Source organism: Motacilla alba, chromosome 2 (genome assembly GCF_015832195.1).
Source record: "Motacilla alba alba isolate MOTALB_02 chromosome 2, Motacilla_alba_V1.0_pri, whole genome shotgun sequence".
Taxonomy (NCBI): domain Eukaryota; kingdom Metazoa; phylum Chordata; class Aves; order Passeriformes; family Motacillidae; genus Motacilla; species Motacilla alba.
In genome coordinates, this window is record NC_052017.1 from 73,456,209 (window position 1) to 73,600,387 (window position 144,179).

Genomic DNA, 144,179 nt, shown 5'->3' on the forward strand with positions numbered 1-144,179 from the left:
GTAGCTAAGGATTAAACAGCTTTGCAATAATAACCTTTTGAAGTATAATTTTAGAATATTGCTTGTAGTAAGGAGCTTTGAAAATATAAGTTTAGAATATATGTAGAGGAAACATGCTTATCTCAACACCTTAGCAAAACAGTAAAAAGCAGCTTGAGAAAGGAAGATGAACATCAACCCAAGGATTGATAGTTTTGACCAAGGGAAGCTGGACATCACTGTTACGAGATTTATAGTCTTTGCAATTAAAAGGTGGGCCCACATCTGGAGTCTGGACCGCACCAGCTGGAAGACCTCTTTCTTCTTTCGGAAGTCGGACCCCACCATCTGGGAATACTCCTTTCTGGGGTACATCCTGAGAAAACTAACTCACAATAGTGTATAGAATTGTGACGTAAAAATTGGGAATAGAAACTGCTGAAAAAAGCTTATGTGTACCCCTATAAATATCTGTATGCCCCAACCGTCGGTGTGCAGCTGGAGGGAAAACTTCCCCCAATGTACCCAGCTCTGTTTTGCTCATATTTTACCACATCAATTAATAAATTGATTGCTGCTTGAATATTGGCCTAGTCTAGCTTCTTATTTATAACAGAGCCTGCGAGGTTCCATTGGCAAAGCTGTTCCTCCCCTCCCAGGGAGGTGCCGCTGGCAAGAAAATGCACAAAGGACAGGGATTTATGTCCTGAAAGGAGACAGAGGAGTCCTGCAACTTTATTCGAATAAAGGGAGAGAGTCCACTGGGGCACATGCCCGCGGAGTTTTCTGTCTCTCGGTTTTGGAGGGCAGAGCCTCTTTTTATGCTAAATTCCTGTTCCTTTCCGCATCGGCTGAGGTGCCAGGAAGGTACAGCCTTCCCAAACCACCTATCACATATCCCCCCTTGAACCTCCTATTTTACCCCAAAGTCCAGAAGTTCAGGCTTGTGCACACCCCCTTGTTTGTTTCAGAACCCAAGGTGTCTGCACTCTGTAACAAACCTGCTGCTTGAAGTTATAGCGACACTAAGGCCCATTTCAGAGATGTTAACACTCATCCTTTCACCCATGGAATTGTTTGTAAATATATTAGCTTTCCTCTCACCACCTCTGCACAATTCCTTTAAGGCACATTTAGCGGACCAGGTGGGAATGAGCACTTCTGGCACTGCTTTTTCACCTGCTTCCCTTCTGCTCACTGGGTGTCTGAGGATTTGTGGTTTTTGTGGGGTTTTTTTGTGGGTTTTTTGTGGGTTTTGTTTTTGATTTTGATTTTTTTTGTTTTTAGTTTTGTTTTGGTTTGTTTTCCTTTCATTTTTCCTTTTCCATTTCCTTTTCCTTTTGTTTTTGTTTTTGTTTTTGTTTGGAGATGCCTTCTGGTCGGCTGCAAGCCATGGATGGACAATTGTCTGGACAATACCACTCATGGCCAGTATCATGGAGAGTATTGAAACATAATGTAAATAATAGGCTGATAGGAGAAATCACTAACTAAAACCCCATAATCCCACCCAATACAAGGGCAGCCCAAAAAGTACATCTTATTTAGAGTTCATGCATTTTCTCTATTATTAAATAAATGGAAAGACAAATCCTCTGATGTATACATTTTTAATTTTTATAAAGGCTTTGCTCTGATTTAATTTACAATGTTATGTTTTCTTTCTTTAATAAGTTTAATCTTTAAAATTGTGTGAATAACTGAATAACTTTCTTTTAAAATCTCTAAAAACAGATGCAGGTGAAACATCCATTTAAAAGCCTAAGAAAAAGGCAAATAATGCAACATTTTAATTTCTATGCATGTAGGGCTTTCAGCTAACACTCCTGTTGCTAGAAAACACAGAATAGTTAAACAGATTTATCTGGTCCAATCTGTTTTGAAGGAAATCTTATTTATAGGATTGACTTAAACTAAGGTGTTGTTTTGGGGGGAAAGTTTTTCTGTGGTAATTTCTAACAATAATTTGAATTTTTTGTCTGATTAAATTGTTGCAATCTAAATTATACAATTGCAGCTGGTACACTTATTTAAGAGATGCAAAAGGAAACAGTAAGCACTTTGTAAGGAAGAATGTTGTAAACAATCAGTTTTTATGTATGTATATAGTATATTGGCTAAAAGATGTGGAAATAATAATCACTATAATCATAATTATGATAATAATAATGATAATTAACCACAAACAAAAAGCCTTAGAATTGCCACTGACTGTAGGGGATTCTACAATAATTCAAGATTTATCAATAGCTTTTAGCAAAGGAGATGGTGTTTAAATTAATTTAATGACATGATTTTGTGTGTTTCAGGAAGGGCAATTCTTTTCACTTAGGTCTATTAGAAAATAGGTTGAATTCAGTGTTCTGTATTATCAGCTGATAAACTGAATATTAGGTGATACTGAATATTAACCAGTATATCAGAATATAAACTTGTCAGAATGCAATTTTGTATAGTTAATAGTGAGGAAACTGTTTAAGTCTTTTACCAACCTTCCCTGTGATCTGTGGAGCTGGCCCACCTTACCAACCTACCTTAGAAATCACTTTTCCAAGTGTTTCCAAAGCTTTTTATGTAGCCATTTAATTTGATTTGACTAATGGATCCCACTCCAAATCTGTAAATGTGTTTGTAGACATAGTGAGGTTGACCTCACTTCCTGTCTCCATGCCTGTATAACACTCAGCATGAAAGAAGCAGCAATCTTGCTGCAGCCCAACAGTGGTGATCCAGCTACGGCTGTACAGACTGTGACATTTTTATCTTCCCAAGACTTAATAGAACAAGTTACATTAAAAAAAAATGTAAAAGGTGTTTATATTATCTATTTGTTTTGTCCTGTCATTGGTCACCACGGGAAAGAACCTGACTCTCCTCTTTGCACCCTCCCTTCAGGTATTTTTATACATTGATAAGATGCCTTGGAGCCTTCTCCAGGCAAAGCAGTCCCAGCTCTCTCAGCTGTTCCTCTTCTGTGTGGTGCTCTTCTCCTTGTGGTGCTTTGCTGAACTCTCAGTAAAAATGGATGCAGTTATACAGATGTGGGCTCACCATTGCTGGATAAAGGTGAAGGATCACCTCTCTTGACCTGTGGGCAATATTTCACCTGACATAGCCCAGGATACCCCAGTCACCTTCTTTGCAGCAAGAGAACATTTCTGGCTGATGTTCAACCTGGTGATCACCAGGACCTCCAGGTACTTTTTGGCCAAGTTGAGTAGCCCCCAGATTAGTGCACTTTATTGCTCCTCACTGGTGCAGGAATTGCCTTTCTCCTTTTGAATGTCCTGCCATTTCTTTGGCCTCTTGAGGTCCCTCTTGAGAGCCTCACAACATGCACAGTACCACTCTTCTCTATGTGGTGTCAGCTGTAAATTTCCTGAGGGTACATTAAAGGAATTCCTCGGCCCTAGGTTTCCCATAGTAGAGTCTCAGTTGTCCACTTCCAGGAAAAATAATTTAAAATTTCAAATGTGTTGCGATAAGGAAAGCTTGAACTGAGTTTCTTCAAAAAAAAAAAGATCCCAAACAAAGAAATCCCTGGTCAGTTATATCCTTACCAAGTAAGTTTCCTACTCCTTATGTGACAGTTCAATCCAATAAAAATATTAGGAACTGGGGTCTTCTGGTTCTCCATTGATTCTCTTCACTGTCTCTAGGTGAGCCATTTCTCTTTTTACCTCTATGTTGCAGCTTGTGCTGGTGGGATAGTGGCTTTTTTAATGCCTTGTCTTCCAGTATGAACAAGCCCTGGGGATTCTTTTTACTTCAGTAGGTAAAAAGCTCAGTGTATCCAGCAAAAAGTTCACAGTGTGTGGCCTGAGGCTTCAGCAGGGCTAGCTACTAATCCGAAGTGAGTTACACTAAGCAACTAATTTCCTTCATTCTTTTACAAGGTACTCTCTGCTCTGTCACCCAGATCATTAATTAAGATGTTAAACAGGACTGGACCTGTTATTGATCCCCAGTACACCACTAGTCACTGGTCTCCAACTAGACTTTTCTTTTTTACTGCTCTTTTTTTGCTAAGTAGGCCCTTTTTTGAGTTCCTTGGAGAATCTTACATATTTATTGGCTTACTCTCAAGGAATAAAATTGGGGTTACATTTTAGAACAATACAAATGAACAAAACAAAAACAGGTGTCCAATAATTATGAAGCCCAGATTTACCTTCTTCTTGTGGTACAATGTAGAAGTAATGATCCATGTCAGTGACGAGAAGTAATTGGTTTAATGTCACAATTCCAGATCTAAGCTGTAACTGGATTGTAACTGGATTCTGTACTTATGGACAGCTTGCATTTCAGAACTTTCAAGTCTTTAACATGGTTTTTGCTCTAGGCCTCGGGTCTCTAACTTTGCTTTAGATGGTTACAGCTCAGAAACTAAGCCAAGAACAAAAGAATGACATCATTCTAGAGCAAGGAAAAGGTCAAAGGCAGACTCCAAGGAAGGTGCTGCTGTTTTAGAAAATTATTTACTTTATAATTTAAGAAGATAATATTAAACATAAAATAACAATTCAAGTGACAGAATAACTATTTCACTTATCTTTCGAGTTTGCTATTCCAGGCCTCTTGAAAAGCCCGACTTTTATGTTTCTTCCGCAGAGCCCTAGACAATCCAGTCTCTCATGGGTGGTAACACTGTGCTACCTGGATTTAAATCTATTTGCAGTTTTTTGCCAACTGTTATGAATGGAGAAGGATGTGAATATATTACATCTATATAAATATGTACCTGAAAGTCCTGCCTTTTTTAAATTAAAAAAAATACTGATAAACTAATGGCAAGAAAGCATAAAGTCAACTCTACTTGAATGGCATAAGGCAAGTGGGAAGTTGATAGAATATGTTTTGTCTTTTATAAACTGAATCTTCACAGAAGTATATTTACTAGTGACTGTATTTGGAGAAGTCATTACATACCAAAGAAAACAAAAAATAAATGTTTTTACAACAATTTGGTTAATGAAAATATGCTTAGAATAGGGGAGGTAAAGATTAAAGAAAAATACCTTGAACTTCCATTTGGAGCAGAAACTTCATATGGTGCTAGGCATCCTCCCTCCACCACTCTCCTCCCCCTTGTGAGGGTATTTCAAAACTATTATTTTGTGTGATTCTAATTATCAAATGATATTTAAAGAAATGGATGTTAATGACATGTATTTGATAACAACTGAGAACTTAAAGGGAAAAAATCCCTAAGAATTACTGTGTAAACTACAAAGTGGCAACTTCTAACACAGATACTAGTTCCATTATTGCTTATTTGTCTAGAAAGAAATGGTGTAGTTTGTTATGTTTTTTTTTTCCCTACAGCATTTCATGAAAACAAATGTGTTTATTTTTCTATCACAGAACCAATTTACTGTGAAAAAATTCAGAGTTCAAAAGTGAATTGTTTCTCAGGGATATACAATGAAGCACACATACACCACTTCTTATCCTCTTGAGGCAGAAACTGTAAATTAGATTTTAACAAGCCAGATGCAGGCAATATAAATTTGTATAACAAGCCTTAGCAATAAAAAAAACCAAAAAAACTGCTCATTTGTAGTGTGGACCTAGTGATAGTTAATAGTGAAGTAAATTCAGATTTGTTGTGGTCATTTATGGAAAATCACTGTTGTATGACTTGCACTGTACCTAAAACTTTGATATTATTAAATAATAAATGAATAATAATGATTACTGGAATAATGCTCTCTGGAGATTAAGAACCACAAAGTGTAACAGGAAGTCTGCAGTAAAGAGCTGTCTGTCACACAGAGAAGGGTACTGTGCACTTTCAAAACCCATTTACAAAATAACATTTGTGCCCTGGAGCCACTCATACTGGATGTTACTTGGAGTACACTTGTTCAGATCCGTGTCAGTGTGCAGCAAGGGCCAGCTGCTCCCTTAGGGACTGGGAGCTAGGAGCCAAGGGTGACCCCAGACCTGGCACAGCTCTTCTCAACATCCTATCCCTCAGGATCTGACTATGGTGAGCAAAACCTGGTGCTGTAACAGGGTGTTAACAATCTTGGGAAGGCAAGTGACAAGTTGATGCCAGAAACTCTACAGGAACAGAGCAAGATATCAGGAGTAAGGCTGGGGAAAGACCCAAGGGTCCATTCTGGGGACAGGACTGGAGACCAGCACTCCTATGGGGCAGGGGACCATAGGCCTCAGACTCAGCTTAAAATTTTGCTCCAGGCTACACATGCAGGATTGGGAGCTCCCCAGGGAGACTAGGAAAGGCCTATGTGGCCTGGTAGTCCTAAGAAGTCCTAACAATGTGTCTGTCTTCATATGTGAAACAGCTTTTGACAGTAACATTTTAGAAATCATTATGTATCGATCCAATTAATTGGAAAATAAATAAATTAATTAAGAGAGATGACTGATGGTGGTTAAACTCCTCATAACTGTCTTACTCATTCTAGGTATTTTGCAACTTGTCTTTATTTTTAAGGCTGTCTGCTGAAATTTAAAAGGGACTAAGTATATCAAACAAACCACAATATCCAGAACAACTCAGAAGAAAACTAAAAACTCACACCCATTATCATGAAGTGGCAAAAAGTAGCTACACAGGTGTCATGCAGAGATGTAAATCACTATGTCACATAAGTAGCTGGACTGTTTGGAAAATTTTGGAATTAGATAACAGGCTTTCTTTCCAACAGCTAGAAAGAAGCTGTTCTTCAAACCTAGACAGCACAAAGTTGCTGAGAGCAGAAATGCCAGTGTTGCTGCTAATTTTACTGTTTGCTGCCTTTTACTTTTACATTTAGGGAAATTTCAAACTGATCTTCCCCAAAACCCTACTTTATACGCAGTGTGATTCTGTCTTTTCAATCCATTAAGGTCTTTTTTTTTCAATGTTGTATGTCTAAAAATCAGTGCTCTCTCATAATTGTAAATATATTTATAATCCTTTGATTAGGAAAGTTTGCAATGCAGAAGAACTGTAGCATTTATTTCAAGCACAGTCCCAGTGTAACAGTGGCAGTTTTGGACAGGAAGAAAGAAGAGCTTTTAGAGTCTTGTAGCCGCCTGACTTGTACCAGAAGAACTAAACTAGACTGATCTCCTTAAAGGTACAACATGGCTAAAAGCAGAGAGGGTCATAGGGGCTATGTGTTCTCTGAGAAATCTATATATAGATTTCTGCCTGTTAAAGTGAATGAAATAATATTTTCTTCCACAATTCTGTCCTCTATGTGCAAAGTTGCTCAGGTGAGGATGTGGCAGATTGGCAAGCTGATACAGGGATGCTTGAAAGCAGTTGCACAACATTACAAGAATTCCAAAAGCTTAGCTGATTTTTTTTTTATTTGAATGCTTTATCACTAGTAACCAGCACACTGTTATTACTTGTGGATATAATCTTTGCATCATATGGAAGGATACTGAAGATCTTGAGTAATAGTCAGATGTGTCTTATGGTGCTCATTAATATGCAGAAGTTAAATCACCAGCCAGCAATCGAAAAAGAGGAATGATCACATCAAAAAAAAAGTGTCCCAGGGAGAGAATTAATGTCACAATAATTACATGGTTCATAGTGGAGAATGTGTGGTTATTAGCAGTTCTAGAGAGCTAATTAAGCAAGTCAAAATTCTTTTTAAATCAGTTTAATCATGAGAAAAGGTGTTCCCTTGGCTCTGAACAACTAACTAGCATACAAGAATTGAGAATTCATGGGTACATCAAAAAGAAAGGAAAGATGATAATTGTACTGTACTAAGCTGAACTACCTTCACTTAAAAAAGGGCTAGCTAATAAAAATAGAATTTATCAAATTGTTTGCTTTGGCAAAACACAGCAAAGACTGCTGCTGTTCATTAAGTCTCAGTGCTTTTTTACATAGTGTGTACAAATTTATTTGTCATGATTGACTACAGTGTGCTTTTCCATTATATCCACAAAGTTATTTTGAGGCAATCTCTCTGCCTTGCCTGATTCACTTAGAGATATCAAACTAAAGTAAGGAAGAATGTGTCATGGAATGGAGAAGAAAATGGCACTTAGGCTCACAGAAGTCACCAGAACCAAATTCAAAGTGAATCATGTTGAAGTAAACAAAACCTTCTGAAATATTTTCAGAGTGTCTTGTGGTGTCCTGTTCTACTCCCCTCCCCCTCCAATGTACTGGTGGTTGGCTACTGGGACTGAGAAAACACTCATGAATATCTCTCTGAATGCCAGCATTGACAGTGCCTCATTGTGATGCAGGAGCTATAAGAGAAACTGGATTTTCCTTTTGCCTTAGCCTCTGAGCACACACAGAGATTGTTCCTCTCTAGGCAGTATGGTTCTCAGCTACCTTACTCTGTTTATTGTGAAACCATAATCTGCCTGGAACCATAATTTTAATTTGCTCTCTTTTAAAAGTGGTCAGTAGCATACTTAGCATGCAAGTTTACTGTTAGATTCTATTTAAATAACCTTGCAATTATAGTGTTGTGCAATAAAATAAATCCACTGATCGTAAGAAATTTTATTCTTGAGTGTGATATGGACAGCAGTCGGATTTTTTGTTATTCTCCTCTCATCATTTATGTCAGCCAGTGTCTCATTATTTCAGTCATACCATTTCAGTCTGGAATTAATCACAAAATCTTTGCCGTTCTAATGTCTTAAATGATTTTTCAATGTGGAATTGCAGATATTGTCTTTACTGAGTCTCAAAACCCTACAAATGAAATATGATCATTACTAAAGGATGAACACATGAACACTGAAGGCGTTTAGGGCATTAAAAATATCTTTAAGGTTATGCAATTTTTAAATTCCAAAATTATATACAATGAAATTTAGCTGTTACAATATACTTCAAGGATATATGTCTTTTTACACAAAGTTTAAAATGAATGCAATCATCAGAGTATTATACAGACTTAATAAATTTTTCCCAGACCTATTGATAAAGAAAAATGATAAACTGTAAATATGGATTCAGCATTAATTGGCTTTTGTGTGTTTAGTTGAAAAATAATATGGATGTGGAAGAATGATGAAATGCAAAAGGACATGAAATTTTAAACATGTTACTAAGCAGCAGGTGGAGGATACACATCTATAAACTAATATCAGACAGAGAAGGAATATATGACAGTTTCTTTGCCACAGATGAGCCATACACAATGTGGAGTTGTGCCAGCAATTAATAGGGATGCTCTTATTATTATAAGTTATGTAAGGCAATATCTCTTCACCAATATATCTACCGTTGTCTCATGTTATCTGACTTTAAGCTTCTAAAAACTAGTACTCTAATTCAGTTTTTTGTGTTCTCTCTCAAATCAGTGGAGAAAGGATAATGACTCTTTGTATTCTATTGTAGATTCGTATTTTTCTGCGGAAACTGTTCTCTTTATTGACCACAAATGGAGCTAATAACTGCCAAGTGGCTCAAGTTATGTGACATGAAACCTACTCAAATGAAGAAGAAATTGAGTGAGAGAAGGCTTTAAAAAGGAAGAAAACAAAGGCCAGCAATTTTGTAGTATTCCAATCTACCTAAAAAATAACAGAATAAAAAATTATATAGATTGATGTAATTTAAAAAAACAGACTGCAGTTATTTTTAACATGATTTTTGAAAGTAAATATTTAAGCCAAGTATCTCAGAAATGTCTAACTTCATATGCTACTGCGAAGCCTTCCACAATGCTGGTCCATGTATGGTTTCAGATAATATACTTCTAGTGAATTAATTCATATCTGAAAATGTATTCATGCTGTACATTTTTTTATTGGTACTCATATAAAGCTCTCAAATATGTTATTCTGTTTCCTTTCTTTTGGTCTTTGTTCTACAAGAACCTGATTCATCCTACTCAAGTTAAAAGCATTTTTTCCATTTATTTTGACACAATTTGGATCAATGCCAAGCATCTCTTTCCTTTTAGAAGCAAAAATGAATTTTAATCACCAAGAACTGCAAACATGTCATTATATAGTCAGTTGCTTAACAAATATAAAAATAAGCCTTCTGCCATTTTTCTCAGAGGCATATTCTAATAACCCATATATTTTAAAATCATTAAGGAATAAGTTACTGATGAAACAGGTCCTGCAGTGTAAAGACTAAGCAATAAAATTGCTAATGTTCAGATAATCAGTTTACTTAGCTATTTTAGATGCTTAGACTACATTTTATTTTGGAGTTTGTTTTTGTAATTACTTATCAATCAATATCGCTAATGTAGTTTACAGTAGACACCAAAAATTAGATTTGCCTGGCATTGAGAAAGATAATACAGCCCTTTATTTCTTTTTACAGTAAAAGTATAAGTAACCATAAAAATATTGTAAAAAAGTAAAAAAGAGTCTATATTTTTGTCTCATTGTTTTAAAAGATGCATATAGATTCTTATAAAAACTGAAAATAGGACTTTCTATTAGCCAAACATATTTTAAACAAGCAAATTCATAATGGTGAACTTGACCAGAATTACTCTGACTAGCCTAATGGTTCCTTTGTGTGAGGTTTCAAGAAAGTTTTCACTTTGATTCCTATCAAAAGATAGAAAGATAAAAAGAAAATTACTTGTCAAATAGAGAATCATAGAATCACATAATCACAGGATATTCTGAGCTGGAAGAGACCCATAAGGATCACCAAGGTCCACCTCCGTCTTGTACAGGACCATTCTCAAGAATCACACCATGTGCTTGAGAGCATTGTCCAAACACTTCTTGAACTCTGTCAGGGTTGGTGCTGTTACCACTTCCCTGGGGAGCCCATTGCAGTGCCCAGTGATTCTCTGGGTGAAGAACTTTTCTTTAATATCCAACCTAAACCTCCCCTGACACAACTTCAGGCCATTTCCTCATGTCTTGCCTCTGGTCACCCCAGAGAATAAATCCTCTCCTTTTTCCTTAATGAAGAAGTTGCAGACTGCTATATTACGGAACAGTTGAGAACATATATGTGCATTTTCTCTCTTTTTTTTTTTTTTAAGTTTTAGTGAATAAAGTGTAACAACTGATTGTTACATTCTTCAAAAGCCTGTTAGCAGTTAAAGGCAAATGCATATATACATAGTAAGTCAAGAATGTGGCCTCTTGTAGAACAAGGGAGCCTTGGCATCCTGAAAGCTCTTCTCTTGTACAGAATGCTTACATCTCTTCCATTCTTTGCGAACAACCTGGAAGCCTGGAGTCATCAAATCCTAGATATCAGTAGGAATGCTTTCAAGACTTAGAAACTCTTGAAACCTATATTGTTCTCAATCATCTTATGTTAATTAAGTTGAAAAAAAAAAAAGTTACATGAAATAGCACTTATAAGAGCAGTCCATAATCAGCTTATTTGTTTTAAGGTAGGAAAGCATTTTAACATTTTGTTGAATTTGTATGCTAAATAGACTTAAGTATTTAAAGTTGTAATCTGGATTATGGTATGTTAAACAGTAGATGACCATCTTTAGCCATAAATGCATGGGATTTAGGATGAATTGTTACTGTAATATAAAATATCGAAGGACTGAAAAGGCTTAACAAGATCTTGAGTGCAGTTTGGAAGATCAGAAAACTTCCTTCATTTCTGTTTAACAGAATGCTGTAATATTTTGTCATCCAGAAATTTATCTTGAATTGAAGACATTTTGGATGTTATAAAGTAATTTAAATTTTGTTCTACATATAGAAAGGTTTTTTAAAATAATAAAATTGCAGAATATCAAAATAGGACATTTTTATAACTACTTTAGCAGTTGCATTTATTAATGTAGTTTTTCTTTTAACAAAGTACGCCAGAAGTAAAATAACTAATTAATAAGGTCTTTAACAAGAGCTTCTGCTTACATTCTAAAAATCATAAATAAAATTCACAGTCCAAGAACATTACACAGTCTTGTCAGATGAAAGTGGATTTCAAAGAGACAGATTTTTGTCCATAGTTAATATAGTGATGTTATTAAAAATTTTTAGCATTAAAATAAATTTTTCTCCTTCATCTTCACCTGATCCTATCATACATCTACAAAAAACTTGTAGTATATGTGTATATTCAAATCTAAGGGAAATTAATGAAAGAAGTAGAATGCTCAAAAGCAAAACTTTTGAGAAGTTTTGCTCCTCAAAACTTCTGAAGGTTGTATGAAATGAAAATTATTTTGATTATTTTTCAATTGACACTTAATATTCATGTTGTGATTCATTGTGGACTGCTGTTTAAAAGTCTATGAAAATGGATTTACTTTTTGCAAGCAATATATTGTTACGATGTCTTAATCATATTTTATTTCATTTGTTGGTTATGTTAAATTACTATATAAGTAATTATATCAAATTACTATATTTATATGTATTATAAGTAATAATTTCAGTAATTGGGGGTGATATTACAGCAATATACACCATTTGCCCAATTCTTTGTATGGGAAGTAAAAAACCACAACAGCAAAAATACTCTTGAACTAGAGAAGATAGCAACTTTTCTACTTTATTTCTTTACTGGAAGCTTTTCCAGTAAAAGCTACTCTTGCTGTGCTTGAGAAAAATCTCAAGAGAAATAGAACATATATGATTCTAAAAGACTGTCTATCCTATCCCTGTGTAGACAAGAGGGATAAGTAAACTGTGTTATGGAAGTCTCACAAAAGCTTCTATGAAAGTTACTGCAATATAACTGATAAACTCTTGGAAAGCAGAATTAATCAGAGAGAGGATGAGACACAGTCTGAATGGAGCACGTAGCAGACTTACTGTTGATATTTTTTTTATTCTGGTCTCTGTGTGGGATACAGAAGAAATAACAATAGTCCTTTGCTTGCAGTAGAAAACCTGTGACCAACAGACACATCTCTTTCCGTTTGTCAATACAGAGTACCGTTTGTTTGCAAATACATGCTTCAAGTTGAGAGCTACCAGACAAAGCAGATGGGAGTTTCTCATCAAAGGGAAAATAGATAAAAAGATTTCAGTCTTTCAGTGAATTGAGTGAGGCATGGCTTAGACTATTTAGAAATGCTGAATGTATTTGGTTGAGTACAGAGGACGAAATACTGAAAAATCAAATTTAAAAAAAAATTCAAAAAACGGAACGAAAAAGGGAAAAAAACTCCAACAAATCAAACCTAGAAAAAGTCCATAGTGGAGAAAGCCTGCCCAGAGTAGAATAACTAAGGGGTTTTTTTAAAGAGACAGGTGAAGCTATATTTTTGAAAGAGAAGGTGTAATGATATTATGAAAACAAAAGGCTGGTCTGCAACCTCTTAGCTATACGATGAATATAGTTGCAAGGTGACCCCCGGCCAGGGAATAATGAGCTTTGACTTCATGATTACAGAAGGCTGAACAATTGCTTTATTAGGCTATACTATACTGTACTATACTATACTATACTTTACTATATTATAATATATTATATTACATACTATACCATACCATACCATACCATACCATACCATACCATACCAATACTAAAGTAAAGAAAAAACTCTTGACCCTTTTAGACAGTCATGACACATCTTTGACATAACTGGTCAATCAATCCAAAACACCCATCACCAGTGTCCAATTAAGAAATCCCTCTTCGGTAAACAATCTCCATAACACATTCCACATGTTCCAAAAAACAGATACAGCAAGTAGAGATGAGAATTGTTTTTCTCTTTCTCTGAGCTTTCTCACCACCTTCCCCAGGCTTTTTCCTGGGAAACTTGTGCCTGCTCCTCTCTGTGAAGAGAGCTGCAGCCCAGATGAAAGAAAAACAGCAACTCCTTCTTTGTTGTCTTTTCCTTTGACAACATTGTCATGCTTGAAGGAATCAATTTCCAAATGCAATTCCTGCTAGGAAGAAGCATTCAAGTAATTCTAAGTATAAAGAAAAGCTTAAGGATGTAGTGGATACTTCAGTAGGCTTTAATTGTGCACACTCTTTTACTATTAATGCCAATTCATCAAGATAAAAGGGGCTGAGAGGCAGTGAGAGTAAGCTTATGAGAAAGGGTTTCAGAGGGAAATAGGGGATCCGTGGTGAATTTTTACATGCCATGTACTCTCTAGGGTCTACCAAAATTCTGTGTCTCGGGAATATTAAGGGAAGGATTAGAGTATGATAATATGATGAGAGATGCAATGATGTTTGTGAGATTTTTATGTGGAGTATTTGATCTTGTAAGAGCATGAAGGCGTCTGTTTTATACTTATGGAATAAAAGAGAAGGGATATTTTTTAGATGATGATGAGGCAAAGGTTCCTTTTTCAGGAAGTATGAAGTAGCAAATAGTAGTAGATAACACTATTTTAATTCATGCCTTACTTGCCCCCTTCTTTCCTTTCTCCATATTACTTTAAAAATACTAAATTATCCTTCAGTCTTTAAAAATGTAGGAAAAAAAATCTTTGTAGAAATTATAGAAACCAGTCCTCACACTGAAAGGTAGTTCAGAAAATCTTGACAAATTGAATAAATTCTGGTTAGAACAATCATTCCCATGGTATATGCAATGGAAGTTTCGAATGCTTTGTAATGGATTTTATGAAATCATCTTTCTTGGAGGATTGGAAAGGCAGATTAGATATCTTTCTTTGAGGAATGATTGCAGTGTTTTCAATTTTATCTTTGGCTTGGGCCAGATTACTTTTCAGGGTTATCTGATAGGTCTGTAGTTTTGTTTATTTGTTGGTTTGATATCTACTGCAGAGGGCAAAAATTAATTTAAGTATATGGAGATAGAGAAGTGCTGGCAGAGGAATTGCTTTTATACTGTTTCTGTCACTGTATTTCCAGATACAGTTGTATTGCATCATAGATAAACTTTCAATTATCATTGACCAAAAGGGAAAAATTCTGCAGACTTTTTAAAATAATTTACAATATCATGAAAGAAAATATATATAGCAGAGACAGTGGTAAGCAGTAAGCAAAGACAATTACGTAATATTTTCTAATAGTCTGAATAAACTTAAAGAATTTCAAAGTGGAGGAAACAATAGTCCCCTTATGCCTGTAGTTACTATATATCCTACCAAACCTCATCCAAAAAAAGTTAAGAGCTACAAAGTGCTAATCTAACTGTGGAGTGGAGAAAAACATAAGTGCTGCTTTGGAGGCTTTGTAACCTGTTTAAGGGCCATAAAGATATAGAATTCGGTAAGTCATGTGTCCACAGTAGTGATGTATTGAAGATCCCAGAAGCAAAAGAATTCAAAATGAAAACTCAGGATTGTGTCTTTAAAATGAGTTTAAAAGATTTTAAGTGGGATTCTTTTCTTGTGTTAACATATGATGTTCAATTGTGAGCTGTAGAATCCTCAAATTAGAACTCAAATGATCCCTTGATTTTAAGCATTTCGAGATATGAGCAGATGTGTTAAATATCTAGGCAGGACTTCACTATTATTTGCAATTATCTGACAGTAATAAAATTAATGATTTATAAATTCTTATCAAGTATGCAAAAAAAATCCTATTGAGACTTTGATAATAGCTGCATCAATGAAATCTAATTAAATTATTTTTCAGTAAAAAATGTTTTTCTGAGTTTGACTTGATCTATAAAAATGGCAAGATAAACTGAATATGGAAATATTAATTTCTGATTTTTTGAAAAGTAGTATTAAGGACTCTTTATTTTGTATTTGTATTTAGGTTGCCAGTTTTTTGTTTTAGGAATACCTGAAAATAACTGTAGCTGAAGTAGTTGTTGGTCAGTTAACTATTTGATTGAGACACAGGAAAATATGTCTATGTTGTGTCATTTTTTTATACTTACATATTAAATTGGTACACTTCTGAGATTTCCTAGAGTATTTTTAATTATTATTTTTGAGAAAATTAATTATTTTGAAATAATACCAAATTTAATTTATATTTTTTTTCCTTTTTTTTTTCACTAAAATACTATTCTGTGCTGAGAAATGGCAGGTTTTTCCAGTGTCAGTAATTTATTTGGAACTGGTCAGTACTCATCACAAATCATTTATCTGTGCTCTGTGTTAAGGGTGCTGATGACCAGAAGTGAATCTGCATCCTCATTTATCACAGAATGCATCAGCAAAAAGGAAACAACTTCCAAAAGAGGCAAAAGCTTTTTTTTTTTTCTCTGTTCAAGGTGATTACTTTCCTCACAGCCTACCAAAAATCTTCACAGGCTGATATAAACCAGTGTAAACAAGGCACTTTGGATGTCCTGCTTTGCCAAGTAAAGAGATCTTTGACCTCAAGAAACATTGGTTACAGGGAACTGTTGTGGTTAAGCCCCAGCCAGCGTCTAAGTACCACACAGCTCCTTGCTCACTGCCCCAAAACCCTCCCAGTGAAACAGGGAGGATAATAAGAAAAAAAAGTTTGCATTTTTAATCAAAAGTGAAAGAGAGAAGGTCTTTTCTTCATTCAATATTATTTTTAATTTATTCCTTAGCAGTTTAGTGGTTTAAGCCTGCAGTCTAATCCATGTGGCCCCTTACAACTGTTTGATTTTATCATACTTCGTTTTGGCTTTGATAGGTGCAATGTTAGCTCATTTATTCCTGCAGGAGCAGCTGTCCTTTGGAAGACTGCAAGTGATTTATGAATTTATGAGAAGGGCGTTGTGATTGTCCCTGATTGCCAAAGAGTGGAATTTAGATCTGTTCCAGGTAGTCCCAAAAGATCTATAAAATTCCCATTTACCAAAAACTTCAGAAACAGTATTAAGAAAAAACTATTATGTATTCTTTTATCTGGTATATGGAAGTTTCCCTGACTTCTCTGAGTGATGGCAGTTGAACTACAGCACTACAGCAGAAAAAAAGAACTCTTTTAACACCTATATAAGATCATATGAACATCATCTCATGAACTGCTTTTTGGTTTTGGTTTTTTCGTTTTTTGGGATTTTTTTTTAGTTTGTTTGGGGATAGCTGGGCTATTGCTTGTCTTTCTTTAGGTCATATTTTGAAATAGATGGAACAGACAGATTGTTCTCTTACTTTGTCACTGGTGACATAAGGCCAAGTTGGATGGGGCTGTCAGCAACATGCTCTATTGAAAGGTGTCCCTGCCCATGGCAGAGGGGCTGGAACTAAATGAAATTTATGGTCCCTTCCAACCAAATCCATTCTGTGATTAATATTAATCTATAGAATCAGACAGCATGAGACCAAAAAGAGAAGATTTTTAGATCTAGAGGGAGCTACAATATTTCTTACACTACTGTTTTTGATTTTATAAAAGCTGTGAATACTGTACAGATTTTTAAAAAATGTACAAGAAGATAAAATTATTTGCAATCTGCTTCCCCATTTGTGGACTTATGTCAGCAGTAGTGTTGTAAATAAAAAATAGTCTTGAAATTAAAGCATTTAAGTATGTGCTAGACTTCAGACTCCTGGCTAAAGTCATGCTTAAATCACCATATAACTGAGTATGTGCTTGAAATTCCCTCGCAATAATAAGATGCAGCCACAGTGAGAACTATTCAGAGGGAAATATACATAAGCACAGTAGGTTTGGGTTTGGTTGGGGTTTTTGTCCGTTAAAAGTGACACCTAAAAGTCCTCTATTTCAAGTTGTTTACTAGCATTGACACATTTAGAGAAAATATATCAAAACTACACCTGGATTTGCACAGTCATGTGTCTGAAATTGACAAATTTGCATAGGCAAAGTTATATTCCAAAATGTCTAGTTTTTAACATCTTTTAGCATGTTTGTGAGTCTGACTTCAGATAAGCAATGATCTGTAATGAAAATATGCAGTCTTAGCATATTTGATGAAAATGTTTGTTCATCTGAAAGTCCTGTTTCATGTGTTTTGTGCCTGAAACTGGATACCCATTTTCTATTTGTATCTTCTTTATAAGAATAATTGGCATTACAAAGGAAGAAACTATTCGGTCATTAAGCTGTTCCTCATAAATGTTTTCATTTCATAGGGATAACAGTTCCCTTTGGAAAAGAATTCTTCAATAATACTTCAATTAAGTTGAAGACTGAAACTAGAAAAAGTTTCATTTTTATACAAGAAGACCGAATTGCAATTTAGACTTTTTCATTATTGATTATACTGTGTTATCTTAAGAGCTTGTTCTGTGAAGCTTGAAAGTGTACCAGCATTAATTTTTTTCCATTTGTTTCCATGGTTGATACAGTATCACTGTGGTTCAAAAAACTGTGCTCTATCTTCCTTTAATACATCTTTAAAAAATACTTGAATACTTAAAATAGATTTGGTATTATATACTTTCTTATTAGCCAAAACTTTGTGCACTAGTGAAAATGTATTTTAATGACAGTAAAGAAATGACTGAGTTTGATTTGTAAAATTTGGGTAAGAGAAAAGACAGAAGGAGAATATTTTCCTGCTTTTGAGTCAATGAACTGGGCACTAAAAAACTGCAGAATATCCTTAACACTCACTGAAGGAACTGTGAGATAAGACTGCTTATCTCATAGAAAAAAACAACAATCACCAATTAAATAGTCTGTTTTCACCCTTTCTTTATATTTCTTCCCAAATTACTGCTCAATGAGCACCAATCTTCTTCTGGAATTTCTGAACCCACATCTTCAAAAATTATTAAAACAAGTTCTCTTGTACTTCCCCAGAATAATATAGAATAAAACATTCTGATTAAAAAAAAGAATCTAATCTTTTTAAATTCAGAAAAGCATTATTCCTTGCATTTATATGAGGTTCAATCTTCATGTAGGCTTTGAATGGATTGTTTAAAAAAAATTCTCTTTGTTCTACTGTATTTCTTTTTGTTACTGTTTCATCCAACCAAGTATTATCAATATAGTTCATAAGATTTCTAGCTTTTATTTTTTCCTGAGAGCAAAAAAAATATAACAGAGTATCTGTGGGCTGTAATAATATTTATGAGGAGCTATGTAGGTGTCTGACACTTTCTCATTGCTGATTTTATGACATTGGCCTGTGTTGGTTCTGTTTACAGGACAGGAATATTGCAAGGTAACTACAGTTATTCCCAGCTTTATAAAGAAGCATGGGTTTTTTTGTTGCTTTTGGTTATTTTTGTAACTGGGAAGACAGTGGATTCCTCTGATCTTCACTGGGATTTGATAAACTAAAATTGTTGGGAACACTGCAATTTGTTTTCCTTTACTGCTTCAATAATTTCTTATTTATATTGCAAATGTACACATTTGTTGCTAAGATGATGATTGGGTACTGTGTAAGGAGAGAATACAGGTTCAGAAGAGTGCTGATGTGGGAAAAAAAATGAAAGAGGGGGCATTGTGTTTGCATGGGTAGATTTTGATAGTGGGGTGGACTACAGGGATTGCTTCTCTCAGAAGCTGCCAGAAACTTCCCCCCTATCCAGCACAGCCAATACCAGCCAACTCCAGGATGGATCTGTAAGTGGTCAAGACAAGACAATCAGAAATTTAATTGTTCCCAGAAAAGAACGGGGTGAGAATATGTGAGAGGAATAGCCCTGCACACACAAAGGTCAGTGCAGAAGGAGGGGAGGAAATGCTCCAAGTGCTGGAGCTGATTCCCTTGCAGCCTGTGGTAAAGACCCTGATGGAACAGCTGTGCCCCTGCAGCCCATGGAGGTCCATGGGGATGCAGAGATCTACCTGCAGCCCCTGGAGGAGACCCACACTGGAACAGATGGATGCCTGAGAGGAGGCTATCAACCCATGAAGAACCTATGCTGGAGCAGGCTCCTGGCAGGGACCTGCAGATTCCTGGAGAGAGGAGCCCCCACTGGAGCCGGTTACCTGGCAGAACTTGTGACTGTCTGGAGGACCTACACTGGAACAGCCTGTCCTTGAAAACAGCACTCCATGGAAGAATGACCCATATTGCAGCAGTCTGCAGAGAACTGTTGCCTGTGGGATGGACTCACACTGGAGAAGTTAATGGAGAACTATCTCCTCTGGGAGGGTCCTCAAATTGGAGCAGGGGAAAGATGCCTGTCTATGAGAAGCAGCAGAAACAATTTGTGATGAACTGACTATAATTCCCATTCCCTGTCTCCCTGTACCACTGTGGGCAGAGGACATAGAGCTTGGAAGGAGGAAGAGGTGGGGGTATGGTGTTTTTAGGATTTTACTTCTCATTATCCTGTTCTGATTTTCTCAGTAGTAAATTCAATTAATGTCTCCAATTTGAGTCTGATTTGCCTGTGATGGTATTGGGTGAGTGATCTCTCCTGAACATTATATTAACTCATGAACCCTTGATTATATTTTCTCTCCCCAGCTGAAGAGGGGAGTGAGAAGGAAGCTTTGGTGGGTGCCTGGCATCCAGGCACAACCCACCACAGGTTTTTTGGTGCCAAAACCTGAGATATCATGAGGATTTTTACATAAGGATAGTTATCATGGGAGGTAAGGGGCAAGACAAAGTACTGAACAATGTTAGAGTGAAATGATTATGGGGAATTTTTGTTGTATTTGTGGTGAATGTATAACAAGTAGATTTTGCTTAAATTATACACTTCCATTTGGTGTTGTAATTATGTTATTTTGGTTTTTTTGTGGAGGGATTTTTTCTGTTGTTTTGGTTCGTTGATTTTGTTGATGTGAGTGAAGATTGTGTGATGAATGCAGATTTTAATTATAATTCTTAAATATGTGATTTACAGAGGGGAGGGGTGTAAGCCCTCTCTGCTACTCCTCACCTCCCATCAGTGAAGGGCTATTATGGGAAAATTAGCTCTATCTCAGCCAGACCCAATACAGAGGATATTTTGTGATGAACAAGAAGCATCATAATTTCAAAGCCTAGCACAATTGGATTAAAGTGAATACATTTCAAAGATACAATTCTTCCCAACAGGAGGAAAAGAGTGAGCAGTAACAGTACTTTTTCAAAAAACATCAGTGAGAAAACCTAACCATTAACTATTTTACCATGTATTTACAAATCAATTTGTAGTTAAATTGACCAAAACGTACTTTATGAGAAAAATAACTTAAATCAGCATAAGAGAAGTGAACATGAAATCAGACATCAAATGCGATTAAAAAAATAATGACTCCACATAGTAGAAGGTTCTCTAGAGCTATTTTAAGTTAGTAGCTAGTATACCCTTTCGATTCTTTGTGAGAACTATTTTATTTTTAAAACTGCACTAATTATCTGAGAAAATCTAATGTACCAAAGCCTGACTTTATAAACACAATTATTATCTTTCCTCACTTTGCATCATTTCAGGAGTCTTGAGAAACAAACACATCAGAAAATCAATTTTTTCTCCTGTAGTCTGTCCCAAAACATATTAAAACATGTATACATACTGTTCCTATATATCAAAGGAAAATATTACCTTTGTGATATCCTTTTCACTGAGAATATATTTTAACAGACCAAACAAATAGAAACAAATCCTCCTGATTCCAAAGACTGAAATCCAGAAGCTGAAAAATGAAACATTTGGCTTAGTAGCCTTATTTTAAGAGTTGGTCAGGCTATTAACAAATCAGTTAATCTGAAGCCTTTCAAATACTAGATACTGAAAAAACCTAGGGAGAAATCCTAAAGTACCTGCACACATTTACACATTCATCCCACTTGAGTAAAAACTCTTTTCCATACATAGTCCGCTTTCTAAGAAATGTCTTTGACATTGCAAAATGCTTCTTCAAAAAGCTGTCATGAACCATAGTGAAAATTCCAGATCTGTATATAAACACAAAGAAAAAATAGATATATTATCCCCTAAGAATTCCCCTAAGTTATTAATATTATACAACTAATGCCTAAGGAAAAAGAGCTATTATTAATTTCTTTTTGCAAAGATGCTATAAATATTACTCACTTGATCCAGAATGCAACATCCAATCATTAAGCACTGAAAATACACAAATAAAACAGACTATTTTTTTTACATTATTATTTAACCAGGGGATTTGTATCCTTTTATAGTACTTCTATTCTTTGTATCAAGTTTAGCTATTTTCACTTTACTCAAACACACAGTCTAATATAGGCAAAAATAAAAGACATTTATATAGAAAGAATTGTGCCATATAGAAAGGATTACATAACAAATATTTTTGTCTAACACCAATTGAAATATTTGGAATTTAGGAAGATCACTGAAGACTTTTTTCTTTTCATCTGGATTTGAAAGATGATGTATTTACAGTATGAAGTTTAAAAATAATTAAAATTGACATTTTGAAAATTATTTCAGTTTTACATAGATATTATTTTTAACCTCATAAACTTGTATTATTTTTTGCTTGTATTTTGATATTCACCCTTATATAGTGAACAAGATGAAGATCTGAGTTGCTACAAATTTTACATGGATTTTCTTTGCCTTTCCCTTTTTCTCATAATGAAACTAGATAAAAAAAGAAGGGGAGGAAAAAAAGCTAAAAATCTAATGCAGACTTGTTACACAATTCCTCTGAATTGACAAAAGAAAAAAAAATCAAAATAGAATTTTAAAAAAACCAAACTGAAAATTTGAATTTATTATAATTATGCTTTTTTCCCCTTTTTTAAAAATCATACTATAAAGTTTGAAAACTACAATAAGCAATTCAATATTTTTGTAGAGACCAGCTCATTTTTACTCAAATATCCAACCTTCAGTTCTGAAGATCTCTTATTATTGGTCAGGATTTATTTTACTAATCATTCCAAGCAAGTATTATGTATTGAAAGGAACCGAGGGCCTGCAGACATGAGTATCATGCAAACTCAGAATCTTATGTTGCACCAATTTTGTTTTGATTTTTGCTTTTAAAGTACAGAGCTCAAGGCCACTCTATTTCCTGTAGTCTTCCACCTGTTATTCTTCTTTTCATATTTCCCTTGGAACTTTATGTAGTCTTTCCCATCCAGCAGAAATTATTCTGGATACCTCATATTGAACTATACTCTTTCAAATAATCATCTCTTCTTTTCCCTATAACTTCTAGGTACTGCAGCTATATGCTTTAAAGTGCTGGACTTGTCTCTTCATTTGTGACTAGGGACTCTTTTAGTGTCAGTAGCATCTTGGTTTACTGTCATTCACAAACCACAGCTCCCACTGTCAGTCCCTATAAAAATTAATATCAGTTCTTGTTCTGTTTGCAATGGCAATATTCCAGCCATAGTGCTCCTGGGTTAGGCACTTCCATTGTCTTAGTGAGAGTCCATATAAGAAAACCTTTCCAAAAACATTTCTCTTGAATTATGAGATCAAAATCATGAGGTACTAAAGCATTCTGGCAGATCTACTGTTCTGTACAGTTTGTGGTGTATTGCTCCTTCCTCCAAACTGGCCAAAGGGATATTCCATACCATACCGTACCATGCCTGCTCAGCACTAAAAAGCCAAGAGAAGGAAGGAGGACCGGGGGAAACGTTTATTATTATAACATTTATCTTCTGAAGCAGCTGCAAGGTGTATTGAAATCCAACTTCCCAGGAAGCCTGTCAACAGGCTGGACATTGCCTGTTGATAGGATGGAGACATTAATCTTTTATTTTCCTTTGCACACAGCCCTTGCTTTTGCTTTATGAAACTACCTTAATATGGTGTTCTTTTTCATCTTATTTTCTCCTCTCTCTGTCCTGTTGAGGAGGGGGTGAAACAACAGCTTGATGGGCTCCTGACTTTCAGCCACAGTCAACCACCACACTACCTCGATTGGTTTTTCGTGTTGACTGACAAGTGCCAGAATCAATTCTCACTAATGTTGCCACAAATTTTCTGAAGTTTGTTGAGTTTTGGTTCTCGATACTGGTTCCAAATAAAGTAACTCAAGCCTATGGTAGAAGTTTGTTAAAAAAAGAAAGTGTGGTAAACATGCATTTCCTCCTTTTAAATAACAACATGATAAAACTAAGCTTTTTGACATTATGAGAACTCCTTGGTTATTAGTGTCTGAATCAATACTTGTTTTCTCTTCAGCACCAGCAGATTATTATTTACACTTGTCAATTGGTATGGGAATCAGGGAAGCATCCCCATGAACCCTTGTCACTGTGAATGGAAGGTCATGTCAAGGCACACTGTAAGACAATGCAGAATTTCTACCTGTGAGCCAAGAGTATTCCACCAGAGCTCAAAGTGTCTTACTGCTTGCAGGAATTTTGTTCATTTGCTTGTTCTTCATAGCTTCAAAACCCTGAAACTTCCTTCAAAAATATGTGGAGCTTATGTTTTGTCAATAACCTGTGTTCATTTAGAAGAGTGTAAGATCCCTCTCAGAACTGACTCATCTGGGATACTGTTCAAAAGAACACACATTGGGAAACTATTCACACAAATATTATATGGATTAAAAATACCAGTTTATCTGAGGGAATACATCTTCAGAATGAAACGTAGACTTAGATTAGTGGAGGATTGACCCTGGATATATGACAGGTGTCCACCAAAGCCACTCTCTCACTTCCCTTCTCAACTGGATCTCCACTTTAATTCTTTTTTAATCCTTAAATATGTTATCACAGAGGTGCTGCTGCCTTTTCTGATTGGCTCATCCTGGGCCAGCAGTGGGTTTGTCCTGGAGCCAGTTGGCAATGGCTCTGCTGGACATGGGGGAAGCTTCTGACAGCTTCTGACAGACACCTGCCCCTACAGCTCTCCCAAATGCCAAAACCTGTCCATGCAAACCAATGCCCTAAGATAACAAAAAGCTATCTCAAAACTTTTAAATTAGTTGTTTCCTGAACCATATTTTTTTAGGTTATTGTCTAAATTACCTTTCATCTATCATTTCATCTCACCTTAGTGAGGGGAATCTTGTGGCCAAATAAAACTTAAGTTATCATCATTTACAATATTTTCGGGCAGTTATCTATATATGCATGAATATATATGTATAGTTATATAGATAGACGTATACATATATAATAAAAATGTTAATTTCACCCAACGAAAAAGCCCCTATAAATGTCTTCAGATCTTCATTGCTATTCCTCAGAACCCCAATTAAAATTCTGTTTTGTCATGCTATCTTCAAAGCATCTGACAATCGTTAAACTTACAGAGTTTTAAAACCACTGCCTAGTATCATCTCTGGGCTTTATTTTACCACTCATAGTCTGCAACCATCTGTCTCAGACCATCTGTTGTCTCATCTTCTACTTAGTTTGAAAATTCTTTGGATGGGGATTGTCTTCTTGGTTCACATTTGGCAAAGAGCTCCTAGCCTCTAATAGACTTTTAAGAGTATTTTGGTAAGAAAAATAAGAGTAAGAAGCAACTTAGCTATCAGTCAAGAAAGTATATTGCAATACATTTCAACCAAATATAAGGAAAGAAAACATTTACAACATCTGAAACATTTCATTCTCATGGCAACATTTAATGTCTTACATTCATTCAACACATTTCTGTAACTGTGATTTTCAAATGTCTGTGTATAACCAGTAAGCGTTATTACAACTGACTGAGCTGAAGTAGTAATTCAGATAAAAACTTAAATCCCTTTGTTTTCTAAGATTTTATAGGCTTACATTATTCTTTAAGTTTAAAGCTGGTAATTTTTCTGGAAGATCTCTTTTTATGAGTATTGATAACATAGTTTGTGGGAATAGGTTACATTTTTAGTCCGAGCTAGTACAGGGTAAAAAAAATCTGGACTTAATTTTCCTTTATATTCACCTTACTCAACTTACTTCTGCTGATTGTTTAAAGGTTCCTTTATTTTTGGTGAAAAAACCAAACCTATTGTTCATTAAGAAAATAGAGTACTGCACCCATACACAATTAGAGTCTGGTGTGATGCATCTCCATTACCATTTCCTCCAGAAACAAATTGTCAGATTTTACTTTAATTCTGAGACTACTATGAAAAATCACCTTAATTATAGAATTCTTGGCATAGCATTTATGTTGTCTGTCAAATTGATTGATTCTTATTGCTGAGTTATCAGTCTAAAAATATATTAAATTTATTTTCAAAATGTGTTTTTATTAACTATTTTCCTGTTACACCACTCTAATATAAGATGTACCTTTCAAAAAACTTCTTAAAAATCGCCAAACATTTCTGATTACAGATTTTTGAGCTTGACTCTCAATGAGAAGTTCTCCATTGCAAAAAACTGATCCTCAGGAAATTGCTGCAGATTTAGCCTTGGATTTGGCCTCACAACCAGTAAGGCTAAATAAAAATTAAAAGATAATATATGTATGTATTATCTTACTGATATACATTAAAATGTATTTTCTCACTGACATACATTAAAATGTTCTAGTTTATTAGAGAAATTTAAAACTTTCTTTGATAAGTTACCCTTGAATATAATACCACTATGTTAGAAGAGTTTTACAAAGATCCACATATGAAAGTAGCAGCAGTCAAGGTCGATAACAGTTGATGAATTATGATATTACAACAATCTTTGCTATTACCATACTATTCCAAATATGCTTGTGTACATTTTAATTTTCTCTCATGCCTGAAATATTCATGTAAAAAACCAGGTAAAACCAAAAACCTATAGAACATTACTTTTGGAAAGAATGAAAAAAGAAATGTATACTACTTATCTGATATGTACTTCTATAAATATACAGTTTCAGGGGTTAATGTGCTCAAATAATACCTCCAAGCCAAAATTTGTAATGATTAAGTAACAAAAGTAGGCCAGGCCATTCTCTCTGAAAATTTCCATTCTTTCCAAGAATTGTACTAAATTTGCAACATGTAATAATGTGTTGATGAAAAAATACTTTGTTTGTCATAGGCTAAACATTTGACTGCCGCCTGCTCTGTCAGAAGCTGGTATAAGGATGAAGAAGGCTATGAATACCAGCAAATAGTATTTACATGTGTGCTATTTCAAATAAACCAATGATTAAGTGTTTACCTCACCTCTAATTTTCTGTGGTAATGGAGGGAAGGAAGGTCAAAGACCAAAGGAATAAAATTTTTTGGCAATATGATGAACTTCTTGCTATAATTGAGTGTAGACATATACAAACATTATGAATCAGTGCTACTGTATCGGTTTTGTTATCTTTTAATTCACAGTAGTACATCTTATTTTTTCTTTGTCTTTTCCTTGGTTTGATAAATGCCACATCAAAACACTTCAGTAGACTGTAAAAAATATTTACAGACTTCTGAATGTTAACAATATTAGTACAATTATCATGTAAGTGATGAACAGCATTAAAAAGCTGCTCTTATTTAAGATTTTTTTATTTAAGTAGTGCAGTTGAAAATCACCATCATGTGACCACATACCAGAGCTGAGGGAAGCAGAGAATCTACTTCATTGTGTAGGACAGTTAATTTATCTTCTTTACTCTGTAATCCTGCTTGTCATATAAAACTGTGAGGGCAAAGCTATAGCTCAGTAACATAAGGCTTATTAAAAATAAAATACATTTCAACCCCACTTCTAAAGCAGTAAAATACAAATTAATTAGGATGCTGCCAAATAAATTATGTTGCTTATGCTGTATAAGTGTTCAACAAGTTTATGTAGTCTGAATTTTAGGTACCTAGCTGAAGTAAACATGGAGTTTATTTGCATAGAAACAGTCCAACTAGCATAAGATGGGCAATGCAGAGAAGCGCCCTGTTTTTTATTAAATCAATTTTTTAAAGATAATTTCCTTTGCCATGTTAATATATATTATGGAATAAAAGCCTTCTTAAATGACAGTTCACATTTATTTTTCTACATATATATTCCCAAAACATTTAGAGGTATAGACAAACATGTATACAGGATTTTAATTTTTCTTTCTCTTTAGATAATAAAATGTTGTCACTTGTAATTGGCAGATATATGTCAGTCTTCAATCTGGCATCTAAATACTTTTCCATTAAATTTCTTTTAATTTATTTTTGGTGATAAACTACATTATTTAATTTTACCTGTGATTTAAGAGTTTGTATCTTTTATTCTAATGGATGACTAAATAAAAAAGAAATAAATTAAAAATCTTTCTAGGATCACTGACATATGTTCTGGAAAATAAGAGTGGTTATGAGGCAAAATCCAACAAAAATGGTCTTTTGTTTTAAACAAAATTTCTAAGAGTTAATTTGTCATCAAACCATGTTACTGAGTGACACATAAAGAACAGAAGCGTTTTGTGTTAGAACATACGGAGGAGCGATGGAAGAGGAGTTAAAGACCTGGTAGCTTAAAATGTTCATCTCCGCACCCATGGTGTTAGATACAGAGCTCTCCTTTGACTCAGAAATACAACTGGGAAATGCTTAAAACAAAAGTTTCTGAGAGGTTTGAATACACTCTTCTCCATTTCAGAAGAACCAGGGGACACAGAGGCATGATAGTTACTTATTTTGAACTTGCCACTTCTATAGGAATGCAAAGACACCTAAAAATTGCTTTTCACATTACAGGTAAAGATTTTCTCTTAATTTATCTAATGTATGCCTAGTTTGTGATATTTTTGGAATGCAGAGGCTGTAATCTTGTGGATAGTATTTAGTTGGTCTCTTTTTTCTCAAAAAACCCAAAAAATGTTTATTTTGATTTGGGTATTCTTTCCTCCCCAGATCATATCACTTGGAACCTTGTTGTAAGTCACAGCAAAGAAGAAACATCCCAGAAAATATTTTACAAATGCAGTCTACCTGTTTGGCGTTAATGAGTGACTGCAGAACCCTGGAGGTCAATAGAGGCACGATGCTTCTCAAGACATTCTTCACATCTCATCCACTGTGAATTTGGCTGTTTGTCTTGGTACAATAGCAGGGCCCCATGTGTTCAGGAAACTGGAAAATTTATTAAGTAGGATTACATTCTGCGGCATACCAATGTGTTTATGACATATTTGTATTTCAGGTTTTCCATGAAATTGTGAAATTACTCCTGATCCACCTATGAAAGTAATGTGACTTTTAAATAATAAGTAATTAATTATTTCTTCTGGGCATAGTTTCTACACAATTTTTCATTCACTTCCTTGGCTGCTAAAAGCCCAATTGTAGATTAAGGAACTTTTTTTTTATTTTTGGAAATCAGACATGCCTTCTCTTTTTCCAGTCATTTATATTTAAATATAATAAAAATTGTTAACTTTATTTCTGAGTCTCCCAGTGTCCCCAGCTAACCACTTGGTTTCAAAACGAAATGTTTCAATTGGTAGATCTTAATTTTTCCACACCACTTGATTTTCCTTTAAGCAAGAATCCTATGATGAGAATCTCTTTTAGCATCAAACTTTTTTTCTTCAGTTTAAAAATCATACAATAATTTATGTTCTAATCTCTGCTTTTTCTGTTTAGGTCTGCTTCTAATTTATTCTACTAGATACAGCACTTTTATTTAATCTCAAATATTCTACAATGATTTAGAATGCAGGGTAAGCTAAGCTTCATTTGAAAAAGATAGGTAACTATTTTCTCTAAGTACAAAACCTGAATTTGCAAGTAAAATATTAGACTGCACAAAGAACTGAAATAAAAGTTCATACCAAAATATGAACACTGGTTATGATGTGCTGTGGCTACCCTAACATAAAGAAGGCTTGCAAAAATTGAATGTTTTAAGTTACCAAAAAAATGTCTTAGAGGATCTAGAAATGCACTGAGGAAGACACAGAGAAGTTCTGGATGGGCAACAAAGCAACGTATATAGAAGATTTGGCCTTAAATGTCTATAATGAAAATATAAACTCTATTTATTATTAAAATATGGAGATTAAAAAAAATAGACCACAGAAAGGGTTATGTTGCAGGCGTTTTTTTTATCCATTTTGTTAGATACCTGGTTTTGGGTGTGAATTCTATTTTCTGCAAGAGAATAAGAGTATTATTATATACTTACCATAATATTTCATTCCAGTTAGTGACTGCTTTCTTCATGAACTTTCTTTTGCTTTTCTAAGGAAGCAAGTCTATTTGCTTAAGCCAGCATATAAGTAATATTTAATTTTATTCTTATAAAGAAATAGAAAATCTATAACAATTTCAAAATACTGAAAAATTAACTGCCCTAATTTGGATATTAGGAAAGTATTCTGTCAAGTGTCTTTGGAGGAGAAATTAATTTTGCATGAAATTTTTATTTGTTTATAGGTAGCAAAAAATTTTAGAAGTTGAAATGCAATAGATTTTCTGTTTTGATCTATTTACAGTTAAAAAAAATATAAACTCCTGGATATTTTTAAAATTTTGAAGTGTAATTAGTTGCTCTAATATCATTAAGTGCCTAGGACTCTTTTGCATGCAGGTAGAACAAAGCTTCATCTCACACTGCTGTTTGAGAAACCGTAGAAATTTGATTCTATCTTTAAATTAAACTTCTTCATCAGTTATTGGACTTGACTGTACACTCAGTGAAGTCCTAGGCAAAGTCATTACCTTAAAGAGGTCTTCTTTTGTTAATTTCTTTTGGCTGTATTTTTAAGCTCCTGCCAATGTACTGACATAGATCCTGACTGAACAAGAGTTTAAGTCTTTGCTTAAGTCTGAGCACATAATTTTATCTAATTAAAATTCTACATGGATGTGGCAGACTTCCAGCCCTCAGTCTTAATACAGTTGGAACTCACAATTGGATCAGAAGGAATTATGCTTTCAGTAAAAAAAATCAGTCCTGAGGGATGGAGGTTTGATGTTGTCTTACAAAGAAAAGGAAAGCTTTGTCCACACCATAAAAATACTTTTACTCCTGCAGAAAAGCCTTTATTTGCTATGATAAAGTCCAGTCAGTAATGCATTCTGAAATCCCATCTATATTGCAAGCAGGAATCATTTGATGACTAGAGTGAAAAAAGGATATCATTCCTTTTGTAATAAGAATTTGTTACAGAAGGATTCATACTACAGAATACAAAACCCCCAAAGTTCCATGAAGGTAGTATAAATGTATGCCTATCATTCTCTCTTACATAAATATTGTCAAAAAATCAAAGAGAAATTTCTCAGAAGTTTTTTTTTTTTTTGTTTCCTAATGATTTCCTTATATAGTTTTACTTTTCCTTTTGTAGAATATAGATGTTATTTTCCATGCTGAATTCTGTTGAATTTATGGTTGACTGAGAGAGATAATGCATATTCTGATCCTTTATAATCACCAATAAAAATGGAAATAATATTTTTACGTGACTTACTATTTAGGTTACCCCTACATGCTAGATCAGCTCTCCTTAACACACCATCTGAAATGAGATTCTGTCATGAAAAAGTGCTGAATAGCAAAGCAGATTTCAAGACTTTCTCAGTTCTATTCTGCACCAATACTGGCATCCATTTAAGCCTGGATAATACATCTGCATATTCTTCCATTCCTGTAAAAGGTAAGAGACAACATTATTAAAAAGAGTGGGGCTATGACAATTTTTTACAAAGTACTACTATATGCAAAACTGTAAATAAGAGATGGTGAGTTGAGATGATGATGTATAGATTTGTCCTAAATTCCTATGAGTATGCAACAACTGGGTACATGTGTTTTATTTCTCTTATAAGAATTATTGAAAGAGGCTTTTGATCAATGCACAGTAAAGCAGCAGTAGCATCCAGCAGATAACTTTAATGAAATTTTGCTTAATGCTAGGCAGAGTATGAAATTCTATACAATAAATATCTTGAAACTTTCTCTGTCCTTTTAATGAAACTCACCTAATAAAGATAATGTCAAGTATTGGTAGTTATTTGGTAAAAGAAATACCCCAGAAAGTATTTACTGGAGAAAGTAAAAGCCTGATATAAACATCAATGTACTAATGGGACCTGTTTAGAAGGCTGGACTAGAATTACAGTTCTAAAAAAATATTGTCTAATCTGGAATAGTAGCATTTTGGATCCTCAGTTTTGGACAGCCAACATCTCCTAAATTTAATTTAATTTTTAAAGGTTTTATCAAGATTCAATGTGATTTTAGGATGAATAATTTCAAGCCTGCATGCCCATAAATATAATACTGTTCTTTAATGTTTTACAGAGGAGGGTTTTTTTCTTGTGGTCAGAAAAAGTGTTAAAATGATGCAAAGTAAATAAACTGACCGATACATTCAAACTAGTCTTTGTACAAATAACACCATTTTATCCCAAGTATTTACCCTATTTCTGTATCTTTTCTTTTTTATGAGATTATCTAACACTGACTAAGCTGTTTCATTTATAAATTGTGATTGGAATCTGTCATTTAGATGTGGGCTTTCCTAAGTAGTTGTAATTTTAATTCTTTACATTTCAAGCTCTTATTTTTCTTTTAAGCTTTCTAATTTGAATTATTTGAAAAACACAATTGATGTCTAGCACCAAATTTAAGTCTACCTAATCAAATATAGACATATAGGCATATAATCTTAACTAGAACATAAAAACACTTACCAGCTGAAATTACAAGAAAAAAAAAAAAAAAGAAGTGCAAATTAAATAATGGCCAAAGATTATAAATCTTTGTCACTGTCTGGAACTGAAAAGGAACAGAGAATCCCATACGGTGTTGCCAATCTATAAATAAGCAATTAAATTTATTGTCTATATCAGAAGAGCTTACATGTTCACTCGTGTGAATACAGGCTACACAGTCTGGCCACGAATGAGTACTTCCGAATAAAAAATCCAGGAACATAAAGCAGTATTGATGTGCAAGCTAAAAAGAGGTAAACTTTGAATGAATTTCAGGGATTGTTTTTTTTCCCCAACAGTGCCTATTTTGTATCAGTTATGCATCTAGGAAAAAAAATGCAAATGTCTTTTTGTGATGAAGATCATTAAGGAGAGAAAACTTTTTCTTTTATAAAGCACTATTTTTAACAGGTTTTTTTTTAAATCCACCTCCTTCTTGTCCCATGAAATCTCTAACCTTGTCAGTTTTAATAGGTTTTAACTTTTATTCAGCTGTCAAATTCTTGCTCTCATTTTCCTCACTAAAAAACTTACCATCTGTCTGAACCAGCAATATTTTCATTGTTAAGGCATCTTCTCCCACAACATATGTCTTCAATTTCTAATGTGAATCAGAATACTTGAAGAATGTTGTCACTGATCATGCCACCAATCTGATTGAATCAGCTTTGACATATTGCCAATTAAACTGTGCACTTTAAAAAGAAGTATAAGTAGCACTTGCTTTATAGAAAGTTTCAGTATGGCTTGCTAGGATAATGAAACATAGTTTCCTATATTTTTGGGGAGAGTCATGAAATAACAGGAATTTCAGTTTTGTGGTCCACTTAATAAATTACATTTGTTGTAATTTACGTACTAGAAGGATTTTAAAATATTAGACATTTTAATTGTTATAACATCTAAATTATCAAATGAATTAATCTAATAAAAGATGCATTTGCATAATTCTGGAAGCATGAAATAATATAAAAAAAATGTTCAGGCCATGGAATCTATGACATATTATAGTGTTGTCTCTTTCTTGATCTCCAATACCAGATTTAAAAATATTTGTAGTCTTTTCAGATTCACAGATGCATTCATCTGTCATCTTTTTCTCAGTAGCAGAATTTTCAAAATATATTCTGCCATTAGAAAACAAAAACTTCTAAGGATGTGAAAAGAAGTGCAAGAGAATAGAAAATACAAATGTTGTCGGAGAAAGTCTTTAATGTGATTTCCTTTTGGGAGTATATGATCAAGAAAACTGGATTCAGCTGGTAGAAGTTAGAAGCACCAGGAGACTTCAATATTTTTTCCTATAAACAGCATATTCTGTGCAGGCTTTTTTTTCATAGACCTTTGAACAGTTTAGTCCTGCAAGATACTGAGTGTCTTGTCTCCTTCATATTCAAAGATTTCCAATAAGTATAGTCAAACTTTTTCAGGTGGAGCTACTCTGCAGTATAAAATTATGCTTTGACCACACAGATTTCTTCCCAAGTCTTCTTTTCAGAATGCTTCTTTGGGACTTTTGTTCTTAAAATCTAGATGGTTGGACTTTGATAAATCCCAAATGTGAAAGAAAAGGTAAAATATGATCTCTTAATGATTCTTTGTTTAAGTTGCCATGTAGAGATATGTCTTATGCAGCTCTACACATATGATGTGTGACATTACATATAAATGCAACACATGTAGGTATCACATTGTCTGCATATGCATATAACACAATGCCAGATTCAATGGGGTCACTTCAGTATGCAGAAAGAAATGTAAAAAGACCTTACCCACACTAAAACCCTGCATTTCTGCATGTGGAAGTGTTAACTGGTGGCAAACATTAGTGCAATTTCTTTAGTTCAAAATGGGAAAGAACCATTGCTCTAGGCAGCTGATAGCTTCTCTGCAAGGCCTTCCACCAGCCAAACAGCAAATCTGGGACAACTGACTTGATGAAGTTTTTTTCTTCTTTAAAACATAACTCTGTTCTCCTTCCAGTTTTAAAGCGGCTTTGTAGAATTTTGTTACCTATACTCTGTATTTCAAGAAGGAATATGCGGAGCCACTGTTTGCATTTAAGAAGAGCTATTTACTTTCAAAAAGAGCAAATATCTTTGACCGCACAGAAAAGTTCCAATGTACACTACCTGGGAATGAACCTGTATCTTGCAAAATGTGTGCATATACATATTTGCAGTGAGGAAGCCTTGAGTAAGGCCATGGTAAAAATAACAAAAAGTGTTCTTATATAATTTGCATTTAAAAATGCAGTTGTGTTACTGAGTCATAGCTCCTTTCATGAGATAGAGCAGTAGGCCTGACCTACCTATCACACAAAGCCTCAGTTTGTCCCTAAGCTGTAATTTTCTTACATGACTAAAAGGCTTGTACAATGCCCAGGTCATAGATGTGCCATGGTATTTGCTAATAACAGAAGGATGATTGCAGTGCTTTTGCATATACGAACAGTGGTTTTCAATAAATGTAAACAGGTAAAACAAAAAAGAAAAAGCAAAGAAAATACAGATATACAGAGAAAAAGAAGTCATCGCTTTCATCATATTTAATGTAGAGCAGGAGATGATAGAGAAAATAACTTATTTCCATTTCACTGTAAGAGTTTGGCCTTTGATTTCTATAGCTGGGACACACAGTATTAATATTTCAGTGGAAAACAAAAGCTTGTGTCCAAGACCAGTGTAATGAGTATTTTTTAAAGCTTTACATTTTCAAAATATGAATTTCATCTATTTTAAGATTGGACTGATTTTAAGAGAACTGTCAAGCAAGGACACATGGTTTCACAGAACATTTTTAAAACTGAACAGCAGTTTAAATGAGGAAACCTTTATTTCTTGTGTCAATATTTACCCAAATTGATATTATCACGAATCTTTATTATGTTTTTCCTTGCAATTTAAGATAGATACTAAAAAAGAAAAAAGTACAGCAGATAAGATACTTTATCCCATGGTGAGAATAACAAACAAGATGAGACTTATGTAGAAGGAAATTTGCATTCCAGTCAGTGTTCGTGTGTATAATCAAGTACTGTGTGCAGTTAAATGAGTCTGTTGTCTTGCTATAATGAGTATCTACATCCATCCTAACAGTTAATGAGGAATAAATGACTTATTATCAATGAATGGCAGTATCTAAATAGCCTTGCAACAAAAACAGAATATTAATATGTGTAGCTAAAATAGATCTTAAATGATAATGAACTTACTCAGACTATTAATTATTTTAAAAGCCTCTAGTAAGTTTTAATGCTTCTAGATGGAATTGGAGCTCCACTGGTTCAAGTGGCTTATATGTTTGCAGACAGTTAACAAATGACCCTTTAAAACTATCTTATAGAACTGAATGGAAAAGGGTTTTTATGAAATACCAGGGCCACCATAAAAAAATCAGACCAAAGATCTCTCTTGTTCAGCATTTTATTCCCACCAGAAATTAGGCCTACTCACTTCAGTGGAAACAGCAAGAATAGTCTCTATAGCTGATGGTGCAGTAGCTGACTCACTTCCTAATCATCAGCTGAGGGTGAGCCCGTGCCCTGAGGCACAAAGGCTATGCCTTTTCTATCTTTTTTTTTTTGCTTTTCTTAAAAAAAAAAAAAAATCCAGTACAGCAGAAAGATTTTTTTGCCACATGAATGTCAAATTCATTTCTCTAATTTCTAAAATCTTGGTCTCAGTCATACCATGTTCACAGGATGAAACTGCAATTATGGCAGAAATTTGGCTTAAGTTTTCCTGGCAGTGAGTAGATAAAGTGACCTCTTTTCTAAATAGAGTAACAAATTCTGAATGAAGAGTTAATTGTGGACTTTCTTTTAATTCTTCTTAACTTAAGCCAAGTTCTCAGCTATTATTTTATTAGGATGCTATTTCCAGAGCTTGGTTTGATTCAGAAACATTAAGTATCTCAGATAGCCTTAAGTGAAACAGTAGAATACCAAGCAAGTTTTGATCACACCACCTGATGCCACAAGGTTCATGTAAAACTGCTTGGATTTCATAATATCCAGAACGCAGAGCTAGGCATTTTTGTTTTCAGATTCTTCCACTAAGCTTTGGAAGATATGTCTTAAGGATAAAAAAAAAAAAGTGGTGAGAATCATTATTAAAATTATTTTTAATGGAATTTCCCTTTTCTCTTAGATATTTCACTAGCTATCTGTATTTAAACTGTATTTCTGGAAGAAAAGAAACTCCACTCTTATGCTCTAAATGAAATTATTTAGAATACAACACAAAAAAACCCAAAAAACAAAACATAAACCTCGCTGCAAATTCTTATGATTACATAGTTCAAGAAGTCTAATGTAATATGTTATATAATAAACATCACTCTTTTCAATCTGACATAAACAAATAATTATATATATTTATGCAGGTAATTAATGATTGCTACACTGGACTTTAAAGAATCTATATTTGAATTTCAGATGAGTGTTTCCTAACTAGCTTGTTGCCATGAGAGACTTTTAGACAATTTCCAGAATAATTTTTGCTATACTTCTTTACCTGATTCAAGGAAATTCTCAAAAAAAAAGTGAGCATGGTAAAAGTATGCATAGAAAAGAATTAGAAATATATTTCTTCCCTGTATTTATTCTTTATGCTTTATTTTCAGCTGAAATTCAATAATCTTAGTACTGTGTTGTTGTTAGACATGTCGCAAAGATTGACCTGAAGTCTAAATCAGGTTCCTCTAAATCTGTGGATATTAACTAGAGTTTTAACTCAACTCTGTGTTCAGTTTGGTGTCTGCTATAGCAAAAAAAAAATGTTTCTGATTTTCTAACATTCCTTCAAAGAGATACACCCCAGCCTTCCAGTACCTAAAGAGGGCCTGCAAGGAAAGCTGGAGAGGGACATTTTACAATTGTAAACATTTTACAAAATGTAGTGACTGGAAAAGGATTTGTATCTTTAAACTGAAAGAGGGTAGATTTAGACTAGTTATTAGAAAGAAATTCTTCACTGTGAAATGTTGAAGCACTGGAATTGATTGTCCAGCAAAGTTAGGAATGTCCCATCTCTGGAAGTGTTCAAGGCCAGGTTGGATGGTGCTTTGGGCAATCTGATCTAGTAGAAGGTGTTTCTGCATAGCTGGAATTAGATGATCTCTATGGTCCTTTCCTGCCCAAAAATTTTTGTGATTCTTTGATTCTGAAGTTCTGTTACCCATTTTGGTAGCTAGTTTCGTCATTAACTGAGCTGAAACAATCTGATATTTCTACTTCAAAGTACTTGATGACCTAAATACAATTAACAAACCAGTGAGGTGTATTAAAAGACATATAGACATCTGATGTTGAGATATTTGAGTAGTTTTTGTTACACCCAAAATGTCCTTATAAGTTTAAAGGAAATGCCAGATGTAAAGCCTGTAATTTATTAGTGTAATTGAAATATTAAGTGTCTAGTTGAAGATTTATTAATAGAAATAAGAAAGATTAAATAAAAATTGATTGCTCCAGGATACTTATACATCAAAACTTTTCAAGGAAACTTCAGCAACTTATGCTTCATTTTTTCTTTTTCACCCATTTTAAAGTTAGAAATTAAATCTGAATTACAGACACAATTGACAAATAATTTGAGTTTATGCAGTAAATCAGTAAAATACTAAAAATGTTCTAACTCAAAAGATACAGCCAGTTAAGTAGGAAAGCCATTTCCTTGGATATGTCACTCCTGTGCTGGTACTCATTCAAAGTTTTCTTTTAAATACCAAGGATTAAAGCATTTGTTGTAATAGAAAATGAGAATCCATTTTTATGAGGAGATCATGCAATCTCAAGGTCTAAAGATTTTCTGAGAGGAAAGCTTAAGCTGTTAAGGAAGTATTCTGCAACCAAGAAAATTTCACCTTAAATAAAGTCTCTATACAAATGTGAGCACTTACCAAAGTAAAAGCATTATTCTCTTCAACCAAGTATTTGAATTGATCTCTGGAGAGTGTGTGGGAACAAAGAGAACAAGTGAACTGAAAGAGTTGAAATCCCAAATCTTTTCTTAATAGAAGTATTATAACATACCATCAAAAATATGCAGTAAAACATTTAAAGTCACAAAGTCGGTTTGTTCCATTGCATACACCAGACACTGAATACTTTCTGAAAAATTTGTGCTACTTTTTCAAGAATAATTTGACAAAATTGCTTCAAGCATACCAAAAAGTCTTCTCTTTTGGCGAGCAGTGGAAGCATTAATGAGTATGATTTATTCTAAGAAACAAACAAAGGGATATATTTATTTATTTATTTATTTATTTATTTATTTATTAGATATACTAAGAAATATATTTTAGATATACTAAGAAATATATTTTATATATGCTAAGAAATAAAAAACCAAAAAAATAGGGTAGATACTAAATAGTATGAGTAGCCCCTAATATAAGAAGCATTGGTCATGCTGCAGTGAATGAGATTACGATTTTAGAATGTACTGGTTTAATGTTAGGAGTAAACAAACCAAAAATGTTTGCTATCAAAGTTTTCCAAATTTCCCACATCATAAATTGTCTTTACACCTGCTGTTTATGAGAGTGTAAAGGTGTCTTATCATGCTAGTCACAGAAAATATCATGGTCAAAAAAACAGTATTGCTTTGACTACAACCTGAAAGCAATTTTCAAGGGGAGTGTTAAAGAGTATTACACTAAAAAGTGGTTTAAGAGTAAAGATGTGCTTTTATGTTCATTTAAGTCAGAAAAATAATATGCAGTTGGTTTTGGTACATAAAGTGTTCAAGATTCTGTGTCCATTTTTTTAGGTAAAGTATTATGCTAGATTTTCCTGGATAAAGTCACCTTGATACTGATGAAATATTAGGGAGAAAATGCTTGGTACAGTAATAGCTTTGGTCATTCGTGTCTTTGCTATGTGAGATTAATAAACTTATTTTATTTATGACTTATTGTAGCATTAGGGAGTCAAACTGTTTTTCTTAAGTAAAGACATAGATCTCTTTTTTTCCCCTTTTTTTATTTTTTATGATGAAATTAGTTTTAATGCTTCGTTTATTATCTGGTTGTCAGTTCCTATCCAGTATTCTTTTATACTTTATTATAAAAAGGTTTTCGCTGGTATACTCTATTTCATAGCTTTTTCAAAGAAATTACATGAAAAGTGTGAAATGAGCCATACATGGCTACATAAAGTTAAATATATTTTTATTTCCATTGCATATTTATTTTATGCAGTATGTCACTTGATTTGCTGCGAGTTGGAAACTTGAGTGTTGTTTTACATGTAAAGTCACCCATTAAAATTATTATCTGGTAGCTAGAACTATTCTTCTGTGACTGAAGCTGTCCCCAAAATTTTAATTTTTAATGTTTTAATGATTTTTAAATTTTAATGTTTCTACTGTGACAAGTAGTCTTCAGATATGCTGTGTAAATACAGACCAACAGGTTCAACATCAATACAGTTATTCACACCTTCTGTAGCAAACCAGAACCCATAATTAATTAATTTCTATTTCATTGATAGAATTCATTCATTTTCTAAGTTGTTGCAGGGCTGTGTGCTAGCACTATGACTATCAACTGACACCTTAATTGTACAAAACTCTGAAGTCATAAAGATGGTTTATGAGCAGGGTTTTTGGTGAGCTGGGATATATTTGGTCACAGAAATGCAGTGAGTTCTGTGGTTTATGGGCAGGTGGATAGCAAACTTGCTCAAATCCTCTCTACCATATTGAGGACAAAAAGAGCTCACAATACATGGCTTAAGCTTTACTGAATTATACTATGTAATTTTGTAGTAGCCTTAGAGACAATATTGACTTTGCTGGAAGAGAAAGAAATATGTGGGACACATTACCAATGGGAACGGAGAAAACTTTAAAAAACATTTAACTTTAAAAAAAACTTTAAAAGGTTTCGCATTTGTTAGATAACTTGATTGGAGTAGAATATTAAACTAATGATTGTCAGTGAAGAAAACTTTGGGGAAAGTCAAATGCTTTCAAAAACTGGATTTATATGTATTTGAAAAAATGTTCCTGTGTTAAAATTTTTGGACTCTGACCAATGACAAAAACCCATCTGAAATAAAGTAAGTAGTCTGCTTCCACAATCTGTAAGAAAAAAATAATAGCAGTGTGCATGGCATCAGGATTCTGGCACAATCTTTTTTGCCTGTTTTCCTTGTGACTAGGGCACAAAAACTGAGTAAAACGAGTAATGCTCATTTCAGAAATCCTTTGATTCTGGCAATCTGGAAAATGATGAAAATCTGATGTATAACCAGGCATTTCAGAATCTATTGTTTCTGACCTATGATTTTTCAAGAGAAACCCAACTTTTAGCAAAATTAAATTAGCTATTTCCAAGTAGCCGCATCCTTATATAAAAGCATGAATACTTCTTACAGTTGAGACACTGAGTTGCAAGTTCAGTAGCCAAAAATCAAAAACTCAGCGTTTGGCAGCAGACAGCTGATCAAGCTCAGACACAAGATCAGTTTTGCTTCATTTTTTGGTATGTGTAAATATAGTCTTGAACACTTTCTTTGAAGTGAATAAAGAAGCAGTTCATTTGGAGTTAAATATTTTGGTTTTCAAATTTTCTTCATTGCAGCAAAGTTTGACACAATGTCAGAGGATCAGTTGTATTTTTTTCATGAATAACTATTCCAAACACTTCCAACTGCACTTTATTTTTTATTTAAACTGAGGGAGTTCATCACAACTTGGTGAGGCAAGTCCATATCTATAAAACTATAACATATAAGTCTGGAAAGCATGTCCAAGTGGGGTTTTTTTAATTCTATTTCTGAATTGGAGAAAAAGTGTTAAGTGAACCTCTGATAAGACCTTGAGTCAGCCAGGGCTTCTAGGTAAGTCTGACATTGCTTAAAGCAAATATAACAGAAGCCACATGAAAAGCTTACACACTCTAAAGATAAGCTTTAATAAAAGACAGAATCATAACTGAAGGTTTTTTTAAGTGGAACAGACCTCCTAAAGTGGGTGATAAAAATGTATGTAAAGAGAAACCTCCCAGACCTTTCTGTCCTTAAAGGACTGTCTCTCCTATTGGTTTAGAACTTAGGGCCTATGACAGATATCTTTCTCACTAACACCCTTGTGTCCTGCCTATGTGTCTTCTCGCTTGTCACCAGAGGTATCATAGGAGTTTTTGTCACTTGTTTGGGTTTCTTACTTTCTTAATGTCCCCCATGCTGTTTATCCAGCAGGAGCTACTCACAGCAGACACTATGAATCATGTTTTGGCAGTATATATACAAATATATATTAAAATTTATTTTTTATTTAGAATTGATTATTTTAAAAATTAAACCTAATGTTGTTTGTACTACAAAATGAAGAAACTAAGTGATGCTTAAAGTAACCATAGATGTCCAACTTCATCAGCCTCACAGAGCTTCCATGACAGAATAATCTGAGTATGTAGTTAAGCTTGATTTGTTAACTTCCTATTTACAGTATTACCCTTTACCCATGAGACTATTATATCTATTTCCCACATAAAATGACCTGGTATGACCTGGTCCATTGTATTGGCAAACATATACATTTCCTCATCTTCTCCTCAGTTACTAGGTAGTAATATGGTAAATACTGATACCTAATTTCACCAGTTGTTGGAGCCATTATAAATGCATAAAATATCCTTTAGTCACCTGCAAGTATCACCTCTACAATTCTGTTGATGTTTTCATTAAAAAAGAAAACACAAAAAAACCCAACCACAAAATAGGTCAACATTAAAGTCAAGTTTATTGTAATAATTTTTTATAAGTACATCAAAATTAAATAACTTAATATGTAAGGCAGATGCAAGCATTACCATTAGAAGAACTGTAATAGTGGCTGCTTGTGTTATTTGCCAAGAAATTATCGTTCTTTCTTATAAAAATACGAAAGCAATTACCTGGATGATTGTAGTCTATGCTATAGATATTTCAAAACTGGACAGTTATGGAAATATATAATCATTTGAGAATGAAAATCATGTCTAAATAAAGAATTAGAGTGAAGCTGGGGAAATATATCTAATTAATCTGAAGGATATTTTAGAAGATGTTCCTCTTATGATCACACAGTGCAAAGTGAATCTTCTTTCTCTCTGCTTTCACAGAAATGTTTAATTCTCAAAATTTAAAGGAAAATTCTTGAATATTTTGCAACCTAATTTTTGCCTATATAACTCAAAAACAATAAGAAATTAAGTTCAAATTAAAAATACGTAATGAATATGCACAAAATTTTTTGGGTCTCAGTCATATCTCCTAAATATACTGGATTTCAGTATTGCTTATCTGCCTTGTTAACTGTTAAGAAGGAGATAAATTGTATAGAAATACCAGATATTACCTTTGCACACAGAAGGCCAGTCAAAATGCATCTAGTTATCAAGTCACATGACTTCTTTCTATGCTCTGCTGGATCGGATTTACAGATGGCAAAAGATATTTGCCTTCTCACATGTGGTTATCAATCCCCTCTTTTTATAAAATAAAGATTTGGAGAAAAAAGCCTTTTTTTTCCCCCCACACTGTTTACAAAAATATTAAGTGGCTGGTAAATATGCTATTACTAATAATTCATACTGTTTATTAGATATGTTAAAACGTTATTAACGGTTACATCATATGAATTGTTTTATTTCCCATTTTATCACTTAGGTACAGTCAAATGACAAAGGCCATGTTATTATAACCAAAACAGATGAAAAGGATAAGTGATAATAGTAGGGTATACATATAAAGGAAAAACAAACAAAACAAAACAAGAAAAAAAAGTCAGTTAAAGTTAAATTCATTAAACCTGTTATTTTTATTCAGTCAGGGCTAAAGGAAAAGTATTTGCAGTGTAAATCTGAACTTGCCTTCCGAGTTATAGGGAAATTCATGTACATGTTGTGAGCAAGCTGGCACAGTTCCATTTATTTGGGCCTGTTGTCTTTATAAATTCTACTGAAGCTGTAAATTCCATTTCATTATTTTATGTTTCAACATGGATAATTTTGAGGTACTTTACCTGAAAGATGCTTTTTGGAAATAAATTGGTTTGACTTTGTCATGTAAGAGTAGCAGAATACTTACTTTTCAACTGACTTAGGATTTTCCCTTTAAAGTGTTATCACAGTGAGTTTTCAATGTTCTAATGTTCTCATTAATATGCTGCAAAGAAAAAAAAGGGAAACACAAATGGTAAACAAAATTTTTGTTTCTTCCATTGTTTTTTCTTTATTTCTACCCACTATTTTCCAGATGGTCCTTATGCATGAAGTCTATATTTGATGTATATCTGTTGCAAAGGAATTATTAACTAATATTAGAGAGACCTTTTAAGATGGATGGAATGTTAATCAAACTTGTATACAGTGCACAAGTTCTTTATAATTTTTCAAATTTAAGAGCTGTATATGAAATAATATTTTAAACTTACTGGCTTTGTCTATAAAAATTCTGTTGTGTTTTTGTGGCTTAGAATATTTTTTTGGAGGAAAAGGAATTGCTTTGTTTTGCAAAAGAATCTAGAGCTAATAGTTTTCAGCTCTACATTGTACTTTGGTACCTTCCAGCTAATCATTAATGCTTAAGCAGTGACCTGATATTCATTGCTAAAAAAGGTCACAAAGAATGGTAATGAAATCTAAGAAATATCTAGGTTATTCACAGAAATCATAGCTCCTGGAATAAATAGAAAATAGTCTACAGTAATTCATATTTAAGAATGAAAAAGAGTGAAAGGGTCTTCCTGCATGATTCCTGACAAGCAATGCCATCCAAAGCCTGTGAGAAAATATTTATTTCTGTACTACCCCCTCATTTAAATATTACAAGTGAGAGAAAAGAACATTTTAAGCAGTATCTGTGCATGAAAATCTTATTAGGGAAAGGCGCAGGTATGCAAAGTTGAGACAATCAAATTTGTCAAATTGATGTCAGAAATAAAGGACTGGGCTAGTTCCTTCAGATATTTGAGTATGTCACTGACTCCACAGCACTGAAAAATCTTAGGCCAGTGTTTTCTCCCAGCTGCATGACATCTGCCCCTAAATTTTTAAGGCAGTACACAGAAATGTAGCTTTTTAGCTCTCACTACAGTCAAAAGAAATTGCTTAGGATCTCAAATCCAGCATTTTACAAAAAATTACCTAGACACCATTATACCTTTTGCAAGTGCTATACAGGGGAATTAGGAACAGATTGTTACTAACCCAATAATTTTGTGTGACACATATTGTGTATTTTCATCTATTACACAACACAATTGAGAGAACAGATATTTTGCCTGTTTCAATTACATGTCCAGGCTGTGGCTCACAGGGAGCAATGCTTGCCTTGGATAATAAATAATGTTTCCATTGAGAAGCAACTTCCAGAATAACGGTATAGTGTACGCATTACTTCATATACCACAGAATAGTCACTGCATTTAGCTTTTCTGTTTGGTCAGAAGGTATCCATTGATTTCTGATCTCAACACCAAACAAAGCAATTCTCTGCAGCCTACTTTAGTGTCTACATTATTGGCAGCTGCAAATTGAGGACAGGAAAGAATGTACATACCTGCATACATTTCTTACACCTCTGACTTAATGACACATGAAGATAGAAGCAGATAGGAAGGAAAAAATTGCAAGTGACTACAAACCTCTCCAGAAGAATGGGAACATTCTGGAGTTAGCATGTACATGCCAGTTTTTTTCTGGCTGGATAGTTGAAACTAGTCCTGATATAGGTTTGGGAGTTGAGTTGCCTAAGCATGAGACAGTATCAGATCCATTTACTTAACTCTAGACACTTACCTGAACTCTCCAGGAGAAGAGTCTTACTACTCCAGGAGCCATCACTTCTTGCTGGGAGAAGAACCCTATCCAGGTTATGACTTGGGACAGCTCAGTATGCAGGTGCTGCTATTTATTTCCATTATGACACATTCAGTTACCTGACTATTGGAAACTTACTTGCAAGGTGGAATTAATCAGGGCACATCTTTAGACATCTGAAAATAATTGAAAAGCCAGTCTTCCTAACTTGGGCTACAGTCACCTTCCGGAAGTCATTGGTACATGCTTATACCTGCAATAAAATTAATGGGGTTTGAATGCCACAGATGGTCATTGCTATCAAACTCTACATTTAAAAATAACTGGAAGTATAAAGCAAAATCAAGGCTTAGCCACTCTTAATATAATCATCTTTAGGAAGCCTTCTGCAGCATACAAAGTGGTTTTTGATAAATGGCAATGTAATGTTCTATATTTTCCCTTGTTCCTCTTCTGTCCAGCCTCTTTTCTTCAGGGCGACTTGGTTCTGCCAAAAAATATTTTTCCAAATAACGCCACCGCATTCGTATTTACCTTTGAAAAAATAAGATAAGAGCAATGAACGGAAGGGGGTGATGAACTTTCAATTAATTTGATTTTCATTCCAAAAGTTCATATTTCAGACTGTAAATTAATAGCGTAGTTTAAGATTAAGTTGGATTTCTGTCACTTTCTGTTATGTTGTTCTGGTCTGAGGTAGCATGATGTGATCAAAATAAACAGGAATTAATTAGACATGTACATTTCCCTTTTTTTAATCTGTCAGAGCTACTCTAATATTATATTGAGAGAAAAGCTACAGACGCACGAAAAATTTAAGCCACTTGATAGATCTTTTAAAATTCTGAATCATTATTTTGAAGTTTTATAAACTGAGTTTGAAATATTATTTTATCTAGCTGAGGCTGTTTCTTGGTCATGCCTGTGCATATTTTCTCAGGAAAAGTAATGGGAAAATGGACTAATTGCATTCACCGTCACATAAATTTTGAAATCAAAAAAGGATTAACAGCAACATTTTCTGCTCTTAATATTCTGCACTTGAAAGAAATAAAAGCAGGAGTCATAGACTGAAAGAAAGGCATTTGGTTCTTCTGCAATTAATACTTTAATATAGTAACTATATGTTCATTCTTCCAAGAAATGTTCACTTTAAATCACACAGTAAAGCAAGGATAAATAATGGTAGATTTTAATATTGTAAAAATAATGTGATAGCTGGGAGAACCTGAGAGTTATGTTTGTCCACTCAAATTTACATTTATCAACACTAATCACATTTCTGCCTTCTTTTACATTTCATTCATCAGTAAGAATGTATCCATTGGAAATATTCTTGGCTCATGCTTTACACAAAGAAGAAAGCAACATATTCTGTTGAGTGGAAGCAATGGCCAGAGTTTCTGACAGAGTGAAAGCGAGACAAATCACAGTCCGGGGCCATTGCTTCCACTCAACAGAATATGTTGTGCTTTAACTAACAGAGCATGAGCACATATTGCTTTTTCATGCCCTGCACTTCTCAAGATCAAGGAGTCTTGCCTACCTTGCCTATCTTGCAATCCAAACTAACATATTTCTTTGAAGGTTAAGATATTATACTGATTTTGTGCCTTTTCTTTTCTTGAAGCACTCTCTGACATATATATATATATATATATATATATATGTATATATGTATATATGTATATATGTATATATGTATATATGTATGTATATACAACCATAAATAAACATGCACATGTGTATATGTGTGTTTCTTCTCTGTGCTTTTAAATAAATGGAAAAACAGCAGCACATTTCAATAAGTACTGACTAAAAACAAATCAAAGGATGGAATTGACACATTAAATAAATCACAACATTCCCTTCTTAGTGAGCAAAATGCCTAAGTACAACGTGGGTCTTGAAACATCCAATTCCCCTGAACAAAAAATGGGGATCCAATGACAATACAGAGAGGCTGCTGCTTTTAAAAATGAACTGGAATGAACATGGTTGGCTCAGTTAAAGGCTACATCTGTGGAATAAGCATCTTGCCATTCATATATCTGTGGTTTCAGTATGTCGGTGGGAGTGAATAACTCCAAAACTCCAAGTACTGAACCTAAGTCTTTTTTTCTTTTCTCTCTAGAGTATTCATCCATAATGCTGCCAACTTGAACTGTGTGGAGAAACAAGTAATTACAAACTACACTACAATTTAGCTTATATATGGGAAATATAGATCTGAAAGTAAATTTTCTAATCAAAGCATTACATTCTGAGCCAGCAACAAATTAGTTTGATTAGTTATTGTGCAAACTGTTGGCCTAAGAAGCCATCTGTAAATAAAGACAATTGGAAAAATATTGGAGATTATAAACAGCCATAATGTTAACTTGCTTTTGCATTTTCTCACCATGTAGTGCCAATGTGACATTGTAGAATCTGCACAGTAACAGTGTATTATGAATATGTAAATATGCCAAATATGCTCTAAGCTCCAATCTGGCATGTTGATAAAACACAAAGTTACTGCATGCTCTGAAACTGAGCATTAGCTCTCCACATTTGCTCACATTAATCCAGACTACTTCTTGTACTGCAGCTTGAAAGATGTTCAATTAAAACTCATTCTGCCTGGTATAAATTACTATTATTATGTTGTGAAAGAAAACCTGGAAATATCTGCTAACTTGTTATATGTGCACTGCCCTTACTCTCACCTCCCAGACAACCATTTCAGAAAATTGCCTTTAGTTATTTAAAATTCTGTCATAAACTGGTTTAAACAAAACAATGAAGAACTGAATGCATGCATAATTTTTTGAGAATTTCATACTTTAGGCAACTGGATAATAACTGTTGGCGATAGCTGTATTTTGAACATTTATTTTTATTTCCAGGGTATTTACTCACACACAGGCACACACACACACATATACATATACACTTTATTAAACTGATGTTCATTGCTAAAATCCATTGATTTGTCTCAAAGTATTTTTTAGAATAATCAAATATGAAGTCACTTTCAGCCCTCAAGTCCCAGAAAAATTATTCATTCAACTATTGCTTTGATGAGAAAAAAAAAAAACATGCAATGTAGCAGTAATTCTCTCTCAGTTTTTAACACTCAATAAGGTGAACTGTGTAGATGAGCTATCCAAACACAAGTTCTGTTATTCTCAGACAAAAATGAACACATGTAAATATCTAAATGATAGTCTCATCACAAAAAGACTGGTTATTTTTTTGCTAAAAATGTCATATTAATCATATGGAAGGTTTAACTTTTATAATAGCAGAGTTAAGGTATGTTTGAAAGCGCTAATTCAGAAAAGCTCTTGTAAATACTTATAAAACCAGACAAGTGTCACTATATTTTATTTCCATAAAAATTATTCTAAGCCCCCTGAATTTCCAAATTAGAAAGGTCCTTAAACGCATGTCTAACAGATATATAGGTAATTTTACTAGCATCCACTTGTGCTTAATGGCAAGCATATGCCAGCCAACATTTTCTAAATTATGGCTGACTCCTGGGAGTTTTGCATAGCTGAAGACTGAGCTGGGGAATGAACACAATTAAAAACTTGGCAGTATTTTCAATTCCTTCACTATCCAAAGTCCCAATGATGGCTATAAAATCAGGCAGATTTTGCAAAAGCATACAAGGACAGCAGTCTTGTATGCTGGATAAGATCTTTCATATATTTGGGTAGTATTTGACAGGGTCTCTAAGGCTTTCAGGGACATCTATCATCTTTGTCTGTTCCTTGGCTGTATTTGTACATTTGTATTTTTCTAGTACAGCTTGAAAAATATCTGCTAGCGAAAGCCTGACAAAAGGCTCTCTAGGCCACAGAAACCTGTGCAACTGGATAAAAAATTTTTCGTGTTGTCATGGGGTTACTAGGACCTCAAGGGTGCTGCTGCAAGAGAGCTGTACCTCAGATCTCATTGTGGTTTTGCTTGAATCTCCTGATCACTTGTTTGTCAGAAGAGGCATCCTAGAATCATGGTTCCTGCACTCAGCTTGCTGGCTGGAGGAATCCCATTGAATCATACTTTATCTGGTCCCTAATAAGTCCTCCCAAGACCTTAAATGCCAACCACTTCACCCTACACATCCATTCCTCTTGTGTGACTATACTCTCTCATGCCAGCATAGCCTAAAATTGTCTAATTATTTTAGGGCATTTAAAGTTGTAGGCAGGCATCCTGATAGCTATTTTTGTATTAATTTGTATATGTCCTTTTAATTTTTAAAGATAAGTAATGCACTATAGTTATTCTGTAATCACTTTTCAACTTGTCAAAAATTTTTTACAGTTTGGTAGACTAACTTTAGACTAATTCAAATATGAATCACATAAACCATGAAATTACCAAATGGAAAATTATGTATATAATAATTTTAATGCAGAACTTGATATATTTGGACTATAACTGAATGAACTCTTGGAGTTTATTTCCCTAAGTGACTTCTATCACCTTGATGTGTTTAGTGCCATCCCTGCTGATCGCAAAACTTATTCTGTCCAGAAGAGCTGACTGATAAAAGTTCTTAAAAATCACAGCTCTAAAGACAATAAACCTCCCACTTACCCTGTAGTCATCTGGTTTTCCCCATAAGAGATAGTACTTCTCTCAATTTACATTTTAATTACTTTTAAGTCATTTACCAATTTGCAAATATCATACTAGATGACTAAGAGAGAAAAGTAGAAAACATTATACCACATTTTGCAAAATGCCAAGCTAGCAGACAGATCTAACCTTACAAATCTGGGCCTTGCTGTCAATTTGCATTACCCAAATCACAAGATGTTTGGAACATTAAAGAAAATCTTCACTGCAATAATTTTCTTCGACAAATGTACTCATACATCACCTAAGAGTCAGACAGAGGAGATAGGCTGTGAAACATATTAATGACTGCTTCTTTTTCCAGTATGATTCAATCACAAAAGAGGAAAAGACAACCACATAACCAAAATCTTTGCAAATACAAAAAAAAAAAAAATCATTAGGCCATTCATCACCAGGTTGCAATATTCTCCCCCTTTTTAATGCAGGATTGGGTCCATTAATCTTTACCAATTAAAATAGTGTCAGACAAAGGTCCCTTCCAACTCAGAATATTTTGTGATTCTGTGAAATATGTTTAGTATATGACAGATCCCTTCTAATTTAATTAATGTGTGGTGTAACATTTTGAAATATGACTAAATTGTTTATGAACCAGTTGAATCAGGGCCTGTACTTTTAAGACTTTGGCAAATTTCCTCCTTTAAATAAATTCATTTTTGAAATGAAGGACAAAATGTCTGCATTCTTTCACACAAAAATATTCACTAGCATCACATTCATTATGATCATCTTTTACTACCAAAGGAGAAAAGAATTGGAAATCAATGGACCAAAACAAATCCATAGAGAAGGAAGCCTAAATGAGGGATAAAATAATGGCAAGAGGCAAATACTTAATCTATTTTGGTTCCTTGAAAGACTGATGCAAAGAAAAAATAAAATATTTAGGATAACTGAAGTGGAAAGGAAAACTGAACCACTCTGACTATTGCTCTCTCATCTTCTGCAACATCAGCATCTCGTCTGGCAACACTGATTGGTTCATGAAGTGAGCAGACCCAGCCATAGATGGGAATACAACTTGTATTGTCTCCTTCAGTGGTGGATTCTATCTGGATGTAATACTTATGCTTTGCTGCCTTTCTCTTGGGTTTATTTTGCATTCTTTCTTATTACAACCTAGTTTGATAAGTAGTTCTCAAAGTGTGCACAAAATTTTACCATGCATATGTCTGTTAATTGAGCAGGAATTTTTTCAGTAATTGTTATCCTAACTGTTTAATCCACCCCTCCTCCTGATACTTAGTCAGCTCACCACATTGCTTTATATAACAAAGATAGCAATTGCAACTTAAATTGTAATTTTAAGTAATTCTCTTGATTATGACAGAATTAAAGAGACTGCTCAACAGGAAAACTATGTCTTATCTGGGGCATTGGAGGAGTTAGGCATCATTATTTTCTTAGCTCGTGCACAGTGAAAGAAAGAGAAGTACTTGCCATTGTTATTAGGCACCAGCATCAGTAAAACAAAATCTCTGTTTACTAGGTGCTAGCTGAAAGGAAATCTCATAACTTCTTGGAAAAGGAGGACAAATACATGAAGGTTTTTTTCACTGCATATTTGCTCACATAATCTATAAATTCATATAAATTATATATTATCCAATGTCTGATTGGATCCTTTCGTTCAAGACATTAGAGCATGCAATACAGAAGAGGAAGAAATGCTAAACAGAAGAACTAACTAAAATCCAATATCAAAAAAGCAGAGCAAAGCAAAGAAACTCATGAAAACTTTGTACCCATATCTGAGAGCTTTCTGTAGTGAATTTTCATAGAGAAAAACTGTAGTTTAAATGAAATCACAAGATGATTCATTGATTTATTAATGATGTTTTTAACCAGCAGTGAGTGAATTACACATCAGGATCAGGATCAGTAATGCAAGATATAAACCATCATGTTAACCACTTAGAAAGTTCAATAAACTGCCAACTGTCTAATCCCTCTTCTCATTCACAGAGAGAGTTACGGGCACAGGTCCCCCAGTGACCAGATGCATGAGCAGTTGACCCCCTCATGCACAAGTGCAGGTACTCTGATTGCACATTTCTGTGGGGCATGTACATGCTTTGGCCTCATCCGCAAGCCTCCCACTTCCTACAGTGCACTAGCCCTCATGCTGCACCTCCCAAGTACACCTGCCTCCACCATGAAGTCATTTGTTATCAGGTCTTTCTTACAGAGATACAGAAGGAACACCACACCATCTCTCTCACACCTCACCACCCCATCCCCATCTCAACTTAGTGTGAGCCAGCATTTTAGACAGGGACAACAGAAGTTGAGTTGCATCTTTGTAAAATTCTTTAGTTCATTTCTTGCACCAGAGATAAAAAATAGAGATGAAAAATATTTTTTAGTCTCCTAAGAAAAGTCTTGGAAAAAATCTCCATATTTCTAAACCCATTTCAAGACCAAGTAGGTTAGGGTTAAATTGTGTAAATAATTGTGGTAGGTTCATCTTGGCTGGCAGCAAAAACCCATCCTGAGTTGTGGTCCCTTCCCTCTTCTGTTAAATAGGGAGAAATGACAAGGAAGAGGAGAAGGTTTGTGGATTGAAAAAAAAAAAATCAGGGAAAGTAAAAGTTGTTCATGCAAGCAAAGCAAAAAGTAGTCACTACAGATGTCCAGGCACCTCCTGGGAAGCAGGGCCTCAACCATTGCTTGGGAAGACAAATGCCATAACCACAAATGTCCCCCCCTTACTCCTCCTTTCCTTGATTCTTATTGTTCAGTAGTATGTAACATGGTATGGAATAGGCCTTTGGTCAGTTTGGGCCAGTTGTCCTGCTTCCTCACAGCTGTCCTGTCCCCTCACAAACACTTGCTCATCCACCTTCTACTCTCCAGTGGTAGTGGGAGCAGGGGTGAGGCCATGATGGTATGCGAACACTGTTCAGCAATAGCCAAAATTTTGACTAGCGTGTGAACAACACTGTTTTAGCTACAAATGCAAATCAAGCGCCACATGAGCTGTTATGAAGAAAGTTACCCCCATTCCAGCCTGACCCAGTACAGCAACTGAGTGTGGAATTTTTTTCTCATTTATTGAGAAATATCATGTTCACAGTAAAATGCAAGTATTTTTTAGTACTGAAACTGAAAAAGAATCATACTCAATTATACTCTACTGAAGGAATATTTACTGTCATTCATTTGGTGGAAATTATATTTACCAAAGAAACACATGGCTCAAAAATAACCCCACCAGCCAACCAACCAACCAACCAACCAACCAACCAACCAACCAACCAACCAACAGAAAAAACAGGTTTAGCATTGATCTATAGTATGATTGCACTGCATAAAACCAGTATTGATCATGTGAGAATGATCAAGCCACTCCTGATGGGAGGAATTCATCTAAAAGCAGAGAAAGTTTTAAGTCTATGAAAAGAAAAGTGAAAACCGAAGTAATTCAGGGATGCTTAGAAAGCAGGAAGACTTTCAAACTGCTTACCATCCAACCAAAATTAGTATCAGAGTGGGAAAATAACACTATATGAAGTAATCATGCCATGAGAAAAACTGCAGAGCAGAATGGAAGAGATGGAGTTTCACATTTTCCTGGTTGCAAGCTTGCTGGGGTCAGTTTGCAGATTTGACCCTGGATAATGTTAGAAAAAGATGACCTGTCTTTAATTCTTTCTGTCACTGATATTGCTTGTGGTCTTGACAAATTCAAAAAATGGAGCAGCTGGTTATCTCATTTTGTATTGAGACATCAGCAGAAGAGCAGAGAAGGAAGCCGAAGCAATGGCAGTGAAAAGAACTCAAGAAAATGACTGTCTTACATAGTCACATAGGTGAGAAATAGAAGGACACTGCAAAGTGTAGTAAAAATATTTTATATTTTGTAGTCTCTAAAAGCACAGGCAAAAAAAAAGATGAATTCCACAAATCAGCAGCATCACTGCCTCCCTCTGTATTTGTTTTTAATGGTTTTCAATATACAGGTCCTAAAATGACTATTCTTTTTTTAACAAAGCTGTTATTCAAATGCAAAATCATTACACCAATAAAGAGTAGATCAAAAAAAGCAATCCCATATTATAAAAATACCGTTTCATAGAACAACTTACTTACAAGGTAAAATAACATTTTTGGAGGCAAACATTCATCTAAGAACTGAACTAAGAAGTAGAGGTAAGAAGGAAGCCATATCCAGATAACAAAATTCCATGACTATAAGGCATAAAATTCTTCTAGTAGGAGAAGAATCAAAATACTGTTGAGGCATTTGTGTCTCTGCCAGAAAGAGGACTAAGTATGTTGCACTCAACTGGACAAGGCTTAATAAAGATGGAATGTGAACCAAGGAATCAAGAGTCAATACCAGATGATCAGAAAAAAGGGGAATGAGAAAGGGAACAATGAAAACACAATTGACAGTAACAAGTACATTGATAAACACATGTGACAAGGGACAAAGAAGGACAATGTGCCTCAGTTATGGCATTATAAATTACTAGCTTCTGTGAAACCACTTGTGTGATTGCAGAAGCATAATCAAGATTAGTCCCTAGCCTAGCATAAGCATGCTCAGATTTGAAAATGTCCAAACATTTCATCATATAATATAAATTATTTGGATTCCCTAATCACAGAAGCAAGTGGTTATGAAGAATTAAATTGCTAATTTCCAAAAATTAATAAAATTAGATTAATTACATTATCTTTCTTTAAATAACATGTTGGTTAGGGCAAAGTGATGACAAATGAAAAACTGGTGTTCTAAATCTGCACAGAAGAACGATCATCTTTCTGCAAATAAAGGTCAAAGCCAAAGGTCAATTTCTACATTGTCTATAACCTGTTTTCTTTAGATAAATGATCACAGATCCTACAAAGTCTTTCTCCCTTCTGAATAAATCCAGGTTAAAAGGGTTTTAAGAGGCCCAGTTTCTAGTCCAAAGAACAATGAAAATTAATAATTCCTAAAAGGTAATTTACTGTGGGTTGTTGCAATAAAATGGCCTGCTTGTAAATTATGGCCACTGCAAAACTCACATACATCAGTTCCACATATAACTTTTTTTCATTTTTTAATTCCTGGTTTTTACTTAAAAGTCAGGAACACAAACTAGGAAACTTGGAAAAATACTAGTAATATTACATCTCTGTCATTTTTATCTATCTGAAAAAAAGATACCATCTTTTACTTTGGTGAAATAAAGGGATTTTTCTACTTTAAAGTCTCTAGAGAAAAGCAAAATTAAAGAACTCTGTCCAGCGTACCACTAGGGACAGATGAAATAACTCCTAGTAGAACTTATCTTCTTTACAGCTAAAAGGGCTTGTTCTCTCAAACTTTAAAGGCCTTGTAGGAAAACCTCTTAGGATCAAGGCAGATAAAAAACTGTATTGCCAAAGCTTATATTCTCACATTATTTTAAACCCTATCAGTGACAGTCCAGAAGCAAGATCAACTAAACAGAAAACTGTTCTAGAATGAATTTGTTTCATATGTCTATTTACTTTTTGTAGAATCTAGAACATTCTCTGAGATCTGAATTCTTTTTTCATTTCATTTTGCATTTTTGCTGCAGTTTCTTGACAAAAATATAACATCCAGATGGCAGGATTTTTTTTGAAATAAAGTGCAGTCCTTCCTTGCTACTCTAGCATGATTAAAGCAAAATTTAAGTGACGATGAAAATTAAATTTAATAGAATGTATTTGATATTTTGTACATTTTTAAGGTTTACCTCTGGAATGCATTGAATACAGCCCATTATAATGTTTATATTTCTCTCTCTTCTAGAATTTATTTTACTTTTTCTTCCCCCTAAAAAGACCAGCAGCATTTCTTACACTTGCACAGTTTTATTAGAGAAACTAATAGCTTTCCTGAAGAAAGGGAATGAAAGAAAAAAACAAGTGTCTGCAAAAAAAAACCATATAAACGAACCCAAAATTTTGTCTTCTTGATGAGCCCAGAGACCACCTTTCTTCACTTTTATCAATGCCTCTTTATGTCCATGATTATATTTCTTTCTGCTTCTCCTTTCCCTGTAGCAGATTAGTATTATACTAATATAATAGTACAGTACTAGTTTTATACTGTACTGGGATGCAAAAAAAGACACTGAGTGGTCCAACTTTTATTTTGTTGCATACGTCAGGTTTTTTGCCTCAAAATTCATTTTTTGCCTAAAATTTTGCCCATCTCATACTCAAAATAGCCAGCTTTTGGGCTCAACATTGGTCCTACACGAGACCATTTGGCAGTCTCAAGTTAAATGTCATTGTTCAGAAAATCCCTGAACCATTCCCTGGGATAATGCACCCCTGTTATCTGTGGTGGTCTGCTTTTTCCATGTACCAATTCCCTCTTTACTTCCTCATACAATCTGGGCCTAGAAATTTGCCTTCTCTACCTACACTAACCACTTTACATTACTTGTTATGGGGAAGGCATATCCCGTCGTGATTTTATAGGAGAAATACTTTGGGAGTACATGGCTCTCCCCTTTTTCGTAAGGATCTAGCAAGTGGAGTGCTTCAAGAGGAGGAGGTAGTTGCTTCCATTCAAAGTGTGATGGAAGGAATCCTAAAGCAACAGTACCTAGGGAAGTGAGCCTACATTGGATGTCCTTGACAGGAATACAGGAAGAATTTAAACCTAATGATACCAAAATAAAAATCAGCAGAAGGAATATTCCTTTGTGAATTATGAAGGGCAGAGAACTCACTGCAAAGCTAAAACACCTTGGTTTCTGATTTCCATTCCCTTGGCATTATTGAGAATTCTGTGAGGGAGTAATGTACTAAAAATAGAAGGAAGGGATAGAAAACTTTCTCTTTACATTTAACTTTGTTGAGTGACAGAAAAGAGCAGTCTCTCCATCATGATGCCTGCTGGAAATAAAATGTTTTCACACTCTGCCTCCAGGTCTCTCCAGGTAATAATATAGTATTTTCCAATGAAAACCTTTCTGAAAGAATGATTTTTCTTTACTTTATAACTTCAAGTTTGGAAAAGTGGGTTCAAAATTTTGGAGATTCTAAATCTTAAGCTTCCTAGGCAATTTGTTAATAACTAGGGTGTCCAGAAAAGAAAATAGTGGACAATTGTGAGCTTGTAACAAAGCTTCTGTGAAAAACAAACTATTCATAAGCTTGGCATCTATTTATAATGCACTGTATTTATTTAATCTAAATATCTCTGTATAAATTTAATTACAATTTGATGATTAACTTTGTTGGCACAATATGTTATAGTAACTCTAGAGACATTTTCTGGAGGAGAAAGTGACTTGCAAATGAGTACAATCCACTTGCAACACTTGAAATACTTTCACATACAGAATTTAAAAGCACACAAAGGTCTGTACTTTCATTTGTACCGGTGATATTGTCATGTTTTCAGAGAAAAGTGCATCCTGTAATCAAGAAGAGTTGTGCATGTAAATGATGACATATAGATCTCAATGTTTTGTAAAACTTCCCAATGTTATAAGTAATAGTTGCATCAAATATTATAAGCATATGTGTTTTCATACTCAGCGAGTCATAATTATTGGTGAAAATAAGAGGACAGGTAGGGAGATGTTCATTTTAGCACAATTTAGGATTCCCAAAAATAAATTGAATGGATAATCAAGTTAAATATGCAGTAAAGAACAGAAATTGATGCCAATACATGTCTAATTTTTCTTTTCCTTTTTTTTTGCTTTGTTTTTCCTTCAATATTTAAGTCATTTTGTACAATTTTTTTTCTTTCCTTGTCCCATGAATTCTTATGCTAACATTTGACTTTAAAAGGTAGCACTGAACTGACACTGAATTAAAACTGAATGCTGTCAACAGATTGTCTTTGTCAAGTAGTTATCTGAATAACTATGTAAAAATCTCAACTACGTCTTTGATGAGTACTGCATGTAAATAATTCAACATAGCCCTAATCCCTGAAACTATTAAGAGACATGAGAAAGAGAAAACATAGTCTGGTTCAAAAACAAGCTAAGGGCAATATTATTGCATTCCTAAAGGGATGCTATGACGTTAATGAACCTTAAACATGCTAGCAAGTGGTCTCTATATAATTTAGAGAGCTCTTATAGGACTGTGTTATTTTCTTTGAAATGAATAAATATGTTTCTGCTATGCTGGCACTATGTAGGTATGTCAAGGACATTGAAGAATCATCAAGTATTGCAAATAAAAAAAACAATTCAGAAGTGCATTCTGAAATACATCAACACAGGAAAAGTGTTTAGAGATTGCTTTTTTATCCAACATATACCAAATCATATTAAAAGGATACCCAAGAATTGCCTAATTGAATAAAGACTAAATACACAGGAGGAAGGGGAATCAAATGTTAGTTATATTTATTTTTATGTAATTCATAGAGGTCATTCAGATCACTCCCATAGGACACACCAAATTATATGAACTCCTAGAATTTGCCTGAAGGAAGAGAGAGAAGTAGCTTCTGCTAGTGTCTCTAGTGATAATCATTTCATTTTTTAGAAAAAATACTATTGTAATTTCTAATTAATAGTTCCTGTTGTATTATATTTTGAAAAACCACAGAAACCATGGATAAAAAAAAAAGAAGGGAGAATGGCTGTTTTCCACATGTATTTAAAAAATAATGATTTGTCAAATCAAATACTTTTGTTGTTGTTTAATTCTATCCCTTGACCTTATTTATCAGCTTTAAAATGCAAAAATGCCTTAATTTATTATCTTTTTCTTGATCTTCATCATGTTTGCAGCACTCCCTGGTCATCTCACAAGAGGGAAAGTTATACCTTACATGATCTTAATATCATTCTACTTTTACATTACTGACTGTCAGATGAATTTTCACAGTGTGTAATTCAATAGCCCTGCAGTGCCATTTGAAGATGTTTTGCAAGTTTAATGGAACTGGAACAGAGCTGAAAAGAAGACGTGTTCAATAAAACTACCTCAATATCCCTTCTTTGTCTAGGGGTAATAGTATGTGTTTAAGAGCATAAGAAAAGAGTCACCCTTTTCCTCTTAAATATGCAATCACAAGATCATATCAGGTAGGGAAGAACCCTAGTGGGTCATCTGGTACAAGCTTTCTGTTCAAGCAGGACCATCCCAGACCACATGGCACAGGATTGCATCCAGATGATTCTTGAGTATCTCCAGTGAGGGAGACCCCATAACCACTCTGGGTAATCTTCTCCAGTGCTCGGTCACCTGCTCAGTAACGTTCTTCCTCACATTCAGATGGAACATCCTGTGCATCAGTTTCTGCACACTGCCTTGTGTCTTATTGCTTGTCATCACTGAGAAGACTGCTCTTGGCACAGTTCCTTCAGACACATACATTAATGAAGTCCCCTGTCATCTCTTCTAAAGGCTGAACAGGCCCAGCTTTAACAGGATTGGGCATATTAACTAACATTCAGCTAGCCTACAATCTTGCACACAGACCAGTAATGAACAAACATGTTGAGCTAACCTGGCTTTACATATAAATATCTCTTCATAAGGTTGATTTTTGTTATGAAGTAAGATGAAGTAAAAAATAAACCCAAGCAGTAAACCTAATTTAAGTTTTTAAAAAGTACAACATCATACATATCTCACAGACTCATAGAGTAGTCAAGGTTGGAAGAGACCTTCAAGATCATCAAGTTCAACTGTCAACCCAGCACTGAGACTATAACCCCTAAACCACCATAACATATCACCCAGCACCAGATCTAGACATGTATTAGATACCTCCAGGGATGGTGAGATGGTGACTCCACCACCTCACTGGGCAACCTATACCAATGCCTGACCAGTCTAATTGAGATTTTTCTTTTTTTTTTTTTTTTTTTTTAATATCTAATTTGAGCTTAAGGACATTTCCTCTGGTCCTCTCACTGCAGACACGGTATAAGATATCAACGCCCACTTCATTACAATCTTCTTGCAGGTGCTTGGATAGAGTGATGAGATTCCCTTTGAGCCTCCTTTTTTTGAGACTAAACAAACCCATCTCTCAGCTGCTTCTCCTAAGACAAGTTTTCCAGAGCTTTCATGAGCCTTGTTGCCCTTTGTTGGACATGCTCCAATGCCTCAATTTCCTTTGTAAAGTGAAGGAGCCAGGATCAAACACAATAAGTGAGATGCGGCCTCACCAATGCCAAGTACAGAGGGATGATCACTTCCCTAGTCCTCCTGAGTATGCTATTCTTGATACAGACCAAGATGCCACTGACATTTTTTGGCCACCTGGCAACAGTGCTGGCTTATATTGAGCTGTCAACCAGCATCCCCTTTATGCTGAGCAACTCTCAAGCCACTCCTCCCACAGCCTGTAGCATTTCATGGAGTTGCTGTGACCCAAGTGTGGGACCCGGCACTTTGCCTTATTGAACCTCCTACATTTGCCAAATTGTCCTTAGCCCATTGATCAAGTTTGACCAGGTCTCTCTGCAGAGCCTTCCTACCCTCAAGCAAGCCAACAATCTAACCCAACTTAATGTCTGCAAATTTACTGAGTGTGCTCTTGATCTCCATGTCCAGATCATCAATAGAGACGAGAAACATGACCAGCACCAAAACAGCCCTGGGGAACGCCACTAGTGGCCAGTGGTCAACTAGATTTAGCTCCATTCTCCACAACTCTTTGAACCCTGTCATCCAGCCAGTTTTTTTAACCATCAAAGAGTCCACCCAGGCAGATTTTCTAGCAGGGAGATGATGTCAAATGCTTTACTGAAGTCCAAGTAGACCACATCCACAACCTTTTTCTCATCTACCAAGCAGGTCACCTTGTCATGGAAGGAGATCAGGTTGGTCCAGCAGGACCCACCCTTCATAAATCAATGTTGACTGGGCTTGATCCCCTGATGGTCCTGCATGTGCTATGTAATGGAACTCAGGATGATCTCTTCTATAACCTTGCCAGGCACCAAGGTTAGGTTGACAAGCTGTAGTTCCCTGGATCATCCTTCCAACTGATCTTCTTGTAGATGGGCATTATACTTGGCAATTTCCAGTCACCTGGAACTTTCCAGTTAACCAGGGGTGCTGGTAGATGTTCTCTTGCAAATGTCTTTTTATTTATGTTGAAGATAGCTCTTTATAGGCAAAGACTCCTATGTTATTTCAAATATCACTAAGAACTTATTTCATACAGTCTAAGCCCCAGTATACTTATTTCTGTGAACCTATTAGAGAGAAAAATGGCAAATACAGGCATAAAATAAATGTACATGTACAAAAGCTGTAGTGATTTTACTCAGATATGTTACAGAAATTTTTTTGTTTGTTTTTTTGAAATTAAATGAGCTGATATTTTCTTGTAATGACCCTGCATTTTGAATTATAATTAATATTTATTATTTTATATGATAAATGACACAGAAAAACAGCTACTTTTCAGTTCATTTTCTGGAAAATTGTAAAATTTTCAAGGTGTGTTCCAAAAACAAATTAAATGAAAATATCAAATGTCAAACCTAAATGGCTCTTGCACTTTACTTTTATATGATAAATTAAAAGGAACAAAACCAGCAAAGACCTACTATATTAAAATGCAGTGTTCAGTACAATCAAAGAACACTTTCATCAGGATGTCTGTGAATAGGTGGTTTTAAATAGCATAGATATAAAATTTTAATTGCACCTGAAAGTCACAAACAGAATATTTATTTTAGTGAAGAAAAATATATGTTCAAATGCATAATTCACTCATTTAATTGCCTATATTTCCATTTAGACATATATTTATTTAAAATATTTCCACTGTCCCAGTGAATATATCACCAAACCTATGCTTATTGCCTTCCAGTATGATACACAGTTTTTGGTATAGTCTCCTGAGGGGACAAGAAAGATGGCTTTGATGTCAGTTTCAGTGATTCCTCAGTATCAAAGGCAAGGAAAATTAATGATAACAGTGAAAGAAACTGCAAAAAACAGTCTAAAGACCTGAATTTCACATTCTCTAAGCATATGCCTTACAGGATTGCCTCTCTGAATATCACTGCTAGTTAAAAAGTAACTTGATAGTTTACTTCTTTTATGTAGCAAGAAATATATCCTTTTATGCTGGCTCTGTTGCTAATGGGTAGCCTTTGAGCAACGGAGAAGATATTCACAGTTTATGATTTCCAATTTAGCTTGATGAAATGCTTAGAAGAGTGCTAGGAATTAAAGATTTTGGGGAAAAAAATTACCTAGTAAGTTATCACCTTTTTTGAGTTTCAAACTGTTTCAGCTTTTGCCCCAAAGAATTTATGCAAGTGGATGGAGTGAATGGGTTTCAAAGTGAAAAGAAACATTACAGAGTTCCTTTCTGGTATAAGCATAAAATGGTTTAACAGCAGACACTGTGAAAAAAAAAAACCCAAAAGACCAAATAAACCAAAACCACAAACAAACCGCCCCCCCCCAAAAAAAAACCACAAAAAAACCCCACACTAAATTATGTGAACTAAGTGGTAAAAATACAAAACCAAAAAACAAAAACAAGCCACACCAAACTAAAACAACAAACAAACAAACAAACCCAAAACTAATTTGTTCATAGAAAAGGACGAGTGAGGACAATTTCAAACACATCAAAAGTTCTGGAAAGTTTCAATCAATATCTGTATTCTGGGGAAAAAAACAACAATCATGTTATATGTTGTTAAAATTGTATTAGGTAATATAAGGAAAGCTAAGTGCTGTGTGTTTCTATATCTTTTGGAATTCTCTAATATGAACAGGAGCTTTTGTCTTGTGAGAAATAGTCTAGCATGTGATACAGTGTTTGGAAGGAAGTCGCCACACCTGAAAGACAGGATGTCATCCACGACCTGAACAACCTCAATAAACCCAGAAAACCAACAAAGTCCTCTTCTGCATCAAAAGCAATGTAACCAGCACAGGTTGTGGAAAGTGAATCTGCCCCTTTGCTCTGCTCTGGTGAGACCCACCTGCAGGGCTGCATCCAGCTCTGGGGCCTCCAGCAAAGGAAGGTTATCAACCTTATGGAGGAAGTCCAGAGAGGGCCAGCAACATGGTCAGAGTGATGGAGCACTGCTCCTACAAAAAAAAAAAAAAAAAAAAAAAAAAAAAAAAAAAAGAAAAGAGGCTGAGTTTGTTCATCCTGTAAAAGAAGAAACTTTGGGGTCACCTTCTAGTGCCTGAAGGGAGTCTACAAGAAAGACAGAGAGAGCAATTTTTAAAAAAGAGCAGGTAGTAACTGAAGAAGAGGGAATGGCTTCAAAGTGGAAGAGAGTAGGTCTAGATTAGATGTAAGGAAGGAATTCTTTACTGAAAGGTTGGTGATGCACGGGAACAGTTTGCCCAGAGAGGCTGTGAACACACCATCCCTGAAGGTGTTCAAAGCCAGGATGGAGCTCTGAGTAACTTGGTCTAGTGAAAAATGTCCCTGGCCAAGGCAAGGGGGTTGGAATTAGATGGTCTTTATGGTACCTTCCAACCCAAGTCATTCTATGATTCTGAATGATGCTGCAATTCTGTGAAGTTGCTTACATAGACTGTAGTTTAGAATATATAGCACATGTAAACACAGTTCCAACCAATGGGACATTTTAAAACATCACTAACATTTCAAAATTAATCATAGTGCTTTGCTGCTTCTCTGGGTTCCTGACTTCACAGTCAAACAAAATCTGGGTAAACTTTTCAGCCCACACTGGTATCTTATACACCTGTGATGGACCTGTTCTTCTTGATCTTCGTTTGCTTCTAGCAGAAATTATTATCAAGAGTTCATTTCAGCTGCTAGTTATCAACAGTTGGCAGTGCTTTAATTGTTTGACATACAGACGCAGGGGATAATGGCATTGCTAATTTAATGGCTTTTAGCCTGCTCTCTGAAAGAACTCTCCAAGTCTTACTGAACACATTAGTATTAAGGCAACATGTTTGGCATTTATCTTGCTTGATGATGAATAACAGGTAAGAGCACTGTCTGTTTTTTTATAAAATCCTACAAAGTGGAATTTGAAAAGAAAGTAATTCAGTGGAAGAAATTTCAAAGGGAAGTAAAAAAAAAATATGAGGAAAGACTCGGAAACTGTCTTTGGAAGTCTTTGAAGATAGGTATTATTATTGTCCTAAAAAGTCTAAGAAAGAACACAGAAGCTTTTATAATCTCATTTGATTATAATTTCAAGACTGTAATGTAGAATGATGCCTGTAATCTCTTAATTAATTTAACTTAGAGTCCCACCCACTACAAATATATTAAAAAAAATAAAAAATACACATGTTAACAGTACTGTCGCAGCAAATGGTAAACAATATTATTCTAATCATAGAACTGTAGACACAAGACTGTTTTTTGCAGAGCAAAAATGTGTTGTCAGACAGTACACAGAATGTCAGGAACACAGAATAACTCATTCTGGAAAAGACCTCCAGAGGTCAACCAGTCCAATTACTTCCTTGCAAAGTCATAATAAAAATAATCTGATCAGAAGACTCAGTAACAGATCCAGGATTCTTGAACACTTAGAAGGACAGAAATGACATTGTTTCTCTCAGCACCTGTTACAGTGTTTATTCTCCATCATTGCAGGGTGAAACATTGCTTCTATTTTATCTGGATTTCCTGTGTTCAAGTTTGTTGTACCTGTTGTGTTCTGTCCATTCACTCTGTGCTTTCAAACTGACTCTGTCTATCCTCTGACCAAGTATTTACAGACAACAGTCTGATTTCCTGTTCACCTTCTCTTCCTCTGTTGAGCAGAACATTTGCCTCAGCCATTCCACTTCCATCCTGTGCTCAGCCCCCCAGCCATTCAAGTGGCTCCAATATGTTTATCTTTCTATTTAACTGCACAACTGCCAAATAGAGGAGGAGGATCATTTCTCTGGACTTTCTGCATGTAAGCCCTTGTTAAAAATCTCACAATGTGATTGGCTATCTATTTTGCAAGGGCACATTTCTGCTGGCAGGTGTTGGAAAAAGAGACAATCTACTCACAAAATGGAAAATTTAAGGGGCTGATTTTTATTTATGTTGTATACAAAAAGCTCACTTAAAGTTAGTATCCCTTCTCATGAAAACCTGTGTAATATGACCTTAAGCAAGTAAAAAACAGCATTAATTGAAAAATATAAAATTTCTAAGAAGGTATGATGGCCATTCTTCTTGTTATTGGTGTCAAACTGATTCTCTAAATAATAGAAACATAAATGAGATTGAAGAATTCAATAGGGAATCACTACAGAATGATATGAAAAGTACAGTTAAACATAAACAAATAATTTTTGCAGCTTGTCCAGTAACTGCAGCATTAATAAAATAACAATATTTGTACCCAGGGAGAAAGAGCGCTATAAACTTCTTTAATGTTGAGAATCTTCCTGTGTGTTTCAGTGATAAGAGTTCTGTTCGCACAACTGGAGCTCAGTTCCCCACTGAAGATGAATCCCATGGACACTGATCAACTATACATTGTGTAGTTTCCAAACAGATGCACAAAAATGTTAAAGGGTTAATATTTTTATCACCTCATTTACTGTCTCTTTTACATTAACACAAAGACATCAGCATTTTATAAGTTCTTTAGCCAGCTATAGTGATTCTCTTTTCAAAACAAAGCAAGTACTTTTCTTAAACTGGTTTACAGTCAGTACTGTTAGAAGCCTTTTGTGTTAAATGAAGAATATTGAAAAAAGATTAGGACTTTTCTCTGAAGCTAAGCTGATCAGAGAGACTAGTCTTAATGTAGTAAGTAGTGATTTTTTTTTTTTTTGCAAAGGTAGCTGGGCTCCACCATGTGAATATTTTGATCCAGCCTTTCCAAAAAAAAGTCCTGCTTCTCTGTTTATTTCTAGGGAATAACCATGTAGAGTTATCTTTTTGAATAAATAACAAGTTTGTAGGTTCTCTTGGTGAAATTATTGTTTATTCTAAATAAGGGAAAATAATACAAATAGGAACAAATTTTTTCACTTCCAAATGTATGGATCATCCGTATCTTACCGGAGTGGTTTAACATGTGTTATTCTACCTTAAAGTAAAACTGTTACTGCTGTATCATAGACTTTCCACTGGAAAAAAAAAAAAAAAGTAAATGGAAATATTTTCCTGTAGTCTTAGGTCTTTCTAGTATTTTATTTGTTTTATCTCATTTTTTATTGCCCTAAGTCATTGTGTAAAGTCTTCATGAGGTTGTGAGAGCATCAGCAGTCCCAGCCCATATATTAAGCAATGTTTTGCTATAGCCTTGGTGACAGAACAAAACTCGTTTTTTTGTTACACTCAAGGCCTTTCAACTTTAGTGCAGATAAAGAGTGAAAATGAACAAAAAATACATAACTTGTAATCATTAGACATCAATCTGACATGAAGACTTTAAAAGTAAAGACAGTTTAAGTATGAGGGAAAAGGAACACAGAGCCACTGCAGTAAGTGAACAGAAGTCACTTAATGAAAGAGGTAGGATTGGAAAATTCTTCTTTGCAGCAGGACACAAGTAGGAAAAACTTGCATTTGACATGGTCAAAGTAAAAGATGTTAGAATGTGACAGAACATTTTTGAGAAACATGTGAAGGATTAGGAAAGGCTTTGCCTTTTGTTACCTTATGAAGAAACATCTCTGAGACTTTGGTCAAAACTGATGTCTCACACAGAGAACAAGCTTGGTTTTCAGGCTTTCTTAAAAGACTGTACTGACCTGTTAGAAAAAGTGGTTGGGAAAAAAGTAGGTAAAGCATGGAAAAATAACAGAAGTTTTCCTTCATCCATATTGAATATGATCTCTTGGGTAGACACTACGGAGATATCACAGAACAGGCTGGAGATGCCCTGCAGAGAGAGGATAGGTTAGGGGCAATGGTATAGACTGGCAAAATGACATATGATCCTTTAGTCTGACTTGTATTGTCTATTTTGCTGTTTATTGATGCTACTCACTTGAACTTGTCACTTGAGGCAAATTTTCATTATTCAAGAAGTTCTTTTAAGGTCTGAAAACTTCCCTTGTCTTCCATGTCCCTATTGCAACAAGATGCTATATATGGAAAACATGCTACTAGATGTCCTTAAAATCTTGAAGTTGTGAGTAATGTTATTGGAAAGCAAATTACCTACAGTACAAGGTATGATTCCCAGTATAACTTCTGTCGTGTGCATCAAGATTTTTCCCCATCCCTAATGTAATATTAATTTAAATCCATTTAAAATGTGTTGTGTTATACTGAATTTAATAAAATAGGTTTAGATAAGACTGTTTATGTCAGTGTACTAAGATTTTAAAAAGTCATGTATTTATGACAGAAGGGATAATAACAATGTCAATGCTGAGGACTTCTCATAACAACTTCTGGCAGCCATCTCTGTTATCAAAGGTAAAAGAGTCCCAGTCAAGGACTAGTAAGTAATTTATGACTGCAATTCAACTTAATTCTAAGAAAAAAGAAAGCCCTTGACATGAACTTCTCATTTATATATTATCTAAAAATAAAATAATATTTCATATAAAATGTAAATTAATTCAACTCAATATTAAATCTTCCACAATATTTGTTATAGAATTATAACAGTATAAAATGTTTTTATTATTTCATGCCTTTATTTCTGCATTTGGAATTTTACAATGAAACACAAAGTCTGCACCTGAATACTACAATATTTACTCATGTAAGAATGCTACAGGTAACACATTAATACAAAAGAATGTCCTGTCCTTGATAGCAGGCCACAATCTTGTCCAATATTCTTTGTTTATTCAGTTAGGGAGTTTTAAAAATTATTTTTTCGGAGAAGATGTACTGTGAAATACCTGGAAAACAAGATATTTTGCACAAGTTTCTCAACAAGAAATCTTAAGGACAACAAGATGACTATGAATAAAGAAGTAAGAGAGTATACAAAAATTAATGTTTAAATTTTGTCTTATTCATAAGAAGTGACAGGAGCATATTATGCTACTAGGTGAAGTTTCAGATTTTTATTGTACAATTTGTTTTCTTAGAGATCCATATAAGAAAATTGAAATAATAAGTGACAGAATATTTTTTTTACTGTTTCTTCTGCATACACAGATCAAAGAAAGCTGGATAGATATTTGTTGTATTTGGCATATTATTAAAAATTGAATATTTACATTTTTTAATCAACTTTTGAGTTCTGCTAGTATTTTAACCACCAAAATTAGCAATTTATATCTCCAGGTAAATGAAAACTATAACTGAAAATTAAATAGAAAAATATAGACATGGTACAAATAAATAGATGAATTTATTAGAGAGCAATGTCAGTTAATTCACTCCAGTTTATGTTTTGTCAGCATGCCTATTTTCAGAGGCATGTGACATAGTAATAAAATTCTATCAGACAGCTTTCAAACCAGTGAGATAAGGAACACCTGGATTTTGCTTTTCTGAAAATTAAAAGTATTGAACTGTAAAAGGTTTCCATTTATCAAAATAAAGTTATACAAAGAAATATTTCATATACAGCAGTAAAATTCAGTATTGTTCTTTTTAAGAAACCAACTGAAGTCAATCAGGGATACTTTTGGAGTTTACATTCAATGTTTTTGTCATGCTAATGCGGAACTAATATGTTGAGGAAAAGATAGATCAATACACAATAATGCAAAAATCACTCTCAGTTTCTTTCTGTTTTTCATAAGCCACAACTTTTCAAAGAGTTTTACAGACAAAAAAAAGTTGGGATTCCTGACCTGGAGAATTCTGAATAATTTTTCGTATTTATATAGGAATCATTGATCAGAGAAAAAACTGGAAGAAAAAGTTTTATAAAAGTGAAATGTTGAGTTAACCATGATAGCATGGGCACATCTATTCATTATTTTGTGTTTGCTTGTTTTTATTATATCTTGTATTCCAGAGTGGGCTTTAGGGCAATTGTCATTTTTATTAAGAAAAATACCCCTGAGGAAGTTTATTTGAAATTGCTCTCATCAAATATAGGCTTATGCTTTGAAGTTTTTATCACAGTTTTCAGTCTTATAAAGTTCAGGTCTCTAAGGATGTCAAAAAGATTCATAGGCAGGAACTGGATTCTGTAAGTATTCATGCAGATCTTTGTCGTCCTTCAGGTAGGCAACTAAAGTAATATGCCATTGGATTACTTTGCAAACTTAGTGTTGTGGGATGAAAAGTAACAGAAAGAAAACCTTTACTTGGAAATTATTTGGTGAGTGTTTAGGACAAGAGATTAATTTTTTACCAATTATAAAATTTATAAATTCAAACTGTAAGCATGAAGAGAATCTTTACTCCTCCAATATAATCTCAAAGTATATTTTTATATCATTTTCTGCCCAATTACATTATTCCTTCATGTGAGGTCAATGCAATTTGCAGTTTTATCAACAGCATGTGACATACCTTCAGCTTCTCTTTTAGTGTGCAATAAACTATATAACTCAGGTCAGTAGGAGCTGAAATGTTGGTCTTGGTAAGGGTATTGCTTTTTTCACTTTAAGTAAGAAGTTACAGAAATTTAACTTCATTTATATGCAGATAATGTACCATTCATACTCTTCCAAAAAAATGATGTTTTCATTAATTGGAAAGACAGAACTGGGGGAGTGCAGAAAATTTTAACAGATTGCACCCAATTCTTCTTGAGTTTTTAAACAGTGCATATTAAATTCTTTGTCAGTCTGGAAGTATTAGAGAGCATAAATGCCCTAGAACAGCAGTTTGGCAAAATATTAGAATTTCTGACTCTATAATGCAGTAATTGCTAAAATTTCATAATTCAGATGCAAGATTATAGCCACTGATTGTAGCAGGAGGAAGAGACAAAAAATACAAAGGAACAATCTTTGCACGGTGAGAAATTATCCTTTGTGGTCAGCACCTTACCTATTCATTTAAACATCAACTTTTATGTTTTTTGAAACAGGAAACATTCATACTGATCTGTGATGACTTTGACTAATTCAATAAAGAACAACACACTTAAGTAGATGGACATTAGGATGCAAAACTTAAAAAATGTAGGAAATTATATGTGCAATCTTTAAGAGGAATGAAAAGCTTTATTCTGGAAGAAAATTAATCAATTAACAAACTAACATAACAATGATAGAATGAGCAAAATAAAAGTGTTGAGGAATAAAAATTATTTATTCCTTTTCTTTCTTTTTTTTCCCCAGACACAAATGAATTTCTTTCTAGCAAATACAGTCTCACCTGTACTTTTCGTTTACAGATTATAGAAGAGATTTGGGGTTAAATCTACTTTTTCATTTTGGTTAAAAATCACATTTTCTCTGCATGCATTTAACATGTGAGGAAGAAAATAACAATAGTTTATGTCCCCTCAAGTTTGGTGAAGATTCTCTTCAAGGTATCCTTTGAAATATATTCTTTTTGGAATATAATACTGAAGGACATCACTTATTTTTTCTAGGAATCCTGAGTCTCTGACTGAAGTACTAAATGTTTTACCTTGGGAGGAATACAGATTGTCTTGACATTTGACTATATTATGTTCTTCTACAGATTAATGAACAATTATAACATCTTCCACCTAGTAAATGACAAGTTGACATTTTCTTTTACATAAGTACAAACACGTATTTTCTAATAACTATTTAGGTATGGAACTGTTTGTTTTTCAAGTCTTACTGTTTTTTTGAAATTACCATCTTAGACAGTTCACGTTGAAAAACTTTTGCAAACTACTCCCCCTGGAACTAGTAAGAGTAAAGCAAAGTAATCCAGTAAAGTTTTTGCTCATTTGAGACCTGATAAAGAAGTAGGCAAGGCAGTAAGTAAAAAAAAATTCTTTGTTTGCTTAACATATTTAGACACATAGTGAGAGGTATTCCTACACATTCAGAGGAAGCTTAAAAGTCTTGAGTGGTTTTTTTTTTTTCTTTCTCTTTTAAAATATTTCTTATCTTTTTATTTTCCAGCCAAGGTTTCTGTTAAAGCTTCATCTACATAAAATCAGCTGTCAGCAAGAAATTTGCTTAAATCTTTGATTCTGTCCTTAAATTCCACACGTAAGATGTTTCCAAATGTTGCAGTATGGCAGACACATACTATTAACAGTCACCTTTCATAGTTTCTGCAGTATCTGGGCACAGCAAACTTAAACAAAGATGAAGATATGACATTAATTCTGACTGGGCTAGCTCACTGTCTAAAGGTCAAACCTTAGGTCTTTCGAAAAATAGTTGTATTTCAACAGCTTCTATTACTGGGTTTCTGGAGCAGAACATCAAAAATCAATTACCACCAAAAAGTCACATACATAGATAGCATTGTATCACTGAATTTCTTTATATGTTTGACATATCCAGTTACAGGAACAAGCCAAATATAATCCAGCTGCATCTGGACACTTGAGAGCATCCAATAATACACTGATATTGATTGCCTGTTCTGGTTTGTCCTCCTGTGCTCCATGCTTTCTCCATGTTCCTCTCACATCTCCTTTCCCTCAACCATTCTGTTATCTTTTTTAGTCATACTCTCATTGATCTCAAGTTCTTTTGTATATAGCCTCTCCTGAAATTTACATCATACCACCATTTTGTTCTTCCTTGCTGTCCTGTTTCAGGCCAGGTCAGGGTTAATTTCTGCAGTATCAAGGAAGGGGCATGGCTAGGATGCTGAGGTTATTCCATACCACTTCACGTAATTTCTAGGCTGTGGGGGGAAAGGGACTATCTCCCGGGGAGAAGGGGCTCCTTTGTGTTGAGAAAACAAGGCAGAGGGATCTGTCCAGTATTGTCTATAGTCCAGGGGTTTCTTGTACCCTCCGCTATTAATGTTGTTGCTGTTACTGTTCATTATCTTATTTCATAGCTGTTTCCAGTAAATAGTTCTTGGCTCAACTTGTGATCTTTGCCTTTTGTGTCTCCAATACTCCTCTTCAGTCACCAGCAGGGGGGATGGAGGGGGAAAACGAGGGAGTGAGGGAGCGACTCATGGTTTGGGCAGTGTAAGTGGGGTACTGAATTGAGGTTTACCATTTGTAAACCCCAACACTAGACAAATCACAGAATAAAAACCTTAACGCCTTTATAGAAAAAGAGGAAGAGAAAACAAAGCCTGTAAGTTGCAATTCTAGGATTGTCAACCAGGAAATACATCAAAAACTGAGCATTTAGAACCAGCATAAGTATGATATGTAGCCAAAATTAACACTGGAAAACCTAAAGAGGTTCTATGAATTTATCATCTTAGTTTTGAGAGGTAAATATAGCTCTTGTTCCTTTATTTTTTACCTCATTATGTAGGGTTTTTTTATCCCAGAAAATCCTAATAAAGTATGGGCTGCAATCAATAAAATTCAGTTTCATTTAAAAAAAAAAAAAACATTTCCAACCGAGTATGGCTTACAGATCCCTGAAAACCCCCATTTAGTTTCATTTAGCATGCTATTTCATGGTCTTTTCTGTAAATCAAATTGTAATTGTGACACTTCAACCCTGCAAGTAACATGAAGTGGAAGTATTCACTTGAAAGAAAGATACTGAATACAAATACCTCTGGCATTGCACCACATATATAGATATAATGCTTTTCTTTTGTAAAATTTTAAAAGACAATAATTTTTAGATTGGTGTGTTAATTTATAAAAAGCAAAGTGTTATAATTCCTCTTAATTTATAAAAAGAATTGTAAAAAAAAGCACAAAAATAAGAGAACAAAACTACTTGATTTGATACATTATTATGTATAGGAATTTACTAAGAACAGAAAAATTTTAAAGATATAAAACCTGAAAGCTCAGATGGAAATTTTCTTAATGCTACCTCTTTTAACATTTTTGCTTTCCCTCAGATTCTTGACCATGGGAATAATACATGAATATGTGAAAACTGCATTTTACAACATAAGCAGAACTTATGAGGAATGTTATATGTCTGAAACTAGTAGACCCAGAAAGGTTTTTATATCCTAAATGAATTGTTCATATATCATAATTCATGTGGAATTGGTACTATCATTCCACAGGTTTTTGGTTTGTTGTTGTTTGGGGTTTGGTTTGTTTGTTTGTTTGTTTTCCCTTTGGTTTCTGTGTGTTTTGTCTTCCCCTTTTCCTTTGGACTGGAGGATGGGAGAGCCTAAACTATTTTACACATTCACAGACTCCTCTCTTCAGGGTTCAGCGTGAAATTGAAACTCATTAAACCAAAGGCCATATTTCCTCCTTTATTAAAATCTTTGGCATTCAAACTATTGAAATCAAATGCAAGCTCATAGTATGTAAAAATCAAGTTCTGGATTTCATATATAAAATCCCTCTGGAGTACAAGACTTTGGGAGAACTGGTGTTTGATATTTTCTCTTTTATCTTTGATTGTAGATACAGAAATTCTGGCCATATGAGGTCTGCTTTTAATTGAGGCTTTGTATGAAGTTCTGTATCCTTTGATGCCGGATTTCAAAGATACAATGTAAGGTTTTGAGGTGACCAAAAATGGTCATAAGAAATGTCTAGAGTAAGATCAATGTCTTGGACAGCAATGTAAGAACATACCTAATTCTCCAGCTGAGAGTCAGGTAAAAAAAGGCACTGAGATGGCAGTAATGTGAAATTGTAGCTCTGATTGAAGGTGGTGACAAAATCCCCTTTGCTTATAATGAGAACAGAGATCAAGCCTGTGATAAAGTAGTTTCCCTTCATGGTATGTTGTAGCTTTTTATTTGGTGATCAAAGTGATTGGTTTCATCAGGTTTTGTGTCTGAGATTTATTTTATTTTATTTTTCTTTGTAATTAATTTCCTTCTCACTTTTGGTACACACTTGAAGTTCTACTGTATTGCAGAATTTATTTCCTGTACTGATCATGGACCATTTCTTGCTTATAACTCAATCTTATCTCAATATTTCATTCCTACCAATCTCATTTCTGGCTCCTAGGCAGAATACTGCAGATAAACCAGGCTTTCAAATTTCTTGCTATAAGGGCTAAAATATAAATAAAAAATTAATAATTTAAACTGAGACAGTGAAAATGTAGTGGTTTGGGCATCACATAATAAATTAAAAACAAAATGGGACTGAAGTCTCATAATCAAATAAAAACTGTGTATGTTACATGGGGGTGCTATTTTATTTTTGATATAGAGGCTAGGAGAGAGTGTATACAAGTTCTGCTACTTTAGTAGAACACAGAAGTCATCTGTTTCACCACACAAGCACACTGCTTGCCAGCTTGTAGCATGGGCAAGGAAATCTCACCTCTGCCTGTGCACTGACACTTACCCAGGACAATATTCAATCTATTGTGTTTCATTGTTCTGAATTGCTCAATAGCTTTTCTGTGTTTACAATAAAAAGGTTTCAGTCAGCCTCTTTGAAAGTAATGTAAGAGAAGCACAATTATAGAGATTCAAGCATTACTTGCCAAAGTGAGTTGCACAGGACTTGTACAGTTCATGGGAACTGAAAAATAAATTTAAACCATCGCTCTAAACACATGTTTTTCTGATGGTGTACAAGGGGCTTTAAACTGCAATGCTGACAATGAAGACTTCAGACAGATTTGTAAGTTCAGAGGTAAACATCAGAGTCTGCTGCTTTGGCTGAGACCATAAAATAAACCCTTTTTTTCCCCGGAAAATCACACAAATGTGATTGTAGTTCTGTTGGCCTCAGTGGCGGGTTACATTCCCGACACTTCATGAGAGTGGCTGTGTAAGTGACAAATTATGAAAACCAGGCTGTCAAATAAGTCTTTGTCGAACCTCTGTGTGTATGCATATACAGAATCATAGTATTTGTTCAGACTGGAAAAGACCTTTCAGATCACTGAGTCCAAATGTTACCCCACCATTGATAGTTCCACCACTAAACCATGTCCCTATGTGCCGTATCTTTACATCTTTCAAATACCTAGTGGATGATGAATCCACCACTGCCCTGGGCAGATACTTCCAGTGTTTGCAATCCCTTTGTTGAAGAAAATTTTCCTAATATCCAGTCTAAACTTCTGCTGGTACACCTTGAGGCCATTTACTCTTGTCTTATCACTTTTCACTAGAGAGAAGTGACTGACCCCCACCTCACTACAGCCTCCTTTCAGGTATTTGAAGGGAGCAATAGGGTTCCCCCTTCAGTCTGCTTTTCTCTAGGCTAAACAACCCTAGGTCCTTCAGCTGCTCCTCTTGAGCCTTTTATAAAAGTTGTGGTCAATGACTCTGTGTCCAGGCAGAGTCCAGTGACAAGTGATGTCCCTTAGGATGTCCATCTTGTAACTGATACTCTATATCAATGACACAGACTATCAATGACACAGACTATCAATGACACTGACTATAGGATCGAGTGCAGCCTTGTGAGAGACTAAGATGATAATGGGTAATAACTCAATTGATCATTTGCAAAAACAGCAGGTGCTTTGCTGGCAGTGTGCAAGACAACAGCCCAGGTGCAGAGGGGCTGATCACCAGAGAATAACCATGGCAAATCAACCTTTGTTTAGCAACAAACTGGGATTTGAACCAGATAAAAGACAAATAAGAAGCAGTGGAGGACATCTGTGGATATTCTTTCGATGTCATTTCACTCTAATCCACCCCAAGGGGCCTATTAACAAGAACCTGAGTTCCCCTTTTCTTTAGAGGCAGGTTGTAGCAACCCTCAGCAAGTTTACAGATTACACAAAACTGAGAGGTGCAGTTTACACAACAAGACAGGATGCCCTCCAGAGGGACCTGGACAAGAGCTAGGCCCATGAGATCATAATGAGGTTCCATGAGTCCAAATGCAAGGTGGGTAGGGGTACTCAAGACATGAGTACAGACTGAGACTAGGATTCATTGAGAAAAGCCCTATGGAAAAGGGGTTCTCATGGATAAAATACTGGATGTGATCTGGCAATGTCCACTTGCAACCCAGAAAGTCATCCGTGTCCTGGGCTGTTTCAAAAGAACCATGGCCAGAAGGTTGAGGGGCTGATTCTGTCCCTCAATTCCACTCTTCTGAGGTCCCATTTGGAGTACTGTGTCTACATCTGGAATCCTCAGTACAGGAAAGACATGCTGGACCTGTTGGAGTGGGTACAGAGGAGAGCCACAAAATTGATCAAAGTGGTGGAGCACCTCTCTGATGAAAGTAATCCTGAAGAGAAGGGTCTGTTGAGACCTCATTGCAGCCTTTCAGTACTTTTACAAGTCTGATGAAAAAGAGGGAGAATGACTTTTTACACAGGCAGATAGTGATAGGAAAAGAGGGATGACTTTAGGAGGAGGGATTTAGATTGGATGTAAGAAAGAAACTCATTGCTCACAGGGTAGTAAGGCGCTGGAACAGGATACGCAAGGAAGTTGTGGGAGTCCAATCCCTGGAAGTGTCCACAACCAGGTTGGGTGGGGCTCTGAACAACCTAGTCTACTGGAATGTGTCCCTGCCCATGGCAGGGAGGTTGGAACAAGATGATCTTTAAGCTTTCTTTCATACTTAGTCATTCCATGAATGATTCTCTGATGATAGTTCTTTACATCCTTTACATCCTAGGTCTGTTGTCCTCTGGACACACTCCAGCCACCTCAATAGTGAGAGATCAAAATTCTTGTAGTGAGAGATCAAAAACTGAGCACAGTACTTGAGGTGCAGCCTCACCAGTCCTGAGCACAGGGGAGCAATGTATACATACAATGATGAAACTCTCTCCTTCTTGCCTCCAAGAAGGATGTATGGAAGGTATGCATGTCTGTCTTTGGCTATTTTTTGAAGATGGACGTAAGGTTAAGACATAAATACAAGGAATGGGGACCAGAAGAAAACTTGAGCAGCAACAATTATTTTGTATTTTTAAAAACATGTTCACCCTGAAAGACCCTGCAGTAGTGATTTTGTATACCAGTCACTTTAAAATAGCAGACAATTGATTACTCAGTTTAATGCAACTGCAATTTGTGCAGTAACAAAATTCTCATTTTGTTGGTTCATCTGTTTCCATTGTGAAGGAACACACTCACCTGTTATCAAATGCATTGACATTGCATGAGGCCATCCTCAGAGCCCTGGCTTTCTAGAGTTCTTGGACATACTTTGACTCATTCATTTTTACCATTCACTCCAGTAATTGATTTTGAATATAACACCAGGATAGATGCAGACCCTAGAACCAAAATGCAGTGCAAAGATGACAGGATGAAAAAGTCAGAAAAACCTATCAATAGATATAAACCACTGCAGAATAACATCTTTCTGCTGCTTTCACAATAATCATGGCAGCACATGAGTCAGAGAACTACTTAAAATAACTTTAAAAAAATAATTTATGCAGCATATCTATCTACATGATGGAGCATTGGTTCTAGAGCTGCACATGACCCTGCTACAAACAAAATAATGCTGCTTTAAAACAAAAAAGCAAACAAATACATAAGTAGATGCATAGGCAATTCTAACATTCTGAGTACAGTGATCCCCTCCCTAGAGGGGCCCAGTCCCTGTGTGTCCCAGTGAGGATCAGGGTCAGAACCAGTCCTTCTGAGGGCAATGGACAGGTGAGGTTGTGGCGACTGGGTGGTTGAGGCAGCAGATTGGGGTTCACAAAGCATATGGCCAGGCACAGCTGCCACACAACTTAGGCAGATACCAAGGATTATAACCTCAGATCAAATTTAATCCAAGCAATGCATTTGAATTAAATGATAAAGGAAGACTGCAGCTCTACACATTGTATCTTTTATTCTCTTATAAATGAAGGACAGTCCAAAGTCTGTTAGGACGAACTGTTTTCATACTGGCCTACAACACAGCCAGCTAAATCATCTACCTTGCCCTCAATTTCATGTTGGGATTTGTGTCACTCAGAACATGCCAATTCTTTGTAATGATTGCATAAAGACCTGCTGAAGTGCACAATTATTGCTTATAGGATGCCAACATGTTTCATAATTTTCAACACAGAAGGGGCTGGAGTTCATGACTCTTTTTTTCTTTTTTTTCCCCTTTGTCCCCCCTATCTATAATAGTGTTTTGCCAGTAAGCTGAAAGCACAGCTTTCAATCACTTTTTGTGGCAGAGTGGTCAATGATCCAAAAATGAAAACATAGGCCTATTGCCAGAAAAATGAGTTTATTTCAGCATCCTTCAAAATCCAGTCATGCAAGAACTCAAAGAAAAATTTAAAATTTAGCTCTGGGATACTGAAAATGCTCAATCAGAAAAGTTCTGAGGTAAGTCTCAGAAGATAAAGATTCAGTTTCCAGATCTGACCAAATCTAATCTACAACATGGCTTTTGTCAAGACATGACGAAAAAAAAATACATGATCACTTGGTCTTCCTCTTCTATCAATAGCTTGCAAACAGATACAAGGCCATTTGTAGAGGTATTACACTTTTTTAAAAATTATTTTGTTTTTTGAGGGGGGAGAAGGACTCTCATTCTGAGCTTTTACAAACAATCGGTGGAAAATAAGTGTCATTGCCTGAATTGTATCAATGTACAGTAAAGGCTGCACTTTACTGATAAAACTATTGTCTTCTTTAGGAAACTGGATTGTTTTCTTCTGAGAGAAAAGCTACTATTTCCAGTTCTAAAATAAAACAACCAAACACACAAAAAACACCTCCTAACTTTCTTTGTGTGTTCTCATTTTACAGGTCAGAACTGCAAGGTTTCATTTCTTTCTTTCCAACAGAAAGGTCATGTAAAAAGATGACCACAGGTATGTTTTATATCTAAGGTCACCTCAAGTACCCACTTTATTCCTTTTCCTACACACTTCTGAGCTCAGATTTGGGTGACATCTCAAATGCCTAGGTAAAAAATTGGTAACAGTGTGCAAGCTGACATTTTCTGCTCATAATGTATCTATATGATGGTTAATTTTCAAGCAGTGTTATGTGATAAACAGTCACACTTTGTGCTACTATTTTACTCCTGCTTCCAAAAAAATATATTCCCCAGAGGCTTTTTCAATACTTTTGAGTCATAGCAGGAAAGGGCTGAATGAACAAATTTGTCAACATTGATCAAAGCTGACATTCATGTTACCCTACAGAGGCCTTCTATGTCAGTTTTCTTCACCCTGCTGTTTTCAAGGCTTCTCATGTGTTTTCATGATTGGTGATAAGATGTTTTTTGATGTGCATTTTAGATTTATCTTTTGATTCACGAAGTATGGGAATTTCCAGATCTGAACCTTGCCAAATTAATTTTTCAGATTAATTTTCAGCAACAGGCAATTTCCTACTTAAGTGCAACCCGGATAACTCTGCCTCTAGTTATTTTGATAATGTTGCCTATGCACTACTCTAACTTCATATTTTTATGCTAATCAATTAATAATAAAGAAAATATTTTTCTTTTAGAAAACTTTTGAGATAATTTTCAATGATATAGAAGGAACTCTTTTTGAAGAGCTAACTAGACAACAAAGCTGTGAATAACATTTGGTCTTGACAAATGAGGATCTATATGTCAAATGGCATGGCATAGAATTTTTAAAGTTCTTTCAGTCATATTTTGTACAGTTTTATACATATTGCATGGAGTAAGCATTTCAAGAAAACACATTAAAACAAAACCTATAATTAAAAAATGCCTGGCCATAACCTTTATATTCATGTTATTAAATAAGAAAGACATCAAGAAATATTTATGCTTTCTGCATGCAGACATTTCAGATCAGTTACTAAAGCCCATTAACCAAGAAAATTGTATTGGCAACATGTAGCTTAGAACTACTGTGAATAAGATACACTTAGTGTTGCACAGGCAGGATTATTTTTTATTTTACACAAATAAAATAACCATAATTTATGTTTTTATGGGGAGAAATTTCAAAGCAATCTTTCTTACAAAGAAATGACTCAAAAAGTGTGTAAGTTAAAAGACCTGAAATATTAAAAACAAATTCCTAACCATGAAAGCTTAAAACTTCCATCAGCTGAATCTCTTAGTATCCACTTACTAGGGTAATTACAGCAATAAATAAATTACATTATTGCTAATTATATCTTCCAATACCTATTCTTACTCTCCTTCATCCAAGTTGTGAGGGGATTGTTCTTGCTGGAATAAAATCAGCAAATATACAATACAGTTCATGATCAATTCAAATATTGGAAAGTATTTTTTTTTCTTAAGCAAGAACAATAGACATTTAATAATGACAAAGCAGTTGACAACTAATTGCATATTGTATGTGATTCCTCCTATGTGAGCAATTGGCCTGGCAACAAGATAACTTCTCCCCTGTTTTTCCTAAAGGTTTGAACATCAGCATCTCCCACTGATTTTGTCTTGCACCTTTCTTTATTCAGGACTCCAAAAAATAAAGCCCAGAGGTCCTTTAATAAAAAAGCTGGACATTTGCTCCACAGCAATTAATTTGTCATGAAAAAGAGCCAAAGAAATGGTCCCACCAAGTGCAAAATAAATAGAAAAAAGTGTTAAAAGATTCTTAGGCAATTAAGCACTAAGACTAAACAACACAAAAAAAAAACAAACCTTAATCTTAGAAATCTTCTTTATCTTTCCATAAAATTGTGTGAACTGTTGGATTTGAGATACAGAAAAGCTAGAAACCATCTATGCATTCTTCAGGTTTAACATTTATATTGGTACTATCTTTTGTTTCTGAAGACTCTGGAGGTCCTTACTTCTGTCTTAACATCTAGTATGAACTCAGCCATGTTTGGTTTCTGATCTGGCCTAAAGACTGAAAATTCTAGACCCATAGTGCAACCACAGATTAGATACTGGGGAAAAGCCATTTCTTCCCAATACTCGTGACATTCTGAATTTAAGTGAATCGTTGAGTGTGATCTTGGCTCACTGAAGCTTAATTTCCTTAAGTTACGGTTTTGTACATGTAGTGTAAAAAAAAAAAAAAAAAAGATGGTCTGTAGGACTTAGTGTAGGTATTTAAGGAAATATGCAATGGATTTGCAGGGTAGATGAACACTTGGTAGTGAAATGTCAGTGAGGTGGAAAATATGGTTTTGGGACATGGTAACATAATTACAATGCTAATCAAGGACAATGCAAAACTCTCCAGCAAAGTTGACAAGCTTGAGAATTAATCCAGGATTAAGCATTTCAAGATTACTGATGTCCCAGTGAGGAAAAGCCTAAGAATTTAGTAATCTTTATGGCAGCACTTCAGAAAGATGAAGTAAAATATTTATTTTCAGAATTATTTTGGGCTGCTTCACCATAATAATTAGTGTCCAGACACATCTTCATAGGTTGTCTCAAAACAATTTTCACAGAACACTTTCTTCTGAAGCACTACAATCTGAAAAGGAAAATCCACGTTGCTCGTACACATGCATATACTGATGCATCTATTCTCCCTCCTCTCTTACATGAGACCTCATGTAAGAGAAAACCTCCTCTGTTCAAATATGTATTTATATAGCTTTCCATGCTAGTTTGAGTCTTTTGGCCAATAATCAGATCCTGGAAACAGAGCAACTGCAGAGATTAACACTCCCTTATCAACTATGTAGTGCTGTCCATTACATAGGTTATCAGATTTCAAAAATAAAATCACAAGGGATTTATATGTGTTATCACTCATGCATGACTGCCACAGAAAGGATAATTACACCTTTTATTCCCCATTATCATTCCACTTTTAAAATCCAGCTAAATGATGACAATTATAAATATAAAACATGCTTACAATTAAAATTTTACTTTTCACATAAAAGCCAGCTCAGCATAATTATTTTTCTCTCCACTGAAAAGCATGAATTGATGGCAATGTTCCCAGATGAGCATATCTTTTTATGGCCTCAAACCTTTTTTGTGAAGCATTATTTTATCATTTCATCTTATTGCATGTTACATGGAAATTGAGATTGACAAATAACACAAGTCTCAAAAAATGGAAGGCTATATTTCTAGCCTTTTCTGTTAGCACCCACAATAACTAGCACCTATATCACAGGGAGACTGAAAAAAAATTTTATTATTTTCAGCTAGGAAGAGTATAGTTAATTTATACTTTAATGATGAATGTTATTGAGAAATAATATTATTGTATTCTACTGGGAAGGCATAAGTTTTTGCTTTTTTAATGCTACAATGGCCTAAATTGGCATGATGTTTGAGCTTGATGAAAAGTCTGTGTCAGATCAGACTGATGTACATCTGTATGTCTTTTGCCTACCCAGAACAGAAAAACATCAACTACAGCGATTGTTTAGTATTCATAAAGTAGGTTTTGCCGTAGGAAAAAAAAAGAGGCAGAGGAACAAAAAGTATAAAGTTTAAATTTAATTTCCAAAATCCTGGTATAAGTCAAAGTAGAAGACAGCACCTGTTCACTTGGATGAATTTATTTCTTTTCTATTAAATGTATTTTTTACTAAAGTCAGAAAAATGAGTTGAATATTAGTATTTCAGTACAGATGGCATAGGACATAAGGCAGTGGATGTGAAAAGGCCTGTTGATAAATAAGAGAAATGGGGGTAGTTTTCATACTTCAGAGTCTGAGGTCAGTATAAACCAATGTCCCTAACTTCTTTCGGCTCCCGGCTCCCAGCTGAGAGGATACTTTGGAATTTCAGGAAGATAAATGACTTTAATATGTAACTCATACTCTAAGATAGAATTTCTCCATATCAGTTACATATTTTTTGTCAGAAAATTCTGTCAAAGCCTCTAGAATGATATATTATTGTTCATTAATCCAGAATCCAAATACTTATTCTGGTATTAGAAACTACGAAGCATTTCATGATAATTGAAATTTTCAAAAGCTGGACATAGTAGAATCTCAACATTTCAAAAAGAAGAAAGGGAAAAAGTGTGTTTGACTGGTTCTGATGAAAACTGTCCCTTTAGCAATCAAGTACAGAGGATGAGCTCTGTACCACAAAAACCAACACAACTATGTACTACTATATTAGTAGATGAAGTAGAATTATGGATATCCAGGATGGGGGGAATTATGCAAGGAGTACACCTGAGTCACTACAAAACTGTGTCTCTTGGGCTGAGGGTCCACTCCAACTAGCTATGGACCCCAGCCCACACGGTCTTACATGCACGAAAGTAAAAGATGAGAAACGCTCTTCTCCATGTGGGGACAAGGGTCCTCTGTTTATTGACTTGAGAGGGGACACCTCAGACTCTGGTGACCCCCCAGGTAGAAAAGAGAGCGTTCTCTTCTTGCAGGGGACTTTTATACCTGAGGGAATGGGGATGGGGGGAATAGGATCGCAACCAATGGGATACCATTGAGGAGGGGTGAGGGGAGGGGTAGCCAGGGGACAGACCACCAGGGGGTACAGGGCAGAGGGGTGGATGAGGGTGAGACCATGTGATGGGAGTAGGGAATTACAAACTACATGATATAACACAATGCAATACAACACCTCCCCCTTTTCTGTTAAAAAAAAAATCAAAGGAAAAGCATCTGCAGATTATGAATTTGGCCACCACTCATGATTTCAAGCCTGTCTATTTGCTTTAGGTCCACAAACTCTGTGTGGTTGACTTCTGAGGTAGAGGAGACTAAACTGTTGATAGCCTTTAAAAGTGTGCGATGTAGAATTCCGAATCCTAACGTGACTAGGAAAAGAGCAAGAAAAACAACAGAATTGTTCTAATTATAGAAGTCAACCACCCTGAGAGTCCCCAGTCCTTGAACAGTCCTCTGAACCAGTCCTCGGATTCCTGCTTGACTTGTCCAATCAGGCTTTTCACTTCTCGGAGACCCGCATGGACAATGGGTGCTTTTGATGCTATGTTCAAGCAGCAAATTCCTACAAATTCCTGTCACTCCTGTCCATGCAGCAGCAGGAGGAAATCTATGGCCGCACAATTTTGGAGTGTGGCCTGCCTGGTAATCTCCTCGTCCTCTAGGAGGGAGCTGATGGCCATGGATGTCAAGTTTGCCTGTTTGACTAACTAGCAGTCTCGGTGGCCCAATTCACCAAGAGCTTTGGCTGCTGCAACCCATGGATAGAATAGGGATACAGCCATTTGCTTTGACTTGGCCCAATGGAAAATTTCTGCATCTCAGTTTGGGTCCAAATTGTCAATTCTTCTCTTCTGAATTTTGCTGACCAAATTGTTCTTTCCGTCTTTCCGGTCCATTCGCCGATCATGGTTTGGTTGGGTGTCAACAGGGACAACTGCCCTATGGTACATGGCCTCATTTACCTACCCATTATGGGCTGTAAAGCTAATCATAGATCTAAGGGACATGAAGAAAGATAATGTCGTCATTTTGAAGATATGAGAGGTCAGAATGCAAAGAATATACTGTCCATTTCTGCAAGATGGTTTGGGAAAAAGGGGGAACTTTTTTGTTGAAAAGCCGCTAAATATCACCAAATACATGTACAGGTACAGCGTGCAAAACTGTAGGTGGGGGTCAATGTCTTGCTGTCACAAGAGAGATGAAAGGTTGGGCAGAGATAGGTCATAGGGACTTAAAATACGAAAGCAAATCATTTATGCTTGGTGCAGCAGGGAACGGAAAGACGGTGGAGAGAAGTAAAAAGAGGATTAACAAGAGCTAATCCTAGATATGAAGGTTTGTATGGTTTATGTAGATTATCGCCTCTGCAGTGGAAATGGATTTGTTGCAGAGTGGCACCCAAATGTGTATATTTCCTGCAAATTGTGAATTTAAACCTGTCAAGCTGTTTTTTGGAGTTACAGATCATCAGAAATACTTTGATAAAGAGCAGCTGCACAGTGAAGGTTACAAGCAGACTTCTGTTATATGCTAAAATATTTTTTTCTCTGTTTATTTTGCACAGAAAAAAATTTTAAATTATAGTCAAGCAACAATAAAAAAAATTGCACATGCTCTGAAGACCAGTGATTATGGAAGACCACATATTTGAAAATAATCCCTTTTTAAAAATATTCTTTAATTCATCTAGCATCTTTTGGAGTCACTTCATTAAAAAATTGATAAAGTTTCAAGCAAAGAAACCTTGACATTAGATTTATGCTTTCTGTCACAAGAGTGAAAACTAGAAAATAGTCAATGTGCATGCACATCTTTCTATCTATCTGTCTATCTATCTATCTATCTAAACACAGTGAGTCCTATTTTAAGTATTATAACAGCCACAATAAATAGATGTCTTCAGAGAGAAGCTGTGAGACTACAGAGATGTTCATATCTGTAGGGAATAAGTAAAAGTCTGTTTTCTTTCAAATAAAAGGATTGTGCTTGCCAGCTGGGAGAGCAAGGATGGACAGGGCCCTGATTCCCTTCCTACAGGGAGTAGTTGGTGAGTCTGACACATTGTGTTCTAAACTTTTAAAGTCAGAAAAATTCAAAAACTTACTTGGAAACTTCTGTTGTCCCTAATATAGATGTTTGTAGGGAAGCTTTTTACCCTGGAGAGTTTTTAGCAGAATATGGTTTAGAGTTATTACAGCCTATAAAAATGAGCATGTCTTTTGCCTTTAAAGGTCAAGAAAATCAGAACAGTATTATCTCAATGTTCATCCTCTGTGAATACTTTTTCATACACACATACCCTTCCTCTTACAAAAGCAGACTAATTTTCTGAGTAGAATGGCAATTTACTAGGATGTCTGAGACTCCTAATAAACTTCAAAAAATAAATGACTGCCTGATAAGATTTTTTCTTTCATTGTGTAACAACGTTTTTACTCAGTTTCAAGGGTAACTGCCTGTAATCTAATCCTGCTTTTTAAAATATCCTCCCTGTAGAGATCATGTCAATTAACTACAGAAATACTCTTGAGCTTCAAGAGTGTCTGAACTTATGTGCTCAAGTAAGCTGATCATTTTTTGTATGGTATGTCTCAAATGTGTGCTTTTTTTTGTGAAGCTTAATGTTTACTGAATATCACAGATTTTTTGTACTGGGGAACTGTTCAGTAAATTATTAATTACATAGCTGCAGCATCCCAGTGGTTTTAAGAACTGTTTTCCCAATAATATTTATATAATTTATGTTGGGTTTAGAAGCATTGCTTTTTTTTCTGTCAGTTGTATATTCTGATTCACATCAACATGCGCCAATCTAAAAATGCCGCAGATGTATATGACAGGTTTTTCTTGTTTTCCTCTCACACCTTAAGGTCTCACCCAAGAAAGAATGAATTTCTGAAACTTTGATTTGTAGAAGGCACTTGAAGGGTTCACAAGGGCAACACTTGACATACTAAATCATACTAATAAAATAGTATGATTTTATTTATAACTTGGATTCTCGGGAAAAGGATGATTTATCTGTACTTAATGATAGTGTGGTCAGCTACTGTTAATGTTATACAATATTAAGCATGGATTACTTCAACTCTTGCAGAGCTACTGCCTTGTAGAGCTGGAGTTCAATCATCCTTGTTGGTCCCTCCCAATTCAGGATATTCTATGATTCTATGATTCTGTAATGGACGGGGTCTCAAGCCTGCAATAAGAAGGTCTGGAGAAATGTAAAATTTAGGGAAAGACCAGGACTTCAGACTGAAGTATCTCTGGCATTGTTCTGAGATTTAACTTTTCAAAGATGGAGGTTTTCTAACAATGCACAAACCAAATAGCACTTACTAAAGTAAAAACAGATTAATATATTTCAGAAAATTGTGTTATGCAAATAGTTCTTGCTTTGCTCTTTACCTTTAAATTGGTATTCCAAAATGATAGTAAGACAAAACAACTTCTATTTTACTCATTGGGTGTTCGAAAGTATATGGAATCATAGAATCACAGAATATACTGGGTAGGAAGGCACCCATCAGGATCATGAAGTCCAACTTCTGGCCCTGCACGGAAAACCCCAAGAGTCACACCATGTTCCTGACAGTGTTGTCCAAACACTTCTTGAACTCTGTCTTGCTACTGTGACCACTTCCCTGGGGAACTTGTTCCAGTGCGCAACCACCCTCTGGGTGAAAATCTGATATCCAAGATAAACCACCCCTAACACAGCTTCACGCCGTTTTCTCAAGTTGTATCACTGTTCACAAGAGTTAAGAGATCACTACCTATCCCTCCACTTCCACTTGTGAGGATCTTGAAGACCTCAATGAGGTTTCCCCTCAGATTCATCTTCTCCAGGCTGAACAGACCAATTAACCTCAGCCATTCCTCATTCAGCTTCCCCTCAAGGCCCTTCACCATCCTCATGGCCCTCCTTTGGATGCTAAGACCTTAATGTCTTTCCTCTATTGTGGCACCCAAAACTGCCCCCAGCTCTCGAGGTGAGGCTGACCCAGTGCAGAGCAGAGCAGGACAATCCCCTCCCTTGCCCAGCTGGCAATGCTGTGCCTGATGCCCCCCAGGACACGCTAGTCCCTCCTGGCTGCCAGGGCACTGCTGGCTCAGATTCAGCTTGCCATAAACTGGCAGTTAAGGGCAATCCAAAAGCATTCTCTTTTGCTTCATCACATTTTTCTTTGTTCTTTTCTGGACGAGGATTTTTGTTCTTGATGCTATACATCCACCCACATCCACACAAACAGTTTTTATTTCATTTGAGTTTGTTTACTGCTTCTTGACAACTGCTTAGAACTGAGGCAATAAAATTAAGTGTATTCTCTAAAATCAGTTCTTACATATAATATTCCAATAGTCTTGGAGTTCACATTGGAATTTTTATAATTTGTATAAAGTAGAGCAAAATTTGCAAATGTCCTGCTTTATCGAGGTAATACAATTTAAACTACTAATATGAAGTAGCAAATTATTGTCTAGTTAGTTTCCCATCAACTTAATATTGTTTTGTCTACAGAAAAGAGGTATGTAGTTATCAAGTAACTGTGTAATCTTGTCCTTTTAGATGATCTTTTTTGCCACATTGAAGTTATACCTGTCACCTGTATTTGGTTTGAGTAAGCCATCATCTTTTGGCTTTTTACCTTGACAATACAAATATTTACAGTAGCCTTCATAGCATTTTCTAGTAAAATAATTGCTTCTTCAGTGTTTGAGCACCTTACCCAGTGTCTGCCTATTTCTTTTTATTCCTCTTATCTGCCCAGACCCCTGCATTAGAAAGGAATTTATGAAAACTGTAATCAGAAATTTTCTCGTAGAGTAGTAGCATTATTAAAATCTGAAACAGTGCAACAATTGCATTTGTGCTGTCAATTTCTTAGTATAACATAATTTTTTTAGTCAAAATAAAGTCTAACAAGCTGAACTCCCACTGGCATTCAACACATAGAGTTGATAGCATTACAAAAGTGATTTCTGTCCGCATAATATTGTGCATTAAATGCTTTTATAATAGATATTCAACATATTTACATAATGATGCCTTCAGATGTAGTGCTGGCCATATTAATGTAGTGTTTATAATTCAGGGAAGGAAGGAAGATTGGGGTAGACAATACTGATGATTTTATTTTTCAGTATTGAACATGAGAATGATGATGCTTTCTCAGATAGGTTTTCTTCATAAGATTCCTTTGCAAATAAAAAAAAGTGAAAAATATGAAAAATTCAGTGTAAGATGTGTGATCACACTGAGCACTTCTTGAAGTCAAAGCTTTGCATACAATCCGATTGCTTAATGAACTTGCTTTCTATTAAGAACACTGAAAAATAGGCCATTAAAATTTCTTCTGAAAGAGACAAATAGTAAACCCAGATACATTTATGAATCATTACAGCTTTATTATAAGTGGAAATACAGTTGAAATAATCTGAAAAAAATGTTCTCTGGCATTCCCTAGTGAACTATATTAACAACAAGATTAGAAATTGCATATATTTCTACTGAGCTATAGAATCAGCCACAGACTGGTCACAGATATTGGTCTTAATTCCTATTCATTACTTTCAAATTCTTTTATTAAAGTATAGTTCTTGAAATCAGAAGATTCTGGAGGGAAGTATTAAGGATCTAACTTAATAGAATTTTTCATTAAAGTCAGCTGACCTAGGATTCTTGTATATTTTTGGTGTTTTCAAAAATGTTCATTTACCTTTCCACTACAGATGGTACTAGTAAAGGACAAAAGGGATTATATGATATACTTTTTGTGCCTTCTTCTCAGGGATAGTTGTACTTAGACCGGCCTTAATCAGAATGTGATAATGAGATGAATTATTTCACATGTCTTGCCCAATGTAAAATTAAAACTATAAAATGTTCATTTAAAAATCATTTCATACTTCCATCTAGCCTTACAAGTAGGTTTGTGCTGAACACAGGGTTGATAATACAGAGATGTTTTTGTTGTTGCTGAGAAGGGATCACACAAATCCAGGGACTTTTCTGCTTTTTGCATTGCCCTGCTGGTGTGGAGACTGGTATATGGGAGGCTGGGACAAGACATGTCCAAAACAGGTGACCCAAACTGTCCAAAGGGATATTCTATGGACAGACCATATGACATCATGTTCTATATGTAAAGGGGTGGGAAGAAGGAGGAAAGAGGAGGGACACTTGGAATGGTGACATTTGTCTTCCAAAGACACTGTTATGTGGGATGTGGCCTTGCACTTCTGGGGATGGCCTATCCATGGGAAGGAGTGAATTAATTATTTGTTTTGTTCTGCTTGTGTATGTGACTTTTGGTTTCACTATTATACCCTCTTAATCTCAACCCACAAGTTTATCTTTCACCCTTCCAATTCTCTCCCTGATACCACCTGGGGAAGAGTGAGAAAGCAGCTGCAATGGGCTTGGCTGCTGACTGATGCTAAAGCATGACATAAATGCATCACATTTGTTTTTCAGAATCAAACTATGTTTTCTTATATTTAGCATACTCTCCTGAAAAATCTTATGTTTGCATATATTATAATATAATGTGCATAAATATTATGTACAGCCTTATTGAGAAGCAGAATTTGCTGTAACTCTAAAAATAATCATAAGAAGTCAAACAGCACCCACTTTAGCCTTGCATGATCCAAAGTTCCGCAATACTTTGTCGCCCAGCATGAAGAAATTACTTTAATAGCTTGGATTCTATTATGGTGAATTGATAAATGTGGATTTGAACTCTCCACATTGATATCTAGAACTGCCGTTCCTCTATACAGAGTTAACAATGTTCAACAGTTTATTTATTTATTTACATTGGGGTTAATTGCAATTTCAGCTAATTGGTTGCTTTCATTTGAATTTGAAATATGGTAAATTAAAAGCTCTGTACTCCAGAGTTTTCGGTCAGTAAAACAAGCTACCTCCTTCAATATGATTCCCATTTTTGGTGCATCAGGGAGAGACTCTACATACTGGGCAGCAATCCAAGCTAGGTAACAAAACAAATCTAGTTCTATCAAGGCACTTAAAGCAAAATGAACTGATATTTTGTGAAATAATGGAGAAAAAAAAAATCCACTAGCACGTTAGGATTAATTTTTGCCTTTGGAGAAACAGATGGATCAACTACATTACAAAATAATATGAAGCATAAACACGATGATTTAACCTATATTATCTATTAAGTTCTTTGATTCTTAAGCTCTAAGCCTGTTTCCTCATCAGGTGCAGGCTTCTTAGGAAAAAATCAATAAATAAAAGGAGTATGGGTTGTATGTCATAACATGTGAGAGAGAAGGTGTTCTTGTGAGGTACATTACCATTATTAAGAGTGTTCAGATTACCTTAAGTATTTATATTAGAATATATTGTTAAGGAATTCTGAATTCTTCAGAAAATTATCTGTTGCCTTCTTAACTATTCTGTATTATTATATCTTATACTATTACTATGTAGCTATCTGGCCACTGTTTTTTTGGTTTTTTTCTTCCTTCTTTCTGTTACTAGTTGCTTTTTAGTTGTGTCTTTCAAAGAAGTATTATTAAAGATTTCTGCGAGGTAAATTTAATAGCAGCTGCATCAGATCTTCAGACTGTTCCAATTAGCAGATTTGTTTGGCATTGGATCCTGTGCAAGAATTACTCTTTCTACTACAGTAATGAAGAACATTCATTCCTCTTTAAGTTACATACATCATTTTCTTATATCTCTGTCAGGTTGTCTGAACTTATATTTCACAAACAGGAGTAAAAGGAAGGACTGAAAATTATTCTGTTAATAAGTATGGCAAGCACACACAGTAAGTGAATTTTAGTGTAGTGTTGCCTTGTGTTTGATTTTGTACCATCAAATAATGATTAACTTGTAGGTGAGGTAAAAAGCATCTGTTACGTGACACAAAGCTATAGAAAATGTGCAAATCTGTAATGATAGAAATTTAAGCCATCCAGTTGACAATTCTTGTAATTTTCTGTGTTTTTTTAGCAGTAGTCTTTCTTCATGGGGAGTGGGAAAGGTGTTAAAATGTTTTTCTAAAAACTGTATTTTCTCATCATCAGTCTTGAATGCAGAGATATTTGTGTGTTGTCCCTCCAATGTATGTATAGTTATATGTATATGTATTTATACAAGCACATACACATAAACATATACAAATCTGAGAGATCCTATCAATTCCTTTGGAGATGATGTGAGTGTTCCAGGGCTGAGAAAAGTATCTCATGCTACTACTAGACACACATTTGAAATACTATATTATTGGGATGTCTGTGATGTCCATTTGTCTTTCCCATAGTTGATTACTCATAACACTCTAAACTGTTAAGTGTACTGGACATTTTCACGGGAACTAAAAAAATATCTCATACTTCTTGAAAATGAGCCTCAGTTGATTTCTTCCCTGCAGTTTTTCATAAGAAGAACCTGCTTATATACTCTTCTGCTGGAATACATCAGGTAAAGCTTCAGGGAAAAGGAATGGATCTAGAAGAAGTCTTTATTAGTTCCACAGTCACAAACACCTGGTCACATTTGACTTTCCTACTTTGAAAAACTTTCTGTAGGTGAACTTCTGTAACCAGTGAAAAATGGATTGTGCTCAAATCATACTTCACTTTGTTTTAAATTATGGTGCTATATTCCTCAGATCAAATTCTAAAACCCTTTGTTTTCATTGATCTTATAGGTCATGGCATAGCATGGTTGCAGAATACATAGGGTCAAGGACAGTATACCGGCATTGCACATAAAAATATTCTTTTCACCCTTGGATATAAAACGTAAGAAGGCAGTAAGTATTTTTAAGTTTAATTCAAAGACTATCTCTCTATGAACAAATAAGCTATTTTGTAACAAAGGACTGCTGTATGAACCAGCTTAGCCCTTGACAGCTTATAAAGCCCAATCCACAGAAAGCAGTAGCCAACAGCAATAGAGGCAATAGAAATCTCAAGTTACAGAGCCTTTTGCTGTGAACTGAAGATAAGAATACCAGCATGACAAAATGTGCTAGACCAGGCACTGATGAAAGTGTCTGAAAACTTTGGAAAAATTTCCACTACTTTTCAGGTCAGTCATTGGTTTTCTTTCTTTTGTTCTCAGATGGATATGTATCCATTCTTAACACAGCTAGGTTACGAAAGTAATCAACCATGCAGCAAAGAGCCTGTCACTTGTCAGATGTGAAGTCCTAAGAGAAACAAAACCCAGGCTGTAAATGTTGCAGGCCTTTCTTCTACAATCTTAATTCCAGGCTCCCTTAAATTCTTTTTTCCTGTTGTTACTTTCCCTCCTTACTTATCAAATCAATAAATTGGCTTGTACATTTAATAAAGTGGTTTAAGGAGTACCTACCTATTTCTGCTAACCTGAACCTGATTAAATAAGCTGTCTGGTCTATAATGCAGAAGATTCTTTTCTCCTTTCAAACACCTCTTCCTGTATGCTCAGAATAGAAGGCCAAAAAGGGTTCTTTTTAACAACTTAGCTTTCTTTAAATCTTTTCTTCTCTGATACATATTTACCATACATTTTTGGGTTAGGGTTTTTTGTTTGTTTGTTTGTTTTTGTTCTTGTTTTTGTTTTTGTTTTTTTTATAGCTGACATGGTTTTGTGCTTTTATTATTTATAAACCAATGTATTTACTAAATCTGTGTTAGATGGATCTGAAATCTATTTCTCTTACTCTAGCAAATAATTTTGTGCCATGTGGCTACATCTAACACAGAAATTAAAAATATTTAGAGTTCAGAAGAATTACCATTGACCTAGAGAGATAAATACCTTTTTAAGTACCGTGTATGACTCATTACTGTGTTGTATATTCAGCTATGACAGTATGCCATAACACAGTCATTAAGTGAAAAAGGAAGAAAATAATTTTTTACTACTTATTAAATAAAAAACATCAAGGTAAAAATACAAGATTGTTATAGGAAAAAGTTCAATATTCCATTTATCCATTAATTTTAAAATATATTTTTTATCACTTCAGGACACTTTATTCCAGAGGAAGTAGGATATTGAGACAAGGATATTCTACAAAAATGGCTTTACACATGCCTACTTTTTGGAATAAAGTAAAGCAAATTGTTCTTCTTGTGTCTGATTGCTAGTAAAAGCATGAGAAAGAAGACTTTAGGAGACTGAGATTTCTGATCTGGAAATACTCGACCTTATGAGCATGCTTGGGTTTCTTGGTGAAGAACGAGTTGCGAAGCTCCCAGACAAGAAGTGTACTTGCTCTACTACTTTGTGCATTTTTATTTTTGAAGAAACACTAGATCTGGGTGAAAACCACAAAGCATGATGACCAAAAAGTGTTTATTCTGAGTATTAAATTGCCTGAATTCAGGCATACTGACAAACTGTTCCCATATGAACCTTAATACAATAAAAATCTTGTCATTTAAGAATTAATAAAGTTGCAGTTAATATTAGGATGCCTATTTGATATAATTTTCTCAACCTGGAAAAGCAGAAATAGAAACACTGAAACACTTAAATTGTAGTTAAATAAAAAAAAAATTAAAAATTAAGGTCAAACTCAATAGAAAAAATCTGGTCCAAATATTTGTTATTGCTTGATGCCTAGGTTCTGGCAGCCTTGGTTAGGGATATTTCAGACAGAAACTACTGGATGTCTTTAAGAACACACCTCAAGTTCTACATCACATTTTAGTTTCTACCAGTCTGGTCTTGTTCAATCACTCTAAAAGTGAACACATAGTAAATAACTTGTTATTTGTCTGTCTGTTCTTCATGACACCAACAAATCTGCAGGCTGGGAAAAAAGAAATCATCCCATGGCAGTCCTGTGATATGCATGTTCTTTGATTTAAATATAATTCTGAGCTTTAGCTTATGGATGTAAAGAAGGCTGGAAGATTGCCTAAGCAGTTTAAAGTTCATGAGGCAAGGACTTCAGTTGTAATTTTTTTTTTTTGTTTAATAACCCCAAACTTGTCAATATTTAGATAGAAGAGTATGGTTAAAGACTGTCTGCATTTAGACTTAATTTAATATTTTCTTAAAAATGGTGTTGAACAGCTGCCAAGGGATTCTCCCACTGAGAAATGTCACAAAACAACTGTGTTAATTTGTTTCTAAAACCCATTTTATCTTTTGTGTCCTACAATAAATTTATCCAGTTGTACTCTTGCTTGCAAATCATTTATCACTGCAAAAATAATTTCTCTGTGCAGCCTGGAAATTGAGACAATCACATTACCTTTTTTTTTTTTAAATTACCTATATTTTGAAATACTGATATGAACAAGCTATATTTTATCTGCATCTCCACTGTGGTCAAGGTATAGGTTGTCAGATTTTAGGAAATTATCTAGGGTCTCCAGATAATTTCCTTTATTAACAAAACCAAGCTGGGGACTCTTTAAAAATATAACTGGACTTGTAACAATGTAATTTTTTTTTTCCAGAAAATAACATATGAGAGAAGATAAGAATTGTCATGCTGGGATGAGTCAGTCCACCCATTACAGCACTAGCATACAACCAAGAATATCTGTTCTCGTGTGTTTTACAGGAACATGGAAAAATACTGTGTTTAAAGAAATGTCATGAGGAAGGAAATACACTCTGAAGGGTAAGAAGACCTAATGAAAACCTTCTGTGATTTTTTCACGTATTTGATAGATTAAAAGGGGATTAATATTTCTGAAGGTTTTAAAGTTGTATTCTAGTCAGCAGCACTCCAGCTGAGAATAAAGCATGTGCTAATGAACTGCATAGGTTGTAAACCAACAGTTGTTGGATTGGCACCCCATTAACAGAGATATGTCATAATCACTTTCACTTCAGTCTTGAAGAAATTGGTGAAAAAATTGACTTTGTTAATATATGTCTCAATTACTTTAATGAGAGAAAGGGTCATTAGCTGTTACACACATTTTAAGGCCTATTAGGTACCTTTCCTTAGTTGTCTAATCCTCTGAAAAACGTAACGTTCCTATATTCCTTACTAGCACACTTTGTGTTGCAGACAAAAAAAAAATCTTAATTCTTAGATTAGTGAGAAACACCAGCTGTATTCTTTAGAAAATCTAAGTATCTGCATATCCAAATGCAGATATATATATATATATATATATATATATACCTCCATATAGATGTACACAGTGAAATTTAATCCTATTTTTGATTCAATTGGGAGTCATAGAAATGTGGAACAGAAAGAGATCATGAGAGGCTGTGATGTATATATGATCCTGGTTTTAGCTGAAATAATTTTTGTCTTAGTAGTGAGTACAGTACTGTGTTTTGGATTTACTATTAGAATAATGGTGATAACACGGTGCTGTTTTTGCTGTTGCTAAGTAGTGCTTACTAGAACTTAAAATAACTTTTCAGTTATTTCATGTTGCGCCAGTGAGGAGTTGCATAAAAAGCTGTGAGGAAGCATGGCAAGGTCACCTGACCTGAACTGACTAAAGAGATACTCCACACCATAGAATGCCATGCTCACTTTATAAATTGGGGTTGAATGGATCAGGAGCTGCATGGAGATAGGCTGAACATTGGTCATTGGGTAGTGGTATTGTGCATCACTTCTTTCTCTCAGGTGTTATTCTGTAGAATCAAAGAATAAATTGGTATGAAAAGAACCTTAAAGATCATCTAGTTCCAACACCCCAGTCATGGGCAGGGGCAGTTTCCACTAGACCAGGTTGTTAAAGTCCACTCCAGCCTTGAATACTTTCAGGGATAATCCATCCAAAACTTCTCTGGGCAACCTGTTCTAGTATCTCACCACCCCCACAGTAAAGAATGCCTTCCTCATTCCTAACCTAAACCCACTCTTTTTCAATTTAAAGCCATCACCCCTTGTCCTATCACTACACACCTGCAAAAAGTCCTTCTCCAGACATTTTTTAAATTCCATTTAGCTACTGGAAAGCTCCTATAAGGTGTCCCCAGACTTCCTGTCTCTAGTCTGGTAAACCCAAACTCTTTCAAGCTCAGTTCATGGGAGAGAAGGCTGCTATTAATCCCTTCATCTCCCAGCCTGTACTTCTGCTTGGGAGAACCCCAACATAGGCACATCACCTTGCACTTGCCCCTGCTGAACTGCACAAGATTCATATAGCCCCATCTCTTAAGCCTGACAAGGTCCCTCTGGATGGCATCCCTTCCCTCCAGCATGTTGACTGCACCACACAGCTTGGTGTTGGCAAACTTGCTGAGGGTGCACTGTCTGTGATAAATATGTTAACCAGTGCTGGTCCCATGACCAACCCCTGAGGAACACCACTCATCACTGATCTCCACTTGGACATAGAGCCACATGACCACAACATGTTGAATGCAACCATCCAGCCAAATCCTTAACCACCAAGTAGTCAACCCATCAAATCCATGTCTCAACACTTTAGAGAAAAGGATGTCATGCAGCGCAGTGTCAAATACTTTGCCCAAGTTCTGGTAGATGACATCTGTTGCTCTTCTCGCATTCATCATTGCTGTAACCTCATCACAGGTGGAAAAGAAATTTGTCAGGCAAGATTTGCTGTTAGGGAAGACATAATGGTTGTCACCAATCATCTCCGTATTTTCTGTGTGTCCTAACATAGTTTCCAGAAGCATTTTCTCCATGATCTTGTTGGGCACCAAGGCTGGCAGATCTGTAATTCCCTGGATCTTCTCTATTTCCCTTTTTAAAACTAGGCATTATATTTCCCCCTTTTCAGTCACTGGAAACTGCCCCAGTCTGCCATGTCTGCTCAAATATGGTGGCTGGTGGCTTAGTCATTTCTTTAGCCAGCTGCCTCAGGATCTTTGGATGTATCTTATCAAGTCACATGGACCTGTATACCTTCAGGTTCCTGGGATAGTTTTGTACCTGATCTCCCACAACAGCAGATGATTCTTCATTCTCCCATTCCCTCTTTTTCATTACAATTATCAATACTTTTATAAAGTAGTAGTAGTAGTAGTAGTAGTAGTAGTAGTAGTAGTAGTAGTAGTAGTAATACTAGTAATATCATTAGTATTTTGTTTAAGTTATTAAACTCTTTTTATCTCAACTCATGAGGTTTACTTTTTTTTTCTTTCTCTCATTCTCCTCCCCACCAGGGGGAAGGTGGGCAGTGGAGCGAATGACAGACTGACTGGTACAGAGTTGCAGGTTGGGATTAAGCCATGAAAATTATCAACTTCCATAACATATTTTTCTTACTTGTTTTAAAATTTCCAGTGATGGAGATACTATAATCTTTCAAGGCATTTCATCAAAGAGTGTAATTATATTTACCATTAGTCTTTTTCCCTCCTGATTAGGACATTAACCTGCATTATTCCCTTTCAAATCCATTATTTTCACTCTATTGACAGTGAACATGGAGAACAGATTATACCCTTTTGCTTTACAGCTGTCTTTTATGTATTTAGAGATTTAACATTTCTCTTCCAACTTCTCTAGATAGACTACATCAGTTCTCAGTTGGAATGTCTGATCAATCTCATTGTTTTCTTCAAACTCCTTACAACTCATCTGCATATTTAAAATATTTATGGTCTGAAATTTTACCACAGTCACATGAGTGGCAAACCATACAGACATGGTTTTCTCATGAATTGTGTTTCTATTGCAGGAAAAAACATAACTATAAATTTTCCAGAAGTATAAATTAAGCAGTTTGGTTCATACCTCCTGTCAGAGACTGAAGTGTTATGGTTTATTGCTTAAACATTTTTATGTAGGACTTTTGCCTATTATGGCAAACTTGTTTAGCAAAATTTGCATGGAACACCACTGTATACTGGATGCGTCCTCTGGGCTGAGGCCCCCAACTGTGAGTTAAAACACCTAAGGCTATTCCAGATAAGAAAATGTGACACTATTATTTTTAGCATATCCACTCTGCAAAGTAATTGATAAGACTGGGAGGACACTTCCACAGGAGAATCAAGCCCAGCACCTTTGGGGTCGAGGCCATAGGTCCAGACTTTTCTGCTGCCAGGCTTGCACAGACGCCCAGACCAAAGCGGGGAGGAGGTCAGCCTTGGGTGTGTGGAGCAACCTCTGGTCAGAGGCAGTGAACACCCATCCTCCATAACATGAACTGGCTCAGCTGTGAAATTGCCCCCCCCACCCTGGGAAAGCCACATCCACAGGGCATGCACATGAAGGGGCAGCAGAGGAGGTATCACAATCCATAAAAGGCCCCTGAAGTTCCCCCACATTCATTCCTGAGGCCTTGCACCAGAACACTGCACATGATGCAACCTGACCCACAGTGTTGCAAGAGACAGCGACAAACTTGCCCTCCCTATGAGAGCACCAGGATATTCCCACCCGGCTCAAATGTATATTAATCCTTTGGATTCTACACTTTTCTGTGGGGGAAAAAGGAGACCGGGTGGAGGGGAAGTACAAGACATTGTTGGGACCCATGGAGTAGTGATATGTTTTCTCTTAATATCTCTCTGTCAATCTTCTTGTCCATCTGCCTCCCACATCCCTTTTCTATTTCTTTCTTTCTCTTTCTTTTTCCTTACCTTTTTTACTGTTGAATAAAACATATACTTTAAAATAAAATATATCAATTTCTTGGTATCAACATTTAACCTCGTTTGGTTTTAATTATGTTTTAGGGAATATTTTGAATATTTTGAACCTTTGAATATTTGTAATCCACAGAGAGCTCACTTGCTCTTCTGTGATTAGAGCGGATCATAACTCCTCCTTAGCTCTTGATTTCCTTTCTTTTTTCCCCCTCATTTCCCAGTTCTGGAATTTTCTACATTTACAATGAGCTCCTCTTCTTCTTGTTACAAAAAGACAACACAAAGTGAGTTGAAGCTTCTGGATGAAAGATGGATTCTTGTAATATGTCACTGAATGAGCAAGTAAAAGTACAACGTTAAGCGGCAGAAGGATGGATGAGTAGAAAGAATATCAAGGATGTGAATTTGTTTTCCTTTGTTGCCAGGATCATTATGGAGCCTGGAGCTGACTCCCTCCCTCTGGAGCACTAATTTCATGCTCATCCCTTAGTTGGTGATGCCTTGCCCTTACTCAAGACAGAGTAGATTAGATATATTCTTTACTATAACATGTAAACCTGATCAAGCAGAAATTTCCCTGTCCATGGCTGGGGGGTTGGAGCTAGGTCCCTTCCGACTTCAACTATTCTATGATTCTTTGATTCCACTTCTGCTTCATTTGTAAACTTCACTGCTCTCTAATTAACTAATACATCAGGTTCTTACCTGTATGATTTTTTGTGAAGCCTTTTGAGCTTGTCTCAGCTTTTCACTTGTCTGTTTGGTTCTCCTGGGTCATGCCACTGATAACTCCCTTAAGGGAGCTGATTCTCTGCTTAAATTACTTGGGGAGGAAATCAGTGGGGTAAATCAACATATCCAACTCTTTCATAAGTGAAACCAGCTGTTCATTCCCTTCTTTTCACTCCTACATCAAGTAGATACCAAATTATTTTTGCAATGTTTATTTATTTTGTGGGGTTTACTCCTGGTGAGGGCAGCATAGAGGAAGAAAGAGGAGCAGGGTCTCGACTGTAATCATGGTTTTGCTGTAGTAACAGTATTCTGTATGCCAGTTTGTGTAACTTAGCTAGAAAAGCTTAGAAACATGCCAAAGTGCTTCATCTGCTAACTAGACAAACTGAATAGCTGCTGATAAAGCTGTATTGGGTGACTTATTTAATTTTAAAGCAAGCCATCTAACAGGATTTACATATTCCCCTTCTGGTAGCTGAGATAATCTGACTTCTGAATGAGGGTGAGAAGCTTATGCATATGAATAAGAAACATTTGTTTATTTAAAGAGTGATTGACAGAGGGTCAAAAGATAGATCTGATGTGATTTAGATCATCTGCTGTTTTCCAACATCATCTAAAGAGATGTCTCAGATTGTCCGAAGGTCTGTGATACTAAAACTGTAAGGACATCAGATTTGATTATAAAAATATTGCAACAGCATGAAATAGTAACATTTCCTTGCATCTTTAGATGCTCAGAAGCACTTAATAACTCTTATGATTAACTTTAATAGAACATTGCTGACAAAAATTATGAAGGGATGTGCTTGTGAGTGCATGTGTAGACAGCATAGATGTAAAAACATCTCACAAAAAACTTTTGGTGAAATATCATGGGGAGTAAAAGAGAATGGGAGCTTTTACAAAGACCAGCAGTTTTGCAGCCATGATATTTTTTTTTCTTTCAAGTTACTCAGAAAGATCCCCAGAGCTGGCTCAAGACCTCTTTCACCAACACAGAAAAAAATTACACTTTGCAGCTCTATAGGTGAGAATCTGAGAATCTGGAGCAGGAATACAAAGCCACAGGGAATCTGTGGTGAGCTCAGATGCTTGCTCTTGCTCCTGCTGCCTGGCAGATGGGAAAATGTGAGGAACAACTGCTCCCACACCAGCAGCTGCCACCGTTGCCTGCTCACTTTCCAGAACTCTGGCATAGATAAATCTTGTACTGTGGTCATGGACATCATTCATATATCCATTTTGCCTATGCCAACAGCCACTTTTTTTTCCTATGCATTTGCGCTACATATCTATTTTCTGCAAAGAGTTCTAACTGGCATATGCATGCTCTTAAAAAGAACCACATTGGATCATGCCACCATGAAGTACTGTTTTGTTCTTTAAGATTTTTAATATGAGATTTTTAATGCAAATTGTTATTAACTCAAATGGCTTTCTATTAGTCTTTTCAGTTTGTATCGGCTGTGTATTCTGTTTTTGAAGCTGAATGAAGAATAAATGAACAAAGGTTTTAGTTCCATTTGTTCCCCGAAAAAAAAAAATTTAGAATGAATAAAGGTACACTTTGTGTTTTGCTTCAGTAAACTGATAAATTTAAATACAGTTCTACTCTACCAAGACCTATTCAAGTCTGCAAGCACTGAATATTTCTGTGCACTGAAGGTTTGTTCTTGAGGAAATTCTGATTAGAATTTGAGTTTCTTCCACAAAATGAATTTCTTATATTTTAGATCCTTTTCAGTCACATTTCACATTTACCATTAACTCAAATCCCTTTTAGCAGCTGTCATGTCCATTGCATTTTAGAACACTTTAGTCAGTACAAATGGTACTACTGACATTAAACATTTCCAAAGACTTTTCCAATATGTAGGTACATCTCCACGATAGAATTGTTATCTCTTTTAGTAGTCTTTGGAATCTTCCCACTGAGTTTGATCTATCAGTCATTGCTTTACTATCTTCTTCTCTGGCCATGCTTAATTCAGCTTAGAACCAGTTGAATATGACTTTTCTCTAGCAAAAATCGGTTCTTCCTTGAACCTGGTTTTCATAAATAAGGTTTCAGAATAGTCACCAGGAGGTGTGTTTGATCAAAACCCCAGAACTTTCTGCATTCTGGCTCTTAATTGCATGTATTGTTAGAAAGCTATTTCATATTAATAGGCTGCTTTTGCTACTTGCAGGAAAGAGGAACACCTGCTGTTAAAATTCTGGTTAACTGTTTCTTAACCCATCATTGTCAGTTTAATTTCCATTTTTTTTCTGCACATTCCCTTCCGTTTTTAAGGAACTGTACATACATATCTACAGATGTATAAAATGTAGATATATTTTTTTTAAATGTAGTATATATATATAATTTACCTTGTAGACCTGTTTTTTTCTCCCAGAAATTTGACTTGGAGAGAAGAATAGAAAAAAAAATATACATAATATATATATAATGCATTTCTAAGACTGATTGACTTTTTCAAATATTTTAAGCTGGGCATGACATTCAAAGTACTATGGAATTATTCAAACAATAACATATTTCTCCCATGTTTTAATAAGTTTTAATACTTTTAAAAGTACAACTACTAATCAAAGAATTTAACATTTCTATTGCCTTTCAAAGAACTACTTAGTAAAAATAACATGGACAGTCAGAATAGAATGTTAGTAATCTTGAAATTATGCCATCTCATCTGGCAGTACTGGGTGATATCACTTCTGAATGTTTATTTTCATAAGAAATTAGATATTTAAGAATGCTGGACAATGAATTTGTGGACATTCAAGTGTACTGGAAAGAAGAAAGTGTAAGAGTTTATCAGTTAGACAAAACAGAAAAAGGGAAATATATATTTCAAAATATTTCTTACATTTATCAGAGAAACATATTGGAGAAAACATTATTTGAGGTTTACCTGTCTCTAAATTTTACTGTTTCCTTTCCTCTTTTTGTTTTCCAATAGCTTTTTGCTTCCAACTCTGCACTTTCCTTCACCAAAAGAACGGCATCCTTTCTTTTTGTTTGTTTGTTTGTTTGTTTGTTTTGTTGTCGGGTTTTTTGGTTTTTTGTTTTTTTTTTTTTGCTAGGGATTAATGCTGTTAGTATTCTCCAGTTGGGAGAGGTCTTCATTTTCTGTCATTTGCTTGAGTCAATAATTTTGTCTGTTTTCTGTGACCTCATTATAAACCATAACTAACCATGACATCTTTATGCTATGGCAAGAAGAGTAGAACAGGTCCCTCTGAAACTAATATTGATTTTGTTCTTTATTTTCTTTCTTCAGTATAGACAGAGTATCAATGTCATAATCATTATTTGGGGACATGATAAAATGAAAGCTAATAAAGCTTTGCCCATAGTTTTCTAGGAAGAAAAAGCTTCAATCATTTGGCATATATATATTTCTCTCTCTTGTCACATGCAGATTTGTTTTTAGATATTCTGGGATTCAGATGTAGAGTTCCTACATCAAAGTGAAGTAAGTCTTAACTATGAGCAGAATGATTAAAATTTTTTGCAGAAAAGAATATTAGTTTATCATTAAATGAATATAATAAAATCAGAAAAAACTAGAGGATGAACCACTGGTTTTCCAAGAATTTAAAAGTACGAAAAAACATCTTTCAATCCAAATAACCACTGTTAAACTGAAAACAAGTTAGAGTAATTTTATAAGACAAAAGAGGAAGAATTACCTTCCAAACAGTCATAGAACAAATCCCCAAACAACTAAAAATAGATCAAACAAATAAAAAAATACCTCAAAGCCGAATATCTGGTATATGTAGTTTCTATAATTTTTCCTTTACCTTGGTCTAATATATAGCCAATATATTTGGCCTCTCCCACTATAAATAACACTTTATAATGTATTGCTTTCATCAAAGGACATTTCAGCTGGAAAGCTAGATGCAAATAAGGAAAAAACAGAAATAGAATATTTAATTTCTTTTTTTTTCTTTTTTTTTTTTTGTCCTGGTACAAAATTATGTTTTTTTTTCTTAAGGAGAACAAGATTAAAGTCCATCATAAGCCTAAACAGAAGTTTGACTTTCTCCAGAGAAGACACCTAAAATTTCCTTTCTGCTGTCTAAGATTAGACATATACTAATATGTCTCCTTTAAATGTGTCCATGGGATTAAATGGAAAGATGATGCAAGAAAACTTGCATTAAAAGTCTAAATTTTTCAAGTTTTAAGTTATGTAACAGTTTTCTTACCTTTCTCTGAAAACCTAAAAAAAAATATAGTTGAAGTAAACCACTGTTAACCTAAAACAAACAAGCAAAAAGACTTACAGTTAAGCTGTAAGCAACAGTAAATTTATCAGCAACAATTTTAAAATATTGCACAAGAATTTTACTCTATTGTCTGCTTTACTTTTCTAAAAATTAAATAGTCACACATTGAAATATAATTTTAATAGTGAGATTATTTATCTAGAGAAGTGATAAATGTTTGCATTTTCTTCAGATGAATTCTTCATTATTTTGAAGCCAATGTTTTCCCTCTTCTGAGGAAAGAAAACTTACTGCAGCTTTCTAAGGTTCCCCAGGTCCACAGTTCTGAGTGGTCAGCAGGCCACTTCACCCTTTTGCCACAGTAGGTCTCTGGCAGAGTAAGTCCAGCATTTGCCAAATATGAAGTGTGTTACTGAGCAGCATTCCCACAACATTCCCATTGCTGTAGTGCTCTTTATCATTGATACATAAAATGATGAAACTGTGTCTATTTAAGTAAAGCTCTTTGTAACCACAGTAGTGCTATAGGCTCAACTGGGTCTGTTCACCAACTGTATGAATAAACAAAACAAAAGCTTTGCCAGATTGCAGTATGAACAGTGATATAGACCACCTTTGCCAAAGAAAGCAATGAAGAATTTCCTGGGACCAGCTTGCAAGTCCTATGACATGCAAGTGACAAAGTATATAAATCACAGGGTCTATTTAATGGCAGTGGTGGAAATCATGCAAATGAGATCTTTCCTTTAAAAAAGACACTGAGAAAACTATCCAAAAAACCCTGATTCAAAAACTACCGTTCTAGTGATAAGATGATGTCTGACAAAGTGCAGAAATGTAGAATGCACTGTAAAAAAAACCACCATCAACATAATGCTAAAAAATACTTTTTGCTAATTCTTTCCTATTTGATTCTCAAAAATAGTAAGCACACAAAAAATCCTGGAAGTAGATGCTAGTATGGTTCACCAAAGAGAATTAATTGCAGATCAGTGGCGCAAGATCATTTTTTGGGGGACCATTTGCTGGGCAGCCATCAGTACAGGACATAATATTCAGGATTTGATTTATTATGAGATTGCAATGGCCTTAAACTCTGCCCAGCAATGACAGCCAACTTATTTTTTACACAAACACAAGCTGTGACCAGTGTTTTTATTATCAAGCAATTTGTAGGTATAAAACTATTACATAAAGGAACTGCTTCCGTTCGTGTGGTTTATTCAGTTACTTTTATGCTTTTCATTTTGACATCAGTTAGAAGTACTGAAAGCAGCCTGTCACAGTTCAGATGACAGTTAACAATGGTAAAACAGTTAAGCTGCCTCAAGCTGACTCTTTTGAGATCCAGACTGTCCTTGATGTTCATGTGTAGTGGTTTGCTACCACTGAAAAAGCTGATGGATGATTTGTGGTAGCTGGCATTACAGTGCATTGAATTATTTTCTCTTGCTGTGGCTGACTCTGAAGAGTTTTATACTCTTGAAGTGCTACACTAAAGTGAAGGGAAACATTATTAATCATTAAAAATGCCTTGCATTTTAAGATACATACAGAGTGGAAAAACACTGGGATTGATCAAATAATTTATACTCAATCAACCAGTAAAAAATCTAGTGTTTTGAGGTTTTTTTCTTTCTTCCTTGTTATGTGTCCATAAAAAGGCTGCAAATTCTTTGAATGTGTATGTGATAATCATGGATAAATATTTGCTCAAATCTGTCTGGAATAGAAGTCACACTATTTTGCAAGTGTTTGGTGTACACTGCTAAATAAAAATTATGCTAGGATCTCAGTAACTGATCACAAGCCAGGTTCTTTTTCTGTTCTTCAGCTGAAGGACTGTGTTGCTTTTAAGGGAATAGGAAACTTGGAAATACTGAGATTTTCAGTCACTGCTTCCTAAGTAATTATTTCTTTTATAACATTTGCTGCTGAGATTGCTATCTCAGAATCTGAGATGAATTTAAGTTTTGTCTAGTTTTGAAAAAAAAAAACCCTGAAACTAGACAAGAAACATGAGAGCAGAGATGTTTGAAGTTTTGAGAGAAAAATTAAAACACTTGTAATAATTACAGTTTAAAGATTATTCTCTTCCAATCTGAAGCACACTTATATTTAAAAATAGGAGACTGTTCTATCTGAGCAGATGGAATCATAGAGTTAAAGAAGTCCCGGACTTTTTCAGAAACAGAAGGTGTTTTTTTTTTTTTTTCCCACTGCACTTGATGCTGTATGGAACAGCTCTTTTATGTTGAGTAGAAGTTTAAATTTGACACTTTTTAGTTAGAGAGAATGGGCCACGACTGAATTATATCACCAAATCCAGTTGTGATTTATCTTTGTTCAAGAGCAGTATTATATTTGTAACAAGATATTACACTCACTAGCTACATTCACTGTTTTGCACTAAGGAAAGAAGAAGAGAGAGTGACCTAGATCTATGGATTGATACAATGGGCAAAACATTGTTTCATGTCAGTAGGGCCCAACATACAGAATCAGAAGCTCTAAGTCCATTGAACTACAGCACCAAGTCTGAAAAATGTTCATATGTTTCTCTTTCTATTCCCCTGAGAAAAACAAAATATGTCTTAAGTGAGCCAAAATTAAACTAGTTGCAGTTCTATTAACATTTCAAACAAGGGAGCACTAATTAAATCAGTGAAAACTTATAGGCTTCCCATAGTCTTGTAACACAGGAAGAGGCATAAAGAAGAAAAACCAGAATATTACAGGATATTTGTCTACCTCTTTTAGAGTCTTATCTAATGCCAAGAAAAGTCACAAAGGATTCATTCTTTTCAATGTATACTGGTATTTCCAGTTGAAAGGTAGATCTAGATAGTGGACAAAAATCTCTGTGCAGAACATAATACCATGTATTTTCTTGCAAAAAGTGCTAACAGCAACCTGTGCTCATAGTGCTATCCAGGCGGAACAAATGTGTTAGTGTGTTAATGACTTACACAGAGCATGATAAATACAGAAGAAGCTGCAAACAAAAAAATCCTTTTATGATCCTATTCCCTGGCAATGTAGAGCAGGCATGGCAGGCAGTCATCTTGTACTTGATTTACTGAATTAAGCCATTAGTAGTTCTCAATGCTTCAAATGCAGATGTATGTGTGTACATTTGTATTATCAGTCCCAAATAACATTTGTAGTTTTTGTAAGGGTGTATGACTGATTTTATCCTACAAATGCGCTTATTATTAGCTGACATAAAAGGATTGAAAACCTTACCAAAGCCAAAGTACATCTTGCACAAATTAAAAACAAAGAGCTAAACGATTTATTTCAAATCAGTATTTGAGTATGCATTTCTCCAGTTTTATCTAACCACCTTGAAAACATTTTGTGTAGTCTTAACAAAATAGGATTCCAAACGCCAAGACAAAATTCAACTATTGGTTTTAAAATGTCATTAAAATCCAATTCTTGAACATCATGATTACACAGTGGCAGAGAGACAGGTGGATGGCAAATACAGAAATTGTATCTCAGTATACCTCGCCATGTAACTGTAAAGTCACAGGAGAAGAAGGAATATTTTTTTAGCAGTTATACTAGATGTTGCTTCGATGTAGGATTTCTCTGCATACTGAAGTAGAGTATGCTTTGGGATATTTGTTAAGGTCCTTGGTCAATTCTGAAAGCATGGATTTAAAGAATAGTGGGAAGATTAGGAGTACTTTTCCTAAGAAATACAAATTCTTTTTTCTGAATTCATTTGTGCTTTTTTTTTTTTTTTTCCTTTCAGTCTTAAGCTCTGAATTTGAGCTTCTTAAGATGTTTTTTAGCTTAACACTTATGCTACTATATAGGATTCTCTGTTCCTTTGTGTCATCCAGTATCAAAACTAATCGTAGGGGAAAGGAATCTGGAGAAGGACAAGAGAAGTTGTTATTTATTTGGCAGGCTCATTATGTAATGAGCATTTTCCACTGAAGGAAATAAAAACTAGAGGAGCTGATGCTTCTGAGAGAAACACCAGATGTCTCCTCAAATTCTTTCATATATATTGACTGAGCCGACAGCACTCACAGAGTAGTCTACAAGCTGGATGTAGATTTCTCACACAGGGACTGCCCCTTTTTTCCCCTTTTCAGTAAGTTGAACTAATATACTCCAAATCATCAGCAATATTTGCTACTGTCAACATGGAAGGCACCAAAATGCACCAGATTTACCCAAGATATCGCACCTGGATTTTAAATAAATGTTCCAGTTTCCACTAAGTTTTCCTAACAGAATAAATAAACACAAATAATTAAAAAATAGTGCTAAACAATAGAATACTACTCTATTGGAACAAATTTCTTTTGTGTCTGTTTTATAAAAATATATATATTTCTGGGATATGTATATATTTTTAGCATAATAAAATAGTTTTACATGGCTTGACTATACACAAACTTCTGAGAGCATTGTCTCTTTTAGAAATCACTATTCACCTCAATTTCACAGATGTGAATCAATATATGTCCTAGATATCCTTGTACAAAAACTATTCATCTATAGTGATAAAATAACATTTAGGTTGTAGATGCTAACAAATTTTATACTTTTAATGATAAAGTGTATCAGTAAAATTATGTTATTTGATTAGCAGTGCTTATGTCCTCTTTTGTGGAGTTACCTACTTTAATATATAAGGTGATTCAAAACTTTGATGTGCATATGTAGGGTTTAATTGTATGGGGAATCTTCTAAATAAAAATAAATTCACTTCCAAAGTATTTAGTTTTTACAATCCAATTAATTTTGATAGAAATCAGCTGTGCTAAGGACATCTGAAGACTTGGATTTTTTTTCCTTTTTATTTAAATATTTTAAGATAAATGGACATTGAAAATAAACCACAATATTTTTTTCAGTGTTCATAAACAAGTCACCTTCTGCTCACCTATTCTTGTCTAGTGACAAAATTGCTATAATGTGTGCATCAACACAATAAAGGAGTACCAGAGGAAGAAATTGGTCTGTAAATCTCATTAATTCCATGATTAGCACAAAGAGAAATTATCCACATGCTTAAGCACAACATTATTCTCTTACAGAAGGACGGGAAGGGTGAGCTGCTGTTTGGTATGCAGTATGTTAAATCTATTTCAGTAAACCAAGTGTGCAACATTAGTCAAAATTTCTTTTGTGGAAAAGAGCTACAGTATGCTGACATTACTCAGCTTTTATCTTGTTCACCTCACAGACATTGACACACAAAGAATCCCATCTTCCATCTCTTTGTTATTTAAAAATAATAATAAAAGTTATTATTCCGGCGATAACTCAAGTTCTTTCTTGGAAAATATAATTTGAAATGGGCATATATTTATGGTATCAGAAAAATATCAGTATGTCCAGTGGTCTCAAACCTCCTTTGTATTGTTTCTAGAGCATTTATTAGAAAAGAGTATGAGTGTTAGAGGCATGAATCCTTGAAAATAGAGCTTTAATCAAAATGGAGGTGTGCAGTCTAAATTGCCTGTATTTTGATATTGGTTTTAAAATATCTTTAAAGGGTTTTTGTCTTATGTTTTGTTTATTTAAACTTCTGCAATTTCAGAGACCCTTGAGCCAATGTTCCAGGGAATGCATAAACCTCAGCAAAATGTTTCCTGAGCTAATTGTCTGGTGGTCAAAGAGTATTTGGTTGGTCTATGCACAAGATGTCCACAGAGCTGCTCTTAAACCTATTGTTTTCGTAACTGAGTAAGAAAGTGAGAATGTATTAAGAAAATAAGAACGCTTATGGGCAAAAGCCAACAATAGCGATTGCTAAATTTTTCCTAGTTGCTATACCAGCAGAAATGGGCCACAACTTCAGCCCAAGTACTGGACAGAACTTGATACAGATTTCTTCTCAGGGGCAGTGAGGCAGTGCAGCTTTGCATCTGTATCTTCAGATAGCAACTCATCAGGCATTCCAGGAGCAGACAACTCTGCTGGGAATGACTGCTACAGTTGTTAAAGGCAGAACTCCCAGATGGCCATACGAAGCCCAGGGAAATCATGGCAGTGGTATTTTGATTGGTGATGGCAATGCCCTTGTCCGAGTTGCAGTGGCTGGGGTTACCTGAAGGGAAGTGCCATGGAAACACGCATGTCAGCTGAGGAAACAGCTGCACCAACATGGTAGCAGGATACAAGGTAGAGCTCTGACAGCTACCAAAGTTTTGACGTGTACGATTTTCGGGGAATGGAGTACTGAGTAGGTGGAAAATTCAGCTATGCTTCGCTTCTTAGCACCCACTACAGCGGCAATAGCAACAGCTTGACTGTGGATCTGACAAAGTTGCAAAACTTGTTCACTGTTACATGTTTTTTAAAAGAAAACTGTCCACTTACTGTTGATAAAGGGTGTTTGAGTGCTGGGATTAGTATAAAGCAGATCCAGTGTGAATGAGCTGCGACTGTCACTAAGCATTTGAGGGAAAAAAGTGTGTCTGATGAAGAATTTCTAGATATTTTGGACTGTAAGAGGAAAAGTACTTATAGTATACTTCTGTAAGGAACCTGAATTAAACAGGAGGGTAGAAGCGTTTGGGACTTCAAGCTAATTACAGCAATAAACAAATAAGAAGCTGAGAATCTTCCCTCTAACACTGATACCTAAAGAATGAATACCCGAAGAAAAATTCTTACATGAAAGCTTTTTGTCTTACCTTTCTTCCCACTCACCTTCTTCACACTAAACATGTCTGTGATTTTGCTTGCAAACTACATTACATCTACATTCATTTGTTACTAGAGAAATGCTTTTATTTTAATGTAGAAGACTTTAATTCCCACAGAGAGGAATTCTTTAACAAGAATTAGGCAATGTGCTATGCCAGCATAGGCCATGACACTGATAGCAAAGTTGTCCTGATGGACTTACTATTGCTTTGAATTCTTGTTTGCTACAGAATAGAAGATTGATAAAGTGAAATAACCTCTTACTTAGGAATGGAAGTAACATGTGGGGAAGTGATGAAAAATCCTTTTAAGAGAAGGAGGAAGTTGAGGTTTTACAGTGAAATATACATATATAGAAGTCAAGCTTTTTAAGAAACTGTAATGGACTTTGATCTTAGGAACTAAAGTGGAGGGATAACAGATCTCAGTGGGAAACAGGGCACCAGAGGCAATCAGACACAAGTGCAAGAAGATTAGGAGCTATGGAATAAATTTCAAAACAGATATTCAGAATTTTTGCAAAAAATAGAAAGTTAAAAGTTACATAAACTACCCATAGGTACTTATGAACCTGAACTTGATAAAGGGTGCAAATTCCTTGGGAAAAATAGGTATTTGTATTAATTCACTAGCTGCTGGTATTATATATGTTATATAACATATGTTGTGTGTTATTATATAACACATGGGAAACAGGCAGGACATTAACAAAGAGAATCTCACCAAACTGTAAGTTAGTGAAGATATTCAAGTCTCACACTTTGCTCTGTAGTGTTGTGTATGCACAAGACTAGACTGGCAGAGCAGAAAATGGATCTGGATTTCAGGAAGAATGCTTCAAGAAACTTGATTCCCCGTGGAACACAAATTTTTTAAGGACAGAAGTGAAACACTTCTTATATCTAGGACTGATAATTTGTTCTTAGTCCTGTATGGGTTTTGTCAATATAAGAGATTAAACTGTGTCTAATTGCTACAGAAAAAGCTTAATTAAACATTCAACTAATTTTGGTTGGTTGGTTGGTTGGTTTTGGTTTTGGTTTTGGTTTTGGTTTTTGCCGGACTACACATCCCATCATCAATGATTTCAAGGCAGTGTTCACATGGGTATGGAACTTTAAATGAAATAAATGTTAATTAGGATGAAGGTATGATTTGACGGAAGATCTTCTCTCTCAAAAGAGTACCTGATAGCTTGAGAACAGCCAGGGCTGTGATTCAGGTGAAACCCTTTTCTAACAGCAGAAAAGTAAGGTGCAGAAAAAAAGGACAGTAGTCAGTACAAGTAAGACAATGGTCTTCTAATTTTGGATGTTTCTTTCAATTTCCAGGTCCCCTTTGGATAACACCGTTACACACAGCATAAGGAAGCTGACACAGGTGCCAATCTCATGGAATCCTCTGGATCAGGGGTATTACTGATACATAAAACTTCAGAACAGGCACGTACTTTCAGTCAGTGTTTCTAAAAATTTTGACTACAAAATGTTAATTGATTTTACCAGAAACAGGAAATCAGGCATCTCTTTAGCTACAGGTTAAAATGAAAAAAAAATTAAATAAACAAGAAAAATGCTTTATAAAATGGATAAGCCATAACCAGTTACCAACTATTAGGTTAATTTAAAAAAATACTTATTTTTAGTAATAGTTAATGAGATCTTACAACTTGGTGTTTTCATCCACTTATCTCTTAGAGATTTATGCCTCCTCAGCTATAGCCAGAGCACACGAAGATTTCAACTGGCATTTGGGATACATGAGACGTGAGAGCTTGAGGGAGAAAATTACAAGTATAGCAGAAATAAAAACTGCTCAGGTCAATCATATGCAGCAAACTTCCAAACATGGTGGAGTAAAAAAACTTTTTTAGATAAAATTCTAGCAGTCTTATTATTGTGTCTGAACAGTTGAATAGAAAACCAGCATCAATCTCCAGTGCAGAAATATGGGCCCTCTTTGGAAAAAAAAAGAGACATCTAATAAATTCTACCCGTCCAACAACTGCTCAGCTGAATGTCAGAGAATCTCCAGTAAGTTCATATCTCTCTTGCACTAGGGAGCCCAGGCCCAGTATTCCAGATGTGTATCACCAGGGATGAGCAGAGGGGAAGGAACACATCCCTTGGCCTGCTGACAACACTCCTCCCTGTGCAGACTGGGATGTGGTTGGTTTTCTTTGCTACAAGTATGCATTGCTTGTTGATGCTAGTTTGGAATCTAATAGGACCCCAAGGTCTCTCTCTGCCCAGCTGGTTTCCAGATGGCTGTCCCCCGTGCTTACTGGTGCCTAGGTTATTCTTTCTCAGATGAGGAGGATGTTGAAATGGATATACCCATGCATGTACTCATGGAAAGACTAAATTGATTAAATTCTTGCACACTACCTGACAAAAATCCTGTGTACAGTAAAATGTGGTCATACATTAAAAAATAGATTTCATCCTATAAGGAAACATATAAATAATCTCACTACTGTTGTGATTTAATAAAGAAAAAAGAAAAAAAAAACAAGGAAAAAAAATAAAAAGAAATAAAAAAGCAAGCAAAACAAAGACCCTGACTGCTATTCATTTAATCTGAAGTTTATTTGTGAAATTTGTTTATTTTTCAGCCAAACCCAGTAATTCCTGGAGTGATTATAAGCTCACTAAATGCCCTGCCACTAATGGGTTGACTTCAATAAATGAGATAGGATGGCAGTATTAAATCCTTTGGGGAACCCAGCAATTAAGCCAGTATATGCAATTTACTAGACCAAAGTACTTCATCCAAATCCTATCAGTAAAAAGCATTTCCCCCTTTTCACTAAAGACTTCTAGATGATCCTCTTGAATTCTAAAAGTGTCCCAACATCTCATTTTTCCCTGCAAATCTGGGTCACCTAACCTGCAGTGCTTTATTGAAGTTTAGGATGTAGAGTGCTTTCTAGACTTCCCTAAGTAACTTTTCCAGCAGTAAGTTTTATAATATGCCATGCACACTACAACATCTTAGAGCATTAGCTTAAAAAAATATGACAACAATTCAGCTTCATATTTTTTTCTCCATGTGCATTTTTTACACCAAAACTCATATAACTAGATAATTCCACTGCCATAGCTGTTAAATTTACCTTTTTTACTCTAATAGATGATTTTTTTTTTCACTCTAGACGGTATGTGGACATAGAGAAGTCTTGAACTGGTAGGAGATAGAATTCTTTGACGACTATAAAAGTGTTATGAATTAAATAATGTGACAATCAGCAGTCTTCTAATTCATTTCTGGTTTTTTTTTAATCATTATTTATTGGCTTGGCCCATATTGTCTATCTGGAAAAGGGTCACAAAAAAACATGGTGCAGAGAAAAGTAAAAAAAAGTGATGCTTCAAAATGTATCAGTTTGTGATTGGAGTGCCTCTGTCAAGTCTGTCAAAGACTCTATTAACATGGAATTGTAATTCTGTTAAAATATCAGCAAGTTTAAATATACTGTAAATGCATGTGCTTCACCTCATATAGTGTTGGAATGAATTTCCTCCTATTTTTCTGTTACACTGTATAAAATAATGATAATTAGGATGTTGCACAATGTGCTAATGTTGGGAATCCAGATTGTATTTTTTAATTATTTAAAAAGCAGCAATGGATTTAGGCCAGGACTCAGCATCTCTTTGACTTTAGCAAAACCTGGAATAAGCCAAATCAAGTGGATATAACTAACGTTTACAAGTGGTGACAATTCACACCACATTTAACTTATTTTTCCTAGTTATTTTAATGTGACAGATAGCAAAGGAGGCTTAACTGTGGCTTTTATAACAGCTTTCCTATTATTCAGGCTTCCTGGGCTTGGATAGCAGTTTATTCCAGACCAGTCCAGCTTCCTTTGCTTGATCATGCAGCAAAGTCGTAATAATCCTATTGGTAACATTACAGGCTGTTGCTATGGAAATTAATGTATTATCTCAGAAAAATGACAGATGGGTTGAAGAGGGAACAAGCCCATACTTAAACACTGATCCTTACATGACTAACTAATCCCTAAACGGATGTCACTTAGAGAACAGCTAATTTCAAAGACTTTACTGGAACCATGTGACTAAGAGAAATGGCAGAGGACAGAGGCTATGCTAAGCATTTTGCTTCAAAATAGTTGTATTATCTCTCTTTCATTTCTACTTATTTGTATTGCTTTTCTCTTAACATGTTCCAGACAACCTGTAGTAGATCAGGAACCATCAGGAGATAGTAGGAAATAGCAGCATTGTGTGTGCAGCTAAATAATAATAGCTTCTTCTCATCTCCCCCTCTGTGAGTGAATTATGTCATTAAAAAAAGAAGACAAGGCAGCATCAATGCAGTAGTTATCATTCGCTGATACAATTCAAGTTAAAAAAAACCCCAGAAATTAAAGAAAGGCAATGTGCCATTATTCTGCCATCGCACAAAGGGACATTGTGCATATTTTAAGTCTTTAATAATTGAAGCTTATTCTTCCTCTTATTTTAAACAGAAACGTTTGGGCTTTTTGCCCATAGCAGTGTAAATTGGGCTAAATTATGGAGAGTGCAGCATGTAGCAAGTGGAATTTGCAGAAGAAGACCAAAGCAAGAGTGTAGGTTACAAACTCCTCTGGGACACGTATGCTAACAGCAAACTGGATCAGGGTAGTAGAATGAAAGTACATGGACTTTTAAAGGAGAAATGGATGACTAGGGTATGAAAAATTTATTTAAGACTGACAAGTGATTGCTGCTTTTTATTTAATATAGATTTTTTTTGAGAAAACAGAAAGAAAAAATACAACACTAGGATTTTTTTCCCTCTTAAACAATACTAAATGTCATTATTTTGATGTTTTCTTCAGAATAATTTCATTGCATTTTATGAATCACATAACAATACATTCTTCCTTGGTAGTGATATTTTTATGTTTCTGGCTATGAGTAAGTATGTTGCAACAACTGTCAAAAATATACCATTGTTAAATACTTAAAGAAAAGAAAGATCTGACTGTGCTGCTGGCAAAATACTGAGTATTAAAATTATCTTGTCATAATGCTCTGGGTAGCAGCAAGAATAACTAGATATGAAAATGTATAAATCAGTCATATCAAGAGATAACACATCATTTCAGAATTATAACAAAATATGTTTCAAAACAGGGATTTAATTTAAAATCTCCAGGACTCAAAGCCAAGACTTCAAATATGTCATAATTTTGTTCACAAAAAAAAGTAATAATTTCTTAAGGAAAAGTTATTATTTGAATTACTCAGAGAAAAAAATGCTAGTTATGAAAATTAGATGTATATTTTATAGATCATATACTTTCATATAATAACACCTGCAGTGACCCTCTCTTTGACTTAAAATTCAATAAAAGAAGGCCAGCAAATCCTCCCATAACCCACACTCCAGAGAAAAGCTGAGTATTAACAACAAGGAGGATTGGAAAACTTGGGTTGATAGGCTGTGTCAGACATTTGTTGTGCAACCACATATATCATGTTCTTTGGAACCTTTAGAGATTTGGTTGGTTGGTTGGTTGGTTGGTTTGTTTGGGGGGTGTTAGGTTTTTTTGTTTGGAGTTTTTTTTTGTTTGTCTGTTTGTTTTAGTTTTCAGTTTTACTTTCATGTCAGGTTAATCAGGTAAATATAGGAGACATTAAATTCTGCAGTTTATTTAAACACCAACTAGGACCACAGGGGAATATTATAAAATGGGTCCCAATGGACTGGTGTTGTTTCTGCTAGGTGAAAGTCACAGGCATTTCAGAGTCATTAGAAACACAAAATAATGTTGCAATTGAATAAACAGCAAAGCTGAAATCCAAAGAATGTAGCAGGAAAAGCAGCCCAAAGTGGATCTGGATTGTCTTAGTTGCTCCCTCTAAGAAGAAAGAACTTAACTATTTTTTTTTTCTTATATAAAGTTTGAAGGGCTGTTATGTGGGTTAAGAATAGCATTTGTAATAGTACTTTGATCAGATTTGTAATTTCTGTTTCAAAAGGAATAGTAATACTTGGTCCTGTCAAGGTAGATACAGCAATCAAATATTTGTGACACCATTAGTTCTTGATGATATACCTTTCTTGCAGGGACCTAGTATGCAGGTCATTTAAATAATGAAATAACATTCTTGGTAAGTAAATTTCTAAGAAACAGAACATCAACAGATGTGTTGACAGAAGGAAACAAGGAGGGGCAGAGGAATTTAGTGTCACAAGTATTTATTGTGCAAGAGATAGAGTGGAGACTTCTGCAAATCATACGCTAAAGCTGCCCTGTATTTATGAACAGCATTGCCTGGATAACTTTCACACTCCTACAGGAATGCAAAAGAGATCTCATGCCTCAGCCATACTTCCAGGTTACCAAAGGAGCCCTGCAAATTTTCTAACCTGAAGTTATATCTTACAAGCAAATAGCAAAAAAAAGGTACTAATATATTTAATTAAATATTTTGTTGTTGTTATTGTTGATTCTACATGCATTGCCAATGAATTTGTACTTTAAAAGTTTAACTTTAAAACCAAATATTTTATGATTATGTCTGCATTGTGATGTTCTGAAATTGTGCGATGATTCACACCAGTTCCTGGAGGTTTAGGTCAGAAAAGCTACATGATTTTTCTAATACTAGGATTCACAGCCAAAGAGCTTAGGATCTTAATTACTTACCCTAATTTGCAAGGCAGAATTTTGATCAAATACCTTATACAGAAGTATTAGTAGAATGATTTGAGAACAAAACAGTGAAATGAAATGTAACAGAAAAAAAACCCACAACCCAAAAACTGACCAAAAAAAACCCCATCCCAAGACAATCAGAAATAAAAAGTATTAATGCCCAAAATATAAAAAAAAAACTCAAAGAAAGAACTATCACATTGCCATGAATAAGCCATTATTTGAAGGGCACTAAATTACATATGATAATAAAAAGGTCTGTAGACCAAAACCATTGATTCCTGTACTGAACAAGCTAGTAAGAGCCATGTAGGAATAGGACTATGTACCTGGATATGGAACATTCTGAGGAAGATTCTGCAGTGACTTCACTGCAGAAAGTCTTGAATGAAAATCTGTTGAAGTTTTATGACATCTTTTGGATAAGATGTATTAGGATGATGCTTAGGTTTCCAATAAACTTTTATAAGTTATCTTAAAAGAAGTCCTTAAAGAGATTAGACCATCATTGACAGAGAGGCTGGTAGCTGTCTCAGATTTGTAACACAAGCTCTTCAGGAAGAAAGAGAGAAAAGTAGAAAATCAAACATACAAAGAAATATAAGTATTTTACAGTAAATATTTCCCACAGAGCTCTTCAGGTACCTGTGTTGTGCACAGTACTACTCAAACTACTAATAAATAATGTGGAAAAGGGAAATAAGGAGGTAACAAGAGCATATTTAGAGTACAAAATTAGAACTGACTACAGAGATGCTCAGAGGAATCAGTGTGAGTAACTGGGGGATAAAAACAACAGTCAAGACCCAGCATTGATAAATGCAAAGTAATGCTCATAAAGGAAAGAACAGTCGCAATTACACATATGCAGTGATAAGCTTGAAATAACTATTAGCATGTCATTCATTCAGAAAAGAGATCTTTGTGTCATTATGGATGGATCTATGAAAATATCAGCTCATTACTCAGAAGTAGTCAAAAAACTCAAGTAAGATATTTTGGATTAGTTTGAAATTAAAAGAAAAGCAAAAAAAAAGAATTTTGTCATGCTGTAATTTCAATATTTTTTGGATTTGAATCTTCAACATTGGCTATAGCTTTAGCCATCTTCCTCTCAAAATCATGTAGAAGATTCAGAAGTAGTGCAAACTAAGAGAACAGATCAGATATATGGGGAGTTTCTACTTGACAAAAATGAAATATTCCCTGATCTTTAGTTTACATAAGCTATGAAGAATGTAACATATACACAACATACAGGAAGCTGGATGTCTTCCAAAAAATGAATAAAAAATATTTATTCTCCATTTTTCATCAGAGTTAATTGTACAGCTGCTGTAGAATCAGGAAAAATCTCTTATGTGAAACTCTTTTGCACACGTATAATCGGTCTTTGGAATTCATTGTTACAGGAAGTAAATACGAAGAGCTCAAAAATTATTAAGCGAATTCATTGAAGAAATGCCTATATATTAAACATGATGCTGTAGCTGCAGCCTCAGGACTACTGAACTGAACTCCCACTCAGGAGTGGGAAATCTCAGGACCACCATCACCACATACCTGAGACTGGAGAGAAGTATTCACTGCTTCCCATACTCCTAATCATTTATCTCAAGCTGCAGAAAGAAGCAGAAGACCTTTACCCTGGCCTAATATGGTGGTTTTTACAAAAGGGGAAAGCTGTGGGAGAGTTTTTCTAGTGTGGTATAAAAGTTCTGATCTCAAATACACAGCAGTCAACAGCAGGAATCCCATCAGTGCCAGAGACTTTGACCCAGACCTACACCTTCCTCTCCACCCTTGAACTGCCATCACCTGTCTGGAGGCATGGGAGGAGCAGCAGCCCTGTGCATCATTAAGTTTCACTGAAGATTTTGGGAAAGGCTTCCACAAGGTTGTTCTTGCTGGCTGAATTCCACCCAACAGGATAAGTCTGCTTGCCAGGAGTGCTCTGCGCACATTGGATGTAACATCAAGGGGAGCGACCTACTGGAGACATCTTTTCTCTGTGCACTCTCTAAGCACAGTACCTGTGCACTCTATTTTCAGCACCTGTGAAGGGAGGATAAGTAAAAGCAGGCTTCAGAATCTAAAGCTTAGCATCATGGAGCAGATATTTTTTTCTGTCAGATCATTTTCTAGCTGGCTTTCTGACTTTCATCAGCTTTGTTCTTTGTGCATGATTCATGTAAGGTGTTTACATTAAAGAAGTATCAGACAGATATTATGTGCATTTGGTTCCAGCAGGTTGAGGAACATAGAGTTGTAAGCCTTTACTCCTGTACTTAGTAATGAAAGTAAAGATATCATAGAAAAAAATACTATATTTTAAAAGGGAAACTGTTGGTTTAATTTAGCTCCATCTGCTTGAAGTATCTCTAATAAACATCTTGCTATAATATCTGAGTGCTACTAAGTACAAATTAAGTTTCACTTAGAGAGATAAACTCTTTCACTACAAATTCCAGTGTAAAGAGCTCTCCTGCTTTTAAACATTTTGTGCAAAATATTTTTTTAATCTTACTCATTGATCATAACTTTAAACTCTTATCATCAAATTGAAAGCTCAAGCTTCTTTCTATTGAAAAACCTAAGATCATTGGGATTTGCTAAAATAGAAGTGCTATAGCTTCAAGATAAACATAAATTGTTCCATAATTTAGAAACAGAAATCAAAGTTTTCCCCCCCACACACTCTGTAAGCAGCTCTCAGCTTCTAAACCCATGAGAACATCAATCTTCTTTTATGGGGCAGAGCATTGCTGAGCACTGTGTAGCTATGCCTTGAAGCAGAGGCAGTGTCCTACATTGTTAGCTGTGCCACCAAACCAATCTCTTCTCTAAAAATGAGCAGCAAGGACTGAAAGCTACTTTTGAAAATAGTTAAAGACTCTAATAAGGATTTTGCAAAATACCCTGAGATATAAAATTATTTTTCTTCTTGGAGGGTCAAAAACTGGATTATACGTGGTCTGAAATTTAGGCTTCCATTTACTGAGGCTTTGTAAGCTGATGTTTGCTTGGGGAATGCTTTTTGCTGCTTGAACTCTGGCCCAGGACTTTGGGGTTTTTTAGGCAAACATGTTCCACCTGCATGCTTTGAGCATTACATCTCCTCTAGCCATACACAAGGAGAACTGAAAAGCAGATGAGTATAGGAAATAGCAGGGTTTGCAGTCAGCAGAGGTAGAGCTGAGCCTGGATGCCACAGCTCCAGCAGCTCATTCTCCTCTCTCTCTCACAGCCATCCCTGTGTCTGCTCATGCATGGCCAAGGCGTGGTCCCCAGCCACAGATGTCTTGAGTTTTCCGTTGCTCACTCATAAGCAGTCACATTGCTCTGCATCCCCTTTTTCTCCTCCACTCACCCCCTCTGTATGTTGTGACATCTGCTTTCTTTTTGATCATCAGGAATATGGAAACCTTGGCAGAAATCACTTTAATCATAATTTTCCTCAAAAAAATGCTTCGCTGAAACTTCAAACAGACATTTTATGAGACATTTCTGACAGAGTCAATACAGACATCTTTTCAAAATTTCTTTTCTTTGCAAAAAAAAAAATTAAAAAGCATCAAAAAAAGTATAAAAGCACTCATGTTTATCTGGGTGGTTTGCATAATCAAGCTCACTTCAGAAAAAAAATGCTATCATCCTTTAATTCCCTTTAAATCTGGAAAGATTTGAGTTTAAATTCTTTTAAAACAGCAGGGTGAGTAAAAAATCTAAAAAGTGCAATTTCATTTAACGAACAATTTAACAATCATAATGACTCACAAATACTGGTAATGTTTTGTGGAATTTATTATTAGGTTTTTTTTTCAGGCATGTGTTTGCACTCTTTGAAAAGGAAAAACATTTTTGGTTTTAAATCAATCTTCTGAGAATAGGAGAGCTGTTTAATTTTTTTCTAATGCTTATTTGCATCAGAATAGTTGTGTCAATGCCCCCACCCTGAGTCAAAATATCCCAAAGATTTTCTGTTTCATTTCTTTGGCATGCAGGGTCAGTTCCCAATGGTGGATTTTCTGCTCTCCCTATATTTTTCTTTGCCCTTGATTTTTGTTGTTACTTATTTGCACAAGTAGCCTTAATAGTTTTTGGGCTGTTTCCATGTTGCTAAGCAAGTTCAGAAGTTTTTAAAAGTATCACCAGTCTCTTCAGAACAGTCTCACACACACAAAAGAAAGATTCTTTTTGTGGCCACATTTTCAGTCTGTACTTTCATGTATTTAAATACAGTTGAGTATTCCTAATTCTACCTTTGTGCCATACAGAAAAATGGAAATATTTGACTGATTTCTAAAGAGATTTTGAACCAAAAAGTAGAGTCATTCAGACAATAAAATATTTATAAAAATATAATTTTTATCTATTATCCATCTGAACAACCTATAATCACAGTGAAAATACCTTATTGCCTAGTAATGAAGTTATCTCATAAGACATCAGTTTATAGAAGTCCTATGAATCACAAACTGTGAGGACTTCCTTATTAAAATATCCCATTTACATACATGTAGTATGATAGTGTTAAAAACATCACAGGGGAAAGGAAACAGCAAATATTTGCAAGTAAAGTTTCAGAACTGAAACTGTAAAATTCTGGGTGCAGCAGATAACTTTGAAACCTGGAATCAGTTGGCTCCATGTGTGGATTCAAGCAGCCTATACCTGCATGATGTGAGAAAGGCAGTTTTAAATGCTTCCTACTTCCTACTTTGGAAAATGTGTGTATATCTTCAAGCACTATGGTCACAGTTAATTTAATCTTTGTTCAGGTCCAATAACTACAAAAAAGTGCTCCTCCGGCAACACAGTATTTGCATTTATTAACTAATAGGGATGCTTATAACAGACTAATTGATTCCTTTTTCCAATAGAACATACATTATATCTTCACTCAGAAATTCAGTTTAATTAATCTAAAGGTATAATTTATGTGACCTTCCAACTTTTTTAATGTTTTTTCATCTAGTTATGAGTTGGAAATTAATATTATACATTTCTTCAAAAGCTACTTCCGCACTAGTTTTGGTGAAATTGTTACATAATCAAATAATTGATTGTGTAACAATTGTGAAGTTGTTTGGTCAACATGAAAATAAAGGGTGGGTAGGGACAACACATCTGAATAATTTATGAGATGTGGATTAATGAGCATACATTTCTTTTTCCCATCTTGGTAATAGCAGACCAATAAAAATGTTGCACTAATTTTTATTCAAATATAAGAGAAGAACTTGTGAACTGTCATTTGCTGTCAAGTCCTTTAAGCACATGAAATGCTTGACTTGAAAACAGCTGTTTTTCTCATGAAGGTAAATGGAGTGAGTTTCTTTGACTGTTGTTGAGAGACACTCAAAAATTTTCAAATTCAGTGCCCATTTTCCTTAAATTCAGACTGTGGGTGTTTAGTATTATCAGTCACCAAATAAAGGTCAGACATAGTTGCTGTGCATTATTGCGCACTTAATGTTATACATCTAAGAGCAAAACTAAAATCCACTGATTTCTGTGTTTTTATATAGCTATTGCCTCTAACTAAATCTAGCAGACATATTTATGAGAACAGGTAGGTGTCAATCTTCTACTCATCATTTACACTCTAAACAAAAAATAGAAGTAAACCTCAGTTAGCTTTTTTAATAGACAAAATACATGGAAAAATTTTAAAAGAAGACAGTCAATCATTGCTTGTATTAAGCCACTCCCCTACTGCCCTGAGGAATATGACATTTTATGGTAACTGGCACAAACAACACATATATTTGTTCTTATGACACCACTGTAGAGCAAAACTGAGTATTAAACAAGAAAGGAGAACTTCATTAACAAGTAGGAGGATCCTATACAACCTGTAAAAATTGTTATTTCTACCTCCCATGAGGACTGGATTTCAGCCTATTTGAAATCCCAGTCTAAGAACATGACAAAACTGGCTTTTATTACTGAAACCAACAGGCCTTTTTCTTGAGTTCTTGTAATTCCCTTTAGTGCTACTGCAGTGGGAAATAGACTTTATCTTACCTTAAGGCAATAGCTGTCATAAAGGAATCCTCAGAGAATGTATGGCTGCCTTACCCAATAGCACAAAGGACAGATAGGTCAATAGGATTTACCTGTAAGCACCTGACATAGAATCCTCTTTCTCCCATCACTAATACTACCTTATCCTTCCCCCTCTGCCACTTTGAGGTTTCTGGATGGGAAAGGAGAAAGCAGAGTTTTTTCCCTAGAGATTTAGACGTTAGGTTTCCCTGAATTACTATATCCGGTCAAGATGTTAATTTCACATCTTAGCTCTGATTTGCACCTGTATGTGACACTTCCCAGAACAGGGTTGGAGTTTTAAGATTTCCTGTCAAATGTTGATGCTGTTCAGGACCTCTTTCCTTCTTTGTCACTTCTCAGTTAAAATAGCATTATTCCCTCCTCCTAATAGTTTCTTTTCATTTCCTTTTAGTCATTTTGTCTTTACCTGCTGTCAAATCTTTCTTCTCACTTACTTCAGGCACTGATAGGAATAACTTTATAATTTGCTTATTTCTAAAAGGTGAAAAATGTAGCATTATTTAAGTAAAGATACAGGCATTTTGACGCATTATAGCTTCCATGAAATGTAGCATCAAAATATGATCCTATTTTGATAGGCCTATTTTGATACTGTTTTAATACTATTTTGATACTATTTTTTTGATAAGCCTATTTTGATGCTGTTTTGGACACTTCATAGAAGAAATTCACTGAGTCCTTAACACCAGAAATGAGTGAATTTATTCAAATAGAGAAAGAAAAACCCTTGTCACATCAGGAAACTTTTCAGCAAACAACAAGCCAATAAAATTTGTGATAGCAGTCAATTTTCATAAAGATTTCCTTTGCAAATGGAAGAGTGAAACAATAAAGAAAGCTACTGAGTAAAAGCAAGAAGATTATTTGTACTCAGCCACAGAAGAGGAAAAAGTTGCGTAAGTTACGATGCAATTAGATGAGCCTGGTGTTACGTTTCCAAGTTAATCACGAAGATTAAAGGAATAACTAACAAAATTTCCTCATGTAATAGAGGAGGATCTTTATTTTTTCAAAGAGAGTTTTGTGCCTCCATGGAAGACTTAAACAATTTCTTATGACATAAAGAATGTGTGCCAAGAGCATACAGGCCAGGAAGCTGAATATTGCTGTAATAAGTACAATGACTTCATTTAAGAATAGTAGGCAACTGGCTCAGTTACTCTACTGAATATAAATCTCTAGTGATAAAAAGTTTTGGGAGTAGTAATTGTAGTAGTAACAAGGAAGAAGTTAAAAAGTACTCATACTGACTACCTTGAAAAAAAAATAGAATCTATAGATACATGCCTAAATGCTTATATAAATCCAAGTATAGATATTTCTGGCTGATCTTGGATATAGATATTTTTAGATGCTTGAGTTATCATAAGATTTATTTGGAAGTATGTTTACAAAACAACAGGTGCATTTATTTGGAAATATGTTTACAAAACAATAAGTGCATTTACACGATAAAAGGAAACACATAACTTCCTAAAAGGTGTGCACACAGGGGTTTTTTGTTTGTTTGTTTGTTTGGGTTTTTTTGTTGTTTTTTTTTTTTTCCCCAGATGCTAGAAAAGGATCAGAATGTACAGAGGTAAATCTGCCAGTAATACTGATGTTGGATAGCTTGCATACTGGCAATCCAGACTAGAAGTCTACCCACAAGATCGCGTGGAGTTATCTTGACCTCTGTAAGCCCCATCTCCTCGAGAAAATTATTTTAAAAATGGCTACAAATAAAAAAACCTGTTCCTCTTAACAGTCACTATTTTTAGTAAGAGTCATTCTTAATTCTGTCCCATGTCTGTTGTGCTTCTATAGGAGAACTTCACCGGTTCACAAGAGGTGCTTATTTCAAGCTCACCATTATTGCTATGATTATGATTTGGCAAACATCGTTCTCAGATCAAACTCAGGACTATCACTTCAGTAATACCGGTACGATACTTGAATATAATATTATAAGTGGAAATATTATACACAGAAATGAGATTCTAAGTGGAAGAATGCACCTACAATCTATTGCCTAAAATAGGAAAACAAAAGCATTGATGTCAGCTGTCTCTATTTCACAAACAAGCAAACACTGCATAGGAAGATCATTGTTAAGGATAAAAAAAATGTTCATTTTTCTCAGTATTAATATCTTTAGAACGACTCCTTTCAAGAACTGTCCAGGTTAATTGCTAATTGATACAAATAATCTGGTATTTTATATCATCTGAGGACTATGATTATCATTGCAAATCCTCTTATGGTAACTCCAAAGACCAAAGTACCCCTATGTGTCCCCCTATGACTGTCATGTATCTTTTATTGTGTGCCTGTGTCCTTTGAATGAGGAAGCTTAGTGCAGTGACTTGTGCTGCCAGGATTTTGTCAGAATTTTGTTATTTCAAGCCTTCCAGCCATCCTTCTAACATAGTACATAATGAGAACACTTCTAAAATAAAGTGTCATCAGAAAGATGGGTCACATGTGAAGTGTGTGTTTGCATAGGTTCATGTACTTTGTGGTTATACTCTGACACAGGGACAGAAAGAAGGTCTATTAATATAATTTCTGAGCAAACATTATCTTAAACACATTTGCCCTAGCAAAAAAAAAAAAAAAAAAAAAGTCACCTACGCATTTCTCAACGAGTTAAAAAAAGGAGAAAAATCTACAAAGGAAAAAAACTGTGCAATATACAAGCAAGAAAAATGCAAGGAAAGGTGATCCCCTGAACAGAATTTCAGCAGTAATCCAATTGTTGTAGTTTATAACACTGATATGTAAAGAGCAGTGTGTATACAGTCAGATCAATGACCATCAATCATAACATGGAAGAATTTAAAAACAAAATAGCCCTGTAAGAACAGTGAGCCTGTCCTCTGTTTACACAGGCTCTCTGAAAAATATATTCTAATTCACTTTATAGCATATAGAATATAGCTTTATTAATATGAACTCCACTACTTCAGCTTTTACAGTACAAATCTGTCCTTATGTAGCTTTTTCTCTGTAACTTTTGTGACCTTTCCTTGAACTAATATCTCCCGACAAGACAGTGGCAACAGCTGTGTTAGCCATTTTTTAAAATGTTTTTGAATTTATTTGCTTTCACTTATATGATATAGGAAAAAAATAACATCCCAGGCTTTCACTAATTTTTCATTTTGCAGTACTCTTTCAGAAATTATGGGGTTTTTTTCCCTTTCAGTTACACCTATTTCTACTTTAATTTCTGCTTAAGATTTTTACCTTTTTTTTTTCTATTTATCAATATAAAGTGAAAAAACATAAACAAACATATAATTGCAGAATCGCAGAATGGTTAAGGTTAGAAGGGACCTCTGGAGAGCAGTTAGTTCAACTCCTCTGCCAAGGCAGGGTCACCTGGAGCAGGAACTCGGGGTTTGAATCTCTCCAGAGAGGGAGACTCCATGACCTCCCTGAACAGATCATTCCAGTGCTCTACAACCTGCCATGAAAGTTCTTCCTGATGTTGAGGTGAAACTTCTGTTTTTCTTTATGGCCATTGCTCCTTGTCCTGTCTTTGGGCACCACTGAAAAGAGTCTGTCACTCCCCTCTTAACAAATGTCTTTGAGAAATTTATATGTATTGATGAAGTATCCTCTCAGTCTGCTCTTCTCTAGACTAAACAGACCCAGCTCCGTCAGTCTCTCCTCATAAGAGAGGTGCTCCAGACCCTGGATCATCTACATTCTATATTAACTCCTTCTCTTTCTTGAACTGTAGGGGCTGGAACTGAACGCAATACTCAAGATGTGGTATCACTAGGGCTGAATAGAGAGGTAGAATCACCTCCCTTGACCTGCTGGCCATACTCTTCCCGATGTACCCCAGGATACCGTTGGCCCTCCTGGGTACAAGGGCACAGTGCTGGTCAACTTGCCATCCACCAAGACTCCCGGGTCCTTCTTCACATAAAATGTGTGTTGAGTGTAATAGCGTGAGAAGGCAATCTCCTTTTAACACAGTGGTCTAATTTGCTAAGTTTCTAACTCACTACTACATTGATTTGTGAATTCACTATCTCACAAATTCACTAACTCTAAAATTTATGAGAAAGATCATTACCTACCATGGGTGACAGTGACATAGGTACAACTGTATTAATTATGGGTCATAGAGTATATGTATAGATGGAATATTTTTTGAATATGTAAGGTCCATTTGGATATGTTTTGAGACTTTGCTACTGAAAGATTGGGTACAGAATTTCACCTCATCACTCTATTACTATGGAAGCATAACTTCTGGTCACTTCAGAGCCTTGTAAATTCACATACTTCTGCTCACAAGACTTATGAAGAGATGTGTACATAAAGCACAATAAATTTCCTACAGTTTCTGGATATTTTTAAGTTAGTGTTTAAAAGTACTCTCTTTCTGAGAACAAGTGAAATCCGACCTTTATTTACCTAGACAAAAATATGAAACCTTGTGCCACATCTGACTTATTTACAACTAAGCACAGGAAAAAAGTGTTTCCCGTGGTTGACGAAGGAATGGAAAACCCACAAAAACCTCCTTAAGAACAGCTGTACTGGATCAACAGGGTCATCTGCCTCCAGTAAAAGCTACAGCAGATAAGTGGGGAAAGCATTTCCTGCATTTACTCCTATGCTTCAACCAGTTGCATACTAGGGCCAAGTGCAAGTTTATTAATCTTTGGTGGATGATTGTTCCATGAAACTATTCAGACTCATCTTCAGTCTCTGTAAGTTGTTTTAGTCGACAATATGCCATAACAAACAGTTGCACAACCTAACTTCATAAAGGAATGCCCTTTTGTTTCTAGCCGGCCTCCTGCTACTTTAGTTAGAATTGTCCGTGTTACAATGTGGAAGAGATACTAGATTCACAAACATTCACCCTTTCCTGATGCTCATGTGTCATGACTGGAGCTCAGCTAGGATCTCGTCTCTCACTCCCTTCACATTGGAATCGGGTAGAGAATAGGAAAAGTGGAAAAACTCATGAGTTGAGGTAAAGGAAGTTTAATAGGGAAACTGAAAGCTGCGATCACAAGAAAAGCAAACTAGGAATTAATTCACCAATTCCTATGGACAGGCATATGTTCAGATATAGACAGGAAAGCACCACAGGGCTCCATCACGCATTATGGTGACTTGAGAAGAGTTGCTTCAAACATCCCCCTCTTCCTTCTTCTTTCCTTATCGTTCTGTGATGCGCATGATGCATGCAGTCCCAAATATCCCTTTGGTCAGCTGGGGTCAGCTGTCCTGACTGTGTCTCCTACCAACTTGTGCAACCCCAGCCTGCTCACTGGAGGTGCTGTGAAGAGCAGAAAAGGCTTGACACTGCAAGCACTGCTCAGCAATAACTAAAACACCCCTGTGCTATAAACACGGTTTCCAGCACAAACCCACGACACAGCCACCTATTACCTACTGTAAAGAAAATTACCTCTACCCAAGCCAAAGCCAGAACATTGTGACACGTGTGATTCTTTAGCTATTTATGAATGTTTATTTATTTAAACAGTGGGATAACAGTGTATTCTGGTTTGGTTTTTTCCCCTTTCATGACTAGCACTTATCACTTTATTTGTACTTTGTCTGCTACTGAGCGCAGAGGTGGCATTTTTGTGGAACAATCTGTTATAACATAAAGATTTCACTCCTGAGGACAAAGGTCAGGTCAGTGCCCATTTGCTTTATGTGAAGTTTTCCCAACTGTATCATTTTGCAGTAAATCTGATCTGGATTTTATACAACACATGATTATGCAGTAACTTCTCTAATCCTTCACAGTGGGATTTCTTTCTTACTGTATTGAACTACGAACAAATTTTATCACCTCATTATTCACATCAATTTTAGGATTATTTCTGAATCTGTTGAAAATCGTGTATCCAGGCAAAGACCTTCATTCATTTTGAAAAATATATTTTCACTCCTCATCTCTGAGTTGAGGCTTCTAGCCAATTATTGATCTACTCAAGTAATTATATTTTTGTCTCCATGTAATAATTTTTGTCTCCATATAATAATATCATATTCTATCAAATCCTTTATTCCTGCAAAATTTCCTGAAGAAGTTTTTATAGACATACCTTGCAGATACCCTGCCAACAAGATTCAATTTATCCATGTTTACTGGTGTTTTCAAAGAAACCCAAAAATATGTAAGGCATGACTCTTTTTAATAAACATGCTGTTAAGCCTTGTGCCATTTATCCTGCTACTACATGTCCACTATCAACATTCATTATTTTTGCTTTTCATTAATTTGCCATGTACATTTGTGAGGTTTACTGAGTAATACTGTTCTGCAAATTCTTGCAATCCTTTCTTTAAAACAGGTATGATATTTGTCATCCTTCAGTCCTTAAAACCGATGTCGTGTTTGTTGTAGCTTTGTTGTTTGGAATTTTTACAATGAAATTTCATAGCACATCTAGCATTTAATATAGATTCCCTTTAGAGTGCTTGGATGATTACAGCATATATGGGCAACCTCTTGCAGTCGGGCAACTTGTTTCACAATCTCTTTGTAAATACTTAGTTTTGTACAATATTTGAATACCTCCTTAAGAAAGAAAGAGGGAAAGGGGAAGGGGAAGGGGAAGGGGAAGGGGAAGGGGAAGGGGAAGGGGAAGGGAAGGAAAGGAAAGGAAAGGAAAGGAAAGGAAAGGAAAGGAAAGGAAAGGAAAGGAAAGGAAAGGAAAGGAAAGGAAAGGAAAGGAAAGGAAAGGAAAGGAAGGAAAGGAAAGGAAAGGAAAGGAAAGGAAAGGAAAGGAAAGGAAAGGAAAGGAAAGGAAAGGAAAGGAAAGGAAAGGAAAGAAAAGGAAAGGAAAGGAAAGGAAAGGAAAGGAAAGGAAAGGAAAGGAAAGGAAAGGAAAGGAAAGGAAAGGAAAGGAAAGGAAAGGAAAGGAAAGGAAAGGAAAGGAAAGGAAGGAAAGGAAAGGAAACATTTGACTTCTGTTTCCTCAATTCCTCTAAGTACATATTTTGTCATTTGCTGTTTTAATCATCTACTGAGACTAGAACCTCTTTGGCTCATTTCTTGGTCCTGAAATGGTCATAGTAGTTTTCATGCATTTCGTGAAACTGTGTGTCATCATCAATTTGATTATTTTTATTATATTTATTATTTAATACCAAAGATGCATGATCCTTTTTTCTTCACTTAGAAATGCCTTTTTTTTCTTTTTGAAGAATGGCTTTTTATTTTTAAATAACTCCCTTACAGTAGTCTTACAAAATTATGATTTATTTTGACCTTTGTTAAGTATTTTTGAGAGGTAGCACTCATTTTATGTAGTCTTCTACTATGGAGTTTTTAAATCATTTCTGTGCCAAGTGAAATATATAAATCTCCTATCAGATATAAAATTAATGCTGTAGTATTTTTCTTGAGGTGCCATTTCTTTTATGTAGATTTCATTTTAGTCATTGATAGCATTGCTTCACAAAAGTGATTAAAATAAAACTTTCCTTAACATACATCACAATTCCATCCTTGGAATAACACAGCCTGATTTTCCTGGTCACTTTGTGTCCTGCTTAATTAATAGTTAACTTATGTTAAGATTTGTCTTTCTACCAACTTATCAATATGTCTCTATGCCTTAATTAATAATAATAATTTTATTTGAAACTATGAACCCTTTGCAATATAGTATGATGTCCAGTTCATCAAGATAAAACAAATAGCATAAGCCTACAAAAAATTTAGGATCTTTTATGTATAGATAGAGTTTCTGGTTTTGTTTTTCAAGCAGCTTGCCACTTTGGTTCAAGTAAAATTATGAGAAAGTTTCCCACTTGTTTACTGTTTTCTAAAAGTCTGTTACTGTTCCCTCATGCCCCAGACTTCTGTAGATTTCAGCATATTAGAGCACTTGACCAGAATTTTCTCTCCTACATCTAAGCACTGTCCTTGCTAGATGTATCCCGAGAGCTCCTTTAATGAAGTTCAACGCCACTGAGAATTTGCTAAGCCAGAAATACAACCTTATGAAGGCCATCTCATTATCCAACATCCAAAGTCACAAACCTTCATCTTCACCCCAATTTCAGCTTTGTATATATTATTTGAACAGCATATACGTTTGAACTACTATTGTGAAACTTCAAAATGTCCTTCTGCATTATTTTATACATATATTAACACAGTGTGCAGTGATACTGGAACACAGTAATTATCTTATTAACCAGGACAGACAATTCAATTATAAATCCTACCTTCACTCAAAGTGTATAATTATTTTTTTAGGACGTGAAGTTGCTTCACACTTTTGAACCCAATTTGAAGGTCCTAAACTAATTATTTTTTTTGCTAATGTGTCCATGTGGGCTGAATTTGTCCTTTATTAATGGTTTTAATTCTTGTATCAGCTAGTGTTTAGTTATTGAAAGAGGGAAAGAAACATACAACATATAGGTTATATGATCTTTGCAGAGGTAGCTTGGACTTGTTTATGAGAGTTGCCTTGATTCCAGCTGCAACTGACATGGTAAAACCTTTGGCTTAGCTGTAAAAAACACAAGCAGTGCAAAAATCACTACCAACAAACAGATGCCCCACAAGTCTCCAAGCAATGGTTCCTTGCAAAGAGCTTCTTCCTATTTTTGTTGTTGCCCATGATGTTGTGTAGCATGGAGTACCTCTTTAGTCAGTTCAGATCATCAGTCCCAGTTCTATCTCCCCAAAGTTCTTGCCCATCCGCATCCTACTAACTGAGGAGACAGGGAGAAACAGAGAGGGTGTTGATGCTGTGCAAGCTCTACTCAGCAATAGACATGATATTGGTGTGTTATGAGCATTCTTTTGTTCACCTACCTAAAACACAGCAGAATATAGGCTGCTGCAAAGAAAATTAACTCCTCAGTACAAATACCTGTATTTGGCATAGCAGTGAATTACATAAGCATGTAGAAAACAGCTCTCGTCAGCCAAGAAGTACCTAGATTGTACTATGAGTCCTCAAAACTCTCAGCAATAAAGATGAACATACATCTCATTTATTTCGTAGTATATAATGATCCAATTCAATATTACTTCATTTATTTGGAAAAGCAAGATTTTGTATGAGTACAAAAAGTGATTTGTGCAACAGTATTCCAAAATTACTTTATTTTTTCCAAACATCATAATCTATTAAATGGATTTTTTGTCTCACAGTTTACTTCCTTTTTGGTCTTCATAAGAAGTACAAACACCACTGTAAAGTAATATTTTGCAAGAGAACAATTTAAATTAGAAGGATGGATCCCAGGGACCTATTTTATTTTTAGAAGAAGACCTTTAAACTATAAGGAAATCATCAAAATACACTATTTCTTATACCCAAAAATAGACTTAAAATACATATTCCAGGAAAAAGTATCATAAATACCCTAGATATTACTGATGTTTATTCCTAATGATATTAATACTCTCATTTATATTTATAACTTTAAAAAATGAACCATCTGTCTCACTAGCTATAGGAGACCAGATTACAGTAGCCATAATATGATTCATTTTCAATACAAATCACTACTGGTTAATTAAATTGTGAAGTCTCTACTGGAAATGGAGCAATTATTTCAATGGTACTTATAATGCTAGCAAGCCTGACTATTTTTTTTTTTTGTTAGTGAACTATAGACTAAAAACTAACTCTTATTATTATTATTATTATTATCTTTAGAGATAACTCCCAAATCTAGTTGTCCATTGTGCTTTCTGCACTAAATTTCTTCTTAATAAATGTTAACATAGGTGCCCTACTGACACAATAAACCCTACTTTCAAATAATGCACTTTCAGAATTTTGTTCCTAGTTCCTCTTATCTGTCACTACTGTTTTTCCTACTTCTCAGTTTTTTGACAGTTGAAACACAAATGTGCCTGGCTCATGCCTAAGACACAAAATTAAGACTTGTCTGCATTTGACTTCTCTGCAGGTGAAAGAAGAGGTGCAGCTTCAAGCTAGCTGAGTTCAACAGGTTCAGAACACAACAGTGCTTTTAATTCAATTTCAACCTGCTTCAAGCCAGCATAATATGTATGAACCACAGCCAGGATGATTTAAGAAAAGTATGAACTAAAGAGTGTCTTCTTTGATTGAAAATACAGGTGGTGACCATATCTCTGGTTTCAAGACTCATATTAATAAAAAAGAACAAAATGATAAAATAAAGAAACTGGGAGAACAGTTGTGCATCTTTTAATGTGTGTATTGTAGTTGGAAAGAAAAGGAGTAGAACAGTGAAAAAAGCAAGAAAATAAGCAAGAAAAAAAAGGAAGGAAGGAAGGAAGGAAGGAAGGAAGGAAGGAAGGAAGGAAGGAAGGAAGGAAGGAAGGAAGGAAGGAAGGAAGGAAGGAAGGAAGGAAGGAAGGAAGAAAGAAAGAAAGAAAGAAAGAAAGAAAGAAAGAAAGAAAGAAAGAAAGAAAGAAAGAAAGAAAGAAAGAAAGAAAGAAAGAAAGAAAGAAAGAAAGAAAGAAAGAAAGAAAGAGAAAAAAAATTGAGAGAAAATTGTTCTCGTGGTGACATTAGTAGCAAAACAAATGGAAGATAACAGCATTTCGAAAACTCTGAGTGTGTAGTTCATACTGCAAGACCACTAGTTATAAGGATCAGGGAAATTAAAATGTCAGCTTAGGGGAGAATACAAAGGATATTCTCAGTTCATTAATTTCAAGTCCAGTGCACTGCCATTGTTTTCTGAAGCTAAGACTTTTTTGAAAAGTATATAAAGCCTACCTCATATATACAAAAGATACAAGACATCTTCTCAAGAACTCTGCTCCCTCACCAAAAAAAAAATTCTTCTACATCTGGGCACAAAACATCATGAAAAAGGTCTTGGATTTTCACTGGTTCATCACTATTTAATACCATTTAATATAGCTAGCAGCAAAACAGAGACAGAATTCTTATTTATGATCTTTTTTTTTGTGTGAAAATTGTCCAGATATGTTTTTCAATGCACATGTTGGCTGCTTACTTCTTGATGTTAATTAATGTTTTATTTCTGATGCAGTTCAGAGTTTCCCATCTTAGAGTATGAACCAAGAATATGATGGGGTTTTCTTATGCTAATATAACATTTACTTTAATCATGAGGGAAAGACCACGGATGTTGTCTATCGGGACCTTGTCAAAACCTTTGACATTGTCACCCGCAGTGATTCCTTGGAAACATCCATGGTTTGGAGAGGTGAACTGTTCACTGAGTAGAATCTGAACTGCATTTTCTCCAGGCTCAACTGCACAAGCTCCTTCAGCCACTTCTCATAGATATTATACTCTAGAGGTTTGTTGCCCTTCTCTGGGCACAAACAATGATCCAGCACCTCAGTGAATTTCTTATAGTGAGGGTCCCAAAAGAATATACACACACTTGTCTTAGGCCCATCGACCCAGCCTATCCATAATTCTCTGCAGAGCCTTCCGACACTCTAATGGATCAGCACTCCTGCCCAGCTTGGTGAACTCTGCAAACTGATTGAAGGTGCACCTGATCCCCTTGGATCAGATCATTGATAAAGATATTAAACAGAACTAGCCCCAGTGCCGAGCCCTGATGAACACCATTTATGACCAGCTGCCAACCGGATTTCCTTCATTCATAACAACTCTTTTGGCCTGGCCATCCAGTCAGTTTTTTATGCAGAAAACTACCTTTTTTTCCTTGCGTTCCAGTGAAAAGCCTCCATTTAACCATACCAGTCATTCCCAGAAGCTTGTCTTTTGGAACGTGAGGATGGCTGCTCCTGCACCTTTAAGATTCCCTTCTTGGAGAATGTCCAGCATTCCTGGAGTCCTTTGCCATTCAGAACTGCCTCACAAGAGAGTCTCTCAACTAAACTCCTAAACAGTCCAAAGACTACCATCTGGAAGTCCATTTTAGCAGTTCTGCTGATCCCCACCTTAGTTCTGTGAGAAACAAAAACTTTATACATGCTTGTTATGGTCAGGATAGCCTCCAAGTGTGATCCACCACACCTTCCTGTTCACAAACAATAGGTCCAACAGCGTGCCTTCTTTAGCTGTCTCACTCATCTGTGTTAGGAGTTTATTTTCCACACACTCTAAAACCATCTTAGACTGTTTCCTCTCTGATTTATTGTACTTCAATACTGTATTAGGAAGGCACATACCTTTTGGGAAAAAAAAAAGGAAGAAATGCATATTGTAGAGGTTTTTACAGAATTTGTTATACATGTTGCATATGTGTGTGGTTAATGTCCATATAAAAATATGTGTGTTTATTTATGTACATGCCCTATTTCAAATTCCTTTTTGGATGCATTATACAAGAAACTCAAAAGACATTCATGAAATAGCAGGTGATAATACAGGAGCTTCATTCACTTAAAGATGTCTGAATGTTTACCACCTTTAAACCTCTGCAGTATTGTTCAGCAGATATGTAATGTCAGGATGGACAAGTATACGAAATCATTTATCACCCAAAGTAGTGCTTGCTTTCTGAAAATCATCTGTTCCTCAGCTCTCCCCACACACATGGGAATGTTTGTTTAATCTCCCTCGTATAAGGCCTGACAATACAGGAAACATCTAGAGCAATGTTTCACCATTGCTTCTTCTTTAAATGCCCAAATCAAAGGAGATTGAAAAGAGCATTTATTGTATTTTTTTTTGAATGGTTGAATCAGTTCTCTCATTCTAATTAAGCCACTGAATTTCTGGACAAAGCATACTCTGTCCTGCTTCATTTGTTCCCTACTGGCATTCCAACTCAGCAAAACATTTTTTCCGTGGAATTATATTCACTGAAAACTATCATGCCTTTCTGGATCAAAGGTACTAAATCTTGTTTGAAATTTATTGAATCAATTTGTACTCTGAAAGAGGTTTGGCTTTCAAAAATATTCTACACCATATCAGAACTACTTTTTTGATTTTCTCTTTACTATGCTCTTTCTAATCTTACTCCTTTTATGCCTCATAAGTTTCCTGACCTCCACTGCTTCATTTAACAACAGGCAGTGTAGTGTTCAGTGCACACAGTACAAGCTAGGCTTTTTATTTGTATTTACAAAAGAGTTAAAGGGAAAGCTTTGTGAGGACATAACAATTTATTTTCCCTCTTATCATCTTGCCCTCCTCTGCTCATGCTTTAAAAAAATGTTGGCTAGGGGTTTTTTTGTGCTTTTTTACCTCCTGAAGGAGGACACTTATTAACCAAAATGCTTTGAAAGCTTTGTGAAATTTGTGTGATCGCTAAATTGGTCATTATTATGTCTTCAGATTATTATTGCTGTGGGACTATGTTTCACATCAAAGTCCTATTATTTCAATGATGTGTTTGTTTACCACAGTAAACCACTCATACTGATACATTTTCACATTATTTTCCTGCTTTAATAGAATCAGAAAAAATCTTCAGACTGAGAAATCTAAAACATTTGATGTCAGCTTTCACACCTGAACATCTGTGATGCTAATGGTGACAAGCCAAATGGCAACAAAATGATCACAGCATCCAGCCTTTATAATGCCAAATAAATCAGCACCATAAAGTAGATTATAATATTTTCTTCCTTAAAACTGCATGTTCTTACTGTCTCAGAATCCTGACAACAACCATAAAAGGGAAGCTAAGCTGAGCTCTGGGGTGCTGTTCAGACTTCTGTGATTCTGTACAAGTGAATACCAAAAATACAGTCCAGACTTGATGTATTTTCCAGTTGTATGGGTCATGTTCTCTATGACATGAATTTGAAATCTAAGCAGTCATGAATCTTTAGCAGATACTGCTTTTAATATGAGATGTTCATATGTATACATGAACATATACATATACATATATAAGAATAACAAAGATGTTCTCATGTTTCCACAACAAAAAATTCATGTTCACAAGAACAACAGCAACATGCATAAGTCAGTGCAATGTTTTTTATTAGTTTGGTGAAAGGAATACTGTCCACCAGCTAAACATGAAAAGGAGAAGCTGTTGTTAAAGTGCAGTATATGTTAGTGGTTACGTGAGTTATCTATGTACAACTCATCTAAAATTATTTCAGATGTCTCATATGCATCTAGGGGGAAATTGTTAAATTATCCTGTGATGTTACTCAAACACAAAAAAACTCCCCCTAAAACTCTGCAACTGACAGGAGCCTAAGTTAATGGTTAAATCAACTCAAAAAGACATTCGTAGGGAACTTCACAAATCCCTGGTAAGACATCTTCATATAGTAAAGTTTTCTTTCATTGTAATGCTTGTTTACAACTTTGTAGCTTTCTGCATAAAAATCTACTTGCATTAGGAATAAGTAATAAGACTAACAGGTATTTCACTGCTTTCATCAGTGTACACTCCAAAATATATATTGTCACAGGCAAAAAATAATAATTAGGATTTATACCAAACTGCAGCAGGCACAATTTAAAAAGTGCATGCTTACTGACTGTATCAAAAATTATGTCATAGGCCTCATTCTCTCACTTCAACTATTTAGCATTAAAAGTACATTTGGTAAAAAGAAAGATAAAGTGATACAATTTAGGCAAGTCAAAACTCAGGGACAAAATATTAAGCAGTTTGAATTCTAGTGATACTACAGCATATTAAACTAATTGCAGTGAGCTAAAATATGCATAAAAACTTAAAGTTAGTCTCAGTGCCGGGAGGAATATAAAATTAATAGCAACAACAACAACAAAAACAACAATAACAACAACAATAACAACAACAAAAAACATGAATCCCTAGCTGAATAATTTCTTTCAAAAGTTTAGCAAAAAGACAACAAAAATTTAGACCTGATTTATATATTTTTGCAGTAATCTGCAAGCTGATGGAGATGTCACAAGGCTGTTATATTTATTTCCTCAAATGACAGTAGTCATAAAAATATAGTAAATTGAAAAATTGAAAATCAAATTGAATATGAAAATATCTAGTTGCCTTCTAACCATGTGCACACAAAGGCTAGATACTACTAGGCCTCCATGGAGACATGTAAAAAATGAAAAAAGTAGGTACATAAATATTGATTGTTATTTTCAAATAATACAGAGTTGATATTTCAGAAATCTTGATTTTCATTTGGATGTTGACCAATTTTTTACCTTTCAAATTACTGAGAATAAATACTGGAAATATTTTAGATACCTGAAGAATGAAGCACATTTGGCAAAGCAGGTTTACAATCCAGCAAATAAAGAACTTTTGACAGAAAGATTCATTTGTCTAATTAACTCAGGTCAAGAAAATATGTCGCATTTACCAATATGAACAATCTTTTAGGAATAAGGTGGCTTTAGGTTCACAGTAGGTGAAAATGAACCTCATAAACTAGTGGTAAAAACTTAAATAACCACACGAGTTTTTAAATAAAATTTTAGTCTTACATAAAGCTAAAGGAATAGTTTTTATATTTTCTTTTTGATACATTGAAACATCTGAATTATTTGGTTTTTTGTTTCAACTTCATGAAAGGGAAATATTTGTCTCATTGAACATACGTGGCACTAATAATTTTTAGATAACAGAGTGATGACTGCAATCTTTATATTCATTTCAGATTTCTAAAATAGAAATTACTATCTGAAGCACCAATCAAATTCAACAAAAATGCAAACTCTTCTATTATCTAATCCTACACAAATTAGGACTGTAGTCTGTGCCTTTCACTCTGCAAATTCTTGAAGTCTTAGCTGTGTTACAGCTTGGAAATCATCTCTAATGAGTGTAACAGATTTCACAGCTATTCGAGTAACTGCATCTTCATCTGTTTCCTGGTAAACTATCATGAAAATGCTTCCATTTAATAATAGGTATATAATTTTATGGATTTTATCATTTTGTATGAGATTTGAAACTACTCCAGATTCCTTCAGAAAAATAGTCTGTAATTAGAATTAACTGGACAGAATCATGACAATGTGGGAAGTTTTGTCAAATTCTACCCTTAGTTACCTCCATGTAAAGGTACAGTAATTTTGTCCAAGTCAATTTAGTTTAGATTTACACTTACAGAACATAAACTGCTCTTGGTATAATGACAGGAGGTTTCTTCCAACAGGAAGAATTGAACAGGAGAGACAGCACCTTCTAAATCCAGCCCAGACTATTCCACTCTTGGATACAAATGCCATAGCTAATGGGTAGTCAATATTTTTTCCCCATACATAAATTTAATTCTTAGGAATTTCAGCGTCCATCAAATTGCTGAACTGAGTTAAATTACTGTGCGCACTTCTAAACACTCTTGATTTAGCAGATCCCATGTACAGTGAACCTGTAGTGAATTTTGAGCTCTATTCTAGACTGAACCTGAACTGTAGCACTAAAAAATAATTATATTGATTTTGTGAGTATTAATTTGATGTACAACAAAAGAGATGCCTTCAACTTCTCCTCAAATAAAATATTTTTTTCAACTATCTAATTTTCAGCCATGCACAAATGACTTGGTTATTAAACAAGTTTCACTTATCAATATGCAATATAAAATACAAGAGGGGACACTTTGAAGAGAATAAAAAAGAACATATTATGTTGGTATCTTCTCAAATCGTGATTTTTTTTTTTTTGTTTCAGATATTTTAACACAATTTTCATCACTAGTTAACAAGATTGCTGCCTCACAAAGGTCTTGCTGTGCCTCAAAATTGTCAGTGTTGTATTTTACTTTAATCATGCTGGGAAAACTGTAACTACTGTAAAAGCACAATTAACATCAATATAAAAAACTCATCATGTAGAGACTGAAACAGTGCTTTTGGCATCAGTAAATACACATAATAGGCCCTTTCAAGGCATATACCTATCCTGGTAGCAAGGTATGATTTGGTTCATCCAGAAGCATATTTTCAATTGATATTAACAGTGTTCATTAAGTTTTGAGGGGCTACACACCTAGAACAATAAGAAGGATTTTAGTGTAATATTAGAAATTTTGACTTGAAAGTGTCAGACGATCAAGTTAAATATACAAACTTAGAGATACACTTTGGACAAATCTGTAAGGAATCATAGTTTCCATGCTTTGTTCCTCATCTAGCAGATATATATGCTATGTGTTTATGCAGCTGTGGAATCTAAAATTCATTTCAAAATCAAAAAATGCTTATACAGATTTAGGTCAGACTTAGCCAAATCGCAAGAGTATTGAAAGGGAGGGTGTGATTACATTTTCCAGTCCTGATTAATTTATAGAGAAATTACTATGCTATTAATGTAATTTAGAAACATATTGATAATCTTTATGATACAGTTTTCAGAAAGCCCTCAGAAGTCTATGCAGTGATCATTAATAAAAAAAAATTCTTACAGTGTAATTTGAAAACTGCTATTTCCCTCTGATCTTCTGTCTTTGGATATATCAATATACATCTCAATGCAGACTTTCAGCAAAGGATTAGCAACTGCTGAGATAGGCAAGAAACAGTGCTCTGGGACTGACCAGGGGATATTTTTTTTACCATATGGAGGTCAATGAACCTCTTGTCAAAAGCAGATTTTCTCTAACTTCTTACTCCTTTTGTCAGTATGTGCCAGTTTGCCTTTTTATTTTTTTTTTGTGGAAAATCTCTTGACCCATAAAAAGTAAGGCATGGTTCTGCTCATAAGCAAGTAAGCTTTTAAAATATTATATTAGTACCAATACACAACTTTTCTGACAGTTTGATGTTGTAAGGATTAAAGTGACAGATTCTTTTATCATAGAACTCGTTGGTTAGGAGAGGGATGAAGTTTAATAAAACATGGGAACAACAAAATCATATACAAATACTAGCTTGACATTTGTTCTCAGCAAAAAAGAAAGATGTTGTGTTCCTCAAATGAAAGGCAAAATACAACACATTTCAACACATAAATGCACTTGTGAACAATAACAGTATCTATCACAGTATCCATCGTGTTAAGAAACTGAGAAGAAAAATCCAGCAGTGTGTATTCCATGGACACTGAAATTCTTCTTGGTTCTGCACCAAAGGCGGTCTGACACCATTAGGATTTTTTAAAGCAATGTGTTTGAGTCCCAGTCTATGACAATTTTATCTCCATGATGGCTTATGCAGAAAAGCATTAAAATAATATCTCTTTTCCAATTTTCGAACACTTTTGTCTTTTAACCCATTTCTCTTTCTCTATTTTTTTTTTTGCCTTGAGATAGATTTTGATTATTTCTTCAAAGATTAAAAATGTGCTATACATAAGCTAAAAGTCTGAGCAAAATGTGCTGACAGAAAGTTTTATGCCCAAGCATTGTATTCTCCATTAAGCTATCAACCTTGACAATACTTGTAAGCACTGAAAAAACATCAAATGTGAATACTGTCCTTTTTCAGGAGAGTACAAATATGGATTTCTTGGAAGTTTGGTGATGACCGTGGTAAGATGCCTAAGGTATCGTGCTTCTCAAGAAGCAGCCCCCTTGCTTCAACACTGGCATCCTACAGCATCCCTATAGGCTCTGCTGTGCCAAATCCTGGTTGTTGTCAGGAGATCCGATGCACTGAGTTCCTTGTGCCACATCCAATAAAAAGAAATGAAAGCGGAACAAGCAATGTTCCAAGCTTTCTAATCCAGATCAGATAGTGGCTTGAGCCACTTTAATCTCCCAATTTCGTTTGAAACATCCTGAATAAACTCTATAGGAATGGTCATGAAGCCAGACAAAACAGCTATCTTCCCTAGTTTTAATTTAATTTTATTTTTTCTTCTTCTCCTGTTGAGTGAACTTCAGTGGTGCTATTCATCTGAATAATAGACATCGGTCCTTAAGAAAATAGTAAGATTTTATGTTCTAGGACATAAAATAATCTGACATTTTAGATGAATTTTAATAAAAACTACTTCAAATTTTTGGGATAGGAAAATTCTAGAAACTTATAGGTCTTGTTTTTTTGTTTTTTAATTGTATTTGATTATCTCACAGTTATGCAAGGTTAAGCAGAATTCGCAGTTTCACTAGCTATTCACTTCTGGGCAGTGCAAACAGTGACTTATTTGGGTGTTTTTGTTTTCAGTTCTTACTGCATTATTGATGAGTAACTCACATTGCTTGACTGCTTCTTAATGCACACTCATTTTCTAGCACTGAGACACAGCAAAAGGGTGTTTAAAGCTTTTTCAGCCAGAATGTTCACTAATAAATGCTCTAACACTTAGAAATATTTTTCAATTTAAATACTGTGTAATTCCATAAAGCAATGGCATTTGGCTGGCTGAAGCATGCAATATATAACTCCCTTGTTGATGTTTATGTGCCTTGGCCCTGATGATCTCAGAATACAATTGGTGATATGGGAGCCTTTTAATTCTACATGTATGACTCTCAGCCAAATGCTGTAGATGCATTAAGCTGATAGATTAAGAAAAAATGTGTCATTCTATCTGTTTAGGAAATATCAAAAAATATGGGATTAGACATTTCACAATGGTGAAGTGCATGCTGTATTTGCTAGCCCTAGAAAAACAAGGCAAGTGATATCTTAGACCTGGAAAGGAAAAGGGGAAAATGTACTTTATGGATTTTCAAAGCCATGTTTGTCCTTCAAAAACCACAGATAGGTGAGAGGTCAGACTCATTATGTTGGGCAGTGCCCTCCATGCTTTGGGAAACTGAGGAGCTGTACATGCGCCTTATAGGGAAGTCATAAGAACCACTGAAGAAATATATTCCAATTTTTAAAAACCGAGAAAGCAGGAAAACAGCAGCCCCTGAAATCTTATTTGAGGTGCAGGGAATGGCAGTCTGTGTACTGTTTTTCAGTGAAACTCAACCATACCCTAAGAGATAAGTAGCTTCTGCTCTGAAACCCAAAGGGCTCAATGGGACTCAAAGGTATCTTATAGACGTTTATCCGAAAGGGAGTGTAACATTAAAAATTGTCTTTCTTTTATGAAAAATTGTTCAAAATTTAAATCTGATGTATATTATACCAAATGTTGAGCTAGAAAATGTTCTATGAATTTGTGGTAAATATTTTGTACACCTTAAATTATCTTTATTATTGAAAATATCCTATATGTCTGTATTGTTCAGAGTTTCTTCAAGTACTTATCCTGGTTTTTTAATGGACTTCTTTTCCATAATGCGAGTTTCAACTAATTATAACATTGATATTATGTTTATCCATTAAAACAATTATAACTTAAGAAATGCCAAAGATATTTTCCTGTTGCCAAAAAATATTAAGCTAGTAATGAATCTGAGGAGTCTTTACTCTGGCATATTTTCAATAGGTTTCTCTGATGTTATTTTATGTCTCAACAACCATATATGAAGAGTCTTATAGTCTGTCCTTTACACTATTTTACTGTGGGTTTTCTATTCCCTGTTGTTTTATCATTAGCTGCTAACACAGGAGGCATTCCCCACGTGTAATAGACTTGGCATAATGATTTAATATTCTTTGTGAGATGCCAAGTGTTCTTCTCATACTTCCTTGGAATTTTGACAGTAACCATATTGCTCTCGTGTGACCAAAAATATCAATAAATAAAAAATGACCTTTTCTGCTCATCTAAAGTGTAATGAAAGCAAAGTATTCAGCCTACAAACACTCAGGAAAAAAATCTTATGATCCACAGTATGCCTTGTGCTTATAATTTTCATGGCAGAACTCATTTGTTATGAGACTTTTTATATCTGTAAAATGGAAACTTATTTCTCACAGGGCATCTATTCCTCTATCTCATTTGTTAAAATATGCTAAGCTCCCAATAAATCAGACAGACAACTGATTTCATGGGTTAGTGAGGGTGAAAATGGCAATTTTAACACTTTATTGTAAATTAATGATGAAAATCTTTTAACAAAAAAACTCCTTTATATACTAAATGCTCCTCAATGTCTACTGAAAGCAAATCTATAACGAATATTAGGAATAGTAATGAAATTCTGCCTAAGAACAATATTGACATTTCTGTTTTAGAATGTAATGGCAATTCAAGATAACCTTAAAGCAATATTTTTATAAACTGGAAATACATGCTTGAAGGTCTGCCTCCGTATTTGATGTAAGAGCATTACCATATTAAATCAGATACTATTTCCTCAGGAAAAATCATGTTAGTATTATCTATGACTTTTTAAACTAAGTGACAACCTGATTTACATGGTATATAGCTTTATAGTAATTCCAGTTTAGTTAGGACCTTATCCATTTCCATTAAAGGCAACTTAATCTCTTATGGGAAGCTTAAAGGAATCTGGATGAAATGGCAACTACTAGGATAAAGCTCCAAGGTAGAAAATATCTTCATTCAGAACAAAGCTCAAATGTATGCTTAGCTCTCTGATGAAGTGCACACTCAATGTAGTGTGCATTTATTTGCAATAAGGTATTATGATTAATTTTTATATATGTCCTTTAAGGATTAAATTATAAAAATACTAACTAAGAAGGAAATCTGTAACAATTTAAAATAAGAGATTACATAGAAATTAAGAAGAAAGAAAGAAGAGAGACATTTACAGAACTGAGTATCTACCTTGGTTTTTTCCATCCTCCTTAACAGGTCTTCTACTACATAGTTCTGCTCTGACTTCCTTCAACATATC

The 144,179-nt window shown here is 35.0% G+C and overlaps 2 long non-coding RNA genes across 3 annotated transcripts; one reads left to right on the plus strand and one right to left on the minus strand.

Moving 5' to 3' along the window:
- Positions 1-30,977: 30,977 nt before the first annotated feature.
- On the plus strand, positions 30,978-111,430 carry LOC119697936. 2 transcript variants are annotated; one of them, XR_005256005.1, is made up of 5 exons: positions 30,978-31,131; positions 78,165-78,229; positions 91,421-91,525; positions 94,173-94,339; positions 111,252-111,430. It is a non-coding gene; the product is annotated as an uncharacterized LOC119697936 (long non-coding RNA). The 2 variants fall into 2 exon arrangements; XR_005256006.1 differs by having other exon boundaries at positions 94,280-94,339.
- Positions 38,096-66,575, minus strand: LOC119697937. The gene is made up of 5 exons (XR_005256007.1): positions 66,278-66,575; positions 62,557-62,665; positions 45,146-45,260; positions 43,275-43,352; positions 38,096-38,141 (listed from the first exon to the last, which is right to left on the minus strand). It is a non-coding gene; the product is annotated as an uncharacterized LOC119697937 (long non-coding RNA).
- Positions 111,431-144,179: the final 32,749 nt, after the last annotated feature.